At 40.9% G+C, this 144,179-nt stretch overlaps 1 protein-coding gene across 1 annotated transcript; it reads left to right on the top strand.

Annotated features, from left to right (window-relative positions):
• Positions 1-47,231: 47,231 nt before the first annotated feature.
• LOC121511364 lies at positions 47,232-123,850 on the top strand. The gene is made up of 15 exons (XM_041790012.1): positions 47,232-47,286; positions 93,747-93,847; positions 94,103-94,226; positions 97,001-97,050; positions 102,792-102,897; positions 103,468-103,626; positions 103,703-103,820; positions 103,904-103,965; positions 106,512-106,637; positions 106,718-106,812; positions 106,898-107,056; positions 107,133-107,329; positions 109,361-109,490; positions 118,110-118,303; positions 122,467-123,850. Exons 2-15 carry the CDS (start codon positions 93,824-93,826, stop codon positions 122,708-122,710), a joined length of 1,788 nt encoding a protein of 595 aa, XP_041645946.1. The 5' UTR covers positions 47,232-47,286; positions 93,747-93,823; the 3' UTR covers positions 122,711-123,850.
• The last annotated feature ends 20,329 nt before the right edge of the window (positions 123,851-144,179 follow it).

Genomic DNA, 144,179 nt, shown 5'->3' with positions numbered 1-144,179 from the left:
AGAGTGATTTCATCATCAGTTATTTTTGTCACATAATAGCATGAAAACAAAGCCACACTTTGCATTGCATCTGTTTTTGTTTGACGTCAATAGGATAAGTAAAACAGGAAATATGATCATTTGAATTTGATATGGAAATTCATTTTGAACATAGGCAACAGTTGACTATACTCCGACATTTCATACATTTTTCAAAATGAGAATATGTTGGTTTAAATAACATTTCTTAATTGTTTTATGGGGTTTGTGTTTTTTGGAGGTCCTACTGTATATCTAATACAGTGAGTTAAATTTAAAAAAATATATAGTTCAGAGAAAATGATACCAAACATGAGCATGGTAAACATTTTCTGAGTGGTTTATTTTGTCAAAAGAAAAGTATTAATAACATGGCAAAATAGCCATTGGACCTCTAAGGCAGGGGGTCTCAAACCTTTGAGCCCCCAAAATAACAGTGACAGAGACCAGGGAACCCCTATGGTCACTAAGAGGACTTGAGGCATAGCTGATCATTGTGCCATTCAAGAAAAGTCATGTGCAGACCTAGTTTCAAGAACTTTTGTAAACATGAGTTTGATTTGGGAGTGCAGATGGTCGAATGGTTTAAGGCGCTACCCATGTACATTACTTTGATTTCAGCATAAATCTCATCAGACAACCATGTTGTTATTTCAGATTTATCTGGTTGTATGCATGTATTTCTACAAAAATGAGCAAATTATACAATTTAAAACCATTTAATAAATAAATAAATAAATTTCTGTCCATGCTGGTGTTGCCTCATGAAAAGGTTCCTAATCAAACCCTGGTCAGACCAGACCTTTCTGTGAGGAGGGATGTGGATGTGATGTGAAGTGTTGGCTCTCCTCTTGCATGTGTAAGTCCCTCTGGCTTTCTCTGGCTGTCCAAGAACATGCTCGTTAGGTTACGTGGTGACCCTTAATTGCCAGGATGTGAGAGTGTGACTCCTTGTTTGACTCTATATAACAGCCCTGTGGTTGACAGGCAGCCAATCCAGGGTGCACCCCATCTCTGGCCCTCTGAGTCCTGGGATTGCTTCCAGCCTCCCATGACCTCTAGCAGGACGAACATTATAGATAAAGGATGGATGATACATTAAATACTTGTTACTCAAATGTAGAGATTTGAGGTAAAAAAAGGGGTTTTAGGTATTTGCAGACGAGACCAGTCTGCATTCTTACTTCACTGCATTCAAGCAGCTTGGCCCTAGTATATTTCTAAATTGCTCCAGCTCCACAGAACATGCATTAACACTTAAAGCTGTTCATTGAATTAAATCGGAACAGAAACGTGGAGGTGGTTTTGCAGAAAGGTTTCTGGCTCTCCTTGTTGGTGTATATCTGTAACACTGTGGATTCAAATTCCCAACCCCAAAGTTTTCACTCTGCATGAGACAAGTATTGCAACAGCTATTGGCAGAAGAGCAATGACTACAAGCTCTTTTTTTCATTCCAGTGTATAAAAGTATTAGTACGGTTGTCATGCCAGGAAAAGTAAATCCTCCAGAGCTCTGTGCATGCTCATACAAGACTGTGCATGTGCACACTTAAGCGTGCACTCCAAGATGTGAGTGTGCAGAAGAAGACAGAATCAATCTCATCAATTCAGAGGGTTATTTCCAGCAAGGCCACTGCTTCTAATTACAACAGAGCTCGCAGTCATTGTCTGTTTTCTCTTCCTTTAAATGTCTGCCATCACATTCATATGGTTGCAGTTTGCATTAATTCGTATGGGGTCCACATTTGTGTTTGTAGCCTCAGTAGTTTAATATCAGCCCAATCACAACAGAAAGGTATGTTCAGGATGAGCCACCCGGCCTCTGCCCTCTGGGCATGCAGAACTGGCTTTATCCTTGCATGCAATAACAGCTCTGCTCAGAGCTGCACAGAGTGATCGTCAGAACCATGCCACAATGCTCATGCACAAACCTTAAACATCACACTGCTGAAAACCAAAGACTGCATAAATAATGGACGTAGCCACCATGACATCACTCCATGGTTTGTTGACCTCCTTTTTGAAGCTTTGGGTTTGACATCTTGGCTGTCACCATGATGTTTTTCTGGAGTCAGAAGTGACCATAATTTGACAAGTGGGTAGCACTTAAAAGGAGTGAGAGGACAGGGAACAGTAATTAATCAAAAACTATATAGTTTGACCCCAAGGCTAAATCATTACATAGTGAATGAGCTAGTTAACCATCGTGTTTACTGCAGATGGAGAATCTATTTATGGTGGTAGTTGACCAAAGTTTTGAATCTATTATACTAAGAGGCTAACCACTTAAACCCACAAGATCTGTTTTGCTGCATTCTTCCTCCACTGTGAATTTACTCCCTAATGAATCACCCACTGGATTCATCTCTGAAGTGGAGATGAATAAAGCTGGGTTTTCAAGTTCATGAGATCTTGCTTGTTCAGCTGTTCACACAAAGTCTGTGGCTAAACGGCTACTAGCGGTGGGTGGTAAGAAGTTTTCAATATTGTTGCTGGTAAATTCTGCCACAGAATGGATTTTTGCAACATCGTCATCACTGGTTTAAGTACATCTGCTGTGTTGCAGTGGCCACGGCATGGCAGAGTGATATGTGACGGACAACAGCTTTAAAGGGGCTCTATGCAAGATTTAGAAAAATATCAGTGTAGCGACACCGCCAGCCATTAGGCGAACTACAACAACATTGTGTTGCTCTTCCGCTACGGCGCGCTCCTTGCTCATGAACGAGCCTCCGGTTTATCAGCTGATACACACGCAGACCAAGGTGATTTACCAGCATCATGTATACAGCGGAGGTAAGTGAAGTAACACTAAAAAGTTACACGAACTAAAAATGAAAATGAATAAAGCATATTTGAACCTTTAGTGCGGACATGGCACAAAATTAAATATTGGTTCATATGAGGCGATTAAAAAGGACAATATTTTCACGAGCACTTCTATGAATGAACAACTTTGCTACTTAGTGCAGCATTGACCAATTTTATTGTCTTTTTACGTGTGTAATGTGTAATGTGTATTGAATGGGACGCATTTTAGAGCAGAAGCAACAGGGCTAACATTGCTTAGCTCTGATAATGGGCGTAGCTCCCTCCATTTCTCAAATGCTCCACCGATATTTATCCTCGATTTCCCCCTGTGTCGGTCACACTCTCTTTTAGCTTGACGGGCTTCAGCAGATAAAACTATCTTAGTTTTTTAATGTTTTTGCAGAGTTTGTGTGGGTGTTTGGGCTGAGCTAGCCGGTCGTTTACTCGCGGAAGCAGCCTTCCCCATTCAACACGCCGTTGTCAGGTATAAACACAGCAAGGGGGCGTGCACATTACGCAGTCCCCAACGTCACTTCCGTTGAGATTTCGCAGAAAATTCGGCCCGAGTTCTTCACAGAGAAATGACTCCACAGGCTTATACAGGCAAACAAGGAAGACATAAAGAGCCTCATTCTTCACATCGGGATAAAGTGCACACCATTATATTCTCAAGAGTAGGAAGTTTTAAAGCAAAAATCTTACATAGAGCTCCTTTAACAAACTCTGTTTTATTGATTTGTTTCTGCACTAAAGGTGCTGACACAATTCCTGTACATGTATTTTTCTTACCTGTTGAAGTTTGAAAGCGTTTTAGTTGAAAAAGTAAAAGTTATTTGCTGCACACGGATTCTCCAGCCAACAATTAAAGTCGACAATCGATGTCTGAATGATTAATGCCATTGCAAAAAGTCATTTCTTTTCATTTCTGTCTTAATTAGCACCAATTAGAGCAGGATTGGATGTTACTGGGGCTGGTGCGGTGCCACATGCTGCAAATGTGACAAATTGGCTGTTGTAGTGGCTGTGGTTTTCCACAGAGCTGATCTGACTTGACATTTGAGAGGGTATTCCTCCTTTGGCAGCGGCTGTGGAAGATAATGACTGCCATATTACATCAACAGAGTGCCATGCCAACTGCTAAACTGATGACACATCCCATGATGCAAAGCTGTAATGCTTCCCGTCAAAAGGTTGTCATACGGCTCTCAGTATTGGTCGTTTCTCAGGCTGTGTTGCAACAGATAGATCACGTAATGATGCTATTTTAGAGCTCATAGAGGGAGCTCTGAAAGGATTATGGGACATTATAGTGTGTTTCATGACTATTTAATTTGTCTTCATTAAAAGGAGGATCAGTAACAGTTTGTCAGTCTTATAAATCTCCTGTCACTCTTGTCTGCATCAGGTTGCTTCACGTTTAAAGCAATGAGGGATCCAAAAGATTCAACATTATCCAATTAAGCAGAGATTTAGCTTCTGTGTGTCAGATTAGTGCTTTTATGTATCTCTGGGATTTATTTTCTTGCCCCAGATAGACGGTGAAGTGTTTGCAACAGAAACCAGAACGCCATTTAAGATTAAGTGATGACAATCTGGATTTTTAAACGGAAAAACAGCTCACGTCTCCCCCTCTGAGTCCAACTAAAGAACTGAGTGAATAGAATGTATTTAATGATAAAGATTCTGCAGCTAGAGGTCGATCGTATGACAAAAATTAAGATAATTAATTCATGGGACATGCTAACAACTAATCCATCCACATAAAAGCTATAAAATGAACGCTCTTTACCAGGTCTGTGCTGCTGGCCTGAACCATGTTCATTTCTTTGCTTTTTTTTTTTTTTTTTTCATTTATAGGGGAAGACAGTCACAGGCTGGACTCCAGCCTGCAGAATGCCATCTGCACAACTTTGCATTTTTCTATGAACTTCTAGAAATAAATATTCTCTGTTTTCATTGTTGCAGGCATGCAGCATGTTGGTAAATTTGAGTACATGAAAGACGTCACTTATGCAAATGGACCATACTAAACACTTACATCAGGGGATAATTCACAAATCATCAGAGGGTCACAGGTAATATTAATCCTGTGCGAGTAGTACTTAAGGGACAGGGGTGCCAAACTCAGTCACAGAAGGGGCCGGATTCTGAATTAAAGTCTAACCTGAAGGCCTAACAGGGTCCACATTTAACCAAACTGTTAGCCTCATTTTCACCAGTAATACATTATGGGGGGAAAAAACTAGCACTGTTGATAAATGATTTTGAGATTTAAAAAGTCAAAATGATTAGTTAAAAGTTTTACAATCTGAGATTAAAAAAAGTCAGTTATTAGTTCAAAACACAAAATTAGATGTTAAAGCAATGCTTTTAAAAGGCAAATATATGAAAAACAAAGTCACAATCATGTTTTTAAGGCAAAAATATGACTTGAAATTTAAAATGGTGCACCTAAATAGGTCAAAATATGAGAAAAATGTTGAAATAACACATTGAAAAGGTCAAAATATGAGGGGGCCATGGGCATGGATCTTTTTCAACATAGGAGTGGTTTTAGAGCAAATCATATGCTTGCAAAGCTCTAGTTTGAAGAAAACGGTGTTTCCTTTGTGGACACAGACTGCCTCCTCTAACGACTGTTCGAACTCAAGAGAGTGAATTCAGTGTTCTGGCCCTCGGCAGACGAGTATGCATAAAGAGACTCCTCTATTTCATACCTAACCACATCACTGGATTTATGCTCCTGCTAACTATCTGATGATCAGAGTGATGCTTCCCTCATGAGCCAGAGCACGGTGTGTTGTTTAGAGGAAAAATACCCTTCAGACTCTGTGCTGACTTGTTAAATAGTGTTCCTGACTCTTTGAGAGTGAATAAAAATAAAAGCCAAATCCCTGCTCACTTAATGCCTGCTTGTTTTTAACTGGATATTACTCTGGATTGTCAGGTGTGGGTGGGCTTGGCTTTTCTTCAGCCTATTAGCTTCAGTCCACAAACTCCCATCCTGCCAGTTAGTAGGTCACAGCCAGCCAACACGAGCTGGTGGTCTAAATTTCCTCAAATCAAAGCGGGTTGTTGTAAATCGTGATCATCACTTCCTTTCTGCATCCAAGGAAAGCATTTTGGAGGTGGTAGAGGATTATTCTACCAGATGCTGCTGTAATGGAGTATGTTTGGCTTTACCTATCCATCTGGAACACATTACACAACACAAGGTACACACTGCCATGGCAACACGGGCAACAAGGTCCCAGCACCAGGGCTGCAGCATTGAGGTGGGCACTCAAAGAAAACAAGTGATGTCACCTAAACAGAGACGCCTATGATGCTTACATTATTGACGGGATCAACAGGTTTGCACATCTCAGGCAGAGAATGCTGCAAAGTTCTGCAGAGCTGCACGTGCTTAGAAGCTGAATAAACATTACTGATGTAGTGCCTTTGCAGAACAGATGTTGCACACTGCTTTGCAGTGAAATATTAAAAATAAGACTGAGCAGATAGTGAGCATAGCATAAAACAGGCACCAGAATGAAGGCTGGTCCAAACAAGTGGCATTTTTTTAAAGTCCTCAGAGGTCATGTTTCTCAGTTCTAGTGTGAGACAGTTCAAAAGATTAGGAGCTGTAACCTCTAAAGCAGGGCTGTCCAATTTGGGGCCTGCAGGCCAACTTTGGCCCACGAGCGATTATTTTTGGCCCGCTGCCCATGTTCAAATTTTTATTTTTAATTTTTTTAATTTTTTAATTATTATTTTCCCAGCAGTCTAAATATTTCTTTCAATATTTATTTTATTGTTGCACTCCCTCTCCTGACCACAAATTAACATTGTATTACATTGGGGGTAGGGCGGTGCTGTTGAGCTCCCGTCAGCTCAGATCTGGAAGCCCATGACCAGAGAGCGAGTCAGTGAGAAGATACTAGGGTCAAGCTGGGGTCATGGCAGAGATGAAGCGTGTGAGGCAGTGGCACACTGATAAGAGAAATTTTAAAATTAGTTAGGAACATGAGTACTGTTTTATTACTAAAATTGATTTCAAGGCAGTATGCCCAATTAGTATTTGTGCCATATGGATGTTCAGTAATTTCATGCTGTGAAACACAATAAAGAATAGTGTTATTCATTTTCAAAATTACTTTGTATGAGATTTTATTTTGCACAGTTATGCTACAGGCATATTTCATTTCATGCACTGCAACATGAATGTTTAGTTTTGGCCCCCGACCCTCCACCCCGATTTATTTTTGGCCCTTCACTGAAAAGAATTTGGGCACCCCTACTCCAAAGCACTGATCAATTGAATGCATGAATTGCATAAAGTGGCAAAAATGGGTTAAAGGTGGCACAAAATGTTGCAGAATTGGCAGAATGAAGCAGTGAAGTAGTAAAAAGTGTGAAACATGAATTCATATTGGTGCTAAAAATTGTTGAGGGTTTCTCTGGGATTTTCAGGAGCTTGGCCAATTCTGTAGGTCTACGGCATTATAGATCAGGATTGATCTCACTGGTAATGCCTAAAAATGTCCTGTGTTTTGAAGGAAAATACTAATAAATAATATGTTAATCAGAAAAAAATATTAATTTAATTTTTTTTAATTTGGAAGTCCGGCTCCCAGAGACTCTTTCAAGACTAAATCTGGCCCTTGTGCAAATGTACTTGATGATCCCTGCTCTAAAACATGCAAACTCTGCAGAAAGGCCCTGATCGGGGAGTGAACCAAGGACCTTCTTGCTGTGAGGCAACAGTACTAACCCCTGCGCTCTCAATCTAGAGAATAGAGGGCTTGCTTATTTTTCCCTCAAGCCGCAATTCTAAACCAAAATAAAGAGAAAAATGACAAAAAGAGAGCAGGGCTGTCAGGATCAATCACATTAATTAATTTGGGTCCACATTTGCACTATGTGCACTATCCATCTTCCCCTTCTTCAGAGAGTTCTGGTTCTACCCCAGGGTCTCCGCCCAGTTGGGCGTGCCTGGAAGACCTCAACAGGGAGGCGACCAGGAGGCATCCTGATTGGATGCTCAAAGCTCCTGAACTGGCTCCTTTAAATGTGAAGGAACAGCAGCTCTACTTAGAGATCCTTCCGGATGTTAATCAAAAGCTTTGCTTTCAGCTCCCTCTTTACCACAACGGTACAGTACAGCACCTGCAGAACTGCTGACGCTGCACCAGTTCGCCTGTCAATCTTATGTTCCATCCTAGCTTCACTCCAGGATATTTGAACTCCTTCACTTGGGGCCAAGACTGCCTCCCCACCTGGAAAGCACTATCCACTGTTTTCTGTCAGAGGACCATGGCCTCAGACTTGGAGGTGCTTATTCTAATACCAGCCCCACATTCAGAAGCAAACCATCCCAGTGCCTCCTGGAAGTCCCAAGCCGAGGAAGCCAACACAACCGTATCATCTGCAAACAGGAATTCAGGATGGAATTCTGAGCTCCCCAAACTTAGTTTCCTGTCTGAATTGGGCAAAAGGAGGCAAAATGATGCAAAAAGGATGATGGGGAAGTGGTGCACAAAGCAACAGAGCCTGATGTACACTGCTAGATTTTCTTGTCCTTAAAAAGTGCTATGTTTAGTTGGACCCAAACTTCATATAAACCAAAGAGCAAAGAAAAACACATGGGTTAATAGAAAATGTAAGAAAGCATTTTTATAATGTGCACGATGCAGTTTTTGGTCATGTGCCATTCACATATAGGAAAGGCCCGACCCACTTGGTCGCTGCATTCACATGCTGCCGTGTTCCCTCCGCCTGCAGTTCCCCGACCTCATACTGAATACACAACAGGGGTCTGGTAGAAAAAGTCTACTTGGTAAAATCAGCGTTAACACTTTTACTGTTTGCATTCACACAAGCAGCTTACGCTGAAAAAATATTCACTTGTTTTGTGTGTGAATATGGATTAAGATGTGAGAAAACAGAGTGACAATAGTGCAGCTGTTATGAAACATGGTGCAGCGTGTAGTGACCACTGGCTCTGTTAGCTTGGTAGCTGTGGTGAGCAGATTCCCTGCTGGGCGCTGCTGGGAAGGGGCTACTCTGTGGTTAATTAGCGGGCAGCGATTCGGCCCCGAGAGGGCCCGTCCGTCCGTCCCACCAGTGAGCTCACTTCCCCTCCACTTCACACTCACATGCACGGCCGCTCCCCAGCTATGAGTCAGCCTGGAGAGCAAGAGAGAGGGCGAGCGAGAGACAGGAAGTCATTTTACCCGCATCGGGCCCTTCTCCAGTCTCATCGCCTGCCAACGCCAGGCTGTGTGATTACAGGCGAAACTGATTAAAACAAAACAACTTAGCGTCGACCCCCCACTCCTCCTAACAGATACAGTACACATGGACTGTAACACACACACAAACAGAGAGAGAGGAGAAACAGGATGTTAACAGGATCTTGTTCCTGATCTTTTTAGACTCTAATGGCGTCCTGATGGAACACAGGTGCCTCCTTGTACTGAATACACATGAGATGAGTCAGAGCTGGTTTAATCATTTAATGATTATTTTGTCTGTAGGTATTTCCTCACCCTTGTGCTCAGGAGTTCCGGTCTGCGGTCTTAAAGACTTGATAATAAAGTGATGAGAGTGCAGGTCTGTGCTGCAGCCACGTAAACATGCCCCCGACTTTTAAAGGATTTTCCCGGAGATGTTGGATGCAGGTGCTCAGCAGAGATCAAAGACGACAAGAAAAACCTGCTTTGAGAACTCCAAGAGCGCTGATTTATTTAGCCAGCCTGACTGTAAAAGTGCCCTGTAGTTTGGATGGGAACCAGCAGCTAATGATGTTGTATTCCCTCAGAGCAGTTAAACAGGATGATGCGCTTTCTTTGACTGTAATGGAAAGAAAACCGCATGGGGAATCTGTTAGGCACCTGTGATGGATTTCTGAAATTTTCAATATTTATTCACACATTTTCAGTTTTACAAACAAAAAGACACAACTTCAGAGGAAAGGCATTCCCCAAAACCCCCCTAAGGTACTGAACTCTATTACCACTAATATCTACAAAACAGTAAACTGCTATTTAAGTAGATTAGTGGCTGTAAAAGGACTTGGTGTGATGTCACAGACACATACTTCAGGGAAGACCTTAAAAATATCTGACAGGATTTTATTTATTTCAGGGAAAGGCCAGGGTAAGTGGCTTCAGTTGGATATCAGATTCTTAATAGCTGGCTGTGGATTTCATCATCATTTTGGGAATCACGGTGTCTCCTCAGAACGTGTGATGCAAGCAAACATTGATAACAAAATCAGCTGTTTGCAATTGTTTCTTATTGGTGTTTCTGAATGGTCTACAAGCAATGCTAACAAAAGCAATGTGGTGAAATGAGATGTTTGACCCCAAAGCCATATTCTCATCTTCTGTCTGATGTTGGTATAGATAAGGACAACAGACTAGGGAGACTTCATTTTTCTATCTCACCTCCATCTAGAAATCTAGAAATCATCCACAAATCAAGCCATTCATCAGTTCATCCACCATCCATCTATCCATCCATGCATCCATCCATCCATGCATCCATCTAGAAATCCATCCAACCATTCATCCATCTAGAAATCCATCCAACCATTCATCCATCCATCTATTCAACCATTCATCAGTTATTCATCATTCACCCATCCATCCATGCATCCATCTAGAAATCCATCCATCCATGCATCCATCTAGAAATCCATCCAACCATTCATCCATCCATCTATTCAACCATTCATCCATCTATCCAACCATTCATCAGTTATTCATCATTCACCCATCCATCCATGCATCCATCTAGAAATCCATCCATCCATCCATCCGCACATCCATCAATGCATCCATCCATCCATCCATCCATCCATCCATCCATCAATGCATCCATTCATCCATCCATGCATCCATCCATCCATCCATCCATCCATCAATGCATCCATTCATCCATCCATGCATCCATCCATCCATCCATCCATCCATCCATCAATGCATCCATTCATCCATCCATGCATCCATCCATCCATCCATCCATCCATCCATCATCCATCCATGCATCCATCCATCCATCCGTCGATCAATGCATCCATTCATCCATCCATGCATCCATCCATCCATCCATCCATCCATCCATCCATCCATCATCCATCCATGCAGCCATCCATCCATCCATCCATTCATCCATCCATCCATACATCCATCCATCTAGAAATTATCCATCCATTTTTTTAGAGTAAGAAATGATCCCTGCTGATGATCTTTTCATTCCTGTAGCTATGCTGACAACAAAGCTTCTGTGCCTTCATATACACACTACAGAATAAACTTACTGTTTAACATTGTATTAAAATTATGTTGGCTGTAAAGTTAGTTTTTTTGTAGAACTGTATAATTTTTTTTTTTTTTAAGATTTATTCTTTGGCATTTTTGTGTGCCTTTATTAGATAGAGGAGGACAGTGGATAAAGTCAGAAACAGGGTCAAGAGTGGGGGAGAGACATGCGGTAAAGGGCCTCAGGCTGGATTCGAACCTGAGCAGCCCACGTACATGGGGAGCGCCTTTAACCAGTAGGCCAGCTGCTCCCCTGAACTGTATAATTTTTGCTGTAGTTGTGAATGGCTTGTAAGCATTATTAATCTCAAATGGTATCTTAAGCAGCTTAAAAATAGTACATATAACCATCTGATAACCAGACTTTTTTGATGGATCACGTCCACAGGCTGTTTGAAGTTTGGACCAAGCCCCAGATATTCAACACTTTAGGTCTGTTTGAGACAAGTACCATGTTCCTTACATTCAAAATAAAAGCACTGGATGCCATGTTGTTTAAGGGTAAACAAAAATTCACAGTGCAAATAATTCTTTATATATAAAGCATGCAGTATGGACTTGGAGTATCCGATGCTGCACAGTGCATAGCAATATCTGACACTAGAATGCTGTAAGGACATGCCGTCAGAATGAGTCCCTGTTTTCTTACATCTTCCTTAAAAATGGAGTGCATCATTGCACACATGGCTTTGATTATGTAGTACTTAGGGCATGCATTAATATACTGCAGTACCTGTCATTGCCATGTGCTTGAAAGCGGGGAGTTTTTCACATGGGAGAGTAAATGGTTTGCACTCAACAAATCCAAAAGTGTCCCACAGTCCTTTATTGGTTATGTCTCCAATGACCCTGCCACACCAGCCACAGCATGTTGTTTTTAATAAGCCGTATTAGCTTACACTGTGGAGCGGAGAATTGGGTCAGTTATGGAGCATTTCCAAAACACGGCGAACATTCGCTGTTCGCTCAAACATGTGAGTCCAACCCAAGGTAGCGGACCAGCCAGGGTGAGGAAACCATCCTGCAAACAAATACGGCTTTGACTGTACTGTAGTCGCCACGTTACCAAGGCCACAGTGAGCAAATCAAACCTAATAAAGTATAATAAAGTGGTGTAGCACTCATGTACAGTACTGCTGGAGGACAGAGGAGGGCAGAGAGAGGGCAAGAAAAGAGTCTGGTTTGAGGTTTTTATTCGAACACAATCAGAGGTTTAATAAACGCCGGTGTGGGAAAAACCCACTTGCGTAGGTGTAACTTGTGCATGTCAAAACTGTTCAAAAAATGCTTTTTTGTGATTGTAAAGCAATTTTTTAAGCAAGGTGACCCAATCAGAGCTTGAATAAATACCCATGCTACAAAAAAGCAGTTGCAACTTGTGCATGTCCAAACTGCTTTTTTGTGTCGAAATCCTGCGTTGTAAAAAGCCCTTCCCAAAAGCCTTTTAGTAATGTTGCATGAGAAATTCTATGAAGAAAATATGACACAACACAATAAAAAGAAGCAGGCGAAGGACTTGATCGAATAATGCCACGATCACCTGTTATTCAGATTCTGCCCTGAGGAGCTGTGGTGCTCTGCCAGTACTGACTCCTAATTTGGGCAGAAGGTAATGAACCATTCATGGCCTGTAACTACATGTCGTCTTTCCTCTGAATCAGTAGATTTACTGTGTTGCTTAGTCATAGCCTGCTGGATATAAGAGCATGAAACAGTTAAGGAGGATAAAGACAGTAAGCCTGGTCGGAGGTGGCAGAAGTAAACAGATTTTTATGATAGAAAAGCTCTGATCAAGCAGTAACAGTAGCTCAGTCCAGGTTCTGACATGCCAGACACGGTGAAAAGGGTGCCTCTACAACAAATTTTGGTCTGCTGTTTGCAAAAAAAAAAAAAAAAAAAAGCCGATGTTGTGCTTTTATTTTGAAGATCAAATCTTTTTTTTCCATCTAAAGTCCAAACAGCCCCATTTTTCATTAGAAAAGTTTGGTCAAAAGTAATGAAAATTAAATAATTTGGGTCATGATCTGTCATTAAGGAGGTGGTGGTAGGTCCTGACATAATACCAGGATAGAACACCACATAGGTGCACCATTTTCAATTTGAAGTCATATTTTTGCCTTAAAAACATGATTTTGACTCTTTTTTTATATATTTACCTCTTAAAAGCATTATTTTAACAAATAGTTTCATGTTCTGATCTTTTGAACTAATAAGTTAGACTTTTTATCTCAGATTGTGAGCCGTTTAACTAATCATTTCGACTGTTTAGATCTCAAAATCATCATCATCAGTGCTAATTTTTCCCCTTAATTCATTACTGGCAAAAAAGAGGTTGAGAGTTTGGTTAAAAGTGGACCCTGTTAGGCCCTCAGGTTAGATCTTAATTCAGAATCCAACCACTCTGTGATTGAGTTTGAAACCCCTGGTTTAAAGGCTCAAATCTAAGATAAAAAGTCAAATTTATTAGTTCACAAAGACTAAACACAAAGTTTAAAGGTAAAATCATAAGTTTTAAAGCTTAAAATATGACAGAAAATTGGAATCTTAAGTTTTTAAAGGTCAAAATATGAAAGGAAGGCTCCAAATCATCAGTTTAAAAGCTCAAAATGTGAGATTAAAATCAAAATCATGAGTTTTAAAGGTAAAAATATGAGAGAAAGGCTCAAAATCCTTAGTTTAAAAGGTCAAAAGTGAGAATAAAATCAAAATCATGAGTTTTAAAGGTAAAAATATGAGAATAAAGTCAAAATCACAAGTCTCAAAGGTCAAAATATGAAAGAAAGACTCAAAATCATGAGCTTAAAAGGTCGAAATACGAGGTAAAATTCTAAATTATGAGTTTAAAAGGTGAAAGTATATGAGATAATATTCTGAATCACGAGTTTAATGGTCAAAATATGTGATAAAATTCTAGGTCATGAGTTTTTCTTTGTGCACTGTGGCACAGTCATGTTGGAATAGAAAAAGGGCCTTCTCCAAACTGCTGCCACACAGTTGGAAGCCTAGCATTGTCAAAAATATCTTGGTAAACTGAAGCATTAAGTTTGGCCTTCACTGGAGAAAAGGGGCCTAGCCCACATGCAGTCAGGCAGGTAACATCCTGCTTTGCACCACTCCTCTGATACTTTGCACTGGACTTGGTGAAGTGAGGCTTGCATGCAGCTACTCAGCCATGGAAACCAGCAGAGTGTTAAGACTTTTACGCACCATGTGCCCTAGTAGACCCAGCTCTGTGATTTTGGGTCTTCTGCTTCATGGCTGAGTTGCTGTTGTTCCTGAATGCTTCCACTTCCTAATACTAAGAGCTGACTGTGGAATATCCAGCACGGATGAAAATTCCTGAACTGTCTTTATTGACTCTGGTAGTTTTGGGTTATTCTAAAGGTCAGAGACACTGAAACTGTGAAAGCTCTGATCGCCCCTCCTAGCGCTCCTATAGCCAATGTGGATTCAGTCCTGACATTCTTCTGTCTGATTTTTCCATCACTGCTCATTCTTTAACTGTTTGTTTAAACATCCCAAGCTCCTTGAAATATTCCAAACCATGTTTCTCATTCTGTACAAAAGAAAAATCCTCTCACTGTGTGCTAAGCAGCTTTTTGAACTGGGATTTATCCTCTTGGTATGTTTACGCCAAGTACTCGGAGTTGGCTTCTGTATGAACGGTTCCTGTATGAGCATCTGTCAGAGTGGCCATAAATAACATTTATTCTGCACTGGAAGAGCTTTTCCTCCCGCAGGCTTCTGGTGGGAGATAAATGCCTCACAAAAACTTTGCAGCAGCGGCATGTACAAGCACAGAATCTGAACAAACACATGCAGTATGTACGCATTCACTTTCTGCATGCACATTTCAGATCCACCCTTCTTTACATACGAGTACTGTAGTGATAACGAAGCTGGCCAGATTCCAGACACTCTTTCAACAATGTGTGATGTATAACTCAGAGGAGTGAGGAGCACGAGGATCCCAGACATGAGTGTAAATGAGTCCGGCCCCTATAGAAGACATGCACCCAGTCATTATGGAGCTTAAGGGTCATAGCTCTTCCTCTTTGTCCCCTTGTCATGCTGTTTTGAGGCTGAAATCCTCGACTCCATGATCTGTGTCTTCTGCCGAGGCCTCCTCACCTCAAACGCCGCCCAGGCCCGTATCATGTCAACATACCACATCTAATGGTCACCACAGGGATGAGTGGATTTTCTGCCTGGTTTGTCCCCAATGTGGCCTCCTGTAACTGCATGTATCCCCGCTGAGTGAATGTTTCACAGACATCCTCATGGGGAATTGACACAGAGCTCAAACTACAACACAGCGGGGGGCTGAGCAGAGGTGAGGGGCATTTGGGGTAAATAAGGGGCACAAAGCAGAGCAAATACTCCCATGAAAGGAAGATGAGCTTCCATGATCATTACCTGGAAAGATGGAGCTTCTTGTTGTGACATGAAGATTGCAGAACCACAAAGGGAAAACTGGAAGCATGAGGGTGACAGGGTGATTAAAGATCTCCATACTGTGTACAGTCACCTGAGCATACATGCCTTCTGCAGGACACAGGAGACGAATGTTTACAGCCTTTTGTCTGCTCTTTTCCTCCAGGTTCACATCGTGCATGATCAACCTGTCCTTCAATGCATGTTAACTGCTGTTTATCTTCTCCTTTTTCATCAGAGATCCGATCATAAATAGAATCCAAATAAAGATTAGCGATGTTTCCACTAGGGCTGACTGATGTATTAGGGCCCAAGCACCAACCTTGGTGCAAGAGCCCTATTGTATTCGTAGCCGTCCGTTGTTTTTCTCTCAAAACAAATGGATTTTTTTTTTTTTATGCTCCAAAACTCACCAAATTTGGCGGATTGTTAGATCCTGGTGAAAAATTTCATGTTCTGGTGGGTCCATTCATCTCACTTGAAAAATGGCCCCCTAGAGGCCCCAAAACCAGGTATTCAGGAGCCCCGCCCACAAGTTTCAGCAACATGCATGAAAATTGGTACACATACACTGTATTGCCAAAAGTATTCACTCACCTGCCTTGACTCGCATATGAACTTAAGTGACATCCCATTCTTAATCCATAGTGTTTAATATGACGTTGGTCCACCCTTTGCAGCTATAACAGCTTCAACTCTTCTGGGAAGGCTTTCCACAAGATTTAGGAGTGTGTTTATGGGAATTTTTGACCCTTCTTCCAGAAGCACATTTGTGAGGTCACACACTGATGTTGGACGAGAAGGCCTGGCTCCCAGTCTCCGCTCTAATTCATCCCAAAGGTGTTCTATCAGGTTGAGGTCAGGACTCTGTGCAGGCCAGTCAAGTTCGTCCACACCAAACTCTCTCATTCATGTCTTTATGGACCTTGCTTTGTGCACTGGTGCACAGTCATGTTGGAACAGGAAGAAGCCATCCCCAAACTGTTCCCACAAAGTTGGGAGCATGGAATTGTCCAAAATCTCTTGGTATGCTGAAGCATTCAGAGTTCCTTTGACTGGAACTTAGGGGCCAAGCCCAGCTCCTGAAAAACAAGCCCACACCATAATCCCCCCTCCACCAAACTTTACACTTGGCACAATGCAGTCAGACAAGTACTGTTCTCCTGGCAACCACCAAACCCAGACTCGTCCATCAGATTGCCAGATGGAGAAGCACGATTGGTCACTCCAAAGAACACGTCTCTACTGTTCTAGAGTCCAGTGGTGGCGTGCTTTACACCACTGCATCTGACGCTTTGCATTTTACTTGGTGATGTATGGCTTGGATGCAGCAGCTCAGCCATGGAAACCCATTCCATGAAGCTCTCTACACACTGTTCTTGAGCTAATCTGAAGGCCACATGAAGTTTGGAGGTCTGTAGCGATTGACTCTGCAGAAAGTTGGCGACCTCTGCGGACTATGCGCCTCAGCATCCGCTCACCCCCCTTCGTCATTTTACATGACCTACCACTTCATGGCTGAGTTGCTGTTGTTCCCAATCGCTTCCACTTTGTTATAATACCACTGACAGTTGACTGTGGAATATTTAGGAGCGAGGAAAATGCGTAACAGAGATAAAGATAGCAAATTGTAGCGAAAATACTCACAGTGCTGGGAGGAATTGAGGGATATTTGTGGTGATTTGCAGTTTTTAGTTTTATTGTGACTGTTTCCTGTGTAACCACTTCCGGTGCAGAAGTTTTCTCTGCTGGCTTTACAGAGATTGGGCATCTCCGCTGGCTCTGACTCTCGTGACTCTGGCACACCTGTAGCTCATCACCCAAATCACCACGCTGCTCTTAAGCTCTGCCTTGCGTCTACACTGGCGCCAGATGATTCCGCTCACTCCGTGGTATCGGCCGACCCTTTAATGCTTCTAAGTTTCCACCGAGTAATTTCTAGTATTTTCTACATGTGTGCTTACCTGTGATTAATCCCGCCTTCTCCTCCATTCCTTCCGGTGCCTCCACGAGCCACCTGCAAAGCCCAATCTCTGCCACGCCGCCGAACTCTCTCCCTTGGAGTCCTCTCGCCGTCACTCACAGATTCTCAGAAACACTCACCTCTCGCCTGGAGCCCGCTCACAATCACTCAAGACCAGCCTCACCATTACCTCCCGTCTGGAGACCTCTCACCTGTGGATTCCCCCCTCCCTACTCCCTACTGCCAGTAATTCCCCAAATAAATCTGTTAAACTGCTGCTACCTTGTCCAGTTCTGCATTCTGGGTCCTAAATATAAAATCACAGTATTCAGCCTCTGCCATGACTTCCAGTCGTCCAGTGAGACCATGGGTGAGACTGTCAGTGCATCTGCTGGCACCAGCAGGCAATGCTTCCACCATGACAGTCCACCCGTACCGAAGCCGATGCTTTGCCTCACCATATTTCCACCTCACCGGGGAGGGAGTAATCAGCAAATGCCATGGTGGGGGACAAATGGGGACGGATCCAGGAATTTTTTAAAGGATTCTTTACTATTGGGAGATAGGGCTAATGGCGGAGGTCTGCGGTCTCCAAATGCTTTTCTAGTTATTTCTACTGTCTACTTTTTCAGATTTTTATAACTTGACAAGGATTCCTTTTTAATCTTCAAGGTTAAATTTACATTTCTGTACAGGAGGAAATCTCATAACCTCATTCTGGTGGGCCAGTTCTAATTAAGATATGATCTGGTCTTGCGGGCCGGGTAAAACTGCACTGTGGGCCGCATTTTGCCCCCGGGCCTTGAGTTTGACACCCGTGCCTTAATAAATAAAATCCTAGTGTAGAAACAGCATCTTATATTTACTTGGGTTGTTTTTGTGAGCTATTAAAATTAGTTTGATGATCTGAAACATTTAATTGTGATAAATATGCAAAAACATCAGGAAGGAAAGATGTGGCTCCAAGTCCACTTAAAAGAACTCCTAGAGAGCTGGCTGTTTAAAGGCCCAGAAGCAGCAGGTGCCAAAGTTTTGGGGCACGTTTGTCGTCCTGTGTGGTGTCCCTTAAATCAGTTCAGATGTTCAACATCTTTAATTGAGGGCCCGACTGGAGTTACAGTCTTTAAATGTCTTGTGTGTGAGGTGAAGGTGTTTGTGACTGTGTCTGTAAGGCACTTATAATGTTTCATAACCAGATTACTGTAATCCAGTTACGTTAACTTCACAACAGTGGGAATGAGAGTAGAGGAATGAGCAGAAGTCTGACACTGGATGTAATAACAAACATTCAAACTCATTTCTCTGTTATGAAACAGACTCAGAGAAGCCAGAGTCCAGGGCTAATAGCCACAGAGACTGGGTTTGGCTGCAGCCCCTCATTTCTACTCTAGTGGTCATTACTGAGAGACAGCAGCCAGCTGTGGTGAACTGCTGCTTATCTGGAGGTAATGAGAGGTAACACGGGTGTAATGTGGTTGCATGTGCACATACTTGTCTCTTAACTCTCCCTCCTCTGTCAAATAAATCCTCTGTGGCTGTTTTGAAAAATCTCCCCACCTTTTTTTTTTCTCTTCCAAACACTCTCTCTCTCGTATTTCTCATTAAACTCATGAAGAAGAAAGTGTTTGGTGCGAGCTCAGGGGCCCCCTGAGCGGCTCACTTGTGGGAAGGGGAGCTGTAACAGTTAATGGAGGGAGGTCTCACCCAGGGAGAGAAGACACCCACACTCAACGCACACGCAGATCAGAGAGCAGGGATGTTTGTCGGATGATGTCAAAGACGGAGGATGAACAGAGCCCGTCTTGAGGAGCAGCGGGACTCCTGATGGGACTCAGGTGATGGAGAGGGGGGGAGAGGAATTGCCCAGGGAGACATGGCGCTTGTCTGGCCTGTTTCCCGGCCTCCCGTGTTGGAGCTTGAAAAGGAGCAGGTCGTTTACACCCCGGTGAAAAAAGCCGCCATAGCCGCAGCAGCACCTGGATGTTATTTAGGCTAATGGACTTGGGGCTTACTCAATAGTAATCAACTTGGGGGGGCTTGTCGCTTTGTTTCATGCACCACCTTCTCCCAGCACTCTTTTTTTTTAACTTTCCCCCCTACCTGCTCTCTCTGCCTCCCTCCCTGTCTTTATCGCTCCCCACCCTCCCCTCTCTGGTGTTTATTTTATTTTTCAGGAGCGCGCTGTTATGACAAAGACTTCACTCCCCGGATGTATGCAGTCACAGCTTGTGTCATGCCCTTATGAGGTATGGGGGGCCCTCGCCGTTTTGCCAGCCCCACCCGGCCTGCCCATCCCGGAGAGAGGAGGGGTTGGAGGAGGGTGGCGGGGGTGACTTCTGCCCACACCCAGGTCTGTCCTGCCTGGTGTTGATGGAAACTTTACACATATACGGTGGCCCTGAAGGTCAACTGCAAAAACATTTCATTACATGGAGAAATATTTAGTGAAATTAAAAAAAATAAAATAAAATAAAATGAAAAAAATGTTAAAATCCTGAGAGACTAGTGTGGAATAAAAGATAAACATTTATTTCATTGTGGCATAAGGGCTCTATGTATAATTATTTGTTCATACTACATTTTTACCCATCTAACCACTTTTTCAGCCAACTCTCTCAAATCTTTTTGCCTCTTTTAACCAATTTTTGATGCTTTTTGCCATTATTTGCCACTTTAAGCCCCCTCCTTTTGCTATTGATAACTCATTTTCACAGCTTTTTGCCTACTTTTAAACCTTTAACCCATTTATGCTACTTTTCTTTTCTTTTGGCCACTTTCTACGATTTGCTGCAATTGCTTTCCACTATTTTGCCCATTTTTGCTGCATTTGTCACATATTTTTGCTACTTCATTTTGCTACTTTTTATCCTGTTTAACCTATCAATGCAACTGTTTGTTCTCTTAGCACTTTTCTGCCACTTGTTAAACATATTTGCTTCTATTTTGACCATTTTTGCCACTTCTGCCTCTTTCTTTTTACCCATTTTTTGCCACTTTCACCCATATTGCTACTTTTAACCATTTTTTTTGCCCTCGTTGCCTATTTTTGCTGCATTTGATACACATTTTTGCTACTTCATTTTGCTACTTTTTACCCCGTTTAACCTATCAGTGCTACTGTTTGTTGCTTTTAGCACTTTTCTGCCACTTGTTGTCGACCATTTTTGCCACTTTTGCCTCTTTCATAAATTTGGCCGTCTTCTGCCCATTTTGGCCATTCTTTTTGCCCTTATTAACCCATTCTCACTGCTTTTATTCCTATTTTGTAACCTTTAACCCATTTATGCTTCTTTTTTTTTCTTTTGGCAACTTTTCTACAGTATGGTGCGATTGTTTTCCACTATTTTTCCTATTTTGTTCCCCTTTTTGCAACTTCTATGAACCCATTTTTAAAAATTCTTTTGTCCATTTTTTGCCAAATTTTAGCAACTTGCCAACCATTTTTGCTTCATGAAGGTCCCTTGTCACTAATGCTCTTTTATACCACTTTTAACCCATGCTGCTGCTGCTGCTGTTTGTTGCCTTTGCACTTTGTTGCCACTTGTCAAATATTTTCAACAAGTGTCAAGTGTCAGATGATGCCGACTGGTCTGAACTGTTTTTGGGTCTGACAGAATTGTTGCACATTGGAGCTTTGCAGATGGATTTACCTGATGACAGATGCTGAGTCTGGCAAATACATCCGCTTTGCAAGATTATGAGCTGGTAACTTTACAAAGCAAATGGATTGTCCAGATTTCATGTTTGTCATCAGTAGGGGTATAACGGTTTCTCTATTTGTCCTAAACAGTCACCGTTCGGAGGTCATGCATCTAAACTGCCAAAAAAGTTACTGGTAGTCGAGCTTAAGCCTGGCTGTCGAGCTCAGGTTACTACCGGAGCTGCACATGCCTACTACCTCATTTTGCCCTGTAGCTCCGATATGACCATATATCATCAGGCAAAGGTGGGCTGATTCAATCAGAGACGCCACTGTGACACTCTTGGACAGGAGCATGAATCTATGTTGGCTTAATGAAATTTTTTTGCATCATTTTTGAAAATAAAAATTATTTAGCATTTCAAGAAACAGTTTTGCATTTGAAATCCTTTTAATAAAATGTTTTTGTGTATCACAAAAGTTTTCTTGGTTCAATTAAATGTTTTTGCTGCTGACCTTCTGGGCCACCGTACACATGTATATGAGAGTCTGATTCATCCTGCAAGTTTTCAATTTTTCAGTCTTTTTTTTTTTGCAGCTGAAAACGCTGACATGAGACTTCCTGTCCTGGTCCGTTTTCCTGCTATTACCTCATTCTTACAAGCTTCAGAGCTGCTCAGGATTGTTTACCATCCATCAAAAAGTCCTGGAGGGGTAAAACCTTCAGCTAGAGTCATGTAAGGCTCAATAGTTTATCATACTGCTGCCTCATTTATCCTCCACTGGCTCTTTTCATTCAAATCACCAGAGGGAGATTTCTCAGTGCCTCCACTGTGGAGTGTTTTCTATTAGGATGTTTCACTCTCTATATCTGTCTCTTTCATCCTCCCTGACAAAAATGACAAACACATTCCTTTGTTTGGCATGAAATCCACTTCATTTGTCATATCATGTAAGAATCTGTCAGGCTGAGACAAAAGGCAGAGTCGGGGGAATCTGCTCTCTGTAAACAGCAGTTTATGAATGGACTCGAATGGAAAGCTGAGGTGACATCCAGATGTATGAAACCGTCCTGTAAAAATATTGACTTTTTCACGTCTTCTTCACTTAAGTGGTGAGACAACCGGGGTTGTCATAATCCCGAAGATGCCACCCACTTCACATGGACTCCACAGAACGCTGTTTAAGAGGAAAAAAAAAACGGTGCTGAACATGAAAAATAAATGATAAAAGTTGTCAAATGTGTTTCCATCCCTCTCATCTTTTGCATGAAAGTGAAAAAGCCCTCAGCAAAACATTACATTTCATCATTTTTCCATTCTTTAATTTTCACCACAAAGCCTGACATGTTTTAAGAGGTGCAACCTAATATTGCCTGAACTCCAGGACCTACCACAAAGATCTCTGGGTAAATGGGAGGGAAGGAAGTGCACAGACAGGAGGACGGGCGTGGATGGAAAGTGCGCAGTAACTTGGCTGCAGCACACCCTTAAGTAACAACACATGGCAGTGGAGGAATTCCACATTTGCCGACACTTTACATGAGTTAGGATGGGAAAGGCTGCTCGCACCGGCCGGGTCCGAATGGGAAGCTGATAAGGCTCTGCCATACCTAATTCCTTTCCATGTTCTCATCCTGGGTAGGCATCACAATGGGCATGATTCATGGGGGTAATTCCGCCAGCTTCTGACTTGGCTCCTGCCTGCATTTGGGAAGAATGTGACCTCACAATACGTCTCTTTCAGGCCCATCCCTGTCTGACTTCTCTCCTTGAAGCCTTCTTCTGTTAGAGACAGCAGTGAGGACGAGGGAATGCAGCAGAGAGGCTAAGTTAAGGGGAAGAAATCATGCAAACATACTCCGCCTCCTTCCCATCTCCTCTCTTCCTACATCACTTTCCCCCTCCTGGCGTAATAACTAAATGATGTGCATTTAGGAGGGGAATTTGAAACAATGAACTTGAACGCTAACCACCGTGACGACCACAGAGACGAGCCCTGATTGCACGGGGGAAGTTCTAGGTGTGATGCCTGGTTCATGTTTCCATGCATCAGCCGCAGAGACAACCACAAGTCTAGCCAAAGTGATGATCTGAACAAGAACACGTGATGCTAAAACAGCGTTTTGTAACCTGAAACCTCTGTAGCGCTCCCTCTATCTCGCTCTTAGACAAACTGCAATCACGCTGGGTAATTATTTAGCTGTATTAGTCCATTTAAAGCTCGGTTAATTCCTGGTTACATTCCATCTGTCACAGATGGATCGTCTTTATCTGCAGGCAGCGCTGAAATACAAATTACACTGCGGAGCGGCTCCGGCGAAAGTAAGCTTACAAAGGACGGAACATAAAAGTGTGTAATCACAATCAGTGCTGAGAGAAAGTTAAGAAAACATGTGGTCTACATGGGGCGTCAGAAGTGATAAGGATGTAATAATAGTCTAGAACATTCTTCATTTCTGAGAGAGATTAATAGAGCAGCTAAAAGACAAGAACAAGGTATGCATTTTTCTTTCTGTAAATGAAGGTTGAGCAATCTGATGCAAACTGATTTCAACTGGAAAAGAAAGGATGGAAATATACTCAAGAGCCACTTTATTAGGTACACCTCACTTTTGGAACTGCCTTGATTCTAAGGTTGGATTTATACCAGAGCTGTTTGGTCCACGTTAAACGAACTGTGGTCTGTTTTCCCAGTTCGTTTGGAATGGTGTGAAAGCTCATACTAACTCCGTTCTGCTTAAAATTGGGCATCTCGAATTGCATCAAACAAACCCTGGTACAGTCTGTTTGAGGTGTGAAAGCAAAGACAGAAGGTGACATCAAAGGCAATGATTTACAGTTATATTAATGCCATTTAAGGACCTGTTTCCATAGACAGCTTTTATTGTGCTGGCGGTGATCACAACCTCATTTCCAGAGCGTTTCTCGCCAATGCTTATCGTTGTTACGTTACGAAAAATGAATCCAATATCACACAGAAGACATTCAGACAATGTAAAGGAATCCTGTCCTGACACAGGCAGCAGTTGCAGACCTGAAAATACCCTAAAACAGGGGTGTCAAACTCAAGGCCTGGGGGCCAAATCTGGCCCGCAAGATCATATCATTTTTGTATTATAACTGGGCCACCAGTATGAGGTCTGCAGATTTCCTCCAGTATAAGTTGTTAAGCCATAAAAATCTGAAAGAGTAAAAAGTATGAAAGATTTCATAAAAGAAATTAATTTGTGTTTTTATTTCATATTTTCAATTTTGCATCTCAAGATTACGACTCAGACTTAGGATTTTGACTTTTAATTTCATATTTTGACCTTTTCAACACAGAATTTGGACTTTAAAAGTCGTTGTTTTAGATTAGCAATTTCAAATTCTAAGTGATATTTTGACCTTTTCAACTCCTTACTTTGGCTGTTTGAGCCCATGTTTTCACTTTTAAACTCATGATTTCAAATTCTGTTCTCATATTTTGACAATTTTAATTCATAATTTTAACTTCTTATAGGATATTTTAACCTTTTAGACTCCCAATTTTAAATTTCAGTCATATTTTTAACTTTTAAAGTCATCATTTTGAATTCTAGCTTGTATTTTGACATTTTTAACTCCTAATTTTGGCTTTTAAATCCCATATTTTAACTGATCAGACTCACAAATTAAAAATTTTAATATCTTGACTTTTAAACTCATGATTTCAAATTTAATCTCATATTTTTACCTTTCAAACCTATGATTTCAACTTCCTCCTCTTAAATTTGCTCTTTAAAAACATTATTTTTCTAATTTTAATATCTTGTTCTGATCTTTTGAACTAATAAGCTGGAATTTCTATCTCAGACTTGAGCCTTTAAACTTATTATTTTTACTGTTTTTGAATTTTCAAATAGTTTATCATCAGTGCTGTTTTTTCATATTTTATTACTGGTGAAAATGAGGCTGACAGTTTATGGTTAAATGTTGAACCCGTTATGATCTCAGGTTAGACCTAAATCGAGAATCTGGCCTCTTCTTGATTTTGATTGGCAAATGAGGGAGAAATGACCTTGAAGAGTGCAGTTTTGAACAGCTGCCGTAAGCAACAAAATCAGCTGGCGCTAAGGGTTTTCTTTTTGCCCAGGGCGCTGAGCGCTCAGAACCCTAGGCTACAATTAGTTTTGGGAAAAAAAAAGGCATTGCCAGGGCTAAGAAAGCTAGCTATGGACACAGGCACTAATACACTTAGATACGTCGGTACCTCACTTGGCATCTGTGTCACCATGGCGACACATTGTAGTCTCTCACTCTCATTTTGTCTCTTCTTCTTCTGTTCTGTTTCATTCGTCTCATGTAAGAACGACTTGTTGTTCCGGTTTTGTCTTCTTCTGCGTCTCCTTTTCTTCTTCACTGCTTTTTGTTTGGGACAACAGCACCACAAATGTATAACTGCTTGATGTAATCCAGACAGTTTTGTCCATCTGTGAACTAACCTTGCAAAGCATATGGATTCCCCCGTTCCTGTGTTTCTCACTGGCAAATCCATCTTGCATCTGAACAGTTTGGGCCCAGTTAGAAAGTGACAGGACCAATCAGCATTGAGGGGCAGGACATTCGGGCGTGGCAGAGTTGTGACCTAAGCAAGCAGCAACAAGAGGCCGGTGCAATAGGCGGAAGAGCTTAGTGTGAATGCTGCTAGCGTCCATTTTATCAGAACTTGACGACATTTCTTCGTTAAGATAAGAACAAAGAACAGAAACACCATGGTTCACATTATGCAGTTCTTTATGGAGTTTACTCCTTGGTAGCGGCTATGACGTCACACGTTTTGGTGCTCTGATTGGCCCGTAAAGATGTGACACACAGGACTTTCATCCAATCACCCTCAAAGTTTTATTTCAAAGGCTCTGCCCTTTCCCAAATGCTGTCTATCGGAGGTTTACCAGATGAATGCGTGAACAAATCCATCTGGCGTGTCAGGTTAAATGCGAACCAAACTACAAGATAAGCCCTGAACTGAACCGAGTCCCCTGGATTATCAGGTGTGAAAACGACCTAAATCACAGAGAAAGCTGTAAGTACTCCCCAGAGATTGTAGAGAAATTCTGGTCCATGTTAACATGATAACCTCAGACAGTTGCTGTAAGATTTGTCAGCTGCCTATTCATGCTGTGAATCTTCTGGTCCACCACATCCCAAAAGTGCTCTTCTGGATTGAAATCTGGTGACTGCAGAGACCAGTAACTGTTATGTTTAAGAAATCAGTTTGAGACTCTCTGAGCTGTGAGAAATGGAGTCATTATTTTAGAGGAAGTAGCATCGGAAAGTGGGTATACTGTGGTATGTATCTCTGATAGCAAAGACATTTGGCTCCAATCTGGCTCAAAGCTAGCATAGCCTGTACCAGTTTTGAGCTAGATCTGGACTGAATTGTGCCATCCTTGAACCGTATCTGGGCCGAAATGTGCCAGCTTGTAAGGTCTGCAAGGACCGCCCTGTATCAGCTGCCAAACTCATTTGTCCTGCTGCTGATTCCAGCCTAAATCCAGGCCAAGGTGCCAACTGGGTGTAATTGCTGGGTGAATCCAGCTGATTGTTAGGCCGGATCCAGCCCAGAGTCATTTGCCGAGTGGGACACTATTAGGTGAGTCATTTGGTTGATACGGTTGTGAAAGGTGAATTTAGGGAGTTGAGGCCAGATCCAGCTCAGAGGCAGCTATCTGGGATGTGTTAAAGAAATGTTGAAATATGAGGTAGATGTACCAAATAAAGTGGGTAGCATGTATCTTTAAGGGTAATTTGATCCACTAATGTAAGTAATCTGGATGCACATCAAGCCTTACTGCAGTCATCAACAGCTCTTTCTTGGATGTAGACCTCAGAGTGGTTTTCCACCTTTTAAAGAAAGTACAGAGAAAATAGAAGAATGCCTCAGCGGTCCAATAAATCTCTGTTTTATTTAAGTAATTCACTCCTTCTCCATTTGACTTTACTGAAGAGGAAAATGACTTTAAAGAGCTGCACCATCATCAAACGCTGAGCACAAACGCTCTCCAACAACCTGGCACAAGTAACGGCACGCACACGCTCTCACACCCTGCACATATAAAGGGCGTTGACACGTGAACGTTCGTAAGTAGAGGTGGTTTTGTCATGTCACCCTCCTTTACATCCTTCTGCAGGCTGCTTCATAGGAGGAGAAAATGTGGTGTGATGTCACCTCTGGCATGGCCCCGGTGTCTGAAAACTTTTCATGCACCGCCCAAACGAGTGAGAGGCAGACATTAGTCAGAATAAGAGCGGAGACGATCTGTCCTTCCACTGTTAAAGCTGGTGCTTGTTAGCCTCGCTGTCTGCCAGAGCAGAGCCACTGTCTGTTTACTGCACATCCACACAATGCTCATCAAATCACTCAGACTCCACAAAATATCTTCAGTATGCAGCCATGCCACTCTTCTTAGCAGGGTTACGCTCCTCCACCAGCACCCCTGGCACCCTTAAAGCAGCCCAGCGGCACCCTTAGAAAACCACCAGGCGAGGTTAGTCATAATAAAGCTTCATCTGGCCATCAATCTTCATCCTCTTCTCCTGTTAGCAGCACGGACCGCGTCTTGTGTTGCAGTTAAAAGCTTGGCACGGCTCTGAACCAGGCCTGTGATGAATTGATTTCTCTATGAAGCCTGTGGAGAGTGCTCGGAGATCCTGATCCTTCATCGCTGTTTGTCATTGTTCATTAGCAGAGAATGGCGGGATAACTGAAGTCTGACTCACAAGCTTACACGGCAGAAAGCTTTCAAATAAAACTCAGTAGGGAGAAGTCCAGTGGAAACATAACGGCTTTGGAAATTTGGCTCTAAATACTAAAAATAAAGTATATACAATGAAAAGTTATGCCTCATTAAAGAAACATTTTGGAGATATTTGGTTCGGTGCACTTTGGTGACCCCTGAAGGTCTCTGAGTGCAACTGCACTGTGATAAAACCACAAAACACATTTTACCACAGGCATTTGTTTACAGCAAGAGGTTGGCATGAGAAGACAAAGAACCATGTTGAATGACAAGGTACACTAGCATCATGGATTTTGCACAGATATGGCTCTGCTAGCATCTACAGCTGGTTTCTTTTGCAAACCGGTAACATGTGTCAAAAGCTTCTGCCTAAAAGACAGCATTAAAGGGATATTTCAGGATTTTTGAAGTTGGGTCATATGAAGTGCTTGGCTATAGTAGCGGCATTAGCCTTCAGTGATTTCCGTGTAATTTGATCCTGTTATTACGAGCTCAGAGAGAGCTGGCGCATAGCGGCTGTGGATGGGAACGTGTTGTCCATGTAAATTAACAAGTTTTATGAAAAAATGGGCCGAGGAACTATGTTGGCTCGCCTGTGCGCTGTGTTGAAAATGTACAAAGCACTTGATTTTTCCCAAAAACCCCCTCTGTGTCAGGCACTAATTTACGATGCAGCTTTCGGCAATTTGTATCCTTCCGCCTCCGCACACTGTTTATGGTTCACAAATCCGCCGGTTAGCTGTGTGGGTCGCAGTGTAGCTGGGTTAAGTGTCAGTTACAATGCATTTTTGAGTTTTTTAATCTGTTTTCTTTAGATTCAGAAGGTGCCCCATATTTGCATTTATCCAGACTGTTTAAACAAGCACTCCTCCTTTGACACCATACACCCATTAGAGGAAAAAGCGGCAGTCATAAGCTTACCTGGATGACAAATTTCCATTCGGCCCTTCAAGTCGGGGTCTGTTTTTCCAATTTATCTTCAGAAAGTTGAAGGAGGTCCACAAAACGCCAGCGTTTAAGCAGGAAATTCTGGATGGAGTGTGATGCAGACGTCTGTGAGCTGCTGTCCTCTGATTCGGTGATGTCCTGAAGAAGTGTCGCAACTGAGTCCCACTCATGACAACAGTAACTCTCCCAGTGGGTTGGCACGGATTCACATTTTCCACACCTACACCACCAGGTAACTTGGGATCTCTCCTGCTCTAAACTTTCAAATGAAGGTTCTCTGGTCTCTCTTTCAGCCCGCTGTACACGTCTGGTCTGTATCTATCTGTTTAAGCTCTTCTTAAGTTCTTCCACAGTAAACAGCACATCATCATCACTCTTGTCCAAATCACTTGTTATCTTTGTTTTAGCTTGATGAGGTGTTATTATTCCTGAAGAAGACCGCAGACACACACAGCTGACCGGCAGATGTGTGAACCGTAAACAGTATGTGGAGGCGGAAGGATACAAAATGGGGAAAGCTGCATCGTAAATTAGTGCCTGACACAGAGGGTGGTTTTGGGACAAATGAAGTGCTGTGTATGTTTTTGACACAGCGCACAGGCGAGCCAACATATTTTCTTGGCCCATTTTTTCGTTAAACTTAATTTACGTGGACAACATGTTCCCATCTACAGCCGCTATGCGCCAGCTCTCTCTGAGCTCGTAATAACAGGATCAAATTACACGGAAATCATCAACCTCAAAAATCCTGAAATATCCCTTTAAAGATGCTAATTTATTACATGCAAGCCAACTTTAAAACCTCACTTGAGGATGGGGCAAGGAAACCTTTTGGCACTATGGAGTAATGACCATACGTCCCAATTTGTGTGGAACATCACGTTTTCAAGCTCTGTCCTGCATCCAGACAGAAATCTATAAAACATCAACATGTCCTAATTTTGAACAGCCCACATCCTAATTTCAACCAGTTGATACTCTAAAACAATGCATCTTGCAACACTGATTTGTCCATACATATCTCGGTCTATGCTACTGCCAAAGATGGTGCTGTTCTGACCAATAATGCACAACTGAAGGTTAAATATACTGATTTGTCAATATATGCAACAATCAATTACAACTTGCTGCTGGTGCCTAGCCAGCTAAGCCGATCACGCTGGCAGGGCCTGCTGTGTAACAGGTAGGTTAACTATCGTGTCAAAAGGTAGTGAACATTTACTTAAGAGCTCCAGGAGAGTAGGAACCCTTTGGAAAGTACCAGGTAGAATATGCTGTGGTGTTTGTAGTGATAGTATTTTTATACAGCCATTCTGTTTGTGACTTTCACAGACAGGATCTTAAGGCCCCCAAGGAAGGAAGGTTTCAGGTTTGAAGAGCTCAGAATTGTATCTCTGCAGATGATGTGGTTCTGTTGGGTTCCTCGGCTGGGGACCTTTAACAGGCACTGGGCAGTTTCTGCCTGGTCTGAGGTCATGGCCCTCTGCCACAAAATGCTGGATTGTCCCCTTCAAGTGGGAAGTGAGTTTTTGCCCCAAGTGAAGGAGTTCAAGTATCTTGGAGTCTTGTTCACGAGTGAGGGTAGAATGGACTGTGAGATTGACAGGCTCTCTACCATACCGTTGCAGTGGTGAAGGAGCTGAGCTGAAAGGAAAAGCTTTTGATTTACCTCTCAATCTATGTTCCAGCCCCCAACTATGGTCATGAACTCTGGATGATGACCGAAAGGATGAGATTGCAGGTTCAAGTGGGTGAAATGAGTTTCCTTAGGAGGAAGTATGGGCTAAGCCTTTAGGAGCCGGGAGATCCAGAGGGATCTTAAAGTAGAGCTGCTGCTCCTTCACATTGAGGGGAGCCAGTTGAGGTGGTTCAGGCATCTGATCAGGATACCTCCTGGGCGCCTTCCTGTGGAGGTCTTCCAGGCATGTCCAACTAGGAGGTAACTTTGAGGCAGACCCTGAACTGGCTGGAGGGATTATAAATCCCATCTTGCTTGGAAGCGCCTCCAAATCACTTGGGAGGAACTGGAAAGCATTGATTGGGATAGCAACATCTGGGTGGACTTACTTGCCTGACCCAGGATAAGCAAAAGATGCATGGATAAAATATAGACACATCTCAAAAATTACAAATACAAAACATTTTTTTTTTTTCAAGTTACATAATTCAAAAACTTAGACTCACATGTACTGATGATAATGTCTTACAGCTCAGGAAAATCAAAGAATGAGTATCTTGAAATATGAGAATACTGTGTAAAAGTCTGATTTCTTTTTAGTTATTCCAGTCCTAACAAGAGCTCTAATAAGATTAACTCCAAATGCCTGCAAAGATTTCCTGAGCCTTAATTCCCTCACTCTGATTCAATTCACACAATCACAATCGTGAAGGAGACTGCTGACCTGACAGTCGTCCATGAGACAATCATTGGGTAAGCCACAGAAGGTCACTGCTGAAGGGCAGGCTGTTCTCAGAGAGATATATCAAACATGTTTATGGAAAAGTGTGATAAGAACTGGAGCACAAGCAACAGGGATGAGCTCAGCCTTCAGAGGACTGTCAACTTAAGATTCAAGAACTTAGGGGAGCTTTGCAAGGAGTGGACTGAGGCTGGAGTCAGTGGATCAAGAGCCACCACAGAGACAGGCCAAAGACATGAACTACAGAAGTAGCTAAAGGTAACTTGGCTATGTGGATAACAAAGATATGTTGTTGTGTCATTGGTACGCCACAGTGGAACTGTTCTCTTATTGTGACAGTAAGTATTTTATTATATCATTGGTATATTGTTGTGTCATTGGTATGTCATAGTGACAGCTTTTTAAAATGTACCCTCTTCAGGCAATTTTGTCAACCTGCACCAGGGAAATGTGCAATATATTTTATAAACTGTTTACTGCAGGGAAGCCAGTGCAATATTACAGGGCAGGTGCAATACTATACCTGCTAGTCCATTTATTATCTGTCTATTGCCTGTTTTTGTGATGAATGTATTGATTGTGAGCAGCGCTGCACTTATGTCCAAGACAAATTTCACCCTGGGGACAATAAAGTTGATCCTTATCCTTATGTAGTTTATGTAGCTGCGTTAGCAATGTAGGTAAGTTAGCTTTAGCAAAGGGAGCTCGAGATAACTCAGTTACGTATATAATGTAGATAGTTTGTACAGCCGCTTTGGTAACTTAGCTTTTGCTACATTAGCCACATTGCAAGGTGAGCTTTAGTGAAAGTAGCTTCTCACTGGTTTTAACAGACGACATCACATCACCCCCCTTTTAGCATCTTTACACTGGCTTCCCCTTAATTTTATAATTCATTTTAAGATCTTATTAATTACTTTTAAAGCACTGGAGGGCCTGGCTCCAATCTATATACGAGAACTTTTAACCCCCTATGAGCCAGGCCGCAGCCTTAGATCCTCGGGCGCGGGCTTCCTGGTTGTTCCAAAGCCGAGACTCAAATATAAAGGTGACAGGGCTTTCTCCATCAGAGCCCCTCGACTTTGGAACGACCTGCCCGAGGAGATAAGGCATGCAGAATCATTGACATCTTTTAAATCCCTTCTTAAAACTAATTTTTATAGACTTGCTTTTACATGATGTCGTCTTCTTCTCATTTGGTTTTTATCTTCTCAAAGATTCTTACCTATTTTAGTTTAATTTCCTCTTAATCTCACCTTTACTTCCTGTCAACCTCATTTTAATCGTTACTGTCTCCCTCACTTTATTGCTTTTATGTCTTTATTGCTTCCCGTTTGTTTACCTCTGTTATAATATTTATCACTTTTACTGCTTTACAGTTTTAGAGCTTGTTTTACCTTGCTTTACTATCTGTTTTTGCCCTCTTATTTACACTTTACCGCCTTTTCTCGTTTATCTCCTGTTTTGTTTTTACTCCTCCTTGTTTCTCTGTTAATTTCTCACCTTTTAATTTTGGTCCTCTCGGTCTCAGCCTGTGTAGCTGGGTTCCTATCATTTTATGGTACTTGATGTCTGTGTCTTGCCTGCATCCTGATGAGGTCCATGATGTCTTAGTGTAGTATGGTTTCATGTCTGCACTCAGATTGATGTCTCTGATGTCTTAGTTTGCGTGGCATCACATGACGTCTAGGTTTTGATGTATTTTGGTGTTGTTGAATTTTATCTCATCCATATTTTTGGTTAGTTTCTTCAAGTGTTTGGATTCTGCTGATGCTGTCTGCATGTCACGTTCTGTCTTCTTGTCTTTTGTTTAGGTTTGTTGCCTTGTTTTTCTGCTTGCTTCTGCACTTGTCAAAGCACTTTGTAAACCCATGTGTTTAAAAGTACTATACAAATAAAGTTATTATTATTACAAGTGTGGTTAGCCTCAAGTGGAGCCTATCCTGAACCACTGGTATCATAAGCATCTCACCTGGACTAATGAGAAAAAAAACTGGTAGGTTGCTCAGTGGTCCAAAGTCCTGTTTTGCTTGAAGTCCAGTGTTTTCAGTTCCCACAGTCAGTGATGGTTTAGGGTGTTTCTATTGCACCAGTTCTACAGCTTAATTTTAATTTACCAATCATGAGTATGTGTGTTGCTTAATATTTGTATTTGAGACAGCTCTGTGTCTAGTTTATGCCTTCAAACCAACATCCGATATATTTGTCATCTCCTCCATCATTATTGCTGAATAAACATCTCTCTTCCAGCTCACAGCTCTTCATTGAACTGTGAAGTCAAACAATAAAACAGAGCAGCGCTTTTTTTAACCCATGAGAAAGTGCAACGATCCCGTGGGTAGGACAGAGTTTACACTCTGCTAAATCCCTCTGAGTTTCTATTTTAGAGCGACGTCTAGACATTAAAACATTTTACTAGAAAACCAAAAGCCAAAGCGCGGCTCTGAAAAGCTGCACAAACTTGCTCAAAAACACTGAAAAACATGTAGTGATAAAAGAAAAGTCTGCAGTTGAATCCCTGCCAAGCACCTTGCAGAGTGTGCATTAAACTCTCGAGATAAAATACAGCTGATGAAGTCATGTGTTTACTTGTTATAATGTCTTTGTGCTGGGGAAAAGATCGTCTGCAGTCATTAAATGTTTATATTAGTGTCTTTATGGGATGTTCCTTGTATACATAATTGTTCGCGGCATCATAAAAAGCCAGGCCGACAAAGTGCAAATGAAAGGGTTTGTGGGGGTACTGACCACCTATTTTCCACACTCTAAGTCGCTACAGTTGTAAACAAAGTGAACGTGTTACAACAAGAAACACACCCTGCAGTGTGACCACAGATGATGTCAGTTTGGGGTAATGAGCAGAGGAACAAAAGCTGCTCCATCAATTAAGAATAGGGTCCTCCATTATTAAGATTTAAAATTTAACTCCATGTGGAATCTGTTACAGAATACCCCAATAATCTGGGTGCAGAAGACTAATTTAGCCTCAAAATGATGTTTTATGTGATTTTTTAGACAGTTCTGCTGTTAAAACAGGGTTGGCATTGTTTATCTTGGTGTGTTTTGGACTTTTATTGTTCATGCAAATTTGAATTTAATTATTTTGTTTTTGCAGCGAATATTTTCATTTTGTGGTCTTTGCATTGTTTCTAAATATGAAGTCTCTAAAATTCAAAATTTATTTTTCATCTGTGAATGCATAAGGTTTTTTACTAGGGGTGTTAGAAAATAATGATACACTGATAAATCGCGATATTTTGCAGCACAATACTGCATTGATATTTTAAAATGCAGAAGCGATATTTTTTTAAATGAAAAATTTACTTTATTGGTGCGAAAGTTTTTGGTGTTGTTTCACCCCTTGACCGCAACCCAGCTTCAGGCAGTTGACTCTTTCCTCTTCTCCTCTGCTTAGAAAACGAGATCTTGCAAGACTTCGGGCCGGTTGCTCATGCCTACCCAGCAGTGCAGCTTCTGCTGCATTTGTAGCAAACATGTGGACTTATTTTGGCTTCCAAAAGATTAAAGACAGCACAGACTTATGCCAGAGTCAAGTCGTTTGTAAGATATGCCACGCCAGAGTGAAATACTGGGATGACACAACGCGCTTAAAATAAAAGCTTACATCAGATTGCCTTGTTACTGTGCCAGATATTTTATGGGGTCTCCAACTATCACTCTGAGGTGGAATGAATCTGTGGTAACAGGGGGTTTCTTAAGTATTTCAATTTAAAGTTGGGCAGTTCTTTTCTTAATTATGATTTTATTTTAAAGTTAGGCAGTTGCACAATGAATATGGCATATTTGAGAAAGCTTTTATTTTGAAATCTTACAACAGATTGCCTTGTTACTTCGACAGATATATTGTGGGGTTTCCAACTATCACTCTAAGGAGGAATAAGTCTGTGGTCACAGGGGGTTTCTGGAGTATCGCAATATATCTATATTGGCACCCCTGTGTCGCGATACATATTGTATTGCCAGATTCTTGCCTATACACACCCCTATTTTTTTAATTTATTTATTTATTTTTACTGTCAAAGGATATTTGCCTTCTTCATTAGAACCTATTGCTCTTGTGCAGACTGATGATGATTTTAAAGACTACCTTTCCAGATTTCGCTGTGCTGTGAGGTGCGTTAGAGCGATCGTTCCCTCTCAGATATGAAGGCAGTAAGAGTTGCAGAAAGTAAATATGAAATATTACCTAATATTTACAATCAGAAATCCTGTTGGGAAGGAGAACACCAAGGACAGCTGAGCAAGCATGAGCAGGAATGGTGTGTTGGATGGAGCGTTAGCCAATCAGGAAGCGAGCTGACCCAAGGAGGAAGCATAACAAACACAGCCATGCCAGTGGCAGGAAACATCTTGATGATGCACAAAGTGATTTGCAAATAATAAAGGACTCTTTCAAATATTTTTCATGTTACAATCTCAGTGTGGTCACATGCCGACTTGGTCAGGCAGTGAGACCACATACCCCAGATCTTGCAGAAACTCACGTCAACAAATGTGCCTAAGAAGAAAATCAAACAGGGATGATGATTGAAACCCTTGAGATACACTTTTGGAATCTTTGGCAGGCTGTCCTTATGTAAAATGACAAGCCAGATGGATTTGTTTCACATATCAATCTGGTAAACCTCCCATAGACAGTGTTTGGGAAAGGGCAGAGCCTTTGAAAAAAAACTTGGAGGGTGATTGGATGAATGTTCTGTCTGTCACATCTTTACAGGCCAATCATAGCAATGAAACACGTGACGTAACTGCTACCTTGAGGTTGGCATATGCCACTTTTCACTCAAAAATATGTGATCTATAAAAAACAGACTCGACTGTAAAATGTACGCCCACATGGGCTTTCATGTGTTTTGCGCTGAGGAGATGCTTCTGTCTCCTTAAGCCCAGATCAGTGGAGAGCAGCAGTGATGGCTGTGCTTCTGGAACTTTGTCCCATCTCCACACAGGAACTCTGGAGCTCAGTCAGAGTGACCGTCAGGATCTCACTAAGGCCCTTCTCCCCTGATTGCTTAGTTTGGCCTCTCTTGGAAGAGTCCTGGTTGTACCCAACTTCCTCCATTTGAGAACTATGAAGGCCACTGTGCTCTTGGGAGCCTTCAGTGCAACAGAATTTATTTTTTACTTGTGCAACAATCCTGTCTCTGAGCTCTGCAGTTCTTTTGACCTCATGGCTTGGTTTTTGCTCTGATGTGCATCGTCAGCTCTGAGGTCTTCTATAGAGGTGTATGCCTTTCCAAATCACATCCAATCAGATTAATTTACAACAAGTGGATTCCAATAAAGGTGTAGAAACATCTCAGCAAAGATAACAGAAATGGGAGGAAGTTGAGCTACATTTACAGTGTTGTGTAAGATCCGCAGAAAGATCACAACATGATTTAGAGAGAAGGAGGTTAAAATGATTTACAAATAAAAAGCAACTTTCCTCTGTGATGATGAAACAGCCTGCTCCTTCTCCACTAAACTGCCTTCGTGAATCATCAGTGCAAATATTCCAACTGCATCACTTCCTCTTTTGGGGCTTCCTCTGCTTCCTGCAGCTGTGAGTGAATCTCAAATGTCAGCATTTGATCTTTACCGCACACTTCCCCGTGTTTGCATTCATAAAGCGGCTCCATTCATGTCTGACATGACCGGTGGTTGACGGAGGAACATGGGACACGTGAGGGTCTGGGCATAAAGGAACTCAGACTGGTGTCTTTCTTTTCTGTTTTTACTTCCATCTCTCTCTATTAACTTCTTTTTCTTTTAGCTTATAAAGCCGAGTACAGCCTCAGTATGCTTGTGAAAAGAAATGCTCTGATACATGGGGCATCGGCCAGCTCCTCTCTGAAGATATTCTCATAATAATAAAACATATTCAAGAGTCATTTTTCTGGCTGATTTCTGTTTGGCTTAAGCAAATAAAATAAAAACTACTCTGATGATTAGTTTGGCATGTCTCATTGACTTGTGTGTGCAAGTAAAGGCTTAATACATTCAAAGGAGGCCCATTAAAACCATTAAACCCACCTAAACCAGCTGATACAGAATGAAGACAGAAGCAGTCCATAGACAAGGCAGGAGGTTCTTAAAGTAAATACCAAAGGGGTGTGAAGTAAATGTACACAGGGCTGTGTGCAGTACAAGGTAGAAGGTCGACTTTGGAGAGCCTCGTATTTAATGGCAGCTAGGACAAAGGTTTGCTTTGCACACACTTCCTGAACAACACTTACCCTGACAAAGCTAAGAAAGATTTTTTTCTTCTTTTTTTTTTTTTTGCAGATGTTGTTCTGTAGGACCATGACTGCTGTTTTTAGCACTAAACTGCTACAAGCAAGTGTCTGCTGTAAAATCAGCTTAATGCTATCTATTCCCAACCTGACACGCCAGATGGATTTGTTTCACTCATCCTTCTGGAAAACCTTCCATAGACAGAGTTTGGGAAAGGGCAGAGGCTTTGAAGAAAAACTTGGAGGGTGACTGGATGAACGTTCTGTCTGTCACATCTTTACGGACCAATCAGAGCAACTAAACATGTGACATAGCCGCTACCGAGGAATAACGCGAACCATGGCAACTGTCGACATGTCAGTACATGACTTTTGTTGTTTTGAAAAGAAAACAGCTCACTGCTTTTCTTTTCTCTACTTTTAACAAAGAAATGTCGTCAAGTTCTGATTAAACTGGCGCTTTAGCAGCATCCACACTAATCTCTTCCGCCATAATTGCACTGGCATCTTGTTGCAGCTTGCTTACATCATGACTCCACTGCGCCCGAAAGTACTGCCCCTCGAAGCTGATTGGTCCTGTCACTTTCTAGCTGAGCCCAAACGGTTCAGACAGGAGCTTTGCAAGATGGATTCGCCAGTGAGAAACGCGGACATGGGCGAATCAATCTGCTTTGCAAGGTTAGAAATATTAAGATTTTTATTCATTCTGCAGTATGTGCTTAAGCTTTTTAAAGGAAAAAAATAACATCTGAACATAATAGAAATAGCGACAGCCCTGCAATAGAGGGCTTCCAGAGGAAAAAGAGAGGCTGTGATTTATGGTAAAAGTTATATTTAGATTTTATTTTAACCCTTAGGGCACACAGCTATTTTTTTTTTTAACATCATGTCTCAGCTAAACTTTTTGTCCTTAAAAGCTTGGATAACATCAACCCTGTGGTGCACAGTCAAGCTCTATACATCCTTTTTTTCAGGACAACCTGGGTTTTAAGAATATATCTACTACAGTAATGTCACTTGAATTTTTAAAAAGTCATAGGACTCTGAAGATAAAAGAAAAAAAAATCGGAATTTGAAACTCAGCAATTTTTATTTATGACACGCAGAAAACTGTGACTAAGCATTTTCTTTGCACAGACTTGTTCTCCTGTGGACACAACAATGAAAAAAAATAGAAATTTTATGACTAATGGTTTTCAGAAGATCTACATATATGCAAAGAAAAGTCCATGCACTTTTTTGCAGTTAGATTCATTTGTGCCATTTCTCAAAACGGTAGAGATGCAACTGGTTGACTACAACTCCCACAATTCATTGCAGTAAACAACATGGCAATGCCCTGGGCAAAAAAAATTAAGTAAGTGATCGGAAATGGATTAAAAATGGACAAGAAGACGCCTTTATCGGATCTAACAATGTGGATTCAATCTGTAAAGACACCTAGGCTCTGGGCACGCTAGAACGACGTCCTTTAGGGCTACCGAAACATCGAGGGTAGCTAACGAATGACAAGAAAGCCAGCTTTCTATGTGTCTATGACTTATGGTTCAAATAATATTAATGTTTTTCTAAACTGTGTCACTTCTTGTTATTTACAACAACAACGTCCTCAGAGACCCTGGAAAGTCAGCCAAGTTCAGGGCTCACTAAAAAATGTTCTGTAAGAGCTACAAATGCATGGAGAACATAACCACAAAGGCACAATGGAGAGCTTTCAGATAAAAAAAATCAATGAAGTGTCTACGACCTATGGTTCAAACATTGCCAAGTGATTTGTAAAGGTATGAGCTCCAAGGGTTAAAGACCTACTATCATTTTTCTGTCTTGTCCAAAGTGTATTGGAACCGGGTCCAATAATTACCCAAGGGGCCAGCGCCAACGCTGCACATCCTGTGTGCATTCATTGATATTATTAAATGGTATGTATACACCAAGCTTTTCAGGGGTCCCATCTGTTTCTGCAGGCGGGCCTGCGTACGTGTTTTTGCACCAGTGATATTATAAAATGTTGTTACGTAACAGAAACCACAGGACTAGATTGCACTTATTGATACACCAAAACATTTGTGATGTTCGGGTTTTGAAAAAGGCCGAACCAGGTCCTCATGGTGCAAAGTTTCAATCTCCAGCCCTCGCTCTAGTACTGTTTTCAACAGGAAACTGAATTACAGATCAGAAGATTAATACGAGACATGTGCGCTGTGGACTGCAAACGTCCGAAGTGAAACGATATCTGATGCTCGATTGCTGCAGTTATAAGAAGTTTAAGATATCTTTTTTTTTTTTCTCATCTATCAAAGCTGGAAACAAGATAAACTTTTGACCCGCTGTCAGGCCAAAACAAAGATTGAAGTTCTCTTTTAACCATCATAATCCATCCAATAGTAGTCAAGATATTTTACTTAAAACCACAAGATTCAACCTCATTGATTCGCTCGATTAATTCCCCTGGATCACTGAGATCATTAGGATCCATTATCTAGGAATGAAGGGGTTATTGTTCAGATCTAAAGGCAATTTATCCTGTGGTGGTTGGGAATATTTGGTTTGAAACAATGCTGTTGACAACTTGATATATGGAATTTAGCACTCCCAGCATCAATTTCTCCTGTTAACATGGCAGAAAAGACTTAAAATTGAATAGTTTAAAAATTGCTTCAAGATTTTTCAGTTTATTTTTACGCCTCTAAGAAGACCCTGCCATCATGGTCATGAACCTTTAACAGGACGACCGAGTTAACATCAAACACTCTGCCGTTTGACGAATTTCTTCCCTCCAGCAGAACAAAACTATTCTCCGCTAATCTTGAGGAAACATGCCGCTGCGTTTCAGCTCTGTGAGGCCTGTTTTGATTAATAAACGTCCTATGTTCAGCCAAAAGAGTCAGCAGGAAGAAAGCAGCTCCATTAGCCTTCAGTGTAGCCGCTGATGATTGATATGATAGCAGCTCCATTCAAACTGCAAATTTTACACATGATTGAGGCTCTATTGGATGTAATGAAACGGCCTTCCTGAATATTGCACTTGAGTGACTGTGTGACCACCAGCACAATAGCTGCCATTATATTTTTGGGCCTGAACCCATTTTTCATTGTACCGGGTCCACCTTCTTATTATCGCAGAACTTGGAGTGAACCCGCAGCTTTGGTTTCTTGTCGTTACGGATGTGGCCGTTCTCTCCACCAGAGCAATTCTCAGAGTGTTAATTGAGCACTGCGATCACTCAGCAGATTTATGGAAAGTCGGAGGGGTCACAGGAGGCGTCCGGGGGAGGGCGTCCAAGGAGTGGAGCCGGCTGTAGAGCAAAGAGAGGGGATTTCTGGACTCTCTGTAAACTCTGCAGGCTCAGCAGCTTCTACAATAGAGCCTGTATTTACTTAAGTTTAAACTTATACAAGCCATAGAGGAAAAATGATGTCCTCTGACAAAGTTAGCTTGCAATCAGACTCCTATAAGTGCACAATAAAGATTAAGATGCAGAAATGTAATCTATGGCAGCCATATGGCAGCTGTAGGGGTGTGCATCTTCATGGTCTCCAGGCCAGAAGACTTCTAAGGAAGCGTTCACAATCCCACTTCTCCACAACAGCACAATGTTTCATCAGATCACAACGTGTATCGTGAATATATAACCAAAGACCTACAGCTATTTTCAGTGGTGGACAACAAAGCTTTAGGAGGTAAGTAAACACTGGTGCCAAAGTATTTATTTTAAGCCTAATGAACACCTATGGCATTTTTTTGCACATGTTGTAATATTTAAACTCCTGAGACCTGAGCTTTTGTTTGGAATGCATTTTTAGTTTATCCCACTTATTTGGGATCAGCCGGATAAATAAAAAACCTGGGCATTGTCTTTGAAAAGACAGTAGTCATAAAACTGATGTCTGCATATGAGGACAGCAGAAAAACACAGCACACCAAAAGTATGAACTTTTAAAATTGTTCTTATTCTTATTGATTGTGTGTCAGCCAGTCGGTGGGGGTGCATTCAGTCAGTGATGGTGTCAGTCACTAAGAGACGCACGGTGTTGTCATTTTTAAATGATGGACTACAAGGACTTGTGAAGGCCAGGTATGAGCTGAATTTCCACTAAGAGTCCTGGAGGTCTTCCCTTTAAAATAATAATAATAATACAAATAATAAGTAATAATCCAAAAGAAGAAGAAATTCCCCAATTCCCTTTAAAATAATCCAGAATGTCCTCAAATATTCCCGTCATTTCAGTTAACTTTTCTGAAAAAGATTTACATAAAAAGTTCAAAATTACACAAAAATTTCAAGCAAATTCCACCCAAAGTTCCTAATCAAATTCCAAAAGGTTTACAAATGAATGCACCCCAAAAGTCCAAGGAAAATTATAAAAAATGTCCATAATAATCCCTCCAAAAACTCCAGCCAAATTCCCTAAAAAATCTATAAAACTTTAGGAAGGGATATTACCCACCCAAATTTCCAGTCAAAATCTCTTAAATTTATGATTAAATCCCCATGAAATTTCATGCAAATTCTGGAAAATCTAAAAAACAAACTTCCTAAAAAGAATCAGTCATATTCCCTAAAATTACTTGGATGTTTACCAGGCATGTCCTACTGGAAGAATACCTTGTGGAAGACTCAGAACTCGCTGGAGGGATTATAAGTCTCACCTGGACTGGGAACACCTTGGCATTCCACAGAAGTTGGACGTTACTGGGGGAGAGAGACGTCTGGGATGACTCGCTTCGCCTACTGCCACTCCAACCCAGCCTGGGATCAGAGGAAGAAGAAAGATGGCTGGATGGAGGGATGGATGAACAAATGGATGGCTAGATGGATGGATAGTTGGAGGGATTGATGGATAGCTGAATGATTGGAAGGGCGAATGGATTTATTACCTCCGCCAAGGTGGTTATGTGATCGGCAGGGTTTGTTAGTTTGTTTGTTAGCAACATAACTCAAAAAGTTGTGGACAGATTTTGATGAAATTTTCAGGAAATGTCAGAAATGGCATAAGGAAGAACTGATTAGATTTTGAGAGTGATCTGGATCACCGTCTGGATCCAGGATTTGTTTTACAGGATTCTTTACTATTGGGAGATAGGGCTAATGGCGGAGGTCTGCACTCTCTGAGTGCTTTTCTAGTTTTTAATGTCATGTTTTGCCAAATATTTTGATTTTCTAAAGAAAAGTTTCTGCTGTTTCTCTTGCTTGTGAGAAAGTCTGCTGAAATTCTGTTTCCTGAAATCTTGCCTTGTTTGGCAGAATGTCGCTTTTGTAAAAAAGTTGATGTTAAGGATCATATTTTATGAGATGTTTGTGGGTATTTCCTTCCCATTTTCCCAAATATTGTGTTTGTGATGTTTCGTTTTGCTTTGTGATTTGGTGAATTTTGCTGTTCTGCGAAATATGGTCATGCTGTTCTTTGCTTTCACATGTTTGAAATAAAGCTTTGTTTTGCTTTTCCGTTTTATTGCAGTATTGTTGACTGCTGTTGGTTTTTTATGGAATGTTTTTGGAAAATCTTGGCGTTTGTGAATCAATTTTGGCTTTTGTTTTTTGCCAAATCTCTTGTAAGTAAATGAAATTAATCTTTTGTTTAATATTTGGTTTATGTTGAATGAAAACTCAGTTAAAACTTTCCATTCGTCTGTGGTGTCAGCTTTTTTTAGAATAATCTGAAGTGTAAAAACAGTCCAGAGTGTGGCCGGTGTTAACCCTTTATAGGGAACTCATTGAAATGCTCAGAAATTCAAAATTTGAGCTCTAGATCATGATTAGTCGACATCCCAAGACAGCTTTTTTGCTTACATACGTTTTGTTCATTATTATGGTGAAAGTCAGGGTCAATGTGATGACCATAAATGGCTCATTGCCCATATATGGTAAGAAAAGATTTCCATAAAGTGTACAGATATTAATATCTTAATAATGGAAACTAAACATACAGAGTCTGAGTATTTAATTAAATATCAGAAAGTTATTTAAATATGAAAAATTCATTTTACAAGACATGTTGAGGTTGCCTTTAGATTCTGACCTCTTTTAGTGCTTTCTGACCAACATGGTTCTGGTTCTGGAGTTTCAGAACCTTGATGCTTTCTAAAACCAGCCCACATTCACACCAGTTTAAGTGGAACCAAAGTGGGAGGACGTTACTCCACGTCACTCAGGCAGAAGTACACAACACCTACATTCCTTCTTCAGTTTCTGAAGTTTATTAATCAGTAATCAACTCAGCCTTCGCCATCTCTTCTGCAGGTTCAACATATAACTTGCTTTTCCTTGTACTCCTCTCCAACTTCACCTGGAATTCTGTCGATGCCCAGATCACAACCAAACATTGCAGACCACCTTTTCTCCATTTTCAGCTCGTCTCCACAGCCTAGAATATGACCACACCCACTGATGATGTCACGGTTCTTGAGGAAGAACCAACTATCTTTTGGTTCCAGCTGAGAGCCAACTTTTCAGGTTCACAACCATTTTTTTCTGCCAGTTCACGATTAGGTTCAGGAGGGGACCCAGAATAGATCCCTGCTGGACTGTTTTTACACTACTGTGTAAGTAATGATGGTACCACCAGTGTTATAATTCCAACAGGGCATCTATAATAAACACAAATACCAAATAACTAAATGAATCTTATCAGTGAAGTACGGAAGAGTATTAGGGCCACTGAAAAAAAAAAAATTGAGACACATTTTTTTTCAATTGTGAGAAAAAAGTCAGAATTCTGAGATTAAAGTCAGAATTCTGAGAAAAAAGTCAGAATTCTGAGATTAAAGTCAGAATTCTGAGATTAAAGTCAGAATTCTGAGAAAAAAGTCAGAATTCTGAGATTAAAGTCAGAATTCTGAGATTAATCTCAGAATTCTGAGAAAAAAACATTTGAGACTTTTTTTCATTTGAAGAATAAACTCAGAATTCTGACTTTTTTCTCACAATTGAAAAAAAAAAGTTTGTCTCAAATTTTTTTTTTCAGTGGCCCTAATACTCTTCCGTAGTGAAGAGATTCACAATAAAGATAGAATCTAATTTATACCACATACGTTTAATAAAACAGCTATACTGTTATAAAACACACTAAAATCACATATTTCACTCTTTATGCCACTTTTTCTATATAAAACCTCCAGTAAATGTAAAATAAAAGTCACAGATATGAAATGTCTAAACTATGCGGCAGAATCAAAACTGATATAGCCCATATGAGTGTAAAGAACTATTTCAAGGTTTTAAAAATGACCAAAATTACACTTATTTTGTAATTTATACCTTAAATATTTGTTTGGGACCAACAGAGAGGTAAAACTACATTTTGCAAGTTCTGAAGGAAACAGGAAGTTTGAGACGCTCAGGGCCACTGCTGATTGGTCAGATGGTGTGATGTCACTTTTCGTGGAGTTGACTGACCTCCTCTGATTGGCTGATAAAAATCATACACAGTAAATTTACCTGAGTAAATTCTACTTGAGTTGAGTAAAATTTTACTCTGAAAAATATAACATTTGGTCCCAGTCTATTTGGAGTAAAACTCACTCTGCTTGCAGAGTAATGTTTTCAGAGTTGTTTGTACTCTAAAAAGTATTTTTTATTTAACTCTAAATGATGATAATGTATTCCACTATGAACAAAATAAAAACAATTCTACGGCAGTTGTACTCATTACAGAGTAATTCAGACCATAGTTCATTCTAACCTTGTAAAGCAGATGGACACGCCTGTTTCCTAGTTTCTCACTGGTGAATCCATCTTGCAAAGCTCCCATCTGAACCGTTCGGGCCGGGTAGAAAGTGACAGGACCAATCAGTGACGAGGGGCAGTACTTTCAGGCGCAGCAGAGTCGTGACGTAAACAAGCAGCAGCAAGAGTTGGTGCAGTTATGGAGGAAAAGATTAGCATAGGTGCTGCTAAAGCGCCAGTTTTATCAGAACTTGACAACATTTCTTTGTTAAAAGAAGAACAAAGAACAGCAGTGAGTTGTCTTCTTTTCAAAAATGACAAAAGTTGAGTACTAACATGTCTATAGTTTCGCGTTATTCCTCAGTAGCTGCGCACGTGCAGCTCGATAGTTGCTACGTCTCGTGTTTTGTTGCTCTGATTGGCCCGTAGAGATATGACAGAACGTTCACACAATCACACTCAGAGTTTATTTCAAAGCCTCTGCCTTTTCTCAAATGTTTCCTATCAAAGCTTTCCTAGATGGATGAAACACATCCATCTGGCGTGTCAGTTTGAGTTCATTCATTATAGAGCTGTTTTTTCTCTATATAGTGTTGTATTTAGTCCTTTCAGGACCGTTTTTGATTCCTTATAGGAATGTTTCTACTCATTACAGAACAATTTCTACTCCATATAGAACTGGGTAATGGTTATGTAGAGCTGTATCTCAGTCTAAATAGACTGATCTTCCTCTTTATGTAGAGCTACATTTTCCTCTTAATAGATAATTCTGCCTTTCCACCTATAAATGGCGTAACAAAATAGGTGTTTTTGCCCCTACACATTAGACAGTGTTCTAATATTACAGAAACAATGAACATATGACAAGAACTCAGACAAGGTGGTAAAGTTAAAGAAGTTTATTTGACAACAATAGTGCAAGTGATGGTGAGTGTACTGGTTGGAAATAGCCCTGGCAGAGAGATGGAGACGCTGCAGAAAAAGAGGACAAATGGAGTTCGACAAGGTAAAAAAATAATTAAAAAAAAAAAAAAAGTACTGAAAAATCACTAGATTATCAAAGGTTGAAGAGGAGTTACCTGACTAGAAGCTGCAGTACAAAGGTGTTTAAAGGTTCATCACCAGGTGAGGAAATCTTGGGATTATCTGCAGCTGGGACACCTAACGAGCTGCAGCCGGGACCATCCATGAGTGACACCAGCTGAGCTGGAACTTAAGTGGGTGTGGTTAAAAGTTTTAACCCAGCAGAATTTACTCTGTGTTTTTACTCCAACTCTCATGGTGGCTGGTAAAAAAAATATTCAATACAGAGTAAATTTTACTATTTTTGAGTTAAATACTTTTTACTCTGGAAAAATTATGCCCCAGATTTTCCTGTGTAGTCCACCCACTAGTTCTACTATATCAGGGAGAGTTCAAGGGAGGGCAAGAAGGAAGTAGGCTGAAGTGACCATATATGGGTCCATGCTCCATAAAGAGATAAAGTCATGTTTTTCCTTTTTTTTTTTAAAAATGTGTCTGTATCTTGCTATTTTTTGTTTATTTCCCTAAGATATATAACTGACAAATCTCTCTAACCTTCATATAAAGGCCTGACCCAGATGTGTTTCCTTCTTGAGGGGCTGGCTGGGTGATACAGAGGGGGTGTGGCCTCTGGGCTCCATCTGGCGTTTTATAATCAGCTTGAAACAACAGACCTGCAGACAGCCAAATGATACAAAGCACATGTGTAAAAACAAAGATTGAGCCGTTAGCTGCTGCCGCTAACATCCAGCTCTCTGTTTACATCTACGACCACATTTAAAGGACACAGAGCAGGGAGGGCGAATGTTTCTGAGTGATGAGATAATGGGAACGGATCGTCCTCCAGTGAGTGTGTCAGTGTGTCAAAGTATTAGTTTGAATGAATGTGCATGTGGCCCTGCATCTGGACACTCCTAATACTCTTTAATCCTTTTCTGTCAGCCAACCAGGCTTGTCCTCATGCCAAAGCACAATCTAGAGTGTGTCACTTATCTACAGACGGAGAAAGTGAGGCTTCAGTAACGTCTTTAGGCCAACATTTCACCCCTGCTGCAAGGTAAGAGTGAGCCTTTTCCCCTTTAATGAGACTTATGGTAGAGTTTTAGCACTGATAGTCCCAGATTTGCTGAATTGTTGAGGAGTTGTGTGGAGAGGTTGAAAGGAGTGCACCGTATCCCTTTAATAAGTAGCAAACAAGGGCATTATTTGAATTTAATGGATCATTTTTGTGGACAGAATGGTTAGGAAATCGCTCCTGTGGTTTTATATGTACCACTTGAGAATAATTGCCTTTTCCATGCCAATAATTTCACTGTTATGATGTGATAAGCTGTATCATTTCTTTTTGATGAAATGAGTAGCTGTTTTTTGCACAGCATGCCCAGACGGGATTATTTACAAGTGCTGTAAGTCTGTGTTTTCCTGGATGGAGCCTGAACGCCATGCTTGCTTACACAGAATAGCAACACTAATGGGTTTGTGTTACATTGCTAAATCAAGTCGAGCTGTGAAGCGGCTCCCAGCAAACCTTTATGATCCATTAACCACCATGCATCGGTTTTGCCAGGGCGCCCGTGCCAGCTGGCAGGAGCTGAAGAGCCTGTATCATAAGCAGCCTCCGCCAGCGATGGCTTCTCTGAGGTTTGCAGAATTCCCCCCCGTTCCCTTCAAGCTGATTACAAACACGCTGTTTTCTCATTAGCCGAGGCTCCTCGCGGTCCTGTCTTGTGGAAATGGTTGATGGGATGAAGGTAGAGGCGGCGTGTACAGCATGTTAGACTTGATGTCTGCAGACAGCAGAGACAAGTCTGTGGAGTGGTTTGAGTTTGGGTGGAGACGGCAGCGTTTACTGTAGAAGTGCAGACAAATATGCACGGACCCCACCCTAAGCTGGTGATCAACTCCTCTGTCATCAGCGCCTTTATCACTCAGACAGAGATTGATATCCAAGGATCGGATTCCTCGGGATTCCTCTGGCAAAAGAAAACCCCATTTTTCAAACATTTGGAAACACGAAGGCTTTGTGAAGCGCCACCCGACTGTTTTATTGTGTTATTCATGAAAACTGGCAGTGCTGTGCAATAAAGACACACAAATAAGCCCTCTCTTTTCCAACTTGCCTTTTCTTTCGACAGTTGTCAGTGCATGGCTTATTTCTGAGAATGCATAATGAAATTTTTATGACGTTTTCGCGACTGTGCAGTTATGAGGCCGTTATTGCTAAATATTGCAATCCAAGCTTTCCTCATGGGTGCACTTGTATCTGAGCGCTGTGTGGATGACTGATGTCTCATAGCTCATGTTTTATGACTAACAGCAGAGAAATCTTCTGAACAAAAAGAACTGCATGCAAAGACAAAGAATTCATCCCGTTTTCTTCGTATTGTATTCGATAACCATTTTAATTCCAGGAAATCCTGCTCCATGTTATCTGTTATGCACAAATCCTGCTTCTTCCTCGAAAGTGGATCTTATCTACCGAAACACCCGTGGTTTCCAAACGGTGCTGCTTTACAAGTGCAGGCAGACGAACTGAGGGGATTTCCAAGTAGATCTGTATCGGATTAAAAAAAATAGTGAAGCAGAAGTCATGGCTCTTATACTTTCATGCATTCAGAGTAGAAACTGTTATCCAGGTCACAGGTGGAGGAGGTGGAATGTCGATTTTTTACACTTATTGATGCTCCTCATGATCTGAGTCCTTATCGATACAACAATCAATAAGTCTCTAGTATTAAACAAAAATTATTTGGTATTTTATTTTGCTCAGAAAATAAATTTCATTTCCAAACAGTAGCAGATTCAGGATATTTAAGGGGCAGAGGTGATAATGATTCAAAAGGGCACCTGCTGTGTACAGGGGGGCACCATTGTCAAAAAAGATGTGAAACATTTATAGTTGAAGGGGCTCTATGCAAGATTTAGAAAAATATCAGTGTAGCGACACCACTGGCCATTAGGCGAACTATAACAATGTGTTGCTCGTCCACGATGACATGATCTTTGCTCATGAACGAGCCTCTGGTTTATCAGCTGATAACCACGCAGACCAAGGTGATTTACCGACATCATGTATACAGAGGAGGTAAGTGAAGTTGAGTTGTTGAGCAGAAGCAATAGGGCTATCATTGCTTCGCTCTGATAATGGTGCCTCGATCGAGGATATCAGTTGGCTGAAATTATGTTTTGAAGATATTTTACGAACTAAGTATCAAAAAAATAAACTCAGTAAGTTGAGTCCAGTGCCAGGAAGCAAGAAAAAGATGCAATATTATCCGGAAAACACTAAATGAGCAACGTGACGTTCTCGTTGTTTGGATAGCGTCTTCGTAAGCAAGCTAACGCAATGTTGCATATGGTTTATACAACATAAAACACTACATTGTATTTCATGGTCCAGAGTGATGCCTTACCTTTTCAACAGAAAGATGGCCATCTCTGGATCGGTATTTATCCCGAGCACCGAGCGTAGCTCCCTCCATTTCTCAAATGCTCCACTGATATTTATCCTCGATTTCCCCCTGTGTCTGACGGGCTTCAGCAGATAAAACTACCTTAGTTTTTTAATGTTGTCACGGAGTTTGTGTGGGTGTTTAGGCTGAGCTAGCTGGTCGTTTACTCGCGGAAGCAGCCTTCTCCATTCAACGCGCCATTGTCAGATATAAACAGAGCAAGGGGGCGCACGCATTATGTAGTACCCGATGTCACTTCCTTTAAGATTTTGCGGAAAATTCGGCCTGAGTTCTTCACAGAGAAATGACTCCACAGGCTTATACAGGCAAACAAGGAAGACATAAAGAGCCTCATTCTTGACATTGGGATAAAGTGTGCACCATTATATACTCAAAAGTGGGAAGTTTTAAAGCAAAAATCTTACATAGAGGCCCTTTAAAGGGGACATATTTTACCCTTTTAAGACAAGTTTATATCAGTCTCAGAGGTCCCCCAAAACATGTCTGTGAAGTTTGTTGCTGAAAAAACACTCCAGTATTGGATTATTGCATGTCTAAAAAACCCCTCAGTTTCAGCCCTGCTCAGAACTCATGCAGAAACATGAACCAGTTTAAGTAAAACGGATGCTGTGCTAAAGCTACATGCAGGCTAATCACTGCAATGCATCCACCTAAACCCCGCCCACAGCTACCGCCTTGTTCTCCTCAAGTTAAGGTGATTGGTTCTGCACAAACATTGTGGATTGGAGCTTTTCAAGATGGATTTGCCTGATGACAGAGATTGGGTCTGGCAAATTCATCTGCTTTGCAAGGTTAAATACCTACTGCACCTCTGCAGAAACAGCCAAGGAATTATGAACCATGAATTTAACCAAAATAGACAAGGTAGGATGCCAATGAAAATGAACCTCATACCTCATGTTGTGGTTACGGCCACTGAGAGGAGACCCTAAAGAGAACAACCCTGGAGGGTGCTTTATCACTTATTGTCCAATAGAAGGGTGGCATGGAGGCCAATTTATCATATTGTCTATTCAAACAGCAAGCTAGAGTCACTGTGTTATTTATTGTCCACTAAGAAGCACTTAAGAATTTACTTGGTCAAATTTTGTTGACTTAGGAGGTTATTTTTTAAATTTTACCCACTTTGGGGGCACCTGAGCGAGCTTTTTGTAAAATTTTATTAATTTCGTTTTCTGAGATCGGCACTGTCGTGGACAACAGGAGGAGACACAGGTTATAAATAGTTAGAAAACTTTTGAACCATAAATCATATCATATTACTTTTACCCCCCTCTGGAAGATCCATTTTTGATTTTGTAGTCTAGTTTTAGTCCATAAATAGTCCTCATGTTTTAGTCTTTACTTTTAGTCCAAGCATTTATTCTCTTGCCTAAATCTGGTACCAAACCATGGTAGTGTGTTCTCTGCACTCTGTCAAACCTGGGTCCCTGCTTTCTACAGCTAAGAGGCAGAATAGATACAAATGCATTGTGTTTTGACAGATTTACCCACAGTGGAGAAAATAAATTTTGAATGTCTGACGAAAACTACATTACATTTTAGTCTAGTTTTAGTCATCTTGACGAAAACTAAACTTAGTTTTTGCCAGTTTTAGCCATCAAAGATCGATTTTTTGTCATGGAAAAAAAAGCTGCTGAAGAACAGTTTTAATCATAGTTTTAGTCGATAAAATTAACACTGTCAGTAAGGAGAGAAAGAGAGACAGAGAACTCGTGTCTCTGACAGTTCTGAATGGTGTCACAAATAAAGCTAACACAGTGGTTTTCAAAGTGTGACGCGGGCCTCCCCTGGGGGGCGCCACAGAGCTTCAGGGGAGGCATGGAACCATAAACCAGAAAAAAGGTGATTTGCTTTGCTAACCTCTGCTGTGCATGGAGCAAAATGGATAGACTTATAGTTACTATAGGGACTATGCTATAAAACAGCGTTTCTCAACCCTCAACCAAAGAGCAAAATTGTTGAAAAATACCATTGCAAAAGCCATAATCTAAGAGGTGAAAAGTGGAAAACCAGCTTGAAATAGCGATAAAAATAGGTCAAAGGTGGCAAAAATGGACAAAATGCAGCAAAAAAATGGGCAAAACGGGGCAAAAATGGGGAGAAAAAGTGGAAAAATGGTCAGAAAGTAGCAGGAACGAGTAAGAAATGACAAAAAAATGAATCGTAAGTGACTAAAATGGGCAAAAAGCAGTGAAGAGTGGTAAAAATGGACAAAAAAAGGGGAAACAAGTGGTGTGTAATGGCAAAGGGTAGTTTAAATGGGCAAAAAGTGGCAAAAAATGTGAGAAAGGGCAAAATGGGAAAAAATGTCAAAAAGAAGAGGCAAAAATTGGGAAAGACGAAAACAAGTGGTATTTAATGGCAAAAGGTAGCTGAAATAGACAAAAAATGGTTAAAGAAAGGGCAAAAAATTGGAATAAAAGTGGCAAAAATTGGGAAAAAGTGGCAAAAAGACATTGCAAAAATGAGGAAAAAATTGGGGAAAAAAGAGATATTTAATGATGAAAGGTAGCTCCAATGGGCAAAAAGGAGAAAAAGGGCTAAAATGGGTGAGAGGTGGAAAAAATGGGGAAAAGTGGCCAAAAGAAGTTGTAAAATGGCAAAGAAAAAAAAAATTAAAAAGCAGTATTTAATGGCATTATTACCGAAAAATAGGGAAAGGCAGATGTTTAAGGACATTTTCAAACCAAAATATCCCAAATATTTTAATGTTAAAAATGTTTAACGATTAGACATAAATGTTTGAAAAGTTTTTTTTTTTTTTTTTTTTTTTTTTCAATTTCAATCCTTTTTGTGGGTGGGGGTCCACCGAATGAATAATTTCTCTTTAGGGGAGGCTCACGCTTCCACACTTTGAAAACCCCTGAGCTAACATAAAGACTTGCAAGAGCTTTTTTTGTAGACTTCTGGTTACAGAATGATTTTATTTTTCATTCTTAATTCTCATAATTGTAATGGGAGGTATCATGTCATAGTGGCTACATTTTTTCTGACCTATTCTATCCCCTGACCTGTGTAGTAGACGTAGCAGAGCGTCATTATTGGAGTCTAAAAAGTAACAAAAAGACCCCTAGTAGCCTGCAGGATGGGCTCGATTATTTGCACAGGCTGCCTCTTCTTCTCTCTTCTTCTTGGTGGATTTACAAACCAGCTATGTTTGTAATGCCACCTACTGTATCTGACTGTGTATACGTGCAGGGTGCTTTTGCACTGAGTGAGGTTTCTAATGCAAGAGCAGACCAGGTAAGATTGTCTTATGTGAAAACCTCCTTAGAAATGCCCCCTTCCTCTAGAATGAGGCACTTTCTCTCAGTGAGCATGATATCGGGGGCAGAGGGTCACGGAGAGCATGAGCAATAGAGGGAGAGAGAGCTGCAGCAACAGTTCAAAGCCTCCTGGTTTGCATTTGATCCATTGTCCCTGCTGGTCTTTAGAGACCACCACCAACAAGGCATCGTCTTACTCACCCTGACGGCTTTTTGTGTGGCTGATGCCCAGAGAGATTAGGTTCAGGTGAAGCTGGAGGATAAACCAGAGTGGGAGGAACGGCATTAATCAATGTTTCTGTGAGAGCGGAGGAGTTTCTACTTTAAATGATAAATCTGAGTCTTATCTGCTGCAGAAGTTGTCGTTGTTTTGTCAGATGGAAATAAAATGCGTAATGAGAAAAGCCTGATAAGCAAATGGCTGCTTCTTTATCTGTCCGGGATTGTAAATCCCTTCAAGAGGATTATCACAATGGCCCATTTTATTTCCTCACCAGATTTCCTTCCTGTGTAATTACCATTCGCCTCTATCTCTCTCTCAGAGGCTAAATGGATGGGTGGAATATGTGGAGAAATATGTGCTTAAAACCCATCGAAGGAAACATCTCAGAGGCGCACCACAATGAATGAGAATTTGGAAGATGCTAATTAAACAATGTCATGATTTATGGCTGTAACAAAACATTTACTGTTTCAATCCCAAAGGCTTGGCTTCCTGGAAAATGTAGCATCTGGTCACAGCTCTGCTCAGTTCGAGTTTAAACTGGAGGTTTGGAAAGTCGAGACCTCACAGCGTCAGATGGGGTTTGTCAGGGGAGCTGGTGGGCATCAAAGTAGGGGGCTGAGGGACTACCGAGGGCTGTGACTGGGCACGGGGGGGGGGGGGGGGGGTGTTACAGGGCCTGAAAAATACACATGAAGTGTTTGCATGTGTTTCTATGTGAGTCATAACTGTTGTAGTAAAGGCAAAACTGACCCAGAAAAATGAACACATTCCTTTACAGCATGCAGCATAAACCAGCATCAGCAGCAACGTCAACATCAATGATTTTAGTTCACATAGGGCTGATCGGGTCTCCTGGTCATCCATGTTTCTTTGTTATGTGCTCCCTTGAAAGTGACAATGTGCTGCACGTCAGAGTTCTGCCTTTTGGTTCAACCTTTCAACTGGATTTAAAAGTTAAATAATGGACTTTGGACATGATGAATCGAATCATCCACCTCTGAATCATGATGTGTCTAAGGATAGATTTTTGAGCCCCACCTCTAGTCCCAGGCCCAAAAGTTTTGAAACCACTGTGCTAAAATGAGGAAAATTTGGCTCTCTCTTTATCATAGTCCTGTCTATTTTGGCTGAGATGAATGCACGCCCTCAGATTCTCCAGGGATGTGCTGTTAGGATAGTCTAAAGCAGCGATACTCAACGTGTGGCTCTGGAGCCACATGTGGCTCGTTAGTGATTATTTGTGGCTCTTTTAAGTCCTAATTTTAAATATAATTCCCCCCGTAACCTTAAAAAACCTTAAAAAGGCAGACTTTTTTCCCTTTTCACAATTTTTTGCTGCTATTCACCTGTTAAAGCTACTTTTGTAATTAAATACCTCTTTTTTCCTGTTTTTTCCCATTTTAGCTACTTCTTTTTGCCACTTGTTTCAATTTTTTGCCACTTTTGTCCAATTTTTGCCCCTTTTCACCATTTTTTTCACCATTTTTTGCCCATTTAAGCTGCCTTTTACCATTAAATACCACACCTTTTCCTACTACTTTGCCCAATTTTTGCCACTTCATTTGACAACTTTTTCTCCATTTTTGCCACTTTTATCCCATTTTGCCCTTTTTCCTCCCCACTTTTGCCAATTTAAGCTACCTTTTGCCATTAAATACCCCTTTTTCCTGCTTTTTGGCCCATTGTAGCTACTTGTTTCAACCACTTTTGTCCAATTTTTGCCCTTTTTCACAATTTTTTGCACATTTTTGCCCATTTAAGCAACCATTTGGCCAGTAAATACCACTTGTTTTCTTTTTGTTGCCCAGTTTTGTTGCTCTTGACTTCCTTTTTTCCATTTTAGTCACTTTTCTTACTTTTTTTGCCATGTTTTTTTTCTACTTTTGGACCATTTTTGCCCTTCTTCACCATTTTTTTCACCACTTTTTGCCCATTTAAGCTACTTTTTGCCATTGAGTACCACACCTTTTCCTACTCTGAGCAGCTTAAGAAGAAAACTGTCCTGAAGCAGCTGAAGAGAGTGGTATGACCATGGCATTGTGCCCGGACCCCAAGATGAGAACCAGTGACTTATGGGATGTCATTTTTACCAAATTCTACCAAAACTGTGGATTTTTTAAAATCTGGTTTGAGGATTATGAGAATGCTTGGTTGTTTTTTAGAAAAGGAAGCTTTTTTGTGGGAGGAAAAGCTGAGTAGACTGTTAATACTGAGCAACTTTGTAATGGCTTGTAATGAACTGCATTGTGGACCAGTACAGTGGTTTCTCTAGTGTCTTATAAACTCATGCTGTAATCCTTGCAGAGACTGGAGATGTCCTTGTGGGGACTCTTAACTTGCTGAATGAGGAGGCTGAAGCGAGGGGAATGCACGTCTCCTTGATCAAAACAAAGATCCAGACATTTGGGGACGCCTTGGATGCTGACATGGAATCTGTCTGTGAATGGTGAGAGCGTGTAAGTTGTGGGGCAGTTCACCTTCCTTGGCAGCGTAATCTATCGATCCGCTGAGCTGACTGCAGATTTAAGCACGGGGTGATGGGTTCACTGAGCAAGCCAGTGTGGTGTTCCTGGTATCTGAGCATGCAGATGAAAGTCAGAGTCTTCTTTGGTCCTTCTGGACTTACTATACTCTTGTGAGGCCTGGATGTTGTCGGATTGCCAGAGGCGCAGACTGGACGCCTTTGTGACTTCTCTTTGGTGCTCTTTTGGTTATCATTGGCAAGACTGCATATCTAACACTGAAGAGTGAGGATAGGAAGGGTCAGCTTCTGGATACGGGTGCAGCAGCTGTGCTTTCACGGGCACCTGCGACACTCTCTTGGGCCTGATCCAGCTCATTGCATGGGTACCCAGGACCCAGGGGGGCTGTCCTGGGCCATGTGGAGGGGGGCAACTGGGAGGATGCCTGGTGCAGGCCTGGATGATGGCCATCAGGAGGCCAGAGCAGTACTGGGCCAAAGTTGGCGTGGCAAAGTGCCAAGCCAGCATATGCTCCCCTACCTGACCCTGACCTGACCCGATTAACCCATGGGACAGGGAACTTATTGTGCATGACACGTAAAGAGCAACCAATCAAATGAGAGCATCATAACTCTGTAAGGCACACAGGAGATAGTTTAGATATATTGTTATATTTTGCTACTAAATTTAGTGTGATTTTATTATTGTATTTGGATCTTAAATTTATAAATAAATTATTTTCAATGCCTTTTGCTGTCTTTTATGCTCTTAATGTTATAGATGCTGTATTTTTAAGTCTATAACACACTTTAGATGGCTTTGAGTATGAATGGAGCTCTATAAATAAACTTGCCCTGCCTTGCCTCGCCTGTAGCCTTTAGGTAGGCTTCCATCATTTCTCTATTATTAACTTTAATCCTCAGGGTGTGTTTGAAAAATCAAAACATTTCCAGGTAAAAGAGATCCATCAGCATCTCTAGAAAACCAAAACATTTTGACTAAATAATGAGTTCATTAGAAGCTGTCAGGAGAGATTTCTTATCTGTAACAGCTTTAGACTTGTTACTGTTTCTAACCTTTGTCTGGTGTCACATACTTCAGTCCTGCAGACTTCCTAGAAAGCCTCTGTGCACCAACATGTGCAGATCCCCGGCCTCACAGCCTCATGAATACACGGACAGAGATGTTATCAGGCCTGAGGGAGGATGTTTGGGGAGTGGGAGGGCTGCAGGGCTTCACTGTGCTAATGCAGCTAACAGCCAGGAAGGCAGAGTGTTGACTCTGCAGATTTAAGCCAGCTACTGATGGCTACGAGGCTAAATACTGACCCCACGGACTAATAAAGAAAATCACCTCAGGCACGAGCCGCGGGGGTCAGAGGTAGCAGCATGGCTGGGAAAAACACAGGCCGAGGCTTTCTATCACTACGCTGCCTAATTGGACTGACAGTTGAAGACCGGTGGGGGTAACAGTGTTTATTTACGTCTTTGTTACGCAGTGAGCAAGCACAAAGATATGTTGGCCCGAGCAGGGATGACATCGCTCCCGTATGCTGTCTGGCTCCGGGATCTTTGCACGAGTACAATAAGAACTTCCTGTCTGCCATCAGATTCGCTGCATTCCACCCAGGCCGGGATGGGCTGAGGGGGGCGGGGGGGTTTGTGAAAGTGTATGAGACCGAGTCAGACCGACAATACGGACCTGTTCCCATCTTTTGACCCCCAGATGACCCTCAGTCTGTTCTGGTGTCTATCAGAGAGCAGTGATAAGATAAAGATAGTGAGAGTTACCTCCTGTGTGTAAACTAATGTTTACAGATAAACTTCCTGTTTCACAGCGCAGACAGCAGCAACTTCTATCAAGATTTTACTCCAAGTTGAGTCTAAAGAGGGAAAAGGATGATAGATTATCCATGCAAGGCAAAAACAAAGATTTCAAAGGCTATTTAAAGGTTTGATATGTTGCATTTTTGCACTGAAATGCCAACATTAACCGTGCAAAACCAAAGGACAGGCCAGATTCCTCATCTGCATTACTGCTAAAATCTTAAGTTATTCAATATTTATGATTATTATAGGTGTCCCATTGGAGTTATAAAATATTACTGCTGGTACCACCATTACTTAAACAGTATTTACCCAGGCATGCCTTCCTCTAAGAAAGGTCCAAATCTAAAGACAACCTCACCATGTCTAGTTAGATTGATATTTCATATTTTAATACATTTTTAAGTGTAAGTAAAAACATTAGACTCTATATGTGTTTTTTCCATTATGAGCATCTTAGTATACATAAAATTTAGGAATGTTTTGTGACAGTTGAAAAAAGTTTAAAGTCTTAGGATGTCCACCAATAATATTCTACAACTTAAATGTTGAATTTCAAAGTACATTGAGTGCACTATAAAGAGTTAATGGACCATATATTTTGAATAGGAAAAGTGTCTGGGTTGCATGTAGATCAGTCTACTTCCTACCCCTTGTCTGTGAAGCCATGCGGTTGTAACCCATTTGGCAAAAAGTAACATTTTATTACTAAAAGCAGCTTAAATGGGCAAGAATTGACAAAAATAGGCAAAAAGGGGCAAACACTAGGAGAAAATTGGCAAAATGGGGAGAAAATGTGTCAAAAATGGGCAGACACTGGCAAAAACATGGCAAAAAATGAGTGAAAAGTGACTAAAATGTACAAAAAGAAGAAAAACGTTGTGAAAAATGGAATAGGCAAAAATGGGTGGAAAGTGACTAAAGCAGGCAAAATTCAGAAAAAAAGGTGGGAAAATGCAATGGGCAAAAAGAGGCATTTTATTACTAAAAGCAGCTTAAATGGGCAAGAAGTCGCAAAAAGGAGCGAACACAAGGAGAAAAGTGGCAAAATGGGGAGATAATGTATCAAAATGGGCAGAAAGTGGCAAAAATGTGGCTAAAAATGAGTGAAAAGCGACTAGAATTGACAATAATCAGACCATAAGATGGGAAATATGGCAAAAAGATGCATTTAATTACAAAAAGCAGCTTAAATGGGCGAGAAGTGTCAAAAACAGGCAAAAGGGGGAAACAAAAGGAGAAAAGTGGCAAAATGGGGAGCAAAGTGGCAAAAATGGGCAGAAAGTGGCAAAAACATGGCAAGAAATGAGTGAAAAGTAACTAAAATGGGCAAAAATCTGACCAAAAGGTGGGAAATGGGCAAAAAGAGGCATTTAATTACAAAAGGCAGCTTAAATGGGCACCTTTTTGAAGTTTTCTGGGGGAATAATATTTCAAATTAAGACATAAAAGAGCCACAAATCATCACCAAAGAGCCACATGTGGCTCCAGAGCCACAGGTTGAGTCTCACTGGTCTAGATGGTCCTTTACCTCTTTTGCCTGGTTGCTCTACAGGCATTATGTAACTATTAGTAATGTGGGCTCGTACGACCACAGCACACTTTTCTTTTTGAGTATTTATGAGGGGACAGTATAAAAAAATCCAAAAATTATTTGCAAATCACATTTTTTGTTTTTGTTTGCAGTTTACATAGCCTCCCAGTATCAGGGCTGTCCTTTACAGGTGCATACCTTAGTTTCACGCTCAGGTATCTGAGTCTACGTTGTGTGTGTTGGCATCATGGCTAATAACTGAATCCCTTTAGGAGTAAGTGGGATGTTTTCTTCTGAAACACACTGTTGATCTCCGTTGATGAATGATGCTGTCTTTCTAAAGTCACATGGAATAAAAGATCTGGGTGGTAGCAATCTCATGCTCCTGGTAGCTCCTAATGACCTGAACGTACATCACTGATCCAACAAACAGAGGAATCTAAGACCTCAGCAACGACCAAAGAGTCTTAACCCCTCAATGCTCTCACAAACATCCAAAGGAAACAGAGAAAAGAGGCTACGAATACAAGAGGAAGGAGCAACAAATAATGGAAAATGATACTGTACATACAAGCGAAACTGTCGCTTTCCGGTCGCTTCCGCCATAACATACTGGTGAAAAAAGAGCCCGATGTTGCTATTTGGAGAAAAGGGGGAGACAGACAGTTTTCAAGCTCTCATGTTTCAGCGGGGTCAAGGTGAGAGAGCAACCTGAGTACTAAAACAGCTTGCTGCCGTCTGGCGTGACGAGACGCAGCATTACGGCCTCCTGAGAGAACCGGCGGAGGAAAAGAACACAAATAGTCCCGTCTCACACCCCGGCTGCTCTCAGGACAGAGATTACATCTGTGACAGAAAATAGAAGCATGAGATTTACAGGATTATGAAAATAAATCAGGAAAATGGTCGTCTGCTCTCTTAATTCTTTAGATTATTGGAGAATAACCGTAACATTAACTCTGGGTCAGAGGAGGATCAAAAGAGGAACCCACATGTGATGGATTAACCATAATCATGATCGAATACACCATCAGACAATGCATTAGTCATTCTTTATATGACGAGATAAGGACGTCTTTAATACAAACAGGACATTGCAACTTCCAGCCTTTTGTGTCATGCAAATTTTTCCCAAGGTAAGACGATGACAAAGCTTGAGGTCATTTCAGAAGTCCATTCAGAGCAGGAAATGAGCAACCATTGTGCAGCGCTCCTCTCATTTAGGGGCTGAGGAGGCTCAGGTTTCCTTTCCAAGCTTCAATTGTGTGAAATTAAAGGATTACGGCCCCGCTTTTTCAAATGTTGGCAGTCTGCACAGACACTGATGGTTGTCACAGGTGATCATTAAACATACGGTACATCTGATGCCATTGTGTTCTTTGCTTTGGAGGTTTTTGTCAGAGCAATTCTAGGTGTTGATTACACAGATGTCATTTCAGGAGCTTTGCAGATACACTATATTGCCAAAAGTATTCACTCACCTGCCCTGACTTGCATACGAACTTAAGTGACATCCCATTCTTAATCCGTAGGGCAGGGGTCATCAAGAACATTCGCAAAAAGGCTAGATTTAGTCCCAACAGACACTCTGGGGGCCGGACTTTCAAATGAAAAATGAAATAAATATTTTGGGTTGAACTGAAATATTATTGTAGTTGTAATTTCTTTCAAAATGCAGGACATTTTTAGGAATTGCCAGTGAGATCTATCTCTATTATCTATAATGCAGCAGGCCACAAGGAGCCTGACAACAGATCTGGCTGGACCCCTAAAAATCTCAGCGAATGGGCCCTCCACAGTTGTGATTTAGTGCTAGTATTAACTAATTTTTGACGCTTTTAACCCCTTTATGCCTCTTTAATCAAATTTTTGCAAGGTTTTAACTTTTGAAACCAAATGTCTTGCCTGTTTTATCCCCTTGTGCCAATTTTATCAATTTTTGCCACTTTTCTTCTATTTTTGCCACTTTCAAACCGCTGTTCGTTACATTTTTTTCAACATTTTTTGCATTTTAAAGACCAATTTTTGCCACTTTCAACACATTTTAGCTACTTTTTGCCTCTATACCACATTTTTTGCCATTCTTTAACCCATTTAAACTACTTTTCCTGCATGTAATGTCCCCCTTTTGCCACTCTTTTATTCATTTTGCCACTTCTCTTCTATTTTTCCACTTTTTAACCCCTTTTCATTACTTTTTTTACACATTTTTTGTCATTTGTAACCAATTTTTGATACGCTTTGCCCCTTTTTTCTCTTTTACCAATTTTTGCCACATTTTAACCTCTTTTCACCACTTTGTCTGCCAATTTTTGTCCCTTCTTGCCACTCCAAAACCCATTTTACCACTTACCACCCATTTTTGCTAATCTCTAACCCCTTTTCACCACTTTATCTGGTCATTTTTGCCGCACTTCTGCCAACCTTAACCCTTTTGTAAAATTTCTACGAATTATGACAGTAAATTTCAGCAAAAACACATCAAATGTGAAGTCATTCTAAAGTTATTTCAATATTAGTTGTTTGTGGGATTGATTTAATACCTGCAGACATTTAACACCAAGGGATACTCTTAAAACCACATCTTCTTTTCCTCCTTTTCTGAATCTAATGATCTTCTGGGGGCCAGACAGGAAACTTTGGGGGGCCTGATATGGCCCCTGGGCCGCCAGTTGATGATCAGTGCCATAGGGTTTAATATGACGTTAGTCTACCCTTTGCAGCTATAACAGCTTCAGCTCTTCTGGGAAGGCTTTCCACAAGGTTTAGGAGTGTGTTTATGGGAATTTGTGACCATACTTCCAGAAGCGCGTTTGTGAGGTCACACACTGATAGACGAGAAGCTCTGGCTCTCAGTCTCCGCTCTAATTCATCCCAAAGGTGTTCTATCAGGTTGAAGTCAGGACTCTGTGCAGGCCAGTCAAGTTCATCCACATCAAACTCTCTCATCCATGTCTTTATGGACCAAGGGGGTTTCTCTGATGTCATCTGCATAGAACCTGTACCCTGCTGAAGCAAATATGTACACCCATGTTGGAAGAATATGTTTGCAGTCTGTTGCAAATGCACCTGTTAAATAAAGTTGTTCTACTTTTTGTGACGCTTTCTGTTTCCATGCTGGTACAACTTGTCCCAAGAACATGGCACGAGCATACTTTGGTTTGTGATTTTCAAAGTAAAAGCCTGGTTTCAGTGGTGTGCACGGGGGTTGTCCCCCCTCGTGGCCCAGTTGTTGAAAAACACACTAAAGTGCCCTCTTTGGAGGCAAAATGCATTCTTGGGAGCCAAAACACACATTGAAGTGTCCTTTTGGGGGCCAAAACACGTGTTAAAGTGCCCTTGAGAGCTAAAATGCGTGCTAAAGTGTCCTCTTGGGGGCCAAAACGTGCTAAAGTGCCCTTGAGAGCCAAAACATGTGCTAAAGTGCCCTCTTTGGAGCCAAAACATGTGCTAAAGTGCCCTCCTGGTTGGCAAAACACACTAAACTGCCCTCTTAGGTAAAAAAAAAACACTTAATTGCCCTCTTGGCTGGTTAAAACATGATAAACTGCCCACTTGGGTGGTAAAAACACGTGCTTGATCGCCTCCAGGTTGGCAAAACACTACTGCCCTCTTGGGTGAAGAAAACACACTGAACTCCAGAAGACCATTAGGACCAAGAAATACTATGAAACATTACTGTTGCAATGACTTTTATGTTGGGCCCTTTTTTGATCTTTATTGAGCCAGAACTATATCTCACAGAACCAACTTGGATTATCTGGTGCTAATATGGTGTTAAAATGCACTAGAATACAGGAAATGGCATCTACTTAATTGAAAATGTTCTGGGGGAAGAAGGATTTATTTATTTATTTCTGTGTGTTCTTCACAGTCCAACGTTAAATCTACACAGTTCTCGCCCCTGCCCTTGAAAAAGTCTGTGCACGCCACTGCCTGGTTTAGCATTTTTTGGGGAAATACTCCCTCTGTTTGTACAGAATACTTTTATTTTGAAAAACCCCTGGCACGGTTCGACCATACGCTGAATCCAGTCACTTGTAGAGAGGTTAACTGAGGTCAAACTTATGAAGAATGACAGATCTTTGACAGCAGGGAGGCGTAGCCGACACATTCGCCGTGCCAGAGTGGACACGTGCAGCGAAGCACACTGCCAGCCTGAAAAAGCAGTAATGAAGAAAAAGCTTTCAGAAGACAGAGTTGTGCTGATTAATGACACCAGTGGCCAGCAGTGGTATTAATAATCTGTTTGATTGTTTGACATTTGAAAGCAAAGCCAGATCATAATCAGTCCCTAACGCCTTAAAAACTGAAGTAAACATGGTGCAATCAAAGAAACTTGTCACTGACATGGATCAGCATTTAACGCCTGTGCTTACTCAGCCTTTCTCTCAGCTGAAGCTTTAGTGATGTGGAGGTCTTCTGTTGTTTTTCTGGCTTGGTTGACTTTGCACTACTGCATTTGTTAGGACTTTTTTCCTGCAGGTGTGTTGGTTTTGCATTTTTTCCGTCGCTCCGTAATTTCTGAAGTTGCGGCTCATTTTTTGGAGGGCATATCTGCTGGTTTTTCTGCAAGATTTACTCTCCCTGTCTGCTGTATTGTGTGCTGCAGGAGTGAGTTATGATCCAGGACAAACATAAAACTTATTCTGTTTATATGTCTGCCACTGTTTACTCCAAAAAAGTTTGTGCCTTAAGTTAAAATTAGCTGTTCCTCTAGTATAGTGCTTGAAAACAAGAGAACAGCTGCTTTACAAAGGACTATAATTCACTTTAGAGTATTTCTGAAAGCTTGTTTAAAGCCTCAATTGTTTCTCTTCCACTGAAGTTAATAAAAGTTTAAGGATGGCTCTCTGTTTCCATTTGTTTTAGTCATGGATATTCTTATTCCGACAATCTAACACTCACTTAAAATGGACACTGCCCTCCAGAATATCAGATTTATGTGCCCTTAAATGGAGGTAATTTATTTGTTGCTGTCATTCAAGTATGGCTCTTAATCTGCTCCCATAGTTAGAGCCAGGAGACAAACTCAGACTCGCCTCCAAGTCAAGAAATTTCTCCCACGAACAGTATAAACTTAAAATTAGTCGTCTCGTTTCCCAATCAAAAACAATCACAGCTGGATCGTGCATGTTTGTGTTCCTTCAGATCGTGATTCAAAGCATAACAAGGATTATTTTTGCTTGCTGACCTTCATTCTGGCATGTTTCTATGTTGGTCATGCATGCTGTTACCTTCTTTGCATTGCAGAACGTGCAGGAAAAGCAAGTCAAAGAGAACCTCTGAGGAATCAAGCTGACAGAATGCAAGCAGAACGGTGTCAGAAGGCGTTTGCGTAAAATATTCTGATGCTTGGACCCTCTGTTGTATCTGTAATGCCTCTGACCTGTTGGCAAGCTTCCCCTCCTGGTGCTAACACTTCAATGAAAACCTCATGAGGCCACGGTAAATTTGTCCCAAAGAAAAGATGTCGATGAAGAGCGCTGATCGCAGTGAGGCCCGTGACTATCGTTGCCATCTGCTCACCATTTCCTCCTGCAAAGAAGATAATTGAATCTGAAATCACTTTTCTTTCGCGGTTTAAGAGAGAGGGTCGAGTCTGTCACTGACGTCTCCACCACAATAGTTTGGGGCCTTGTTTGTGTTCTTTATAGAGCTATTTCCCCTGCTTGTCTCTTTGCAACATCTGCCCCTAACTCTCCAGATCAATACGGACCATCTAATCACCTGCCACACTTCATTAAAAGCCCATGGCTGCCTTTATGAGAGGCATCAAAGGCCACCGTGCCCAATGGGGTCATGCAGATATGACTTCAATGGTGTGCTTTGCAGTGCTTTTACACAATAGAGGCTGCGAGAAATCCCTAAGCTGGTTTGGTGAAAATAGGTCAGTGTTGGCAGCTGTGGGTAGTGTGTCCCGGGCCTGGCCTGTGGTCCAGCATGCTGCTCGCCATATTTAACACCCTTTGTGCCATCCTCTCGGCACTAATCTGTCTTTTCACTGAGTGTTAAAATTAATTTGCAGTGATTTCTATGAGGGCACAGGCGTCGTTAGGAAACCTCAAAGGGGCTACAAAATGGACAAGTTGCCAATAGTCGGCCTTTGTTCTCGGCCTGCCCCTTTCTAAACAGCAGCTTTGAAATGCCGGTCTGATGAGGCTCAGATGCTCCGGCAGTGACATTACAGTTAGCATATTTGTCTGCATGGGCGTCGTGGGGGGTGGCTGAAAACCCAGGGCCAGTCAAAGGTCACATTAGTCAGATATATCAACATGATTCGTAGCCCTTTACTGAAAGAAGTGTAGACCTTGTTGATGCTAAAAGATGCAAATATAACAATGTTTATTTCACTTCTCTTGTATGTTTTAAACAGCAAAGGAGCTTTAAAGTTTTATTTAAAAATCAGTTGAAATGGTTCAACTAATCCACGTCATTTGAGCAGGACAAGGCGGTAGCTACTCATTCTCGAAGTAGCATTTCAACTGAAGTAGTATGAAATTAACAAAATCCTAAGTATGAGTCCTAATTGTGGGATGCTAAATTGAAAATGTGAAATTAAAACACAAATTAATTTCTTTTCCCACATTCCTGATTCTTATCTAAACAATTTACTCTTTACTTTTTCAGATTTTGTGACTAAACAAGGATATCTTAAATCACCAAGGATAAGTTTTCACATTTTTATACTTGAGGAAATCTGCAGACCTCAGACTGATGGGACAGTTATAACAGAAATATGAGATCATCTTGTGGGCCGGATTTAACTGTTCCATGGCCTGGATTTGGCCTTAAGTTTGACACATGTGTCTTACAGTATCTAAGAATGTTAAGTTTGCTTTATGAGAAGCTTAAAAAAGTAAAATAAAAAAAATACTTAAGAGCAGGGGTGTCAAACTCAACGCCCAGGGGCCAAATCCGACTGGTGGAAGCGGAGGAAACTGGGCTAACAAGCAGCAATAAGTGGCAAAAAATGACAAAAATGTGGAATTAGCTGCAAAAATGGGTTTAAAGTGGCCAAAGGAAGTAGCAAAAATGGACAAGAAAAAGAACCAAAATTAGACAAAATGGGTTGAAAGTGTTAGAAATGGATAACAAGTAGCAAAAACTTGCAAAATGGGCTAACGAGCAGCAAAAATAGACAGAAAAGGGCAAGAACAAAGTGTCATAATGGGTTAAAATTGGCATAAAATTACACAAATGGGCAACAAGCAACAAAAATGGGTTAAAAGGGGCCAAAGGAAGTAGCAAAAATTGGCAACCAAAAGCACCAAAATTGGACAAAACAGGTTGAAATTGTTAGAAATGGGTAACAAAAAGTGTCAAAATGGCCTAGGAAGTGGCAAAAATAGACATTAAAGGGCAAGAAAAGTGTGTCAAATTGGGTTTAAAGTGGCAAAAAAATGCCAAAATGGGCAACAGGCAGCAAAAATGGGTTAAAAGTGGCCAAAGCAAGTAGCAAAATTGGACAAAATGGGTTGAAAGTATTAGAAATGGGTAACAAGTAGCAAAAAGTGGCAAAAATGAGCAGGTGGTTACATGTGCAGTTGCATTCAGGGACCTTTTTTGTTCCCCAAAGTGCAGCAGACCAACTTCCTCCCTAGTTGCTTTAAAGTGTGAGGTGTTAGGATTCAGAAAGCCTAGATGTTTGGTCCATTCTACAGTACAGTACAGTTGGCCTGGGTTAAATCTACCATGTGGCTCCTTTCCAGCTTGTCATTCCTCACTCTCATCTCTGTTTCAGGCTCCATCCAATGAAAGCAAAAGCCCACAAGTGTCTCTATAAAATACCAAAAACATTTGCATGACAACGAATAGAAGAAAGAGTTAGATAGCTGTAGTTCAAAGCCGGTGACGGTTAAGTTGTGTAGTTATAAAACGATCATAAGGTTAGCTGAGGCTGTGTTGTCAGGCCAATCTAATATCTCTTCTGGAGACGCCCCTGCTTGTCCAGCTCTGAAAAACAACTCATGACAAAACAAACAATACCACAGACTTTATTCCAAGACTATCTCAGCCAGAGTCCAGCCTTGTTTCTCTCCGATGAATCATGATAATCCTGGTTGGCTCTGAAATCATAAATTAAACTTAATTTGATTTCTCTTGATTCCCTTAGAGCTGTCTCAACAGTGAAAGTCCCGCTGGAGATCATCAGCGCAAAGAGATAACTGAATCACTTAGGAGTGCTTGGCAACTTCACAAAACGGTGTTCCCATGGGAAAAGTGTAGACACAACTGTTTAGCTGAAGCCTTCCAGTGTTGCTCTTAATGCCATTAATTGTGTGCAGAGAGAGAAAGGAGCGGTCTGCTTCTAGTGGAGCAGGTTTTCTACTGTTACTGCCTGCTTCACATCTCCTTTCTTTAATCTTTCTTTATTTAATCTGTCTCTCTGTGTTTATCTGTCTCACTCTTTCCCACTCACACATTAACGGCCTTAGCCTTCGCCATAAAACAAGAGGGGGACTTAATGACACAAACATTTCTGACGTCTGCAGGAGTGTGGGCCCCTTCTCTCTGTCGGCCTCACTCTCACTCCATAAAAGAGATAAACTCAAAGGAGACAGACGCAGGAATCACAGATAGACAGAGCTGGAGGAGAAAATGGAAAGGAGGGTGGCTGTGGGTGGGTGTGGTGGGAGAGTTCCTCTCATCAAATTAAACTTCCATCACCGTCAAAGACTTTCTCAGATTCCAGTGAGCCAATCAGCCAATCTAAGACAAATGATTTTGTTGAGCTCTCCTGCCACACTGGGCGTGGGAACAGCTCTCATTCTCATAAAAAAGAGCCTGTAAATTATTTCCCTGCTGCTTCAAAGTCCTCCACAACAACAAAAAGCTCCATGTTTACGTGTGCCGTTGTCTGTGATTCTGTCTGACTCTGTCGGCTGGTTTTGACTGGCAAAGCCGCCCATAAGGGGGAAAGGGGAGAGCCCTCTGAGGCCTAGCAAAAAAGGGGATCATACCTACTCTGATCAAAGCAACAAATATAGATTTTACTGCTGCAGTAAATATAGCCGTTTTTATTAAAACAGGATTGCCTTTATTATAAACAATGTGGAAGATTAAGAAAGTAATGACGGACTTCATAGTTGAGCCATGATGTGCACAAATGTCAGGATGCCAGAAAATAAACTGGAAGAAGTGGGAAAAAGTGGCAAAAGTGAGCAAATGGTGCAAATGGGGCAAAATAGGCAAAAAGTAGTGTAAGAAATGGTGAAAAGTGGCCAAAAGAAGTGGAACATAGGTTTAAAGTGGCAAAAATGGACAACAAGTAGCAAAAAGGTAGCAAAATGGGCTAAAAAGTGGCAAAAATGTGCAAAAAGCAGCAAAAATTGATTAAAGTAGGCACAAATGTGTTTAAATATTCCAAAAGAAGTGGCACAAAGGTGGCAAATGGATTGACAAAATGGGTTTGAAGTGTTGGTAATGACTAATAAGTAGCAAAAAGTGGCAAAAATGTGCAGCGAGCAGCAAAAATAGTCAGAAAAGGGTAAGAAAAGGTGTCAACAAGGGTTAAAGTGGTCAAAGAAGTGGCAAAAATGGACAAGAAGTAGCAAAAAGGTAGCAAAATGGGCTAAAAAGTGGCAAAAATGTGCAAGAGGCAGCAAAACTTGGTTAAAATAGGCAGGAATTGGTTGAAATAGGCCAAAAGAAGTGGCAAAAAGGTGGCAAATGGGTTGAAAGATGAAGAAATGGCCAACAAGTAGTAAAAAGGTAGCAAAATAGGTTAAAAAGTGGCAGCAATTGGCAACAAAATGTGGCTAGATAAGACAAAATGGGTTTAAAGTGTTAGTAATGACTAACAAGTAGCAATAAGTGGCAAAAATGTGCAACAAGCAGCAAAAATAGCTAGGAAAGGGCAAGAAAAAGTGTCAAAAGGGTTAAAAGTGGCCAAAGGAAGTAGCAAAAAATGGCAACAAAAAGCGACAAAAAAGGACAAAATGTGCTGAAAGTGTTAGAAATGGGTACCAAGTAGCAAAAAGTGGCAAAAATGTGCAGAAAAGGGCAAGGTAAAGGTGTCAAAATGGGTTGAAAGTGGCCAAAAGAAGTGGCAAAAATGGACAACAGGAAGTGTCAAAAAGGGTAAAATGTGTTGAAATTTGCAGTGATGGCCATCAACTGGCAAAAATGGGTTAAAATGGGCAAAGTAGAGCAAGAAGGAACTGACAAAATATGGGTTCAAAGTGGTAGAAATGGCCAAAAAAAGGGCAAATTGGTGATAAAATGGGCAAACAGTGCCAAAAGTGGCAAAATAGGGCAAAAGCAGCAAAGACGTGTTTAAAGAGGGGGTATTATGCCTTTTTTTTTAAAGCTTTACATGTCTCTCTGATACCCACGTAGTAGCTTTACATGGTTTACTGCACAAAAAACTCATATTTCTCACACTGGCATCCTGAAAAACCCTGTTAACCTCCGTCTGAAACACTTTGTTTTTGCTGCTCTCTTTCACCTCCCCCCCGGACCTGCTTTCCTCTGATTGGCTGATTTTCGCCCCCTCCAATATTGCTATGTTTACATACTTGTAAACTTTGAATGAACTGGTCCGACTGAGTAAAATATGGTGAATTTTGATATATGTCCGTACATGTTAGACCCGGAGTCTGACCCTGATAGTTTGGAGAGAGAGAGGGGGAAGAAAAGCAGCAGCAGCGAAGGATAGACTGTTTGGTAAGTGTTTAATTACTGTGTTACTAAATGGCTTTGATAATGGTGGACTTAACCAGTCAGGAGATCCTATTGCGATGACCTCATCAGTTCGCTCCATCGAAATCTCATCTCGGGAAGATCTCCAACAAACCATTTTCATCAGTTTACTCTCTAATTCCAAGATTACTGCCACATATGTTAATCTTGTGGTTTGAAAATTTGCATACATGAAGTATGGACACCCAACACTGTGACTTTATTTTTATGTTTTAAAAATCGGAAAAGTATAATACCCCCTCTTTAAAGTGACAAAACAGGGCAAAAAAGTGTGAAATAAGGCAACAGGTAGAGTGGAAAAAGGGATAAAATGGAACAACATTGGGTTAAAATGGCACAAAAAGGGACAAATGAGGGCAAAAAGCAGTTAAATTTGGTTAAAAGTGTCAAAAATAGTTGGAGTAAGTGGTGAGAAGTGATGGAACTGCTAGCCAGGTTGCTAGCACTAATGCTACTCATCTAACTCAGATGTAATGTCATCACAACTCACATCACAACTTTGCCTTTTTGTAATCTTCTTTTAGGGCCACCATAGAAAAACGTTTCGGCCATCTACGTCTGTCCGAGCAGAAGCCTGTGAGGCAGAGCAACAAAAGGATGCCGTCTTTCATTCTCTTGGATATATAAATTGTTCAAGGGTCATTTAAACCAGGGGGGTCCCGTTGCATTACGCGTTTCTCCAGGCAGCGTGTTGATCAAAGCCGTTTGTTGGACCTCTTTCCTCTTCTTTACCCCCCTACCTCCCACGTCCAACCCCCCCAAACCACGTCTGCCTTGCTGCTGCTAATCACTGGTGGTCTCCTGACTGCCAACAGTAATTGATTAGGGAGCGTAGGACCGGCGGACGAGGAGTGGTGGGGAGGGGGTGTTGGAGGGGAAAGTTCAGCCCCAGAAGTTCTCAAGGTCACTGCCCTCTCCTTCCCCCCGCCGGACTCCTTTTCTCATGCTATTAGGTATCAGCCGCTGGGGAAACTGCAAATATTTGGCACTCTTGGTCCAACTTCCAAGAGGTTTGGTGGTGGCGGGTACAAACAGGAAGATTCATGTAAGCAACGTCAATGAGTCTGTTTGAGGAGAACTTGGCTGAATCTGCAGCGTGTTGATTTATCTGTTTAATTAGGGGCTCAACATCCTCGGTTAAATACGCTTATTTTCACAGACCCCCCTCGTTTGTTTGGGCCTCTGCGGTCGCTCAACATCCTCCATGATATAAAGAGCGTTGTGAGTGTTATTCTGCAGTAATAACTTGCTCCATTCCTCCTGGTTTCACAGGAAGAGGTGACATTCCTTGCCCCTGGAAAGTGACTCATGCTGCTGTCTTGTTGAGTAAATGCAATTACAGGCTGGTTGAAGCATTCTCCTCTTCTGTGAATTAGAGCGAAGAAAAAGCCTCCTCTCTCTCTCTGTCTGTCTTTGTGTGAGTTCTCTGCATGGCCAAGCAGGGTCATGTTCACCACAGAACCCACAGCTGACTATGGACCCGTAGTCGTGACGCCTATGGGAAACATGACAGTCACAGGAAATGTTCAACATATTTAACTGCGCTGCAGCCGAGGGAGAGGTGAGGCAGAGAGGAGCCCCTGCCACAGCTGAGGGCTGCTGTTGATGTTGGCTGCACGGACGTCTGGGGGCTGTCCAACCTCTCTGCTCAGTTAAAACACTCGGAGCATGCTCAGAAACTTATGGAGCTATGTCCGGACATGTAGGATAAGCCCTGTTCTGTAGGCTAACAAAGAGAAAGTGGAAAAAACAAATGATTAGAAAAGTTTCAAATCTATATCGTCACTCAGAGAACGGTCTCGTGGGTTCCCATGTCTGTCTCAATCATCTCTCCCACAAACGGCCCCAGGCGAAGGCAGCTGTGAAGCATTCATCTTTGTCTGCTCTGTCACTTACACCGTCTCTCTACATTTATCATAAGGAACTAATTTTTCATAAATCTGCCAGTAAGGTCGCAGATTTGCGGCTAATTTCAAACACACCAGGCATAAAGGAGACGGGGCATTAATCCTACATCTATCTCTTTGGTCTCCCTGCTGCTTATGTATATTCAAACAACATGTAAAAGGGATTATGACCAAACTTGATATTCTTGCAAATACCAGATCAAGATATCATGAAAGCCGACTTCACTGGGCTGTGAATGAAAAGCACTTGTGTGGTTTAACTTTATCCAGACTTGTGAATACCAGAGGTCTCTCTAAGAAGTGCAGGGCTCTGGTTTATGTCCTGTCAGTGGTCTGCATTTGCTCTCTAGTACCCCCTTTTGTCAGCCATGCAGTACTGACCAGGCTTCAGTCACAGACCTTAAACTCAAAACCTCCTTAAAAAAGACTGAATATTTTGCACACCTGTTCCCAACCACGCAGAGTAGAACAATTTCCATATATTCTACATATTTTCCTTTTGAATGCATGATTCAGAAATTGACTACAGCTGTTTTTAAGAGGAGGGTGGGCTTTCTTTTTCCTAATGCATGCCTCCCTCACTCCTCTAAAAGTACTGTAACTCTGAGTAAGCGTCTTTGTATTCACGCTCTGCTGTGTCACGCTCAAACTGTCGATAAATCATCTCATCCACCTCATCAGGTTGGTAGCTGGGGGTGGATTCAGAAATATGTCATTGCTCAACATCAGGGAGTAACCCTTGCATCTCCAACGGTACCATCCTAGACCTCCTGTTACCTTGGATAACTATCATAGGGGCTTCACCATTAGGTGAAGGTGGGCAGTGAGGCAGGAATGTCAGATTTAGGAGCAGGGACTGAAGAACTGTGGAAAACTGTTGCAACACAGGAAAATTAGTAAAATCTACCCTAAAACACCGAGTATATACTGCAAAAAGTGCATGCATCAACTGCTTGTTCTTTTTCTGAGGCTGTTGGTGGTGTTGGTGATAATAAAAGATTATGCGATTAAAAGGTGAGCATGATAAGTTAAAAACTCAAAATCTGACATAAAAAGTCAAACATATAAGTTTAAAATGTAAAAACATGACATTTGAAGTCAAAATAACATTTTTAAAAGGCAAAATATGAGAGAATATTGAAACCATGAATTTTAAAAGTAAAAAACTGAGATAAAATTCAAAATCATAATTTTTAACAGTCAAAATATGAGGTAAACATTGAAATCGTGTTTAAAAAGTCAAAATATGAAATAAAATTAAAAATCAGGAGTTTTCAGGGTAAAAAAATGAGAAAATTTGTTTTAAAAGGTCAAATTGTGAGATAAAAGTCAAAATCATGACTTTACAAGGTCAAAAAAAACTGAGATCAAATTAAAAATCATGCATTTTTAAGGTAAAAGATAATATATAAGTTAAAGTTAGGAGTTGGAAAAGGTCAAAACATGAGATATAAGTCAAAATCATGATTTTAAAAGATCAAAAAAACAGACATAAAATTAAAGATCATGCATTTTTAAGGTAAAAATATGACATAAAAGTTAAAGTCAAAACATGAGATAAAAGTCAAAATCATGACTTTAAAAGGTCTAAATAGAATTTAAAATTAAAAATTATGAATCTAAAAGGTTAAAATATGAAATAAAATGTCAAAACCACAAATGAGATGCAAAATTGAAAACATAGGGAAAGCACTAATTTCTTCCCCACATTCCTGACTTTTTATCAAATTATTTTTACTGTTTACTTTTTCATATTTTTGTGACTCAACAAGGATGTTATAAACCATCAAGGTTAAGTTTACATTTTTATATGGAGGAAATCTGCAGACCTCATACTGGTGGGCCAGTTACAATAAAAATATCATATGATCTGGTGGGCCGGGTATAACTGCACCACAGTTTGACTCCCCTGCTTTAGACAGAGGCTTATAATCCATATCTGCCACTTCAGCTTTTTTTTAAACTTTTTTTTAAGCATTTTGAACAATTTGAAAAGTCTTTACCAGCACAAAATGTTTTATTAGCACGTCTTTATGCACAAATCACTTCCTGCCCACAAGGCAGAAGGAAAAGGACCATCTAGAATGTTACCAAAGTTCAAAAGCCAGCATCTGTGATGGTGTAGGGGTGTGTTAGTGCCCATGGCTTGGGTCACTTGCACATCTGTGGAGGCAGCATCAATACTGAGAGGTACATGCAGGCTTTAGAGCAACATACCTTATATTTCTCCATCATCTTTTCAGGGACACCCCTGCTTATTTCAGTGAGACAGTTCCAAGACAGTTTCTCAATGAGTTACAACAGCATGGCTTCACAATGAAAGAGGCCAGTCCCTAGACTGGCATGCATGCAGTCCAGACCTGCCTCCCTATTGGAAATGTACGGAGCATTAGGACACATAATCTGAAAACAGAAACCCTGCAGTGTTGAGAAATATTAGATGAACACGAGGCAAGAATGGGAAAGAATTCCACACTCAGTACTTCGACAGTTAGTGTTTTCAGTCCACAGATGCTTACGGAGTGTTGTTAGACTAAGTAAACATGCACATGTACCAACTTTTTTGGAACATATTGCATGTAACCAATTCAAAGTGAGTGTGTAGTTCTATAAAAAACAATAAAGTTGATCAATTTGTCTTTGCACTGTATTCAAGGTCCAAAAGGATTTTATTCCCATTTTGCAAGATGTCCCAACTTTTCCGGAATTGGGACAGACAAGCCAAATTAGTGTCTCTATTACACAAATCTGTGTGTTTACCTCAGATAGTTCATATCTTTGTACACTGAGACAAAGCAAAAGTTCATGCACCCTACTTCTTCTGTGTCTCCTTGTGTCTGATTGGTCGTTTGCGTTTTTCTTAATTTATGCAACAATTTGCTTGTTTTCTGACGTCTTTTTTTCCCAAATAAAAAAACCATCCTCCCCTCATTCTGAGGTCATGTTGTTCACTTCAGATTCCTCTCTCTCCCAGTACAAGCCACTATGTGAGTCCCTGACTGACATGGGTATAAAAGCACTTTTCAGTGCACCACAAAGAGCCTGCAGCGCTGCACCGAGTCTCTATAGTCAGCTGGCCTCCCACTGAAATCACCTCGAGGTGCTGTAATTTTGAGCCTAGCAACAAAGACTGTGGGACTTTATTACCTGAGAAGCTCATGACAACACAAGATTAACTGCTTAAGCTCATATCTGCTGCTGCTGTGCTGAATTACTGCTGCACGCCAACAAATTGTGAAGCCTAAATTAGGAATAGTTAGTCCGTCTGAGGGCGGATTTTATTTGGGGAAAAATAGTCAGAGTTGTTAAAACTCCAATTAAGTCAACCTTTGTGGTAGAATTTCATTTACACGTTGAGCAGTCTTTTCCATATGAATTCAACTAATGAAATGCATTGGCCCTTACTTTTATGACAAAACACGCAGAATGACCCTTTAAACCAGGGGCGTCAAACTCAAGGCCTGGGGGCCAAATCTGGCCCATGGTACAATTATACCCGGCCCACAAGATCATATCATATTTTTATTATAACCAGTATGAGGTCTGCGGATTTCCTCCAGTTTAAAAATGTAAACTTAACCTTGATGATAAAAAATATCCCTATGTCATCAAATTTAGAGTCAAGAGTAAAAACAGCTAGATCAAATTAATTTGTGTTTTCATTTACAATTTTCAATTCTGTATCTTACTATTACAACTTAAACTCAGGATTTAGGATTTTTTATCTCATATTGTGACCTTTTAAGTCATGATTTTGAATTACATCTCATATTTTTGCCTTTTAAACTCACAATTTTTTATTTCGTCTCATATTTTACAAATTAAATTCACAAATATTGATTTTACCTCATATTTTGAGGTTTAAAACTCATGATTTTGAATTATATCTAATATTTTGGCCTTTTAAACTCACAATTTTTAATTTCATCTCATATTTAAATCACAAAAATTAATTTTACCTCAAATTTTCAGTTTGAAAACTCATGATTTTGATTTTGAATTCACATTTTGAGCTTTAAAACTCATGATTTTGAATTTTATGGCATATTTTGAGCTTTAAAACTCATGATTTTGAGTTATATCTCATATTTTGATCTTTTACATTCATGATTTTGACTTTTAGTCTCATATTTCTGCCTTATATATTATTTTTCTATTCTATTTTTCTTTTAATTTTGTGTTTTGACCTTTTATACTAAGAAGTTAGCCTATTTTCCTCAGATTTTGAGCCTTTAAACTTATCATTTTGACTTTTTTAAATCATAAAATCCATTAACATCAGAGCTTAATTGTTCTTTACTCCCCCATAATTCATCATCGGTGAAAATAAGAGTGACAGTTTTTGGTTAAATGTTGACCCTGTTCGGCCCTCAGGTTAGACCTAAATCCAGATATCCGCCCCACCACTGGGATTGAGTCTGACACCCGTGCTTTAAACCGTAGATGATCAGGATTTCATCAACAGAGGGCAGGTTCATGTTTTGGCTTCTTCAAACTGCCTTGGAGCGAGTTTCTGAAATGCTGACGGTGGCAGAAGTGGGAGAAACAAAAGAAAGTAGTGACAGAGTTAAACAAACAAATAGTAGGAGCTTCCTTTCACTTCAAAGACGGACGACGAGATGAGAGCAATTATTCCCATCACTCCACTGTCACTCCATGGGCGTGAGAAAGAAGCACGGATATCATCTTTTCATGCAGTGTGGGTGGTGTGAAGAAATGGTTTTAAGCTGATGCTTGGATGACTTATCATGTAGCAGAGGACAGGACCGGGCCTGCGGAACGAAGGAAATGTCATCTGATGCCATAGGGGCTGAATGAGTCGAGCATCCGCCTGCACAAACTCTCACCTGTTTCCATTAACGCTGCAGACGACCCGCAGAGGAATCAAACGCCGACTTTTAATAATATAACAGCATGTTAGGGCACATGCATGAACATGTGGAAGATCATGCTTCTGCAGACTTCAGCTGGGTTCATTTTTTACATTTAGAGACTCTTACAGGTTCAAACATAGATCTGTGGTTGATTTGGTACTTTAATCTGCAAAATTGCTGATCAAAGTCTTTTAAAAAGATATTGCAGGGGCTAAAACTAGTCGGATGTGGTGCATATTTCACATCACTGACTGTGCACTTTACTGCTTTATATGTACAGAAGAGTTTATTTGTAATTTCGAAAACTGGTGCTGTAAAAAAGCTTCAGCTACATTATAACATTTTCAAAGATTTTCACCTTAGAGTTAAAGCTAGAAGTGTCAAAGATATTCACAAACATCTCATCCCTTTAGAAAGCTCAGGTGCAATACTATTAGGAGTTGTGAGGAAGACCTCTTAGACTCTCAAAGTCCACATACTCCATCTGCACAGTGATTCATCAGCGTTGGAAAGGCATATGCTCCCACTCAAGCAGGAGCCAGTGAATGTGGATCACATTAAAGAGCCGCTTCAAGGTTGATAGTGTATTACCATTTCAATTCAACTGTGGGGAAAAAACATTTTTTTTTATGTGGAACTTTTCTGATGATAATTGCAGTGTACAATTTTACATTCACGTGTCATAAGAGCCACGACTACAAAGAACCCGTTCCGATCTTGGCAGTCAGAAATTCAAAGATGTAAGTCTGATATTTTACCACACCTGAACTCTGAAATTCAGAGGAACTTCAGTACCCTGACTCATCAACTTGTAGCAACTGGAATGCAGTCAACTCAGGTGTCATTCCAGTCAGCTCCAACATCGGACTTCTGAGGAAAATGGAAGTTGTCATAAGGACGACAGTAGTTTGGGAGTGTTTGTTTGGCATGGTTAGCGCTCTGGCTGCAGCTTGGGAGTGAATTATAGTAACAACACCTGGTTGCACAAATTCTCATGGCACACCTAGACCTGCCTCAGGGCACACCAGGGCTCTGCAGCACACTGTTTAGGAACCACTGTACAGGACGACTTTGGCTTGACCCATCAGAATGATGTTAGTTCTTTGTTCATGATATCTTGATCTGGTGCTGCCTTGTGTTTTTAATATTTGTTGTATTTTTCAGGGCCTTAAATGAGCAAATACATGCCTCTTTTCATTTAAAGCATTCATTCGTTATCTTCATCAAGGCCGCCCATAAGGAGGGATAAAGGGCAGAGCTCTCTGGGGCCTAGCCGAATGGTGGCCCATGGAGGTCAGAAAATCATGGTCCATTGTTTTGTGATAGCCATATTTTATATCTAACCTGAATGATAACCACTCTTATCAAAGCAAGAAAAACAAAAGACTTCATAGCTAAACCATAGTGTGCACAAATAACAGGATACCAAGAAATAAAGTAGAGGAAATTGATATAGCTTAATGGGAAACAGTAATTAAATAATTGCAAAAGAAAGGAACAAATGGGTTTAAAATGGCAAAAATGGGTTACAGGTGGCAAAAATGGGCCAAAAGGGGTGTAAAGAGGATAAAGGGTGGCAAATATTGGTTATAAGTGGCAAAAATAGGTTAAACGGGGCAAAAATGTAATCAAAGTGGTTTAAAAGGGGAAAAGTGGCCATTTGAGTGCCATTTAAGTGGGCTAAAAGGCAAAAAGTATTTAAGGTTGTAACAATTGGCAGTAACAAGGGTGAAAAGTAGTGAATAAGTGGTAAAAATGGGTTGAAAGTTGCAAAAATGTATTAAAAGTGGTAATACTTGGTGATAAAAATGATGAGGAGTGGTTATAAAAATGGCAAAATCAGTTAAAAATGGCAATAGAAGAGGTTTAGGGGCAAGAATTGGCAAAAAAGTGTTTAATGTGGATAAAGGGTGGCAAAAATAGTTTAAATGGGGCCAAAAAGGGATATAGCAGCAAATATGGGTTTAGAATGGGTTGAAAGTGTCGAAAATGTATGAAAGGGGGCAAAAAATGCTCAAAGTGGCAAAAATTTGTGATAAAAACTTGCTCAAAGTGGTTAAAAAGGAGCAAAAAATGGGTTGAATTGCAAAAATGTATTTAAGGTTGCAAAAATTGGCAGTAAAAAGGGTGAATAAGTGGTGAATAAAAGGTAAAAATGGGATGAAAGTTGCAAAATGTCTCCAGTGGCATCAATTGGCAGTAAAAATGGTGAAAAGAGGATAAAAAGTGGTCAAATGGGTTGAAAGTTGCAAAAATACTTAAAGTTGCAAAAAAAACATTAACAAAAAAGTTGAAAAGAGGTTAAAAAGTGACAACGATAGGCAGTAAAAATGATGAGAAGTGGTTACAAAAATGGCAAAAATCAGCTAAAAGTGGCAAGAAGGTGCAATATGAGTGGCTCAAGTAGTGCAAAGATGCAGAAGTAGCAAAAATTGTTTAAAAGTGCATAAATTGTGTTTATTATATGGAAACAAATGTGGCAAAATGGGCAGAAACAATGATGAAAAGGGGTTAAAAATGGCATAAATGAATAATTTGAACATCTGAAGCCAATGATAGTTTGACACCCTTCAGCTCCAAAATGAGGCAACTATTAGCCAGGATGCTAGCCCCACTGTTACTGATCCAGCAAACAAGCATTGCTATTGTCAATAAAAAACTGGAGAAGGCCCATTCACCGGGTTCTTCAGGGGCCCAGGCAAGTCTGTGGGTGGGCCTGATCTTCATTACATGTACTTTTGCTAAGATTTATTTTTGTCCAGCTGTTGTTGTCTTATTAGAGCTCTTTGAAAGCAGAGCTGTATCTACAATGATGCTGCTTTCCATATCAAAGCCTGCTGATTAAGTCATGCATTCATTTCAAGTGTTCAGCTGACCCTGAGAGCATGCACTGGTCTGTTTTTTACTCCTCTCCTAAGCAACGCATGTTGCAGATTGTGTTGTGTGCAGATGCTGTCTTCTATCAGAGGGCAGAGTTAAAGCTCCGAGGTGTGGATGGTTTGTTATCTTCCTTCTGTCTGCACACGTTTATCTGATAAACCTGCAGAGTGGAGGGTTTAGTGGGGTAGGCTGTGTAAAGTCAGTGCAGACTTTACTATGACTGGTGCAAAGGCAGGGAAACAGCGGACTCGCCAGCGCTCGTGGATGAACAGCAAACGTCTTTCACGCTGGCTGTTCTGCTGCTCATGTCTGCGAGGTGAGGAGGACGATCTTCTGCAGGAGCAGAAAGAGAAGATTAACGGGGGCCCTCGGCTTCCAAGCTCGGATCAGCGGGGATCAGGTGAGCAGGAGGTGATCCAGATCACGGTGGAAGATCTGGGGATAGTTAACAACAGCTTCGAGGAGGACCCGGTGACCTCAAGGATCGGCGTGGCCCGTTCAGTCAGCTCCGTGTCCGCCTGCCCAAGGGTGCTGAAAAAGAAACGAGTGAAGCCTCTGACTTCACTCCCGATACAACCCCAGGCTGACCAAGCCGTCAACTCAACCAGCGGAGAGGAGGATGAGGATGAAGAGGACGACCAGCTGCTGTTTGAGAGTGGGACAGAAAGCCTCCTGACACGACCTGTCATTCATCTGATCCCGCCCACTCCTTCAGATGTCACTGACGATGATCAGTTCTTTGACGTTTACTCAGAGGAGAGCGTGACGCACACGTCCAGCGGGGATGGGAGCTTTGCTGCTGGTGATCTGGAGAGCTGTGAGGAGAAGATGGAGAGCATGGCGCCCGAGGAGCCAGCTGAAGTGTTCTCACTAGATGAGAGCAAAGTCAATACTGACGAAACAGCTAAGTCTACAAGAGATCAGTTTGGAGGGGGAAAGGAGGCTGTGCAAACCAACGACAAGGATAAAGAGAAAACAAAGACCAGGTTCTTGTTTAGTTCCTTCCAGGTGGCTCCTCTCCCTGAGTACCGTCAGAAAAGTGAGTTGAGCAGAGGCGTAAACATATCCACAGCTGTTTCAATGATATCCCTTCTTAAAGCAACACAGCTCAGGGTGCTTTCATATTAGGCACAGTTGTTTCGTACCGAGCCCTGGCAAGATTGCTTCCCCTCATATCTCCCCTGCAAGCTTAGCAACATCATTGAGTGCCTGGGCCCTCTGAGCACAGTTTGATACAGCAGGTTTGCAAATCTGCCAAGAAGAAGAAGAAGAAGAAGAAGAAGAAGAAGAAGAAGAAGAAGAAGAAGAAGAAGAAGAAGCATCCATGTCAACAACTTTATGAAATTATTGTTCAGATGCGAACAACATCCCTCTTCAAACTCACACATCTACAGTGTAACCCAGTTTGAAATAGGTCTGTGCTGAGCGCTGGGTGCTGAATCAGCACTTTCTAAACTGCACCAGTACTTAAATCGTGCCTGAATTGATACTTTTAAGGGCAAAAGGTGTGTTAGATGTCATCAGGGGATAAAGCTGTCTCAGCATCATCAGTGAAATATCTTGGAAAGGCTGTGAGAGGCTGAAACAAAATTCATTTTCTAGTGTTAAGCTAATAGCTAATTGTTAATTGCCTGGCTCCCTGAAAAACCCAGAGGATGGACCCTCCCCAGTTGTGATTTACTGATGATGTCAGTGCATGTGTGTTGGACCAGTAGCATTAGTGCTAGCATCCTGGCTAACAGTTCCCCTCATCTGTCACTTTTTGCCACATTTAATCCATTTGTTTTTCCATTTTTGCCACTTTTTAGCCATTTGGTGCAATTTTTTGCCATTTTAACTTTTGCTGCCCTTTGCCCTTTTTTGCCACTTTTAATGCCAATGTTTCCCATTTTATCACCTTCTTGCCCATTCTAGTGACTTGCTATCCATTTTGCCACTTCTTTTTTGCTGCTTGTTGCAAGTTTTCCGCCCCTCTAAGCCAGTCTTGCCACCTGTTCGCAATTTGTACCACTTTCAACCCATTTTGCCACTTCTTAACCATTTCTTTTTGCCCATTTTTGCCACCATTTTTACTTTTGACCCATTTTGGTTGCTTCCTTTAGCCCAAATATAGCACTACTTTTTGCAACTCTAACCAATTTTTGACAGCCACCTGTTTTCCCCACTTCTTTTGGCCCCTTTCCTAAACAAATTTTGCCACTTGTTTTTGCCCTATTTTGCCAATATTAACCCATTTTTGCTGCTTTTTGCCATTTTTTTGCCAATGTTTGCCCCTCTTTGGCCATTTCTGCAACTCTGAACTCATTTTTGCCACTTTTTGGCCACTTTTCCATTTTTTTTCACCTCTTTTGGCTTCTTCTGACCCATTTTAGCTGCTCCTTTTTGCCACTACTTTTTTTCCACTCTTCCAACCCATTTTGGTAGCCCCCTTTTGCCCAAATTTAGCACTACTTTTTGCAACCCTAACCAATTTTTGCCACTAAGCCACCTGCTATCCATTTTCCCACTTCTATTGGCCCCTATCTTAAACAAATTTTGCCACTTCTTTTTTGCCCTATTTTGCACGTATTAAACATTTTTTTCTGCTTGTGGCCCATTTTTTTTGCCACTGTCAGCCAATTTTACCACTTGCTGGCAATTTCTACAACTTTCAACCCATTTTGCCACTTCTTAGCCACTTCTTGTTGCCCATTTTTGCCACCATTTAGGGCACTTCTAACCCATTTTATCTGCTCCTTTTTGCCCTGTTTCACCACTACTTTTGCCACTTTAACCCATTTCTGCCCAGTTCTTTGCCATTATTTGCAAATTATCCCGACTTCTTTTTGCCCTATTTTGCCACTTTAACCCATTTTTACTGCTTTTTTGCCCTATTTTGCCACTGTTTGCCCAATTTGTCATATTTTGCCCCTTTTTGGCTATTTCTGCAACTTTGAACCCATTTTTGCCACTTTTTGGCTTCTTCTACCACATTTTCTTACTCCTTTTCATCACTACTTATTTCCACTTTAACCCATTTTTGCCACTTTTTGCCCATTGTTTTTGAAGAGACAGGTGACGTAGAGTTAACTTTGCAATCTACTGGATAACTAAAATTTGTTGTCAGCTTGCGTTTTGAAAAGTGTAACCTGACATGCCAGTTAGACTGTTTCTATATCCATTGCAAGGATATTTTTCACATCCATCTGGGAAACCTCCCATGCAAAGCATTTGCGAAGGGCAGGACTTTTCAAAAAGTTCCAGGGAGGTGATTGGACAGAGGTTCTGTCTGTCACATTCAAGACAGGCCAATCAGAGTGATGAGACAAAATGAGGTAGCAGACATGCACAGCTCCAGTGCTAACCTGAGCTACACAGGCCAGTGTTAATGTCGTTTTTAAACAGAGAAGCTTGTCATGGCTAATATTCATGCTGAAACCTATCAGGAGACATGCAAAAACATCTTCTCTGCTAAGACAAGCTGTCCTTGTGGCTCTTTGCTCTTGTTTTGATAAAGAACTGTGGTCGAGGTCTTAATGAACTGACACTTTTCTACAGCTACATTCAAGCTAATCGCTGATGGTAGCCACTGAATAGCCTACACCTGCTTACAGCACAATGATCGCAAAGTCATGCCAGTGCAGGTTGGCAAAAGAGTGAATAAACATCGTTTCTGTCATGAAATGCTTTCAGTGCCTCTGTTTGGTTGCACAAATGTGGGTTTGAGCTTTGCAAGATGGATTTGCCTGATGAAGTCTGGAAAGTCCATCTGCTTTGCAAGGTCATGCAAAGCTGAACTGAGGGAGTGGTTGTGGTGACTTTATTTAGCCAACACAACTCTTTGTCCCTCTCTGGCATGGTTGCATTCACATCTCATGCATACCATGCCAGACTTAAATCATGCACCAGACCACCTCTTCATGAGGACGTGGGTCTGGGGCCCAGTACGTTTGCATTCATGCTGACCAGACCGAACTAGACTTCTGGTTTAAGTGCACGCTGATCCCTGCGTGGGCCTCTAATGTGAAAGCACCCTTAGACGTCTTTAGTAACTATTTGCCACATTTATTATTAGCTTGAGAAAAAAGGCAAGAGTATTTCCTTAAAATGAGTGAATATATCTCTGGTTAGAGTTCACTGAGAGAAATGATTGTCATAATGGTCTGCTTGGTGTCTTTCTCTGCCACAGGGAGCTACAACCCTGGAATTAATCTTCTGTCATTCACTGAGCACAACCTAGGTGAGTTCTGAGCTAAATCTGCATGCCTTCTCTTCGTGCTTCCACCTTTCTGTTTCCATTTATCAAACTTTAGGTGAGAGGTAAACGGCACCAGATGACCGTCAGCTCCATCCAGCTGTTGAGCTCATTCATTTTGATCTCAGTCCCCCATTCAGGAGAAATTGCAGTCATTATGTGACATGGCTACAGTACCTAGAACGCCTCCTCTGGGAGCTGCAGAAGTTCCCCTTTGTTAGATTCCCTTTTTAGCCTTTGTGTTTGTATTCCCAGTGCATGGCCGGGCAGGCGGTTCCCAGGTTTTGGGTTCCTGTGACTCAGCATGCTCTCCTCCCTCGCTCGTCTCTCAAAGAGCTTCATTTCTTTTCAAACTGGAGGAGGACAATACTACTGGAAACGATAAGCATCGCCTCTGCCTATCCATTACATAAATGTGCTGAAAAGTTCAGAATCTGAAGCTTTGCTTGGTCATTAATCCTGTGTGAGTGTCTGTGTGTGAATGCTTGTCAAAGTGTGTCACGCTCCAAACCTTGACCGCTCAGTGCGTGCACGTATGCTACGACCATGAATGGGCAGAAATGATCTCAAGATTTCAAAATGAGGTGCAGCTTCTGCAGATTTTCTTTGACAAACATAAAACAGCTCAAATTAGAGGAGAAATGCACCATAACTCTTACGGGTCAAGCAAAATGTAGGCTAGAGACAGTACAAAAATGATCAATTTACATAAATATGCATGTCAGTTATTTAGTTTCAGTATTGAACATATTACATATTGCCAATACTACATGATTATGATTATGCTTTACACCCTAACTTAGTGGAAACTATGAGTTTGCATCTATGCAGTTGATGCAGGATTGCATAACTGCAGTTTTGGTCATTGCTGCTTCCAAAAACCTGTTTTTGCTGAGGCTGTCTTACCCACAGTTTCCACATAGGACGACTGCCCTGTGCACTGAAGCGCCACAGGTTTGGCCCGACTGAAGGCGAGCAACCTTGCCCACTGGAAGCGTGGCATGCAGCCCTGATCACCAAGCAGAAATCACGGGAGAACTGGGTCATATCAACAGCGGACTAGTCTACTTTTTGGGGTTAATTTATCATCCTTTCCGGTACAAGTCTATGACATTATTGCTTCCACCATTGGGTGAATACATTAGGAAGTTAAAAGGTTAATGTTTGCTTGAAGGATCTGTGGTTTTATGTAATATTCTTTGGTTTGATTTCTTTTCCTTGTCAATGGCACCGTTGTAGCTTTGTGACCCACTGACCTCTCGTTGACCCTTTGCTCTCACTGCAGGATGAGACCTAATGTTGATATTATGATGATTTGCAACTGGGAGTCTGTGCGTTGTGTTGTATTTTGAATGAACCGGATATTCTACGTTTGTTACTTCCTTTTTGGAGCTTTCTGATTGACAGGTATTGATGTGGTTTGGCAGCGGCCAGCGCTGAAAATAGACCTGCAGCGTACCTCGAACAAAGCGGAGTGAATTGGCACTCCAGGCACGTGCCGCTGCCTCTCTGGAGCGCCGACTGTGGAACTGCTCCGATTGACTGGAAAGGGAGCGATTTGCTCCGCTGTACAATTTGCCTTTGGATCACGGTGTGGTCGTTGTATGTAGAAATTGGAGGTCAGTGTTAAATAGCTCTAAATGTCTCAGTGACCAAAATTCCTTTTATGTCCTGGCAAAAGGTTCCCCTGGTTTTGGTCACTAGACTTAGTACTTGTCTCATTATGACCCCAGGGTTCAAACAGCCTCATTATGTTGTACATCTTTGCAAATGAATACTGTTGAGCATCATCAGGACCACTGCAGGGAAACCTTAACTTGAATAGTCATCTCTCTAATATTGTTTCTGTAGTAACTATAGATCTGTCCATTTTGCCCCCCACACAGCAGAAGTTTGCAAAGCAAATCAGATTTTTTCTGGTTTATGATTGCATGTCTCTGCCGTCTGAAGTTTGGTGGCACCCCCAGAGGAGGCCCGTCTCACACTTACCGCTGCATGAGAGGTTAGATTTTTAGCCAGAGCCCAAGACAGGCCTGAAGTGGCCAGGGGCCCATAGCCCGATCAGGCAAGGATCCTGCCCCTTCTCTTGCCCAGGTCAGGTTGGACATAGCTTAATTTTTGTCTATTTTTCTTGTAATAATTTGAGTAAAACTCCCTCAGTGCAGACCCTCTGCACATATTCAAGGATCCAGGTCCACTGTTTTTTTTTTTTTACTTAAAGTAGAAAGTCTTCTCAAAAAAGAAACAGGAGATTACCAATGGATTATTTCTAAACATTATATCACTTTTTTCTTTGTCTATGACATAATGAGTGTGAAAAGCTGTTCAAAAGTGGCACTGCCAGCCTGCTCCACGCCACAAGAACACAGTGAAACTGTACAGTTTTGCACGGGAGGAAGAGGAAAAAGCAAATACTTCAATTTATCATCTGCCCTCACATCTCCCTGCAAACCTCAGCTTTTACTCCCTCAAGTATGAACTAAACATGCTTTAAGACTCTTGAAATGCGAGGATGTTAAAACAGTCAGTTACTCCATGAAGGACAGCAGGAGGATGGTAAACTGCAAGAAAAAGCACATGAACGAGGAAAATATGACAGCTGTTGCTGAGAAGTTGTTGAGGGCAGGAGCAGACTGTCTCAAGCTCTTTGCAGATGATGTTAAGCAGCAGCAGGGGGTTCCATCAGAGGTCAGGAGGGATTTCTTCATTAAAAACTCTACCATCAAAGTCATATTTTGAGTTGTTTATAACTATGACAAACTGTCCAAGTGAGGAAAAAACATATTCTTTATTCTTATCTACTTTTGTGTCCCTAAAGTGGTGAAATATTCACGCATAAAAGGGAGAGCCTATGCTAGTTAGGGTCTTCCAGTCTGCAGCGCCCTCCCTGACCATCTGATGGTGCCGCAGACAGTTGAGAGGACCTTTCTTCATTCAGAAAATATATCAATAACTCTTTTTGTCAGTTAGACATAATATATTACTATCATGCGGTGGTAAAAAACACTGTAAAACCGAGGTTGTGAATGCTGACAGTGCAAAAATAGCAGCAAAGACACAAGCCCTTAATGCTAAACTTCCGCTTCGATGCCAGCATAAGGCCAGCAGGTTCTGAGACCGAAAACTACAAGTGATGGATGTTTGAAAACGGTTTTAAAAAGCCATTCCTTCTTTGGCTATTTTTACAACTTAAAAGCATAAAAACAGGTGTTTACATCTGTGTTTTATTTTTATGTTTTTTGCTCTCCATGTGGGTTGGTTTTATCCATACAACCAATTCCACAACAAATGTCCTTTGGTTTGAAACTTAACTGTAATACGGTCGTCAGGAATGACACCACACAGCTCTCACGGTTCTCTTAGTCCTAATTAAGCCGTCCCAGCCTGGGAACGGCATCCATCCCTTTAGTTTCTGTTGATTTCACCCTTTAAGGAAACATCAGCCTGTGTCTCTTAGCCTGCCCCAAATGTTCCTGTCCTTTGTTTTGATTGGCCTTTTCCGGGTAGACACCAGACTGTGTGAAGTCTGACCATGGCTGTGGTGTGGTGGGTGTTTTGGTAGCTATAATTTTTTTCTCCGTCTTCCCATGCATCCCACGGTTTGAAAGAAGTCACATGGACAGACTGGAAGAGATTTTCTCAGGGACACGCTGTTGTGTCTGAGGTCGGCTGGTACACGTCTTCACATTTAACCCTTAGTGATGAATATTAGTCACGCTCAAGCTGCTAAGAGCAAAAAATGCACTTTTCATACAGTCGCTATAAAATATTACACATTCATATGTTATTCTACTTTCATTCAGCCCATTTTTTCACCTTCAAAGGGCCTTTTTTGAAAGATTTTAACCCTTTGAAAGACTTTTTTTGTCATGATGCCATCATCAGTGAAAAAAAGAAAGAGAAATGAATTATTTTCAAAATGCTACATGTAAAGTATTTTCTTGTGTTGAATGAGTACAGCCTGAGATATGTTGATTATTAGCAGCAGCATTGATTTTTATGCATTTTTATTTTTTGTGCAATGTCAAATACCGACTCTTAAACTGCAAAAAAGTGCAAAAAATGCCTTTTTCATAAGGTGCTGAGTAAAAAATATAACACAATAATATTTTATTCTACTTCCGTTCAGCCACGTTTCATCTACAACTGAACAAATTATTGTTATCAAATATTCATTATTTTTAAAATATTTTAACCCTTTGAATGACATTTTTTGTCATGATGCCACCATGTTTTTGTGTGAAAAAACAAACAAACAAACAAACAAACAAAAAAAAAACATAAAAAAAATAATTTTCAAAATGTTCCGTGCAAAGTTATTTTTTGTGTTGAATTATTACAGCCTGGGATATGTCAATGATCAGTAGCAACACTGATTTTTATGCATTTTCAAGTTTTTGTGCAGTGTCAAATTCTGACTCTTAAACTGCTAAATACCAAAAATGTGCTTTCATACTGTAGCTACAGAAAATATTTTATATTAATGTTTTATTCTACTTCCTTGAGACATTTTTTTCCACCTACAACTGACCAAATAATTCATATCAAATATTCATTGTTGAAAAAAAAAAAAAATTTACCATTTGAATGCCGTTTTTTGTTTTTTTTGATTAAAAAAAAAAAAAACAAAAAAAAACAAAACAAAAACACTACCACTCAAAAGTTTAGGAACACTGGCAAATTTCTTTGTTTTCCAAAGAGAAACATTTTCACGTTTCACAAACAGTTACCAGCAACGGTCAGCCCTCTGCACCAGTCTCCTAGCATGGCTGCTAATCCAAGTTAATCATGTTGCACAGCTAAAAACCATTTTACTGATTAGGGAGCAAAAAGACTGGACACTGGAAGACTGGAAAAAGGTGCTGTGCACAGATGAGTCCAAGTTAGAGGTCTTTGGATCAAACAGACGAACATTAGTGAGATGCAGAACAAATGAAAAGATGCATGAAGAGTGCTGAAAACCATCAGTCAGGGAGGTAGAGGCAGCATGATGTCTTGGGGGCTTTAGAGGAGGTAGAATAGGAGATTTGTAAAAAGTGGAGGGGACCTTGAGGAGTGAAAGCTATCACAAGATTTTGCAGTGCCATGCCATACCCTGTGGACAGCACTTACTTGGTGCCAATCTCATCCTACAATGGGATAATGACCCACAACACACCTCCAAAATGTCTATGAAATAGTTAAAGGATAAGCCAGAATTCTGACTGTAATGGAGCGGCCAGCACGGTCTTCAGATCTGTACCCTGTTGAGCTGTTGTGAGAGCAGTTTAACTGTATTGTACGGAGAAAGACTCCATCAAGCCAATCCATCTTGTAGGAGATTCTCCAGGAAGCGTGGGGATAAATCTCATCAGATTAGCTTGAAAACTGACAGCCAGAATGCCTAAGGTCTGCACAGCTGCAAAAGGTGTCTTTTTATGAAGACTAAGTTCAAAATTTTAATTAAAATCATTATTTCCAACTCCGACAATGTCAGCATGTCCAGTTCATTTGCTGTATTTTCTATTCAGACTAATTTCATGAGTTTTTCATGGAAAACAAGCAAAAATTCCAATCCTAGCTCTTAGCAGTAGTGTATGTGACATGCAAAATGAATTATTTTTTGTGTTGAATTATTGCAACCTGGTATTTGTCAATGATTAGTCACAACATTAATTTGTATGCATCATAATTTGTTTTGCATGCTTAGCATGTTTTTTCTCCATATGCCAAACATGGTCAAAATGATGCCATTTGGTGGAGAGTAGTAAAAATGATCAATTCCAAGGCAAATGCCCAGATTGACACCCAGATATAATAAAATGCACGTATTATGTTCTAATGGAAGTGAGATCAAAAACTGCAGTTTAAATGGGTTTCAAAGGGGCATTTTTTGTTTTTAACAGCTTGAGTGTAACTCTTGCTTGTAAACTGTGTATTTTAGACATACTGTAGGAGCTGAGCTGGGAATAAAATATCAAATACAAATGTACAATCTTGCCAAAATTCACACCATGCATATTCAAAAAATGAAGAATGAAAAGTGTGTAAAATGCACTCAGCCTCCCATAAAGGTAAACCAACAATCATTGCTTTCCACACTTGGTTTTGCAAGAAAAGATTGTTTCGAGTTTTCGTAGCTGCAGACTTTATGATCCACTGACTTATGGCTGGGCACTTACAAACAAAAACTTTCCTATTTATGGTCATCTATGTTTTCTATTTTGTTGCTTTGGTATGGAGCAGGTTGTTGTATCATTTGTGTTTTTACCAGAATCATATCAAAGTTTAGATCTCAGGTTTTAACAACCAATTGATATTTCTTTACAGAAAAAAAAGATATATGATGCGTGCCACCGTTCAGGTAAAAAAATGTGAAGAAAGATAATTTTGGTCCAGATTACCCAGCCCTTCTCGGATTCAGAGGCCAGGTGATGAACAGGGTGCCAGCTTGCCCCCTCCTCCCTCCTCGTACTTCACTGTCTCTCCAGGACCCAGACAGGATTCCTCTGCTGACACACATAAACCAATTACACCATCTTATCTGATTCTGCCTCCATCTAAACCTCCATCCATGTCAAACCGGCCTTTCAGAATCAGGCCCCTGAAATGAAAAACATGTGTTTAAGAAATTAGGAGGCATTTTTTTGTCGGGTTCTGTTTTCTAAAACTGCAAAGGTATAAAATAGTTAAAACTAAAAATGGCAAACATTCCTGTACATAAAATCACAGCCTTGTATTCCCTGAGAAAGCAGAGCCTAGCTTAATGTCATATTCTCAGCCTCATTTGTCTTGCTTATTATGATAGCAGAAAAAAATCTGCTCACTGACCAAGTGACTTTTGGAAAACGAGAGAATATGGGCATTCTGTGGGAAAGAACTCAGCTTGTCAGAGAAGAATGCCATCGACCAGACGGACTTTAGTGTGTCTAAAAGGTTTCCAAGGAACCCAATCCAGCGGCGTTTCATATCAGCAGTAAACTCCAAATAGACCTGGTGACCCGTACGCCAGAAAAAGACCGACCATCGAAGGAGAGGATAGCCTTAAAAGGCCGAAAACAAGGAATTCAGCTCTGAGCTTGGTTTTCAAAGACTGTTACACTCTAGAAGATCTGCTAGTCTTACATAATTTTAAAACTGTGGGAGACCGCAGACTGATTTTTGACATTATAGTCCTCAAACTCACTTACTGGATGATTCAGCCAAACCGGAGACCACACACCTGCTGCTTGTGGTAACCATTTCAAAGTGTGATTGAGACTGGATCATGTTTATGGTCAAAGCTACTGTAGCATATACCATAAGTTCATGTAGCTCTGGGACCTGTGCCGAAACCAATGCTTGGAGTCAATGTGCACCTCCAAGTTGAAACGATACCAACCCCCAAGCCCTGATTTTGGTCCACGTATTAATACTGATGACTGTCAGTCTCTGAAGATGTCTGCAGGAAAATTGCATATACTCTTTATTGAGATAAAAGGCTGAGGACAGCAATGTAGTCAAATTGACTTGCTGGAATTTCCTCATCCATGTCTCCCTCAGTGGCTGAATGAGTGCAACAAACTTCCATATTCTTCTCTGATGTCCCTTTCTTTTCTTCTTTGCAGTAACTAAAGTTTAATCAGTTTCTGATCAATATTTATCAGCTCTAGCTTTGACACTCGGATTGAGTTGCCATGCTTTTCTGCACATAAACAGGGAACTGGTAACCTGGCACGCCAGATGGATTTGTTTTACACATCCATCTTGTAAACCTCCCATAGACAGTGTTTGGGAAAGGGCAGAGCCTTTTAAAAAAACTGAGAGGATGATTGGATGAATGCTCTGTGTGCCACATCTTAACCAGCAATTTCCACATAGGACGACTGTGCAGCGCGCCGAAGTGCTGCGGGTTTGGTCAGACCGAAGGCAAACGACCTCGCCCACTGGAAACAAGTCTAGAGCTCTGTGCTTCGGCGCACAGCCCTGTTTAGCAGGAAGAGATCATGGGAGGACTACGAGTTCATGCAGGAATAGTACATCAACAGTGGACTATTTTACCTTTTGAGGTTAATTTATCATCCTTTCCAGTATAAGTCCATGATATTATTACTTTCACCATTGGGTGAGTACATTCGGAAGTTAAAAGCTTAATGTTTGCTTAAAGAATCAGTGGTTTTATGCAAAAACACGTGACGTTGTAGTCGCTAACGAGGAGTAAATCCATAGAGAACTGCATAATGCAAACCACAGCAACTGTGACTTCTTTGTTCTTCTTTTAACGAAGTTCTGATATATCTTACGCCATTGCACTGGCCTCTTGCCGTACCTGAAAGTACGGCCCTCTGCGCTGATTGGTCCTGTCACTTTCTAACTGGGTCTAAACTGTTCTGTTTGCAAGATGTATTCGCCAGTGAGAAACACGGAAACGGGCAAATCCATCTGCTTTGCAAGGTTAGGGAGCTGGTATATAACTGCAAAGTCAAGGTGCATCAGGATGGAGTATTGCAGTGTGATGTGGAGACTCCAATTCACCAGAACGTAGCACTCACAGCAGTGGAGACCACGGATGCAAAGCTGTGACGTTTACTCGATGCAGAAGCATAAACCAGACATCGATGGGGAATCTCAGCGAACCTTCAAAAGTAAAACAAATATGGAGGATGATACACACCGTCTGCTTCTTTGGCTTGTATTCCAGATTTTAAAGACACTTGTGTTGCTGCCTGACTGAACACGCCAGATGGACTGTTTCATACACCATATGGCAGACGTGTTTGGCCACCTGACTTTTACACAGACAGGGACTGCAATGAAATTCTGTTCAAATACATGTACATTAGTATTAAGTTGGCCTGCTTCTGCAGCTTTGACAGCCTCCACTCTTTTTGGAAGGCTTTCCACAAGGTTCTGTGTGGGAATTTGTTCCCATTCATTCTGTAGAGCATTTATGAGGTCAGACACTGATGTTGGACCAGAAGGCCTGGCTTGCAATCTCCCTTCCAGTTCATCCCAAAGGTGCTTGATGGAGTTGAGGTCAGGGTTCTGTGCAGGCCATTCAAGATCATCCAAACCAAACTCATCAAACCATGTCTTTATAGTCCTTGTTTGGTGCTCTGGGACACAGTTGTGGAATGGAAAAGGGCCTTCCCAAAGTGCTGCCACACAGCTGGAGGCTTTGCATTGTCCAAAATGTCTTGGTATGCTGAAGCATTAAGACTGGCCTTCACTGGAGATGGTGACCAATATACAGACCAAAAATTATAGACCTGATGGTGTGAGGGGGGTAAATGTTTAAACCTGTTTTGAGGAAAAAAACTAAATTTCAGAGGAGAAAGGGGGAGCTGTTACAAAGTAATGATATTAATGCATAAATCTGTTTAGATGTATTTAGGATCAATGTGCGATCATTATTGTTAAGTTTGGTGATGACTGACTCAAGCATTGTAGAATCAAAATAGTTGGCACGCTTTAAAAATTCATGATAAAAGGTGTTCCAACTTTGGGCCCTGATTACAGCCCTGCCCTGTGGTGAGAACTCATAAATAACACAGCTTAAAATGTCCATCTTGCGAGGAATTAGCATGAAAAGTCTGGAGACAATCAGATAAAATCTGTAGTTGGAGATCCTTCAGATATGACAGCAGGGATGATGCCCAAAACAGCCAAAAATGGCAGAAATGTCACGTTTAATTGTTTGTAGTGCACTGCCTGTACATTTTCGAGGGTGGTCTTGAGAGACTTTTCTTTGTCTATTTATGATACATATGTGTACCAATTTTCATGCATGTTGCTTTATCCCAGTCTCCTATTTCACGTTTGGGGTCCTACAGTAGGGTATTCGCTCTGAGATTGGTGCTAGGGCCCTAAATATTATTAACACACTATTATCGGCAGTTTGTAAAACAAGCTAACAATCATTGTGAGTGAGGAAAGTGAATGCAAATCAAGGAACTCATGGTGTCCAAAACTCCTGGTACCTTGTCATTTCCCTTTTGTCGGTCATCCATGTAAACACAGGGCACAGGAAGGAAAGTAGGAAAAGAATGGCAGGTGAAAAGTTGTGTCATGCTGCAGGCTGCCAAGATACTGAAAGAGGAATCAGTGGAATAAAGCTGTTGCCATGTGGACACAGTTTAAGTTAAGCCTTTTTATGTGTTTCATTTGTAGATGACCTAAGCAGCAGAGATGTGAGCTGTGCAGATGTGCTGAAAGCTGATCTTTGTCTCCGTTCTCACGCCGCCATCATGGACACATTCACTCACCAACGGGTAAGAAGTGCACATTCAGAATTTTCTCATGATCTCTTCATACAGTAAATCACATGCCATATCCAAGGCCCACACATGCAGCCTTAATGTACTTAAAGGTATCCACTCCACATTCCTGTACGAGCTGCTTTATCTGATTTAGACTGGGACTGTTTCGAACATCTCATGAAGCTGAAAATACTTGCTGGCTGCAAATTGATTAGATTGGTCTGGCTTTTCTGTCTAATTTTAACTCAAACTTGTATTACGTGACAGGGGCTGATAACTCGCTCCTGCAGTCTCGATGACAGACTGACCAGGAGCGCCACTTTTCACGCTTTCACTGAAAATGCTGGCCAAAACGAGGAGGAGGAGCCACAACAACGCCGCATTACTGTTGGTGAGTGTGGTATTATTACGTGATGTACAGAGAGTGTTTAAACCTAAAAATGTAGACTCTGTAGCCTGTATTGTTTTGCCCACTATTTCTATATAGCTTTCTCTTTGGCTTGTGGTTTCCAACCTTTTCTCCTTGGAACCCCTCTCTAACTTGTTTCTAAGAAACCTGAGCATCTCCCCAGCCCACCTGGGGTCCCTTTTGGAGTTTGGACCCCAGTTTGGGAAGCAGAGTCTTAGGCTCTGCCCACACTGAGATGAAAACCATATATTTCCGTTTCATTTTGAAAAGGTTTTCTGTAAAGATGGGATCATTTCAGGAAACATCCGCATGAGCAAAGAACCACTAAAAACGACTGTAAAGGCTGTAGTATATATGCCAAGCCTGTACGTGGCGCTGTAACGCTGCCATGGAAATGCACCAAAAGAGGGAAGAAGATCACAGAAAACTGGCACAAACTTTCTTCCTTTCTGCCCTCCTAGTTGTTCTCTGTGTTGGATTTAAGAACATATGGTGTATGTGTTCCACGGTGGTGGTAAAGGAGCATCAGATTTTGCTGTAAAAGACATAACAAGCTCAGTAGCTTCCATCAAAGCATTCTGAAGACATTGTGTTGACTTTCGGTCTATATGACCTCTAAAACCTATCCATCCATTTTCTTCCGCTTATCTGAGGTTGCAGTGGCAACAGGCGAAGTAAGTCAACCCTGAAATCCCTCTCCCTGGCAATGTTTTCCAGGCTCTCCTAAGAGTTTCTGAGGTGTTCCCAGGCCAGATGGGATATATAATCTGTTTGGGGTCTCCTACAAGTTGGACACCTGGAAGACCTCCACAGGGAGGTGACCAGGAGGCATCCTGATCAGATGCTAGAACCACCTCACCTGGCTGCTTTCCATGTGAAGGAACAGCGGCTCTACTTTGAGATCCCCCTGCATGCCTGAGCTCCTCACCCTCTCTCTAAAACTGAGCCGAGAGACCCTCCTAAGAAATCTAATTTCGATTGCTTGTACCTCTTGATCTCCTTCTTCGGTCATCACCCAGAGCTCATGATCATAGGTGAGGGTTGGGATATAGATGGACCAGTAAATTGACAGCATTACCTTCTAGCTCATGCCCCTATTTGCCACAACAGTACAGTAAAGCGGCTGCAAAACTGCCTGTTAATCTGACGGTCCATTCTACCCCCACCAAGAATCCAAGATATTTGAACTCCTTCACTTGGGGCAAAGACTCACTCCCCACCCTAAGGGAGAAATTCAATGTCTTCCTCCAAAATTTAGTCTAAATTAAAATCATGGCATCTTTCTTGAGATATTGTGTTGACAAGCATGGGATGCACAAAAGCCCCATGACTTTGAGTTTTGACTGGTCACCTTAAATGTCTCAGGCTTAAGTCAGAGTGAACATTTGTCCAAAGTCTGAAGAGAATCTAATGCATTCTGGAGATGCTAGGTCCTTTTCATTTCACATTTTGGTATCCTTCCTTCCTCCATTCGCATCTTTCCTTGTGTCTTAACTCACCTCCAAACCAATCACATTGTGCCTTTGGTAAGAAAGACTGTTGCAGAGTATAGACTGGTGTTTCCTCAGTCAGGAACCTCCTCTCTCCTCCATCCTCGTCTCCTCCAGGTGCATTTAAGGAATTGGAAGACTCTTCATCATGGTGGAGGGAGAATGATTTCTGGGTCAGTTGGGGAGAGAGGAGGTGAGGATGGACAAAACTATGTAACAAGAAGCACCCACTGTGTTAGCAAAATGGCCAAAAGCAGAGGTTGGTCATAAGGCTAAACTACGTTGACCTTTAGCTTATGACCTCCTGACCTTGCAAAGCAGATGGATATGCAGATTTCCTTGTTTCTCACTGGCGAATCCATCTTGCAAAGCTTCCGTATGAACTGTTTGGGCCCAGTTAGAAAGTGACAGGACCAATCAGCGACAAGGGGCAGTCGTTTCAGGCATGGCGGAGTCGGGACGTAAGCAAGCAGCAACAAGAGGCCGGTGCAATTATGAAGGAAGAGATTAGCGTGGATGCTGCTAAAGCGCTAGTTTTATTAGAACTTGACAACATTTCTACATTAAAAGACGAACAGCAGTGAGCTGTTTTCTTTTCAAAAACAACAAAAGTCCTGTACTGACATGTCTACAGTCACCACGGTTCGTGTTATTCCTTGGTAGCTGCACACGCACACCTCGGTCGCGGCTACGATGTCACGTGTTTTGTTGCTCTGATTGGCCCTGTAAAAATGTGACAGACATAACATTTATCCAGTCACACTCCGAGTTTTTTTTCAAATCCTCTGCCCTTTCCCAAACGCTTAGTATTGAAGGTTTTCCACATGGATGTGTGAAACACATCCATCTGGCGTGTCAGGTTAATGACCTCCATCATGTAAAAAGTTCATCCTTGAGTCAGCAGGAGTGTTTGTGTAAAGTTTTAAGAACATTTCTAAGAGCATTATTGAGGTTTTGGGTTCACTCACACAGGGTGCACCCATGCCGTAAGGCCTTGACCTTGAAAATGAAATGATTTAGTAAGTCAGAGTTGACATTCTGCAAAGGTTGATGCAATTTTTGAAAGCATTCTGGAGAATCATGGTCAAAAGAATGGGGGATGGACAACCACAAAGCATAGTGCCAGAGCGCTCTCGCTGGTGTGGAGGCGTAACAAAACTGTTCTTATCATGCATAATGTGTTAAAGATACCAGATCATGGATTCAGAATCATTTTCATCCTCAGGCTTCAGATAATAAATCCTCTTTCCTCTTTTTTCCTTGCAGCATCGTATCTGCCTCGGTCCGCGGATCAGAATGGAAACTTCTCCGAGAAGGTACTGTAAACCATCAAAGCCTTCAGGGTGGCATCGCACACAGCCCAGAGCTGCTGCAATTACTGAATCTACTCTGTTTATATTTCCCAGCTCACTTGAACCGTCAAAGCAATGAGTCTGCAAATAGTCTCTGGATTTTAGTCTGTGCTTCCAGGATTTGCCAAGCAAGATTTCTAGTATCCTTAGTGATCCATGTGTGAGCTGAAACACAAAACGGAAAAGTGTTTTTAAAGGTAAATTGCTCACGTCCTGCATCTATTATCTCCATGATTATCCAGCAATCCATCAAAAACATACGAGTGATCCGTGCAGCGTGTATCTAATGTGCTCTTCAACCTCACACTGGGACCCAGAACTAGACAAATTGGCAGAACCTGTGGAACAATTCTCTGGTTTTGGTGAATTATTATAAAACAGGCTTTATTTTAAAAGTCTCTGAGTTTAAACATAATCAGACATCTCGTATCGTTCATCTAATCACTGCACTGTCAGGTTTTTAAGCCTCGTCTTGCAGCTCTTTTTCTCCTGTGAAGACCATAAACAGAGATTTTGTGACTAATGCAAAGCTGTCATAGAACCCTGTGTTTAAATTCTTAACTAAGCCAACATTCCTCTGTCTTTCTTAAACATTTGTTTACAGTTAAACACAGAAAGGCATTATTACTCAGTAAGCGTGATAATGAGCTCAGTCATCCATACTCTTAATAAATCACTGACACAGACAATGATCAAGTGCTGACGAGTTAAACCGTGTTTTGTCTTGATGTCTGGACTCTTTTTAAAGAGGTTTTCACATGCACTTTAGGACTGATTCATCCATGTGTCACCCACAGTTTGCAATTCCCAACACTGACAGGCTTTACGGATTGAGACAAATCCAACTCATTAAGTTTTTTAACTCTTCACATCTTTAAATAACAGTTTGAAGGGTGTCATTGGATGACTCAATGTTTTAGGCTCATTTCTCATCACTTGTAAGAATCATCCCTCCTGAAATTATTCAAACACATTAACCCTTAAAGACCAGTGGCGGCTTCTCAATGAGGGCGCTCTCCACAAAGAGAGGACAGACCTTAATATCATTGAATAGATTTGCTTTAAATATCAACAAATTTATATGAATATAGATAAACTCTATCATGCATAATATAATCTATTAAGAGATTCAAATGTGTAGTGTGCAATAAATCAGTAGATCACAAACATTCCACGCGTTTGCTTTACTTTCTGTTCACTCATTTCCTGTCGACAGGCGCCACCGGGTGGCAGCAGAGAGATATGCTTCGTAATTTCAGACACACAGAGGAAGTCATGCACCGTGGCAGTACATTTCTGACTTTCTGCCAGAAACCGCACCTGCGTTCGTTGTCTGTCTCATGGAGAGATGCTAGGAAGACAGTAAGCAAAATACAATAAGAAACTTCAGTTGAGTGTTTAAGAATAAGGCGTTTAGAGGAGGACACTGGAGGAGAAACTTAGAATTAAAGAGCTTGGACCTGACCGGCCAGATGTCAGGATGAAGCAACAAAGCTGTGACACAGGGAGAAAGTCCACTGATGGCATATTAGATTAATAATAATAAGTAAGTAAATCAATAAATAATAGTTTTGTGTGTTTAAACATTTTTGCTGTGTTCAGATCTTGCATTAATATTTTTACTCATCCAGTCACTACTGAAGCACTGACTACTGTCACCTTATGTCTTTGGTAAATGTCCACATTTAGAGTAAATATTCAGTTAGCACTTTAACATGATACTGTCATGTATTGAGTTGATAATGTGTGATAAGTTAAAAATTTAAGATGACTGTGATAAGAGTTAGTTACTTGTGGCTACTGATGACCCTTATTGTAGACATTTTATATTAAATTATATGTTATATTATATATTATATGTAACATTATATCATATTTATACTATTTGTTAGTGTTGTAGTACTTGAGACTGGTCTTGGTCTTGTCTCGGACTCGAGAGCATTTTTACTCGGTCTTGTCTCAGTCTCGGACTGACCGGACTCGGGATTTTGCATCAAGACCGGTTGAGACCAGCACGGATCTGCTATTCTTCGACTTCATTAATGTGATAATAGTGAGAAGCACTTGCTAAAACAACAAATAGCTTCAATTCCTGTGTAGTTTCACCCCCCTCCCTGTGATGACTGCTACCTTCCCGGTATTGTGACTGAGGGACACACCCCCCTGCACACAAGCAGGAGTGAGAGGTGGGAGGCGACAGAAGGACAAGACTATGAGCTAGGATGGCCCGAGACAGTTTTATTCTTCATGTGTGCAGATAAATACTAAAAGTGCTCCCAAACTTTACAAGTCCTGTTTGTTAAAATATTAACCCAGTGTAGAAATCAGTGCCAGAATCGACAGAATTGAAGTTTATTAGCGAACTATATGACCTGAAAGATGGAAAATATGGTGTGTTCAGGTAACCTCAGTAAACTAGACGACTTTATCCTTTCTGTTAAGATATGTTCAAATGTCCCATAAAAGATAGGAAAATTTAGTTTTGACAGGAAACATCAATAAATGCAGCTTTGAATATGAGGAAATTGTATTTGAGTGATATAGAATAGATGTTACAGACTAAATAATGACATTTTAGCTCAAACACAACTCAGTTTTTACAGCTTCTATTGTCATTATTTATCCTCATTTTGTCTTTACTCCAATCTATAGAAAAGTATCGTTAGTGGTATCAATAATGATTTGGATCAATAAAGAGTATCAATAACAGTATCAGTTTCAGTAAAAATTAACAATCCCCATCCCTCATCATGATGAGACCCCACTGTGCAGGTTTTGGTCACCAAATGCTGCAGTCTCTTATGTTTCTTAGATACAACCAAACTTTTCTTTAAATCTTCATTTCCCATTAAAAGAAATGGGGCTTTTGAGGACACGTTTTGTGGTCTTTAGCAACCATACCTCTGTTTGTTTGCTCATGATGGTGAGCCTGGATTTCTGAGTGTTTTTTTTACTGTTTTTTTTTTCCTTGGCTGGGAATATGATATTATTTTTAGTTGAATTGATCCTGATTTTTTAATGTTGTAATTTGACTTAAAACAGCTGCTGTCAGCTCACTGATTGTTTACCTCCTTGGAAATCTTTTTGAGTGCCTTATGTGTCAGACACCTGCAAAAACTCAGACATCAGTCCATCTTATTTCTAGTCAGAAATACCTCTGAACACTTACTTTAGGCCTCATTCACCTTACAAATCTAGAGAAAAATCTCATTTTAAGATATTTCAAATAATTCTGGACTTGTCAGTGGCTTTAAAATACATACAAGGATTTCATTTTTACAAGAAGTTAGTTTAAAAAAAAATAAGATTTGAAATTTTGCATGTTGTGCTTAGGCAGACACCTTGTCTGTCAGATTTATTAAAAATAAAACTAAAATTGAAGAGAGGACGCTCTTTAACTGTTCAACCTTGGCATGCTTTTTAAAACGGATTTTTATGGTCTTGGTCTTGTCTCGGTCTCGGTTCACAAAAGTCTTGGTCTTGTCTTGGTCTCGGTGCACTCTGCTCTTGGGCAAGTCTTGGTCTCGGGTAGTGTGGTCTTGAGTAAAACACAACTATTTGTTCACCAACCAAACAAATGCAGATGTAAAAAAGTCATAATAATATGACTTGACTCTCGCTGTAGTAACATCTTTTGATGTACCTTACATACATATCAAACTGGGATTTTGTTGTAGCCCCCACTGAAAAAAAAAATGCACCAGCCGCCACTGTTAAAGACCCTGTAAAGTGAAAATGAATCTGTGTTTAGGTTTGTTGTATGACAGCTCACTGTGTTATGAACCACCAGGCCAAATTTAAGTCAGATAAAACATCTCTAAGTTTATAAAATGAAGCTTCAGAATCATGAAAAATGAGGCAGTGAAATCTGCTCCAGGATGATGTGGGCATGTCTGCTGAATGAGCTGAAGCCACGCCCACTTAGGAGACAATTTTAAAAATGCTACAATCTGAACTGAAGAAAGCGCTCACGCCATTAACCTGCCTCTTGACCTTCTTTTTTTTCCCCTAGAAGAAGAAACAAAATCAGTTTTCTGACTCAAATCTCTGTTATGATGCTTTAAACCAGTGGTTCTCAACTGGTGGGTCAGGAGAAAATAGTGGGTCACGGAGCATTTTTCAGTGAGTCGCAACTATTTTTTGGAAAAAAAGAAATGGTGGCAAGAGTCCTGAAGTCCTTCTTGGGCATGCATCGATGCCTTTTATTACCTCCTCCAAGGTGGTTATGTGATCAGGTGGGTTTGTTCGTTTGTTTGTTTGTTTGTTAGTAACACAACTCAAAAAGTCATGGACAGATTTTCAGCAAATTTTCAGGAAATGTCAGAAATGGCATAAGGAAGAACTGATTAGATTTTGGGACTGATCTGGATCACCGTCTGGATCCAGGAATTTTTTAAAGGAGTCTTTTCTATTGGGAGATTGGGCTAATGGCGGAGGTCTGCGCTGTTACCACTTCAAACCAGGAGATGGCGGACATGAGTAACTTCAATCCCAGCAGCAATGGTGGGTGTGTTTCTATTCAAAGTTTTGGAGTTTATAGAGTTTGAAAGACGCACGCCCGTTCGAGGAGACGAGTCGGAGCATAGCAGAGAGAAAAACAGTGAATTGTAATGAGAATACTCTCAATGCTGGGAGGAATAGAGGAATATTCACCCTCTGCCATGACTTCCGGTCATCCAGTGTGACCATGGGTGAGACTGTCAGTGCATCTGTTGGCACCTTTTCTAGTTTTACCCTGTTTTACTGTGAAATTGTGTAAATTTAAATGTTTGATCAATATTACATCTAAGTTATATCCTCCTCTTGCAATACATGGCTACTTTTCCCCTGATAATTAAGTAATTTTACAAGTGCTCTGGAAAATTGGCACAGACTAACACATAAGGGAGTATACTTTGTCAGTTTTGTCCCTTTTATTTTTTATATCAGGTGTTTTGGTCTAATCATGCTCAAAACTGCAACATATCAATTAACTAAACTTGCTTTGTTGAAATGGGTCGTGATCTGTCGTAAGACAGGCTGGTGTGTCCTGAGCCTGGATCAGTTGAGAACCACCTCATTTGAATGATCCATAGACCACTGTGGCTGATAGATTTGGCAAATTTACCTCACAATGACCAAAAAAACAGCATTTAACTGACTGTTAACTTTCAAGAAAGGCCGTGACAGCTAACAACAGACTGGACTAGGATGAACTGATCTGTGACTTTTTATTGTAGTGTTAGAGGGGCAGGGTCATTCCCTACTGTGGGCTTGTGACATCATAAGCCCATATGTTTGCCCCGCCCACATGAAAACCAGCTAGGAAAGAGGTGAAAAACTTTCTAAGAGAATAAATCCAACCCTCAGTCACATGTAGATCTCAGTGTTTTCACATGTTTTCAGCAACCATATTCCAGCATATCTAGAGTGTTAAGACAAAAACTTTGGACTTCACTTTACAGGTTCTTTAAAAAGACATGAACTTCACTAGATTTTGGGGGACCTCTATAGTGTTGACATCTTAGTATGTTTTATTAGCTGTTGGTGAGGACTAGTTTGCTTGTAAACTGTGTGGCACACTTAAGCTTCATAGTCTTAAACAAACCATGCCACCAACAGAAACAAGGACAACTATCTGATGACTAGAGTCCTGTTTCACTTCCTGACATAGTTCCAGTGAAGCTTGTATCCTGGTATCATCTGTAACCTCTGCTTCTATCCAGAACGCCAACAAGCAGGAAGCCAAGTCTCTGCAGGAGATGAACACAGAAGAAGTCTGTCAGTGGTTCAGTAGCGTTGGCCTGCAGAAATGTGTCCCCTTCATCAAAGGTGAGGCTAATTCTTCACTGTACCGTCTCCTTCCTCAGGTCTGCAGTTGGCAGAGTCAAACATTTTAATGAACATCAATAAGGTACGATAAGAAACCAGTTTAATATGTTTGGGTTCAGACGTAGCCAATCTGATTATCCTCACCACAAATCAAATCGAGCTTTTTTATGATTGTCATTAAGGTTTTACTGTCAGTGGGAACAAGTTCATTAAGTTGAAAGCAACCAGAAACATGACCTCACTAGCTATCTACAGCAATAAAAAGGTGTATGCAATAATAAACTGATCCATCTCTGACAACAAATAATGCCATTGTTTTTGGTTTACACACTAAATGCCTCATACACTGCCAGAGTGATGCAATTCTAAGGTATGCTCTGTTATACGGAGCATATCAAGTACAAGGTTTAGGATCCACACAGCATTAACAGGCCACTTTTAGCAGCTTTTCCCCCTCATTATGTAAACTTCATAAATGAAACAAAAAAAGCAGTTATATGTTGTAGATTAAAGATCTTTTCTAAGGCGAAAACACTAATTTTCATCTGCGTGTTGGTGCATCTCTCTCAGAAGCCAAACTAAGCGGAGCAGACGTCGCCTCGGTGGATTTGGACGTTCTGGACGTGCTCCATATCTCCACACTGGAGGACAGAGAGCTTCTGCTGTCGGCCATTTATAACCAGCTGCACCCACCGAGCTCCATCAGCCAGAGGCTCGACTCTCTGCTGGGTAATTTCTCCATCATCTCAACAGGGTTCTTAAACTTCTCCAGGACAGTTTGCATCAAATATGCATCTTTTTCCAGAATCTTTAGGTCCTGATAATGTCGAGGCATTCACGGCGACTTTAGTGTCAATGAGCAAGTCCAAGTCTTCTCCTCATGTCAGCTGTCTGAGCATGAACCGACGCTCACTCAAGCTCAGGTAAAGTCGCTCAAATTGACAAATAAACAATGCAGAAATGAACAAAAAAAAAAACAATATTTTAATGTCTTTCTCCACCATAGAAGCAACAGCCAAAACTACAGCACACAGAGGAATTCCCAGCTGATAGAGATCACTATTAATGGTGAGTAACTAAGCAAACATATGTGTTATGAACATTACATCAAGGATACAAAAATTAAAATGAATCCATTCAATTTATGTAGTGCAGGACACACAAACCTAGAGAGCCTGATAGAATGGTGCAATGCTGTGAAGAAGTACAACCCCCTTTCTTATTTTTAAAGTTTTTTTTGCATATTTGTCAAACTTAAATGTTTCAGATTTTTAAAACAAATTTTGATATTAGACAAAGATCAGCCGAGTAAACACAAAATGCAGTTTTTAAATGACGATTTCATTAATAAAGGGATAAAGGCCATCCAGACCTACCTGGCCCTGTGTGAAAAAAATAACTGCCCCCTAAACCTGATAATGTGCTTATTTATGCAAATCTGAATGTGCAACTAAAGGGCGTTTACACACTTAATTTTTTTAAGTTTGCTTAAAGACCTTGTAAAGTGAAAATAAATCTGTATTTAGGTTTACTGTATGATAGATTACTGTGTTATGAACCCCCAGGCCAAATTTCAGTCAAATGAAACATCTCTAAGTTTATAAAATTAAGCTTCAGAATCATGACAAATGAGGCGGTACTCAGGTGAAACACCATCCTCTCAAATTTAAAAAAGTTACACTCTGAATGTTGAACTTATGATCAGAGTGCAGCTAACTGGCTCTGTGCCAGAGGAAAGACAAAGTCTGTTTTCTGGCTCAAATCTCTGTTCTGATGCTTTAAATGATCCATAGACCACTGTGGCTGATAGATTTGGTAAATTTACCTCATAATGAACAGAAAAACAGCATTTAACTGACTGTTAACTTTCAATAAAAGCAGTGACATCAGGGAACAACAGACAGGACTGAGATGAACTGCTCTGTGATTTTATATTGTAGTGTTAGAGGGGTGGGGTCATTTCCCACTGTGGGCTCGTGACATCACCAGCCCACATATTGGCCCTGCCCACATGAAACCAAGCCGGAGAAGAGGTGAAAAACTTTCTAACAGTCTAAATCCAGAATTCAGTCACATGTATATCTCGGTGTTTCTCATGTTTACAGCAACCATATTCCAACATATCTAGCAGTGTTGCCAACTTAGCAACTTTGTCACTATATTTAGCGAGTTTTCAGACCCTTCCAGCGACCCTTTTCAAAAAAGCGACAAAATCTAGGGACTTTTTCTGGTGTTACTGGAGACTTTAGGAGACTCTGATGTGAAAGCACATATCGTTGTTGCTCCTCTCAGTGAGCAGCAGGTGCTGCTGTGGGCCCCTCCCTGTCCCAAAGCACTCACAGGCAGCCCAGTCGCCCAGTCGCCCAGTCCAGCAGTGCCTCTCAGCTGCAGTCGGTGTAGGAGATGTTCACGCCTCCATGACCAGACTGCAGATTAATCGCACTGTGAAGGCGCCTTGACAATTTTTTCTATTGTCCCTTTTCGGTCCATTTAGCTGGTTGATGAAGGCTTTTAAGTGGACCATAAGGTTTAAAACTAACCAAATGTAAGAAAAGTAAACTTCTAAGAAAAATAGAATAATAAAATTAAAATTAAAATTAAAATTAAAGTCATTCTGCCAAAGTATCTCTTGAGCCATATTTGCCAGTCTCAAGCCCAAATAAAGGAGGAAGGTTGGTTGGAATTGTGACGTTATAAAAACAAGAATCGACAGAAGCAGGTTCATTTGTAGTTCGACCCACCTTAAGGGTCTTTTTACTCACTTTTTGTCTCTCTCATGATGTTTCTCATACAGTGTCCATTACAATTAAATGCATACACACAATTATGCAAATTAGGTGATGACGTCATTTAGCGACTTCTGGCGACTTTCAGGACAGCCAATAGCTACTTTCCTCACTGAGGTGTTGGCAACACTGATATCTGGTGTGTTAAGACAAAACTTTGGATTTCACTTCACAGGGTCTTGTTTTCAGTCAAGTGAGCGAACAGCAAGATGAGCCTTTGTGTTCTTTTTGCTCAGCAGTGGTTTTGGCCTTGGAACTCTCCCATGATGCTATTTTTCCTCAGCCTCTTTTTTTATTGTTAATCATGAACTCTGACCTTAACTGAGTCAAGTGAGGCCTGCAGGTCTTTAGATGTTGTTCTGGGTTCTTTTGTGGCCCCCTAGATGAGTCATCGATGAGTTCTTGGAGTCTTTTTTGTAGGCCAGCCACTCCTGGGAAAGTTCACCGCTGTTCGAAGTTTTCTCCATTTGTGGATAATGGCTCTCACTGTGGTTGGCTGGAGTCCCAAATCCTCAGAAATGGCATTATAAACCTTTCCAGACCGATGTCAATGATTTTATTTCTCATCTGTTCTTTTTACTTTGAGGGCACTATGATGTGTTGCTTTTTAAGATCTTCTAGCTCAGTGGTTTTCAACTTTCCTTTTTGCCCAAGGCACACACCTAAGTTAAAGCCAAAATTTCAAGGCATACCAAATCCATATCTTTACAAAATAGCCTATTTAAAACATGTAATGGTACAATAAGCATATAGTGTTAGTTTGAGTGAAAGTGTGCTGAATAATTCTAGTTTCTTTCATAATTTTTATTGCTGTATGATGTGTTGCAGCGTCAGAGCGGATAGTTCATCTCAGAACTCCAAAGGAAACAACAGTTGGAAAAATCATGGATTCATGTCTCAAAATGTTGGGAATGACAGAAGACAAGAGCCTCTTCATACTGAAAGAAAAGCAAGGTAATGCCACACAATGCTCAGCACATCACAAAACCTCCATCACAAAAAACTGGCTTTTAAAAACTTTATGTTCTGTTAAGATTCCCCAGAGGAGCTTCCACTGGATCAGCAGATTGGGAGTCTTCTTACTTCAACAGCAGAAAACGGACAGATGGAGCTTCACCTGAGCAAAATGGTGACATTGTTTTGTCAATATTCATACATTAATTACCAGGAGATAAAACACTAAAAATGATTAGCTAAATACTTTTGCATCATAGGAAAAGTCAGCCACCACTCAACAAGAAAACTCAGAAGTTAACAGCTCTAACGAGAATGGCAGTGTGAACAAAAATGTCCAAGTGAGCCAGCCGGCAAAAGAGGAGAGAATCAAAGAGCTGAACCAGCAAGTGGATTCACTCCAGAACGTCATCCTCCAGGTCTCTATCTGGCTTTACTGATGGATTTATTCGGTTAACAGGAGCAGCTTCAAACCAATCTTTTCATCCCTAATAGGTGCAGGAGCTCCACCACGGCCTGGTGGCGTTCTGCTCAGAGTTAAAGAACATGGATGGAGACGTGAACGTGGACAGACTCGGCTCTGCGGAGCTGAAGCAGAGGCTGGAGCTGGTAAAAAGCCGACTGATGGAGAAGAGGCAGAGTCTGCAGATGCTCAGAGATGACATGAACAACTCTGCGGCTCACAAGAAGAAGTAGGACTGTCTATGTGAAGCTTTTTCAACAATGCATTAAACTTGCTGCATCTTCTCAATATAAAAAAGCTTCAGAGACTTCAGAATGCTTTTGATCTGAATGTTGAAATGCAGCATTCCCACCTAATGGTGTCCTCATGCACCTTTTTTAAATTAATGTTGATATTTCAGTGCGAAAATTCCACATACTGTATCTTTAAGAGTGGTTTCACATTACAGGCTTTCGCCAAGATCTAGGTACACTTGACCTCTAAAGTCTGGTTCATATGATCAGTGTTCACAAGTCTGCTTTAGGAGGCATGACTCATGTATACTGGGGAACTGTACATAGGAGTTGTAAACACAACTGTACCCAAGTAGTGTGTACTCACTAGTGTGCAGAGTAGCAAAGTTGATTCTAAATGTCTCCTGTCTCATCAAAAATAGTCTTCTCCATGCAGAACTGGCCCATGTCATCCTCTGGGATGCACGGTAGATGTGGAAGTAGGAAGAGGGTCTTCATTGGTGTCTTAACCCTCAGATCCTACTATGTCTGTTTTGAGGACATTCATCATTTTTATCATTATTTTGAGTTGATAGTCACATTTTTATAGATTGAGGCATCAAATTCGGCCAAAGTGATTTTTCTTCATATCTATAAAAGTGTCCGCTATAGAACTCGATTGACGCGAAATAGCTGCTTCCATCCTTGTTTGTCCACAATCTGGACAATAGACTTCCATTAAATCACGTTTTTTGACTGTGTCTATGGCACCAAAACAACATTTAGCAACCTTTTCTATGCAGTCAGTCAATCACCAGGGCTCTAAATTTCACCATTCCACAGTGACCCATCAGATAGTGCCAGCCCACCATTTTAACCCCTTCGGCAACGCGCATGCAGGATTTCCTCCATGGACTCAGAGTGTTTGAAGCACTATTTCACCCACTAAAGATCATCAGAATTTAATGAACTGATTCATGCCACTAGATATGGATGTCTGAGAGTGGGCTACATGTGTAAGGAAAGGTTTGTGTGCTCCTACGTGTGTGCTTGGGTGCTAATCTGTGTCTATGTTTACAACTGGACATCCTGGAAGTGGAGTGTTTACAGTCGAAAATGTTACTTCGGGGTTCTGCAGACTGGGACTAAGAAAGGGGGGTATTTGGACGATTTCAACTTTGCCCTCACTTCATAGCAAGTGGATGGACATGCATGAGGATGCACGGGTCCTTTCCATCAATAGGAGAGAATATATAATATCTCAAATAAGCAGTAAATTTATATATGCGTGTAATGACCGTAATCAAGGCCACATTTTGGTTAGAGGTGGAAATGTGCGTGTTCGTGATTCATATCCTACATATATCCTCTGATTTTTCATGCCTGTACATAAAATAAACCTAACATGAACAAATGCATTCACTTGCATATGATTAAAAAAAAAAATTGGCATGTTTTTCGCTCCGATAGACTCATCTGTTTAGCATGGACGCTATCTCACTGAATCCAAGTCATAGGCATAGTGTACAATAACTGGCATAAAAAGGGTGTAACATTGATTTTTTTTTTTTTTTTTTTTTTTTTTTAGTGGTCAGGGTTGAAGTTGTTGAAGAGATTCTAGGCAGTGAAAGTTAAAAAAATGTTGAAAAATGATTATTTTATTAACAGCTTTCTGTATGTCCAGAATATTGACAAACAAGGACAGACGGAGCAAAAAATTACAAGGGAGCGAGGGGTAAAAATAATAATGAAAAAACTTCCATATTAACAGGATGGACTCCACTGTCCACATGGAGCATAAACAAATCAGACCGGGGGGGTGTAACTGCACCCATGCACAGTTCAAAACTACTGTGCTGAGCAGAAAAGTTTGCCCTTGCACATGAAAGTGTGTAATACATTCATTTAACTTCAGTAAAACTTTAGAAGTTAAATTTCATCTTAATGACACATTTCCAGAGTAATGTGTCCGTCCTGATGGCATAATGGGAATCTAAATTCTGTGTGTATTTGTCATGTATCAAAGTATTTCCTTTTCACCCTTTCAGACAGCTGGATGTTCGTCTCCTGGAGAAGATGAAGCTGAACTGTCAGGTGTTCAAGGAGGAAATTTCCATTGTTCATCTTACCCGGCAGGTGGCTCACCTCCAGAATGCTCTACAAGAAAGCCACGCTAAGGTACTGTTGATTGATCTGAGACTGCTTACAACTTTAAAAATGATCTGCATTTGGTGCCATTCAATCAAAAAGTTGCTGGTTTGGAGTTCAGTCAGTGTTATTATTATTTACATGCACTATTTTCTATATCGTACATGATAATCTGTATCGGCCCATACTTAAACCAAGATACAGGAAATTTATTTTAGGGAGAAAATAGCTGTTCGGATGGCTAATTTTTGACAGTAAACACAGGGATTCACCCCTAACAAAACCAGCTATTTATGGAACACTGAAATCAAAGTTCTGCTGATTAAACCAGAGTCATGTTGGATTGTTTTCGGGGATTTATGCATTGGTGAAAAGCTTTCTCCCTCATCTTTAACCTCAAATTTCCACATCCAACAGCTGCTCTGCAATCTGCTGGGGAATCACACTGCAGTGCAAATCACAGAGATACACTATATTGCCAAAAGTATTCACTCGGCCATCCAAATAATTGAAATCAGGTGTTCTAATCACTTCCATGGCCACAGGCATATAAACTCTAGCTCCTAGGCATGCAGACTGTTTCTACAAACATTTGTGAAAGAATGGGTCTCTCTCAGGCGCTCAGTGAATTCCAGGGTGGTACTGTGATAGGATGCCACCTGTGCAACAATTCAAGTGATTTCAGGAGCTGGGCTTGGCCCCTTAGTTCCAGTCAAAGGAACTCTGAATGCTTCAGCATACCAAGAGATTTTAGGCAATCCCATGCTCCCAACTTTGAGGGAACAGTTTGGGGATGGCCCCTTCCTGTTCCAACATGACTGTGCACCAGTGCACAAAAGCAAGGTCCATGAAGACATGGATAAGAGAGTTTGGTGTGGATGAACTTGACTGGCCTGTACAGAGTCCTGACCTCAACCCCAGAGAACACCTTTGGGATGAATTAGAGTGGAGACTGAGAGCCAGGCCTTCTCATCCAACATCAGTGTGTGACCTCACAGATGCACTTCTGGAAGAAATTCCCATAAACACACTCCTAAACCTCGTGGAAAGCCTTCCCAAAGGAGTTGAAGCTGTTATAGCTGCAAAGGGTGGACCGACATCATATTAAACCCTATGGATTAAGAATGGGATGTCACTTAAGTTCATGTGTGAGTCAAGGCAGGTGAGCAAATACTTTTGGCAATATAGTGTATTTCAAGTGTTTATTTCTTTTAATTTCACTGATTATAGCTTACAGCTAATGACAATTCAGTATCTCAGAAAAGCTTTATTCTCACAGTCTGGTTCAGTACACACAAGCACAATCATGGGGAAGACTGCTGACAGGACAGGTGTCCAGCGGATGATCATTGACCCCCTGCACAAGCAGGGTAAGACACAGAGGGTCACTGCTAAAGAAGCTGGCTGTTCAGTGCTGTATCCAAGCACACGAGTGGGAAGTTGAATGGAAGGGAAAAAATGTGGTAAACAAAGGTGCACAAGCAACCGAGATAACCGCAGCCTTTAGAGGATTGTGAAACAAAGCCCATTTAAAAATAGTGGGAGCTTCACAAGGAGTGGACTGCAGCTGGAATCAGTGCTTCAAGAGCCACCATGCAAAGACAGATCCAGGACATGGTCTACAACTGTTGCAGCCCTCATGTCAAGCCACTCTTGAACCAGAGACAATGTCACAGAGGCGTCTTACCTGGCTAAGGACAAAAATAACTGGACTTGATTTGGAAATCAAGGTCTCAGAATCTGGAGGAAGAGAGGAGAGGACCAGAATCCTAGTTGCCTGAGGTCCAGTGTAAAGTTTCTACAGTCAGTGATGGTCTGGGGAGCCATGTCATCTGCTGGTGTTGGTCCACTGTGCTTTATCAAGTCCAAGGTCAGTTTTAGAGCATTACATGCTTCCCTCTGCTGGCCAGCTTTATGGAGATGCTTATTTCCTTTTCCAGCAGGACTTGGCACCCGCCCACACTGCCAAAAGTACCTGGTTTAAGGCCCATGGTACCTCTGCACATGATTAGCCAGCAAACCGGCCTGACCTGAAGCTCATAAAGAATCTGAGTATTGTGAAGAGGAAGATGTGAGACACCAGGCCTAACAACGCAACATAACACCTCAGCAGTGCCACAGACTGATCGCCTCTATGCCACGCTGCATTGCTGCAGTAATTCATGCAGACCAAGTATTAAGTGCTGGACATGTTCATACTTTTCAGTCAGTAGCTCAACAATTCTGTATTAAAAATCCTTTCTTCATTGGTTTAAGTAATATTCTTATTTTCCTGAGATAGTGAATTTTTGGATATTCTAATTTATTTTGAGTTCATGTTTTTGTTGGTCTAAGCCAGGAGTTCTCAACCTTTTCAGCCCGCGACCCCCAAAATAAAGATGCCAGAGACCGGGGACCTCCACTGTACCTGAAGGTGGTTGAACAGCCAGGAACATTCAAGAATAGTCATGTGGAGACAAGGCCGTCCAAAACGGGGGATAAATGGGAGAGCTTCCTGGCACCCAGCCAAACTGGGGATCCATGGAGGTCAACAAATCACCATATTTTATATTTAACCTGTATAACAACCTCTCTTACCAAAGAAACAAATATCTTTATTTATTCATGTGTGTAGTAAAAGCCTTCCTAAAAATTTAAATCATTTCTTGTCAAAAAAAGAACATAAATGGTTAAAAAAAAAAGCTAAAATGGGGTAATAATGGGAAAAAAATGTAGGAAAAGGTGGTGAAGCTGGGTTTTTTTTTTTATATATATATATAGGTGAAGTTGGATTTTAAAAGTAGCAAAAGTGGAAGTGGTAAAAATTAGATAAAAATAGCAAAAAGTGGATTGAAGTTGCAAAAATGGCCATAAATATTGGGTAAAATGTGGCTGAAATTGCTTTAAATTGGCAAAAATTGGTGGAAATTTGGTAAAATGGGATGGAAAATTGATATAAAATGGTAAAAAAGGGTTAGCCGAGAAGGAAGAAATAGGCAGATACTGGCATAAATTGGTTTAACTACCAAAATTGGACATATCAATTGGTGAAATGTGGTTAAAATGGGAAAATTGGGTGGTTTGATAATGGCAATAAATGGTCAACAGAGGCAACATCAGGCTTAAGTGGCAAGAATTGGTTTAGAAGTGGCAAAAACAGGCAGAAAAAAAGTGTTGGAAAGGGTTTAAAACTGACCAACACAGGTGTTAAATGGTGAAATTATGTTGAAAGTGGTGGTAAAAAATGATGAAAAGGGGTAAAAAATGTGGGAAAATTGGTGTAAAGTGGCAACAGTGTAATCTAAAAAATATTCTTAGTTTTTTTAGGGCCTCTGGAGACCCCCTCTCAGAGTCTCACGACCCCAAAGGGGGTCCCAACCCCAAGGTTGAGAACCACTGGTTTAAGCTGTCCAGCACTAGAGAGAAGAGGTTTTAGCTTGCTGATGAGGCCGATATGTGACAACTTTGTGTCCATCATCTTTGATCTTTTTCACTTCTCCCCTGAGCGACGGCACAAAGCTCCATTCAGAGCTCTCTGTTTCATTAAGCTGTGCAGTTATCCCCGTTTGAGAGCGGACACACAAGGCTGAGTGAATTCCTTTAGATGAACACGCATTTTTTCCTGAGAAAATGATGTTTAGCGCCGACATCCGAGAGCCTGTGACCATACCAACAAAGGAATGTGTGTGACAAAAGCCACTGGGAGAGCGCAGTGGAGAAATGGGCCAGCATGTGTAAAACTATCTGCAGCTATCCCCGGAGGAGCCCACTTCTTTTTTAATGTGGCTCTTTTATCCCGTTGGAGAAGCCCTAACGAGGTGCCATGAAAGGACACACGCGGCTCCGGCTTTGAAAGGTGCCCCGTGTCACGTTGCCGCCCCGGGGCCACGCTTTTTTAGGTGCTGAGTTTGTGGGAAAAGCAGCAGCGCTAATGTTTATCATATGACCTAATCAGAGTTAACACACAGGTCAGAGCTGAGGAGCAGCCTGGGAACTGATGGAGCTGCCGCTCTAATAAGGAGCAGACCGCCCTCTATTTGGTCTCGTAGGCCGCCCCGCATTACAGACAATAAGGAAATATTTCATCATCGGCACTCTAATCTCCAGGATCTACTGCCACTGGAGAGCATGAATAAAGCAGCCGACAGGAAAGGAGAGAGAGAAACAGAGGGAGGATAAAGGGAGGAGGGGAAGGACGGCATGTGAAGGGTCTGAAATAAGACTTTAAACTTGGAGCTCTTCATAATTGTAACAGTGACGACTGAACAAGGGAAAGTGAGACAATCACTGTGTCCTCTGAGCTTTAGATGTGCATAAATTTAGTGGAGAAGGGACACAGTAGAGCGTAGTTTTGAATTATCTTTGAAGACATGTTGTATTGATTTACTTAGTCCAATTAATTACCAGTAAAACGATCCAGTTCCTGCAAGAGTGAAAGAACCACTCACTGTTATTCATTTATTTATTCATGCAGTACAATGTTGAATTTTCAAAATAAAACTAATTTTCTAGGAACAGATTTATTTTTTTTTGCTTTTAATGTCAACCATGTGGATGAACTAACCCATCTGGAAAGTAATGTCAGACTTCATAGCAAAGCCAGGATGTACACAGACATCAGGATACCAGAGGATAAAGTAGAAGAACAATAGGGAAAATTATTAGATAATTGCATATTAAAGGCAAAAAGGGTAAAAAGTGGCTAAAAACTGGCCCACAGTGGCAAAAATTGGTGTTAACAATGGTGAAAAGCAGTTAAAAAGTGGAAAAAATTAGTATAAAGTGGTAAAAAGTTGGCTATGTTGCAAAAATGGGTGGTATAAAATGGTTAAAAGCTTTTAGAAAATGGCAAAAATGAGTTCAAAGTTCCAAAATTGTAATAAATAAGTGGTGAAAAGGGTTCAAGAGTGGCAAAAAATTAGGGGCGTGCATATGGTTGAGTGGTTTAAGGTGCTACCCATGTACTCAGGAATCCAGCCTGGGGCCCTTTACCGCATGCCTCTCCCCACTCTCTTCCCTGTTTCCAAGTCTATCCACTGTCCTTCCTCCAGCTAATAAAGGCATGAAAAGGCCCAAAAATAAATCTTAAGAAAAAAAAAAAAAAAGGGGGCAAAATTTGGTTAAATTTGCAAAACAAAGTTAAAAGAGGCAACAAGGGATATACAGAAAATATGGGTTACAAAAGGAAAAATGTGCCAGAAATGGGTGGTAAAAATGGTAAAAAGCAGTTAAAAATGGGCAAAAATGGGTTTAAAGTGGCAAAAAAAGTGCCCAGCAGTGGTAATAATGGTCAAAATGGTTAAAAAGTGGAACAAATGAGTATAGAGTGGCATAAAAACTGGCCAACAGTGGCAAAAATTGGTATTAATATTGGTGAAAAGCAGTAAAAAAGTGAAAAAATGGGTATTAAGTGGTAAAAAGTTGGCTATGTTGCAACAATTGGTGATAAAGATGGTGAAAGACTTTTAGAAATGGCAAATATTAGTCAAAAGTTCAGAAATTGTCATAAATAAGTGGTGAAAAGGGTTTAAAAGTGGCAAAGAATTTGTTAAAGTCGCAAAACAAGGTTACAAGAGGCAACAAGGGAAATGCGTGTTAAGAAAGGAAAAAAGCAGCAGAAATGGGTGGTAAAAATGGAAAAAAGCAGTTAAAAATGGGCAAAAAGGGTTTAAAGTGGCAAAACAGTTGGCCAACAGTGGCAAAAATGGGTGGTTATAATCGTCAAAAGCAGTTAAGAGGTGGAAAAGATTTAATAGTTTAAAGTGGCATTGAAAAAGTGTTTGCCCCCTTTCTGATTCCCAATGTTTTCACATATTTATCACACTTAAATGTTTTGGATCATCAAATCAATTTTTATCTTTCACAAGGACAACCCAAGTAAATACAAAACGCAGATGCAAATGATTATTTAATTTTTAAGGGGGGAAAAAAATCCAAACCTATCTGAAAAAAAGAAAAGAAAGAAAATGATATCGAAGTTCAAAAATGGGCAGAAATATGTAGTGAAACTTGGTTAAAACATGGAAAAAAGATATAAAGTGGTAAAAAATGGGCTATGTTGCAAAATGGGTGGTAAAAAGGGTGAAAGGCTTTTAGAAAATATCAAAAATCAGTTCAAAATTCAAAAATGGGCATAAATAAATGATGAAAAGGAGTTTAAAAGTGGCAAAACAAGAATAAAAACAGGCAACAAGGGAAATGTAGAAAATATGTTAAGTTAAAAATCTGGTATTATGACACAACTAGAAACAGCATAGGATGATGGTTGCAGTCACATTATTGTATTATTGCAAATGTGTCTTGAAAATATTGAAAAGTTTTCTTGCTTCCAGCCTAAAATCCTAAAAGCCTGTAATCATGACAGATGAAGCTTGGAGAAAATCTACAATTTTTTAAAATGATTTTCCTCTGGGATTAAGACAGGCTTTTTTCTTATTATGGAGACAACATATTGGCTGTAAATCTTGACCCAGTGACCTCTGAACTTGAATATTAGTGCTTTAATCGTCCACTGACAGCCCAGTGGATGTGTCTGATCTGTACACAGGATATGTGCCCTGTGTCTGGCCCAGGTAGGTCAGGATTTGATCCGATCTTTTGAATAAACAAGACGAATATGAAGAGAAAATTCCCCGGCCTCTTGGCTTGTGTCCAACACTGAGGCGAACTAAAAGGGAAAATCATGCGCATTAGGAGGTGCTTTTCAAGGGGCTTCAGCTGCGTTTCCGCGAATATATCCTGTCTGGCCCGCTTGTCTGCGGAGAAAGAGGCCTTAGATTTGACCCCTGACCCAGGCGAGGCGGCAGCCATTGCTGCGAGGCATTCACATGGTGTTGGAGGTTTGGGGGGGCAAGAGGGCTGGATAAGGGAATGTTGGAATTCAGCGGTCGGACTCACAAGTTTTTACTGATCCCCACAAGCTACTTGTGGTGTGATCTCTCCCAAAGCTAATCATTACATCTTGGTGGTCTCCTGGCTTTGACGCAGCCTCATTGTTACATGTTGATGACTTCCATGGTTCAGTGTTTTTAATCTTTGAGGACTCTTTCCAAGAAAAGATGTTGCATAATCTCAAAGTATGACAACAATATGTGACCTCTCATAATGAGTTTACAGGATTATTTGACTGAATAGTTTTGTGATTTTATCTTCTCTTTAACGATACAAAAGAGTCAATATTCTCAACATTTTTATAATACATACTAAATGTGAATGATATTTGAATCTGTCACAAAGTCAGTGAGATACAAATTAGGGTCATAATTTAATAAAAGCTTTGTCTGATGAATATATCCCCAAATATCAAGGTAGAATAAACAGGTAGAAGCAGGTGGCACAAGCATAGCGAGCAGAGCATGCACCTCTATGGGTTTCATTTAACCCTTTTACAAAATACTGCAAATCTTAAAAAAAATATATATATATATATATATATATATATATATATTTATTCAGTCATTTTTTGAATCTCATAGAAATGTTTATTACAGGGGTGTTGGGAGTGATATATATGTGAAGTTACCTTTTACGGTGTTTTTCAAAGATAGATTAGCTGTTAGTATTTATTTTTGTGTTATGCATCAATGGTGAGCTACAACCTCATTATACAAGAAGCTTGTGAAAAGTAAGAAACTACTTTAGCACCCAAAAAACCAGCATGTGGTAGTTAACTTAACTGGTTCTAACTGTGCCTGATAATGCTGCTGCAGCATGAAGCATGTATGGTTATTAACAACAAACTTCAGATTACTGGACATTGTAGTATAACCCCCAGAACGAGAGACAAAAGGTGTGTTCATTCTCACGTTGTTATGAAAGACATTACAACCAGTAATGCACATTAAACAGTTTGACTTTAAAGATGATGAAGGAGAAGAAAGCAGGGACAGAGAGCAAGATTAGGATGATAAAGGAGAAGAAAGCAGGGACAGAGAGCAAGATTAGGATGTTAGGGGAGACAAAAACAGGGACAGAGAGCAAGATGAGGATGATGGATGAGACTAAAGCAGGGAATGAGAGCAAGATATGGGGTGATGGAGGAGAAGAAAGCAGGGACAGAGAGCAAGATGAGGATGATGGAGGAGATGAAAGAAGGGAATAAGAGCAAGATGAGGATGATGCATGAGGCTAAAGCAAGGAATAAGAGCAAGATATGGGGTGATGGAGGAGAAGAAAGCAGGGACAGAAAGCAAAATTAAGGTTTGGAGGAGATGAAAGCAGGGACAGAGAGCAAGAGGTGAATAAACACATGGACTAATGTGAAGGAAACAATACAAGTAAAATTTAAGTCTGCCAAGCAAAAACATTGCTGATAAACACAGGGAGATTACAATTCAAAAGTACATAAAATGCACAGATATTGGTCAAATTACTGGCATTTTTTGCTTGGCTTGCTGGTTAAGGGGCTCTGTGTAATGGGATGGGGTTTCCAGAAAAAGGCAGTTTCAGTCATTTTTTAGCTAGAAATTTCTCTCCTTTTCTCTTTTTTGACTTCTTTGTTTTTATCTTTTGTGGAGTTTATTGGCTGTTTAATAACTTAAAAATTCTATTATGTATTTCCCTTACATCAGTGCACCATAAAGGAACTCTGTCTTGAAGTTTGAACAGTTTCCATCCAAGAACTTCTTGCCGTGCGTTAGTCCGTGTTTATTCTCATTCTTTCTATTTCAGGAAAAAAGTCAGAAAAAGAGTTTGGCTGTCGGCAGCCTGAGTCAGCTGGTGTCTCCACAGTCTCCTGCCATGCTGCTGGTCGTACAGGAGAACCACAACCCCGACGGCCGGTACGGCTTCATGTGCTGCCGTAGAGAAGGTGGCGGGCTGGTTGTGGTCAAAGCGGAACACTCTCACCTCTGTGTGGACGACAGGTAACACCACAGCGCTCACTGAGTGTCCACGCTTAACCTCAAATAATTGGTGAAAGTTCACAAGAGGCCACCTCGATGGTGAGATCACACCACTCATCTCCGTCATGGCTCTGTTTCTCTATGCTTGGTTGCTATGGAAGTCCATTGGATACTAGCCCCAAAACAAGCAAACACTGAATTGTAATCCTTGGAAGGAGAAGAGAGTGAAAAGAGATGGATGAAAGAACTTCTTATAATTAAGTTATTACTGCATTAAAACATGTAAATACTTAGACACCTATAAAGGGCGGCTGACATCACCTTTGTGAGCCAAAGACAGAGACATGTTCATGACAGAGCAGAGACAGAACCACACAGACGTCTTTGAGATCGCTGTGTGGGTTCACATGTCGCAGCATCTCTGCCAATGCTCTTCACTCAGCTAATGAGAGCGATTTCCCTGTCAGATTGTATCCAGGTCGTCATAAATAACATTCATTGAGGTATTTTTAAAAGCCCTGGGCAGAAGCGGTGTTTTTAATATTTCATTCTTTGTCATTTGTGAATTTCTGGCGCTATTTGTTTCTAGTTAAACAAAGATTGCAGAGGTTCTGCCTTTGCCATAGTCTGATTATTGCTAAACATTTATAATGTGAAGACTAGGGAGATTTTCCATCAGCTCTGTTGATATAAAGCTTATTTTTTAAGTCCTGTTGTCACAGAAAACACGAGAACCAAAAAAGTTGACTTCTCCTTCCTGATATTATGTATTTCTCTGCAGAGCCCCCGTTTAAAGCCTCTAGTCTGGCATTTTGGCCACCCATTCTAACTTTTTCTTTTTCCTGAGTCAGAAATTATGTGTTTTATTTTGTGAAAGTAATACAGTAGTGTATTAAAGCACTGGCAAACTTTATGGAGCTTTTAAACTAACTTGGTATGAAGGACATCCATCAACGTGCATATTAAAGTCTAGTAATAGTAATAGTAATATTTACCTCTGTATCCAAGCACCAAAAGAGAATCTGTTTATTGATGGAAGCACGTCTGCCTTCACTACAGTAGGTGGTGATATCCTCATTTTCAGCTAACTGTTCAGTGCCTTAGCCTGATTTTTTGACTGGGTGGCCCTACAAACTTATCAATATTATCAATATTTTAAATTGCTGTAGTAATATTTTATTAATCAACAATTTACTTTGATGTTGAGGTGCAGGTGGCCCAGTGGTTTAGGTGCATCCCTGGCCTTAAACCACTAGGCTATGTATGCAGTCAGCCTAGGTTCTAATCCGGTCTCTGGCACTTTCCCTGCTCTGTTCCCAGCTCTCTCTCATCACTAAAGACAGTAGAAACTTAGATGGGACTCAAATCGTTTGCAAGATATGCCACGCCAGAGTGAAATACTCAAACAACACGATGAATCAGCGAGATAGTCATCATAGCAATAGCATTACAGCTAAGGGCTAACATGAAATGAGCCTATTTAAGCTTCTGCTCTATAAAGAAACAAATCAGATGGATTTGCCTGTTTTTGTGTTTCTCACTGGCAAATCCATCTTGCAAACTCCCATCTGAACAATTTGGGCCTGGTTAGAAAGTGACAGGACCAATCAGAGTCAAGGGGCAGTACTTTTGTGTGCGGCGGAGTCGTAACGTAAGCAAGCAGCGAGAAGAGGCCGGTGCAGTTATTGTGGACGACATTAGCGTGGATGCTGCAAAAATGCCAGTTTTATCAGAATTTGATGACATTTCTTTGTTAAAAGAAGGACAAAGAATAGCGTTGAGTTGTTTTCTTTTGTCGTGTACTGACGTGTCTACAGTCACCATGGTTCTTGTTATGCAGTTCTCTGGAGTTTACTCCTCGGTAGCAGCTGCAACATCACATGTTTTGTTGCACTGATTAGCCTGTGAAGATATGTCCGACAGAACGTTCATCCAGTCACCCTCCGAGTTTTTTTTTCCAAAGGCTCTGCCCTTTTCTAAACGCCGTCTATGGGAGGTTTTCAGATGGATGTGTGATGCAAATCCATCTGGCGTGTCAGGTTAACTGCTCTCCGCTTGTGCAACCGTGGTCACATGGTCAATATGTCATTTGATCTGGAAGGACCTGCTCCTTCTCAGTGTGGGAGAAAAAAACTAAAATAAGAGATGAGTCCCCCTGATCCCTCTTAAACAAATGTTAGCTATTATTGTGACTATAAAGAACACATAAAAAAACAATGAATGTGCAGTTCTGTCCTTGTTAGATTTATTGCTCAACAGAAATAAATCACCTTAACTTGCTAATGCAGTGATGACCACATATTCTTCGATTTAATGATGTTGAAAGATGTCAGAATTGACAATTTCAGGTACTTACAGCAGCACCTGTGCTGTGTAAAGAGCCACAAGCAGACTGCAACACAGCCTGAAAAAAAACAAGTGAAGTATAAGGTCGTTTTCACACCTAATAGTCCAGGGGACTCGGTCCTTTTTGGAATGGAAAGTGCAACATTGCTGCATTTTCCTGTGGTTTGGTTTGCATTCATACTGCTCTTTGTTAAATGGACCAAACCATCTGAACACCTACAACATCTGCCCGCTAGGGTGCTGTTGTCACAAACAAACGGCTACCAAGAAGAGAAGCTGGCGTAGAAGAAGACGATGCGGGGAAATCCAGCTCCTTCCACCCATAGACATTATATACGTAGACACCTTATTGACTGTGTTTGCCTGCTGCCGCCATACATCAACGTGTCTGCCATATTACCAGAGGAAAGACCGTTCCATTAACAATGTAAGTCAATGAGGGATAAAGGGTTTTGTGATTAAAAACAAACAGGTTTACATTTAAGTGGTCGTTATGAGTCGTTTGTATATAACGTGGAATATCTCTGGTAAGATGGTGGCGGCATTGACGTACGGCCCACTGGCCAATGAGGCGTCTGCGTATATAATGTCTATGCTTCCACCGGTCTTTTTTCCACATAAACAATGAAAAAAACACAGAATTTACGCTGTCTTGGGGTTTCTGCTCTTGCATTTGGGCATAAGGAGTAGCCAGCGAGGCGGTGTGCTGTCGAACATGTGGTTCTTTACATGAGACGAATAAATAAGCACGGACTACGAAGTGTTGCCATGGCTACACAGACGCTAAGTGAGGTACCGACATGTATTTGAGTGTATTAAATCACATATAAATCCGTATATCATTACGCTTTATGCCACTTCCTGTCTTTGGTTTACAAGTTGCTCCACTTTGCTTTCACACCTCAAAGGAACTGCACCAGGGTTCGGCTGGAAGCAGACCGAGACGCCCTGTTTTTAAGCGGACCAGAGTCTGCTTGTTTGGTCCGCACCAGAGTTCGTGTGAGCTTTCACACCACTCCAAAAGAACCGGACTATCCAGAAAAACGGACCAGAGTTCTTTTAAAGCGGACCAAACAGCTCTGGTGTGAATGCGCCCTAACTCTAACTTTAACAAAGCACAGACGCATTCTTATTCTGGACCAGATTTCTAGGATGGCCATAGCTACCCTTGACCAACCCTGGATACGCACTTGTTATTGTGGACCTTCCTCTAGTTCACATTGCATGCGGTACAAATGTAAGACAAGCTATCTCTCCAGTTTTATAGTAACATCCAAAGGCAGGTGATGAGGTGAAAATTCTGCACGGAGCATGTGCAGAACAGCAATTCAGTCCAGTCAGACTAAGGTGTATTCTTGCAAGATAGAACCAGACTCATACCACTTTATCCGTGGTTTAGTCCAACCTCAAAAAAAAAAAGCACAATTTAGTAAGATTTTAATCAGACTAACATGTTGACATGCATTTTAAAAATCCAGTTTCAATTGGACTGATGCTATAATTCAACCTTCCTGACTGCCTGTAAACATGTTTCTCACTGTAGTGCAAACTGAATTCTTATGATGTGAAATTCCACAGTTTAATGTCTGACTAGCAACTAGAAAAGTGAAACTTCGCTTTCTTTGAGCGGTGACATCTTTAAGTCGGTTGCACTTGCAGGCAGACATTTCTGTAGAGAGATGAAGCAAAGATAGGCCAATGTCAGAGAGATGGAGGGGTGTTCCACTACAACTTAATGCTGTTTCTTTCCACATGGACAGTAAGAACATATGATGGACTCATGATCAGAACTATTTTTCACTTATAACTTCATGATGCTGAATTTGCCTTTTTTCCAGACTGGTGGAGGTGAATGGTGTATCAGTGATCAACTCCACACAGGAAGAGCTGACAGATATCCTGCAGCAAGGACCCAGCGCTCAGATCGTTCTCCTACGCCAGCCGCCACCCACCCTCACCCCCCAACAGCAGCCTGTTCTTCTGCAACGCGTGGTCAAACCTGATCCTGTGCAAGCAGCATGGACAGAAAATGATGCAATCATCATGGAAACCCCACCACAGCGCAAAATGATGGCCATTTAATGATCAAGGAAAACAGAAATAAACATCTACTTAAATTGAAAAACTGTGCGACAGAAAAAGTGAAGTGTTTCTAACTTTTTAAGAATAATGTCTGTTAGTGGAATTACACATAATGTGAAATCTGGCCATGCACCTCCATATGTGAAGATGTTTATTGTGTTTTCAGATTGGTCTGTGTTGATTGGTGCCAAATGCATTCAGTCAGGAATGTCAGTTAGTTGTATAGACGTGTTTTTGTTGGACTCTTACAACTTCAACCCATGTGTGTGACTTTAATTCAGGGTTTCTGCTGACTTAAAAAGTCAAATGTAAGACTTTTAAAGACATTTTTAAGATTTCAATGCAGTAAAAAACAATTTGTGCATTCAATGTGGTATCTTTTGGATTTCATGTCAGACTCTTTGGCTTTCATTCTCTTTGTACCAAGTGTAAAGAGTTTTCTTTATCTTACGAGTAGCCTCAAAATCATTGTTTGCTCCCAGAGACAACAGGTTTCCTTCTAATTAAAAAGAAAGTCAGTTTCCTTTATCATGCATTTCCCCCAATCTTCTGTTTGCTGTTTTTAAATACATTCACATTACACAGCCAAAAATGCTTTGAAACATCTCAGGAACAAACATATTCACTAATAGAACCATAAAAATTAATATAATTCCACATGTCAGTGTGCATATGATAGTGTTTTCAGAAAAGTCAGAGTGCCATTTAAAATAAAAGCTCCCTCACAAGGAAAAAATAACACTTTTAGCACCTGTAGTTTATCTAGTCCAGTCCAAATCATGCACCAGTATATCACATTGTTGCATTATTACTTGGTTTGGTCCTGGTTCACATGATAATGCAAAAAATTGGACTATAATGTGTGATGAAAGAAGAAATGCTGTTTAACCAATTAGCTTACCCTGCATCTGCTACTAAATGTGTCAGCACTGTTGTCATTGTACAGCCTGATATATTGCCCCTAATCTGACGCTATTGTCATACTTGAAAACTTTAACAGCTCTTTATTGTGCTCCCAATATCTCAACAAACTATGATGAGGCATGCCATATTACACACAGGCTGTGTGTAATACGGTATGCCTTGTGGACTGTGTGGCACAGCCATTTCAATGAAATACTTTGAGCTTTTGAACTGACATTTCGCAGTGATGTTATTCTTGTCCTGCAAAAGCAGTGTGTGTACATAGTTAGCTATGTGCATACACTGACACGGCTGTGTTACCTTTGCCAAGAGGCCAACATGACACCAAGTAGGAGAGAAAAAGAAACAGTGCAGATGCCGTATTACACACAGCCTGTGTGTAATACGGCATGCCTCATAGACTCTGTGGCACAGCTGTTTCAATTGAAAGAATTTGATCTTTTGAACCTACATTTTGCTATGATGTCATTCTTGTCCTCCAAAAACAGTGCATGCACAAGTGTTACCTTCTGCTGACAAGCCAACATGCAAGTAGGAGGGAAACAGAAACAGTGCAGATGCTTCAGGGCTTTTTTTTCCAGTAAAGGCAAAGGAAAATAGGAATATTTTCTTTCAGTAACTGATAAATGGAAAAATTTTCTATACCAGATAGCTTGAACTCCAAAACTAATTTGCATGAATTGTTGCAATGAAGAAAAATCATCTGAAATGTTTATGTGCTATGGCCTTAAATGTTTACTGTGCGACACTTTAACCTGGACACTGCCAATAATGAACAGAGACGGCCCACATTTTAACAGCAGAAAATATTTCATCTATTCATTATCTATTCTGCTTCTCCTTTTAGAGGTTGTGGGAGGCTAGAGTCAATTGCATCTGTTTTGGGAAGAGATGCAAGAAAAACCCTTGCTTGGTAGTCAATCACAGGGCTGACACATAGAGACAGACAAGCAATCACAGCTATGGGCAATTTAGCTTCACCAATCACTAATCAGCATGTCATTGGACTATGGACTAGGAGGGAGTTGCAGTACCTGGAGAGAACCCACACATGCACCGGGAGGGAATGCAAACTCCACAAAGAAATGTACAGTATCTTGTTTTACCCTAAAGAGGCACAAAACTTCCTGAAGTAAGTTGGATAGAGTTTGGTTCTTTCCGCAGCAGGAAAGGCAGAGTGGCATGACTTTTCAAAGAGTCTCAGTTTGCTTGTTTGGGCCCAGAGAGTTGAGTCACACCAACATAGATACATTGTACTAAACTAGCAAAGAGATTCAGTTTTGTTTTAGGAGTCAAAACTCCTGAAGACATTTCCTAAATTTTAGGATCTTTTTAATCCACATGGAACCCTGTAATTGTGGTCAAACAGTGTATGATTAACCATGTTGTTTTAACATATGAGCAAAAGAACATCTGTGGAAAACGCACATTTGGAGAAAATAAAAACAAATACTAGTCAGTGTTTCCGTTTGGGTCTTTTCCTGTCTCACATCTTCTGTTTTGCATAAGGGGATATGAAAAGTACAAAGAAACAGAGAACCATTTGGAGTTTTTCTCCACTAGGTATGTGATAAGCATTTCTTTTTTAGCCAACAACAATGCGGGTCTGATGAGAAGTCGTAATGCTTTAACCTTTAAAAGTGAAGATAAAACTGAATAGAAAATATGCAACATGCTGCAAAGACACGTCCACAAGCTCTGTGTCATGTCTGCAAGCTTTCTTTTTGCAGATCAGACACTGAGATGGTGTGGGACTGTGCTCAGAGCGGAAGGTTTATTAAAAAATGAGTCACGTCTCCCCTTTGTAAGTTGTAATGTAATCCACTGTGCTGTAGGAACAAACCCCTGGGCCCGGAAATGCCTCATTTCTCAGCCTCGTTCTTCCTCTCTAAGTGGCACTGGATCACACGAGTCTGACAGAAAGACAGCACAAACACTACCAAACCGTGACCCAGACCTCGGAGGTCCAAAGAGCCTGAGAGGAGAAGTGATGAGACCCGTTTCGCCTGTCAGTGGATGAGAAAGGTCGAGAGTCAGTAACCAATATATTTGTGTATTAATGGTTATGAAATCACAGGAAAATGAGCTCCACATAATTCCTCTGGTGAGAGAGAGATGATATTTTCTGGTTGCCAACAGACTCACAGAGAGGGAGGGGTGTGATACCCGCAAGCTGGAGATTTGAGGGACTTAGACCTGGGAAATAGAAGTCAACCATGCCACATGTTCATTTATACACTAAAGATGAAACCTAAAGATATGCTTTAGGAAGGATAAGTGAGGGAAAGGTTATCAGAGACCACAAAGCTTGGCAATAGAAGAGTGTCACACAACTTTTGTTGCTGAAAAAAAAGCTTGAGGTGCAAAAACTGTAGTTCCTAGCTTTACCACTAGAGGCTGGTTCCAAAGTGAGTCAGTTTCCATAGAGCCCCGTGTTAGAATGTCCAGCTTTACATGGAAACAGCCTGATAGATGAAACAACATTGATGTCTTTGGCTATTTTATTTGAGAAAGCTGCACGGGGTGAAGTTTTACAAAACTCTCCTGCTGAAATTAGTAAAGGCTGATAGGGGGCGTGGCCTATTTGAGTGACAGTTGGGAGCTGCTAGCTGCAGTGTCAGCTCAGCTCAACTTTTGGTTCCAAAATGGTTTGGCTTCAGACCACCGCTGTCAGACAACAGCACTGACAGGATGCGTGAAAACTTTCAGAATTAAATTGAAATACACTGCCAGTTAGGGAAAGGTTTACAGAAGGTTGGGTTAGGAATGGCCTGAATGACAGAAAAACTTGTAAATTTTATTACAATTTCATGCCTTTAACACCAAAAGTAACTTACCTGTCCTTCAAAACCTGATTACTAAATGTTTAAAGGGGACATATTATGCAAAAATCACTTTATCAGGCTTTTCTAACAAAAATATGTGTCCCTGGCCTGTCCACAATCCCCTCAAGTACCAGAAAAATCCATTCCATCTCCCCCTCTCTTTCTCCACCTTTCAGTAAATGTGTGCTGAAACAATCCGTTCTCAGATTTTAACCCTGGTGACCTCACATGGGGAGTAAGCACCTGCCCCCAGGTTTGGTTGGCCCTCCCCCACCTGGAGGAAAGTTCCTTCCTCCTCTACTGAACCTCTCAGCTACCAGCTGAGATGCTGGATAGCTCAGTGGGTTACCCTGCTGACCACGGTCTGGGAGATTGATGGTTCAAATCCCATCAGCTTCTAAACTTTGGATAAAGTGTCTGTAACATTGTGACATCAGGAGTGCCACTTCCATTTCTGGAGAGGGGTGTGGTCAGGGGCGGAGTCAGACAGCTCATTAACATGTAATGTTCTTTAAGTTCTGATAAAACGTACACTTTAGCAGCATCCACGCTAATGTCTTCCACCATAATTGCACCGGCCTCTTGTTGCTGTTTGCTTACGCCAGGACTCCGAAAGTGCTGCCCCTCGACACTGATTGGTCCTGTCACTTTTTTGCCGTGCCAAAACGGTTCAGATGGGAGTTTAACAAGATGGATTCGCCAGTGAGAAACACGGAAACGGGCGGATCCATCTAGAGCTTCATCCCAATTCTGTGGGTCTCTATCTTCTAAGTTTGTGTTGCGGCCTTTGAGGGAGTTTAGTAGATTTGATGCAGAGTACAAAGCAGTGGAGAGTTGTATCTGACCTGGGCATAGTCTATATTTCCCCGTCACATTTTTGTCCTTCTGTGCAACAAATCCAAAGAAGTGTTCACATCTCCTCACATCTGAAAAAGTCCTTATCTAGCCATTTTCAGATACCCCCTCCATGGACTCAAGCTAATGCATACATCACCTGGATCAGTGTAAGTGTTGGATGAACGCGCAGAAGGAACCTGGATGCAGGGCATGGTAGTCTCAACACAGCAGTGTATTTAATTAAGACGTTCTTCTCTCCAACCTCTGCTTGCATTAATGCTGTTGCGCATGCTGCTGCTACTGCTGGCAAAGCTTTACCTCCTCCACCCAGCCTCCTCCTTTATAGCATAAAGACTACAGATTACTTTTCCTTTCTTGGGTTAATTTTCTATTTTGATAAAATTATTTCATATTTTTGCTTTTTGTGTGGTAGTTTAAGGTATTGAAAGGCTTGTATTTTCTTAGAATTGTGGCTTGTGCAACCAGGTGTGTTATAATGTTGATAGAGTGATGAGATTATCCAACCTGAATATGTATTGTGCTTTATTTTGAAACTTATTGGAAGCCTTGTGCCTTTCTTCCTGTTTGAGTTGATCTGCTCAGTGTACATGCTGACAGCCGGCTCAGCTGGAAATAGCCTCAGTGCAACCTTAAGCCCGGTGTGATGTCAATCCGTCTTTTTTCTTCCACTCAGCCCAGAGTGACATGCAGAGAAATTGAAAGCTCAGTAAAGTGAAGCCACACAGAGGCTGAAGGCAGAGGAGAGAATGTGTCATGGCTGCCTTTATGGAAATAAATTAACACTGGAGAAAATGAGACAAAATCCTATAAACACTGCTGCTGGCATGAGTAGAAAGGCACCATGGGATTCTCAGTGACCAACACAGCCCAGAACACACACTAACAAGCTTTGATACTCTAAACCAGGAAAGCTGTCAATCTAAAATGCAGGAAAAATCCATCTGGGCAAGTCATTGCAGTGACAATGTGAAACCTTCAAAACCTTCACAGATGCTGTCAAGTGGAGGAGATAAACCACAGGACACTACTTTCTCACAGGCCTTTGAATTTAGTATTCAGGACGGGACAGACAAGAGAAAAATGAAGTGAAAGGAGGTGAACTCAGTTTATTTTCTTTTTCTGAACTGGAAAGCACAGAACAGAAAAAATGTGTTCAAAAAAGTCTTTCAGATTCTCACTTTAATAAACAAAATACTGCAGTGGAATCTTTGAATGTAGACTTTAAGAATATGGATAACAGATGGATGGATGGATGGATAGATGGATGGATGGATGGATGGATGAATGGATGGATGGATGGATGGATGGATGGATGGATGGATGAATGGATGGATGGATGGATGGATGGATGGATGGATGGATGAATGGATGGATAGTTGGATGGATGGATGATGGATGGACTGATGGATGGATGGATGGATGGATGGATGGATGAATGGATGGATAGTTGGATGGATGGATGGATGGATGGATGGATAGTTGGATGGATGGATGGATGGATGGATGGATGGATGGATGGATGGATAGTTGGGTGGATGGATAGATTTATTGATGGATTGATGGATGGATGGATGGATGGATGGATGGGTTGAGGGTTGGATTAACACATGAATGGTTGGATGGATGGAAAAGTCGATGGATTCCAGGATGGTTTCCTACATGGATGGATGGATGGATGGGTGGGTGGATGGATGGACAGATGGATGGTTAGTTGGATTTCCAGATCGATTTCTAGATGAATGGATGGATGTGTGAGTGGGTTAGTAGATAGATTGATTGATGTATGGATGGATGGATGTAGTGATGATTGAATGGATGGAAGTTTGCTTTCAGGATGGATGGATGGATTTAAAGATAGATGGATGGGTGGATGGATGAATGAGTTGTGGATGGATTTATGGATGATGGATGGATGCATGGATGGCAAGTCTGCTTTCAGGATTGCTGGTTGGATGGATGAATGGATGGATGATAGATGGATGGATGGACAGATGGATGTAGTGATAATGGATGGATGGCAAGTCTGCTTTCAGGATGGATGGATGGATGGATGTAGTGATGATTGATTGGCAGATGGATAATTAGATGATTTATTGATCTTGAAGAAAATCAGATCGATTTCAAATGGCCGGACAGGGCATACTTTTTGGAGAATTGTTTCTTCTTTGGAGGGTTGAAATATTAAAGCACAGTCTGGTGCACATCCAAACAAACAAGCTAGTTGCAAATTGACAGGTCTTCTGATGCTGTAAATGCTCGACTGAAAAGTCAAAAGCCATGTACTTTAAAAGCAGCTTGATTTAGCAAGGCCCTTTCTGGGGAAGGAAATTCGGACCTTGGTCTCTGCAATGGAACAGCAATGAGTGTACTTCCAAAATCAGTCAAAAACACCTGCAATGGAACTGGTATGTTAACAGCTTACGGATAAAACATAGATCTACAAATGTCCATTTGTTACTCTTGCAGCTTTAGTATTTCTGCCTTTTTTTGGCCTGTCTTGGTTCTCAACCATCCGAGCTTTAGCTTATCTTCTAATTTTTCCTTTAATGTCATCAGCTTCTGTTTTTGTTGCCTCCTTTCTTTGTATGCTTGGTATTTTTCAGGACTTCCTTTATTTTGAATTTTTGTGGCCCTTTTATGTCATTGGTGTTCTTTACTTGCGCTGCCATCCTTTCAGTGACTTTGGCATAATCCCTAAGCCCCCTCCTACTAAACAAACACAGAATGACTCAATGGTAGCTTTGTAGGTTTTAGACTACCAGCTTTTGACATGTGTTTGATTTTTTTAGTCATGTCTGACTTTTCCTAAACTATCATGGTTGAGTTCTGAGGTCAATAAAGGGCCAGATTTGTCTCACAGGCTGCCAATTGAACAGGTCAGCTCTACTGTACTCTAGTCATGAACATCTGCAGCGAGTTTGAACTGTACGCCGGCCTCCCCCTGTACTACCACGGTGCCTCAGGATGACCCAGCCTGTACCTGACACGTCGTGGCACAGAGCAACCTTCACGGCATCTGGTTTGCCTTAACAGCCTCGCTAGAGCTACATCCAGAACACACTGATAAGCTCCGAGGAGAGCTCAGTGTGACTGGATTTCTCTCTTTTGGCCAGGCGAGCCCCAGAGTCTCACTCCTCAATCCTCCGCCCTCCCACCCTCCCTCCTTTCCACCTCCTTCAACTCTCTAACCACCCCATGACATTTAAGGGTGCCTGGCATCCGTTTGAAGTGGGAGAGGGGGCATTAGCTCTGGTTTCCTGCCCAAATCCCACACAAGCCAATAAAATGCATGCAGGTCTGAAGTGAACCAAAGGAATTCCTGTCCACTAAACGTTAAACAAACAGGATTGGCATTTAGCCTTATATTAAACACTACAGCAGAAAGGATTGTCATCTAATGCAGGCACTTTTGGATCTGTGGCTCTGTCTGCTCCTGGAGACTCTAAAGAGAAACTCCCATTCTAATGTATAATTTGGCCAAAATGCTATATTTGTCTGACATTGGCGGTTGAATTGGTTTTATTAAGACAAGGCATGGTAAGAAGAAAAAGTAAAGCTGCTTTTTCCACATTAGTATTGCGCCTCCAAAGAAACTCTACATTACTTCAACATGCAGTGCTAGTTATTACTGAGTCCAAGCAGTCATCTTAGTTTGCATTTATGCTGCTTCAAAAGTCTGAAAATCAATTATTACACCATTGCATTTGTGTTGATTGCACAGATTTCACTCTACCAGGACATCCTGTCCACCACTTCCCTCACAGGATCAGAGTTAGCTCTGTGCTTCTGTGTGTTTTGTGCAGGCTAGGACTTAGTTTCTGCATTATTCACACACAAGGTTGGATATAAAAACCTGCTACATGCAGGTTTTACTGTGTAGTGTCCAGTTGATTCCCTGTCTTACGCTCAGGTGTGAACTGTAGCTCTGACTCGTTGTCAAAAGAGCAGCTGTAAATACTGTAATGCCTTATAGTGCTGCTGAAAAATGCCACTTGTAGATCTGCTAAAACTTTCATGATAAACATTTTATTTCCAACAGATTCTTTACAATAATAAAAGTCCCCAGTTGTTATGTTACAGAAGGCTTTTATTATGAAAAATACTTGAGCTGTAAGCATTAATGCATAAGGCAGTGGCTCTCAACCTTTTCAGCCCACAACCCCCAAAATAAAGGTGCCACAGACCGGGGACTCCCACTGTATCTGAAGGTGGTTGAACAGAGCCATGCACAGTCAAGAATAGCCATGTGCAGAAAAGGCCGCTCTTAAGGGGGGAGCTTTCTTGGGCCCATGTTTAGGTCAAGCTGTGATATCCATACATTTAACCTGATAATAACCACTCTTATCAAAGCAACTAATATCCCAAATATCTTTTCTTATTCATTTGTGCCTTAGAATATGGCTTTCTTAAAAATGTATGCCCATTTTCTTAAAAACAGAACTGAAGTGGGTTAAAATTGGCCAAAATTTGTGGAAAAAGTGGCGAAATTTGATTTTAAGAGTAGCAGAAATGGGTTAGAAGTGACCAAAATAAGAAAAGAATGGTAATAATGGTTTGAAGTGGCAAAGCAGGTGGCAAATTTGGTGAAATGGGATTTAAAAGTGGACCAAAGTGGTTGGAACTGGCAAAAATGGGTTAAGTAAGGCAGAAAAATTGGCAGAAATGGGTTAAACTGGCAAAAATGGGCATCACAAATAGTGAAATGTGGTTAAAATAAGCAAAAATGGGTGTCAAAAGTGGTTAAAGGGGCCAATAATTCTATTGACGGGTCAACAGAAGCAATAACAGGCAAAAAATTGACAAAAGAAGTATAAATAATGTGTTAAAAGTTGTTAAATTTGGTGATGAAAACTGGTTAAAATCAAGCAAAGTGGCAAAAGTGGAAAAAAGGGTCCAAATTGAGCAAAAATTGGGCAGGAGAGATCCTGAGTTATCTGGTGGTGTAGATGTGCAAGCCCGGAGAGCTATTGCTGTCTGGAGCGGGATTTTGCAACATTTTAGATGAAAGATAGCGGCTCACAGGTGCCTGTAGCCTGCATCACTCCCAAAACAGAGTTCCCTGCCTTACTGAACGCTCATATTTTACAGTCCTTCAACTTTACATTGAAAATTAAAATGGAGAAAATGACCCTGACCAAAGATGAATACAAATTTGTCATCCAAGTAGGTTCAAAGCAGCTGGAATGGAATGTTTAATTTACAAAAACAATGTTGAACAGGAAAACTGAGATGGAATAACTACTTTTAGTTCAGTTTGTTATTGTTGAAGCCCACATACCCAAACAGCTGATCAGAGGATGGGGGTAGGACATGTAGCCACCCACATAGCAAACAGATTCCACACCGGATCTGGGGCGGAGGCATCATGAAGTCCGGAATGGATCCAGAAAATGGATCCGTATCCGAGTCCACTTGCACAGCGCGAAGGATCCGGAATGGATAAGGATCCAGGATCTGGTCTGGCTCCGGTTTGGATCTGTTCCCGAAGGAGCTCATCTAGCCAAGATCCAATACAAAGGTTGCCTTGCAAAATAGTGCCAAAGCAAGCAGCAACCTCTGGTCCTGAAAAATGAAGCCAATGCGGAAGTGCAAAAAATGGAGGCTGGCACCAGGAACACCGGAAGTCTCGTACACAACACGGGAAAAAGCTGTTTTGTTTTCACCCGAGAAATAAACTGGTTTACAGCCTGGTTAAATAAAAACAAACGTGTCTCATTAGCTAAAGTCTTCGTGTCCTCTCACTGTACAGGGGGTGTATTTTTTTGCACCACAATGGTTTCGATTATATTTAGGAAAAACCTGTCTGTGCACTGATTAGTGCATCTCATTTGATTGATGGACAGCTTGACAGGCAGATGCTACCTTCAGATGGCTAGCTTTAGTGCTAGCAGAGCCGACAGGAAGTCAAGCTCAGCAGGTTTATCAGGTCTTGTCTGCTGTTAGGTTGATCCAAAGTTCGGTTGAGGCCGCGGTTTTAATATGGAAGCTGCCGCGGATTGGCTTCAAGAGCTGTTTGAATTCGGCTATTGTAAGCAGACGGCTGACGTCACACAGGCTTTGTCCAGTTCTTTCTACAGTCTGTGTGCCAAACATGAACACTTTCGTCAAACACTTCAAAACTTCTTGATATCACATTTGAGCAAACTGTGTTATGAGCCATTTCTTTACCCAGAACATGCTAAATTATGCAGCAAAGCAGTACCTGTCTGTGTATCACCTAGCTTCCGTGCTGGTGCACCCAATATGACCTGCTTAAAGGGGCAATGCACAGCCACTACTATTGTCAAGTTCCTCAAACAGCCCAACTTAAAAAATGAGGAAATATCCCTTTAAAATCTCTTTTCAGTTTAAAAAGCTCATTGACAGCTGAGTTTATCGGGATGTAAGAATAGCTGTTTAAACCATATGGGTTCAGTCAGAAGCTCCGCTGTACTGTATCACAGTGACCATTAAAAACATCTTTCTCTGGTCGTTTGCACATTCATGACTGAAGTATCACATCATAGGCTTGTTTGAGGAGGAGGCAGGGTCGCAGCTTGTAAACAGTCGATAACAAAATGACACACATTTTTCACCAGAAGCAGCCTTATCGCTATGATGACTCTCTCTAAATAATCTCTAAAACTATACTGCAGAAATGACAGACTTCTGCTGTGCTTATTTTCCACAGAAACAGTTCAGGACTGTGTCAGACTGATATGCAGTCCCTTCAGGTCACATGCCATGGATTTCTGGATACCTGAATACCTGTCTCCCATCTCCCATCTCCCATTCTGTCTTGTAACAGCTATTTCTGCTCGTCTTGACCTTCCTGATCTCTTTCATGCCCTACAAATGTACAGTTTTAACCTCATGTTCTGTTATATGCATAAGAAAACACACCGTGCCTATGAAAGTATTCAACCCTTGGATGTTTTACCCTTTATTTGATGATAAAAATAATTTGGCTTTTTGACAAAAAAAAAAAAAAACTATCATGTCAAAGTGACAACAGATTTCTACAATGTAATGTAAATTAAAGAAAAATACATAAGGTACATTAAGTGTCTGCAAAAATATTCACCCCTTTTAAAGTAATTGATCTAATTCAACAGAGTGTTAGACACACCTGTGTCTGGAAGGTCCAGTCACTACTTAATCAGTATTCCTGGTTACCACTGCACCATGTAGCCAAAGGAACACTCCGAGCAACTCAGAAAAAATGTTATTGAAAAGTGTAAGTCAGGGGATGGATATAAAAACATTTCCGAGCAACTGAGCATCCCCCAGAGTTCAGTTAAATCCATCATCAGGAAATGAAGGAATATAGCACGTGTAAATCTGCCTAGATCAGACCATCCTCACAAACTGAGTGAGCGTGCAAGAAGGAGACTAGTGAGAGAGGCCACCTATGACTAATCTGAAAGGGGTTCCAAGCTTTAGCAGCTGAGATGGGAGAGACTCTGCAGACAACAACTGTTGGCCGGGTTCTTCACCAGTCAGAGCTTTATGGGAGAGTGGCAAAGAGAAAGACACTGTTGAAGAAAACTCAGATTTAATCTGGACTAGAGTTCACCAGAACGCATGTGGGAGACTCCATGGTCAAGTCGGAGAAAGTTCTTTAATCTGATGAGACTAAAATAGTTTTTTTTTTGGCCATCAGACAAGATGCTTTGTTTGGTCGTGGCAGCATCATGAGGTGGGGGTGCTTCTCTGCAGCCGTTCTGGAAGGCCTGTATAGGTAGAGGGTAAAATGAATGTGGAAAACCACTGGAAAAGCCCAGACCTTGGACCAATAGAGAATTTTTGGAATGACTTTAAAGAGCAGTTCATGCCTGATACCCGTGCAACGGACAGAACTGAGCAGTTTAGCAAAGAAGAATGGAGTAAAATTGCAGAATCAGGATGTTTGAGCCTGAGTAAGACCTATCCATAAAGACTCAGTGCTGTGATTTATTTAGTCGACATTGGTTTTGCAGCCAAACTATATTGAGCATCTTTGATTAAAAAAAATCATTTTAAGGGTAAAACATCCAAAGGGATGAATACTTTTAAAGGCACTGTATTTTCATCTGCATCGTTGACTAGACTGTTGAGTTATTTCTCTACAAGTTGATTCACTGTAGTCTCAAAGTTCCTCTTTAAGGATTGTTGTGTAATGCAGACATTTTGAGTCTAATTTTCCCTCCTGTGCCTGCTCTATGAGACTTTAAATGAAGGTTAATGAGGCAGGAAGAGAGATGATAATTAGGAGATAATCTTTATTAATATGCATGTTTATCATCGCACATTTCATTTGCATGTAGCGATGTGCAGTAAGGCTTCATGTGGTTAATACTGCGGCACGCCTTCATTCTCTAATATTTCAGTAATCGCTCTGCAGCGGTGAAAGTCAGGAAGGTCAGAGTCAAATCCCAGGAGCTTCTGATTTCATTTTGCCGAGGTGGAAATGGGCCTTCTGCCTCTTCCTCTGCTAAATCTCACACTAAGTAGCTGCAGTAGGCACTTGAGAAAGCCCCCTGGGATATTTATGTGTTGACCCACTCTTGGTCAACAGTGCCGTGTTATTTGACCTTTGTCCCCGGTTTAGTCTCCCAGCATTCAGTCCAGACAAGCTGAGGAGGTACTGCCATCTACTGGACGCCCCTGATGCTTCATTTAGTAGGATTTGTGCCTCTTGGGGTTGATTATGAGTGATTCTGATTAGATCCTATTATTCATACAGGGCTGACGATGTATAACAATTATCCTCCATGTCTGGATGGAAAGATGGCATGCTTTGAATCATAATCAGTGATTTAATCCTGTGGTAGATTTATCTGATTAGGGAGCAAAACACAGCCACATCCCTCCTGTCCAGCCTTTGAGTCCAAAAACTGAAAGTGTGCCTGCCAAAGGATTCTGTTTGTTCTTTATTTAAGACATTTTACTAACAAATAGCAGTGCTGAAACTGGGAGCATTTAGAGGCTGCTGTGATTGATGTCTGCAACAAATGAAGTATTTATTTGGCATGTGTTTTCGCTTCATGTCCTTATTTTACTTTTATGTTGCAACATGAATTTTTATGCTCAGTTGTCATATTCGTTTAGTGAAACAGAAAATGGCGAAGATAAAAAATATAATCTGGAAATCTGACGTTTTTTCCTTTTTTTGGAGGTGAAATGTGTAAATGTTGCTCTGCAACATTTGAAACACAAATTTCATGCATGTGTGTGCATGGATGGATGTAAGACATTAATCTGTAGAGCAGTGATACTCAGCACATGGCTCTTGAGCCACATGTTGCTCTTTCATTCTAATTTGTTGCTCTTTTAGGTCTTAATTTGAAACATTATTCCCCAAGAAAACCTCAGAAATCATCAACTGCAATTCACATTAATCAGTTTGTTTCCCACACTTATACGGTAGGCTTTAATTGTCAACCTTTAGTTTTGTCTGTTGATTTCCATTTCCCTTATTTGAAATCTTTGCCCCTTTTTTCCATTTTTTCACCTCTTTTAATCAATTTTCTCACTTTTATTACATTTTTTCCACTTTCATCCTGTTTTTGCAAATCTCTCTTCTTGCCATTTTTTGCTACTTTTCACCCATTTAAATTTCCTTTTGCCATTAAATGCTACTCTTTCCCCATTTTATTCCCATTTTTGCCACTTTTTGCTGCCTTTTGCTCCTTTTTCACACCTTTTTGCTGTTTTTTGCTACTTTTTGACAATTTTTCCAGCCTGTGACTCATTTTTTGTCACTTCTCACCCATTTTCTGTCACTTTTCGCCCATTTAAATGTCCTTTTGCCATTAAATGCCACTCTTTCCCCATTTTATACCCATTTTTGCCACTTGTTGCTGCCTTTTGCTCCCTTTTCACACCTTTTTGCTGCTTTTTGCTAAGTTTTTGCTATTTTTGATCATTTTTCCAGCCTGTCACTCATCTTTTAGTCGCTTCTCACCCATATTTGAAAAAATTTGACTCAAAAAGAGTCAAATTTTTTTGAGTGTATTAATAACCAGCCACTGTCAGAGTTAGAGTAAAAACACAAATGAAATTCTGCTGCATTAAAACTTTAGCCACACCCACTTAAGTTTTAATTTTTTACTCATGGACGGTCACGGCTGCAGCTCGTCAGCTGTCCCAGCTGCAGCTCATCCTTGGCAATCAAGATCTCCTCACCTGGTGTTGAACTCTAATCAGTGTGTACTACAGCTTCAGGTGACCTGGCTCCTCTTCAGCCTTTGAATTCAGTGACTTTTCACTGAGGTTTTTTGCCTTATCTAGTGGCATTTTGTCCTTTTTATTTTTTTTTTGCAGTGTCTCTGTCTCTCTGCCTGTGCCTCTGCCACCAGCCAGTACACTCACCATCGTTTGCACTGTTGTTGTTATCAAATAAACTCCTTCTCCCAATTTTCACCCATTTAAGCTACATTTTATCATTAAATACCACTTCTTCCCATTTTTTGCACATTTAAGCCACTTCTTTGCCACTTTTATCCAAGTTTTGCCCATTTGAACCATTTTTATGGCCAATTTTTTTTTACGTATGTAAACTACCTTTTGCCACTTGTTTCATCTTTTTTTCTGCCTGTATTTGCCACTTCTTTTTGCCCCTTTTATCCCATTTTTGCCCTTTTTTTAAACAATTTTTTGCCAGTTTTCACCCATTTCAGCTATCTTTTGCCATTAAATACCACTTGTTTCCTGTTTTTGCCCAATTTGACACTGTATTTGCAACTTTTTACCCATTTTTGCCCCTTTTCACCATTTTTCCTCCCAGTTTTCACACATTTAAGCTGCCCTTTGTCATGAAATACCACTTGTTTCCTAGTTTTTGCCCATTTTAGCCACTTCTTTTGCCACTTTTATCCCTTTTCAGCTACCTTTTGCCACTTCATACCAGTTGTTTGCTATTTTTTCACCATTTTTGCCACTCTTGACTGCTTTTTGCCCATTTTATTCACTTTTCACTCATTTTCTGCCACATTTGGACCATTTAATGGCACCTTTAACTCATTTTTTGTCACTTCTCACCTATTTTTTGCTCCTCTCTGTTCCCTTTTCCACTTTTCCTCCCCATTTTCACCCTTATTTCACCCATTTTTGTTGTATTTTGACCATTTTTGCCACCTTTAACTTATTTTTACTGCTACTCCAAGCTGTTTTTGCTTCACCACTTATGTTGTGGCTCTTGCAAAGTTATTTTTCAACAACTTGGCTCTTTGGTTGAGCGGGGTTGAGTAACACTGCTCTACATAATCTTTTTGTTGTCATCTTGATTGAGACCCCGCCTGCTGGCAGCATTTCCATATTGCGTGCTTAACTTTGCTTCATATTCATTATACTAAATGAAAGTCAGTGTAATGGGATTAATAGAATCCTGTAATGATTCTAATTGAGTTAATTCTCCCTCAGCCTTGGGAGATATATAGGGATGATATGTTAATATGAGTCAGCCGTTTTTTATTAAGCCGGTTATTTACAGCATCACACAGTCCTATAGGGCATTAAACAGTGAGAGTGTGTATGACTGATGTCTCCACTTGAAGGTTAACGTGGCTTTAACTACCCTAAATTCATGCGTATAGGTTGGATCTGACATGCAGCCACTTTTCAAAAGCGGCTCAGACATTTTAACTCTCTGCACGGGGCTCAATTAAAGGGCTAATGAAAAGACCATTAGGATTAAGTCTAAGGTGTGCTTTGGATTGATAAATATGTTGGTGAAATTACTTTGCATAGCCTTGCCAGCAGGCAGGGATTGAGAAAAGGTCAGCATACGGTATTCGTCATTTTTCTGATCCATTCCCTGTGAAATATGGAGAGCGTAATGGCCCATGTCTCCGGCCAATGAAAGGTTTAATTAAAGCAAGATGAAAATGGTGATTAGAGAAATCACTGTAGCTCACAATCAGCTGAAGAGAGGCTGGGATGTTTCAGTTGTTTGGTAGAAGCAGAGCGTAGACCACAAAGGAAGAAAATTCGTCACAAAGAGGAAGAAATCAAATGAAAAGATGAGGTGGGAAATACTTCAGACGGGTTTAAGCCTCTGAAGATCCCAGGATATTTCTTTTTTTGGTAGCTATGCTGGGTTATTTGTATAATAAGAAAGATCTTCCCACACTCAAAACAAGTAGTTCATTTATAAACCTGAGGGCAGTTCCTGGCACCAGGGCCTGTTCTGGCTTTTCTTCTGTGCTGTGAAGAGCAGGCTTGTCTGGGAAGGAGGAGGAGACGGTGAAAAAAACTGAGTCAACAAAGGAAAACGTCCAGAAAATAAATTGTTTGCAGGAGTAAATACTGTAATCAGTGTAAGTGCATCCACTAAAATGCCCAGTGACCTGCAGCACCAGTGATGCATCAACTCTGTCTTAACCCTTTCAGCACATGCAGCACGGATCTGTGCCAAAGGCACACCCTTTGTAAAACGCTTGGTAACTTCTGAACTGTAGATCGTAAGTAAGGCACTTACTTGTTTTTTAATCCATTGAATGTGAAAAGAATTGGACAAAGCCTTTAACATCAGCCGTTTGATTACAATAGGCTCAAACAGCTTTTGAAGCCAATCCATGACGGCCTCCATACTGAAATCGCTGTGTCAGCCGAACTTTGGATCAACCTAACGGCAGACAAGAACCCACCCACTAAGCTTGACTTCCTGTCAGCTAAGCTAGCACTAAAGCTAGCCTTTTGGTTGACAGGTAGGTAGCATCTGCTTTTCAAGCTATCTGTCAATCAAATGAGATGAGCCAATCAGTGCCCAGTGAGATTTTTCCTGAATATAGTTAAAATAATAATAATAAAATTCAACCCCGTACAGTGAGAGCACATGAAAACATTAGCTAATGTTTTGATTTTTGAACCAGTCTGTAATCCAGTTAGTTTCTAATTAAAACTGTTTAACGTGTTGTTTATGGGACTTCTGGCGTTCCTGCTGCCAGCCTCAAGTGGACACTCGCGGTATTGCCATTTTTTGCACTTCAGCATTGGCTTCATTTTTCAGGAGGGTTGCTTTGTTTTCTTCCTATGAAAGATCTCCATGGTTAACCTGACACGCCAGATAGATTTGTTTCACATATCCATCTGGTAAACCTCCCATAAGCCAAACGGTTCAGACGGGAGCTTTGCAAGATGGATTCACCACTGAGAAACACGGAAATGGGCAGATCCATCTGCTTTGCAAGGTTACTCAGTTGTGCCTTTCTAATGACGTTCTCCACACTTTCTAGTGAGTCTGGAGCTTGGCTGATTCTCTGGGGTCTTTAAAGATTAAATCCATGTCAGTAACTCTGATATTGGACATCTTTTTATCCATTTATAAAACATTTTTCGATTGTTCCTGCAGTTAGTCTGCTACACTGAGTAGCCACATTGTTTGTATCCCAGAATGCATTGCAGCTGGGCTGTAACAAACAAAAGGAAGCTGTTCCATCTTCATTTCATGCTTTGCCAAACAGTGCATGTGCTCAGACTTAAAAAATTAAGAAGAATCGCTCAGAGTCACTGCACTTTAAATAATGACTGAAATTCCCAAAAGTGCAAGGACTTTTTTGTGAAAATGTGAATATTTTGAAGACTTTTTTGACACAGAATTATTATTTTTAATTCTTCAGTCCTAAAGAGATGGGGTAACATATTTGTGCAAAAAAAAAAAAAAAAAAAAAAACAACCTCTCAGTCATTATTGTTTACTGCGTTTGATACGTAAAAGTAAGTCGTAAGTCTGAGCCGGCCTTTCGACCAAGCAGAAACTTCCAGTGTGGAACAATGAAACCAATGCAGGAGTGCAAAAATTGCAGTTCATAAAGTGTCCACTAGAGCAGTGGCTCTCAACCTTTTCAGCCCGTGACCCCCAAAATAAAGGTGTCAGAGACTGGGGACCCCACTGTACCTGAAGACGGTTGAACACAGCCATGCACATTCAAGAACAGTCATGTGCAGACAAGGCCATCTATTAGGGGAATGAATGGGAGAGCTTTCCAGGGCCCAGCCAAACTGGGGGCCAGCAAAATCATGGCCAATTGTAAAGTTAATCTGTGGTATTTTAAATTTAACCTGAATAATAACCACTCTTATCAAAAGAAAAAAATATCATTTTAATTTATTTGTGTAGTAAGTCGCCCTCTTAAAAATGTAAATCCTTTTGTTAAAAACAGAAAAAATGGGTTAACAGAAGCTGAAATGGGAAAATAATGGTAAAAAATGCTGGGAAAGGTGGTGAAATTGGATTGTAAAAGTAGCAGAAATGGGTTAGAATCACCAAAAAAAAAAAGGCAAAAATTGGTTTAAGTGGCAAAAAAGGGCATACAAGGTGGTAAAATGGGATTTAAAAGTGGCTGAAATGGCATTAAAGTGGGAAAAATAGGTTGAAATTTGGTGAAATGGGATGAAAAATTGATATAAACTGGCTAGAAAGGGTTAGATGAAGCAGAAATGGGTTAAACTGGTGAAAATGGGCATATCAAATTTTGAAATGTGGCATAAAAAGTGGTAAAGAGGGGTTAATTATGTCAATAATGGGTCAACAGAGCCAACAATAGACTGAAGAGTGGCAAGATTTGGTTTAGACGTGGCAAAAACAGGCAGGAAAAAAGTGGTGGAAAGGTTTTAAAATTGACAAAAAATGGGTTTTAAGTGGCAAAAATGTGTTAAAATTGATCAAATTGGTGTGAAAAAGTGATGAAAACATTTTAAAATTTGGCAGAATTGGTGAAAGTGGCAACAGTGTCATTCAAAAATATTCTTTTTTTTTTTTTATGCATCTGGAGACCCCATCTCAGTGTCTCGTGACCCCAGATGGGGTCCTGACCCCAACGTTGAGAACCCCTGCAGTAGAGGCTGAATGCAGAATAACAGGAAGTCACACTCACAGCCCAAGTTAAAGTTCCAACTTTTACAGCAGACATGTTCATCAGAGTGAGATCAGCATGCGTTAGTAGTTGGACAGACGGGTCTGCTGATGCATCACAGTCACACAAGCATTCAGAAAAAGTCCATTACTGCAGAGACTGCATGGAAATAAGGCCCAGAATTATGTAGGAGTCTGATTTAGTATGTGACATCAGTTTCCTGAGAGCCTGGGGTCTGGGTCCCTGGAGGGAGGGCACAGAGGTTTGTCTGCTCTGAGGTTGTCTAAATAAGGTTCATAACTAGAACTAGAGAAACATAATTATTGGATGATTCATACAAAAGTCTTTCAGTAGTGACAAGTGTTTGTCAGCCTGTTATACTGGGAAAAGTGACATAAATGGACAGAGCTGCATTGTTATGGGGGGCTCCAAGGTAAAAGAATGGGAGCCACTGATATATGTATGGTTCAGCTACAAAATGATACAGTATGGGACATTTCAATGCAAAGAGCTGAAGTGTAAACCACACACATATTGCACATTACCCATACTGTGCAATAAATACAAGATCAATAAGAGGAGACTGTGTGTGTCATTTAAAGCTCACGCTCTCTCACTGCACTGACTACAGACTGCTCACTGCTGATTCATTCTCTGCACATCATTTGTTCCAGTGAAATCCCTGAGAAAACACACACCGCCTGATATCAGCCTCTAGATGGCAGTAGAAGTCTCAGTATCGCTCTCCTCACAGAGACGCTGAAATCTCTTGAAAGTCTCGGTGAAACCCAACACTTGCAGGAAAGGATGTTTCACAAGCATCCGAGACATTTGAGAGAGTGCCAGGCAAATCCTCGGCTCGGGCTGATTATTTGCTCCTCGATGGTTTGGAAAGTAGGCCAAGGCTCCACTAATGCTGATCTGCTGCAAAGGTTTGACACGAGCCACAGACGCTGAATGTGTCACAGAGAAGAAAACACAAACATACAGATACAGGAGGATAAATTTACATCTGGGGTTGTGGGAGTGCTGAAATGATTATTCCACTGATATTCAGGGTCATTATTCTGCTATTCAGATGATTCATTTTAAAGAGATGCCATTAATGCTGCAGCAAAGAGGACAGTTCATGTCCTTTACATCATGATTCAACAGCACAGCTCTTCTTTTCTTCTTAATTAGGACCCTGATAATCAGCAGACGTGTCATCTATTATTCTCTGGGTCTGGTCAGACTCACAGTTTAGACAAAAAAACACATAAAGCAGGGAATGTACTGCTTTCTTTGATAAAATTCAAGCGTTGAACTTCAATTTATTGCACCATTTCCTTGTTAAAATGTAAGCCAAATTCAATTTTCAGACTTTATTTGATACATTTTTAACCAAATTACCCTTACAATAGAGGTTTTTATTGTTTGACTTTTAAATATGACATTTAAACCAAACATTCACTCCCATTTTATCCAACTGGTAGTATCCTAAAGTACCAAAACCTTTAGGGTGAACTCAAACTAGGATCAGAGCCCCCATACTGTGCCAGCCCTCCTGGTTTCCACACTGGTTTGCACCCACATTTCTCCAGGTCTGACCGAGCCTGAGCATGGTTACGTCCCATACACACATGTTTGGGTCATAAAACTGAGGCTGAAGCAAGGCAAAGATGTGGGTACCATTGGTAGCGACAGGGGCATAGCTAGGGATTTGGGCCCCCTTAAAGAATATTACACAGGGCCCCCCTTAACCAGCTAGCTAAGCAACAAATGTTGTGTCATTTTTACATTATCTATGCATTTAAATGTTTTTTTCTTAACCAGAACTTCCCACTGTAAGAGCAATATTTTTACTTTGGTTAAACTAAATTTACTTGCATTATTTCACGGTGCTGGACTGCACCATTTGGACATTTTTAAGGGAGGAGCAGGGCCCCTAGTATTTTATTTGATACAAATTTCAGTCTGTTGACCAATTCATTTAGTTGCTTTTGATTCAATGGTGACATTTATTACTAGGAAAAAAAAAACACACACACACACACACACTTGTCAT

Source organism: Cheilinus undulatus, linkage group 6, assembly GCF_018320785.1.
Source record: "Cheilinus undulatus linkage group 6, ASM1832078v1, whole genome shotgun sequence".
In the NCBI taxonomy this organism is placed as follows: Eukaryota; Metazoa; Chordata; class Actinopteri; order Labriformes; family Labridae; genus Cheilinus; species Cheilinus undulatus.
The sequence above is the reverse complement of the archived record's forward strand: the minus strand, read 5'-3'. Positions and strand labels throughout refer to the sequence as shown.

Excerpts from the sequence above, each read along its gene's own strand:
- LOC121511364 (XM_041790012.1), top strand. The coding sequence starts at position 93,824 with ATGGACACATTCACTCACCAACGG. Across the intron at positions 103,966-106,511 it reads GATAGAGATCACTATTAATG|CGTCAGAGCGGATAGTTCAT; the intron begins GTGAGTAACTAA and ends GATGTGTTGCAG. Across the intron at positions 109,491-118,109 it reads TACAAGAAAGCCACGCTAAG|GAAAAAAGTCAGAAAAAGAG; the intron begins GTACTGTTGATT and ends TTTCTATTTCAG.